The sequence below is a fragment of the Barbatula barbatula genome, assembly GCF_947034865.1.
Source record: "Barbatula barbatula genome assembly, chromosome: 5".
Taxonomy (NCBI): domain Eukaryota; kingdom Metazoa; phylum Chordata; class Actinopteri; order Cypriniformes; family Nemacheilidae; genus Barbatula; species Barbatula barbatula.
In genome coordinates, this window is record NC_136769.1 from 12116291 (window position 1) to 12260469 (window position 144179).

The 144179-nt window shown below is 39.1% G+C and overlaps 7 protein-coding genes and 1 long non-coding RNA gene across 12 annotated transcripts; 3 read left to right on the forward strand and 5 right to left on the reverse strand.

Annotated features, from left to right (window-relative positions):
- Positions 1–726: 726 nt before the first annotated feature.
- On the forward strand, positions 727–5752 carry clec19a (C-type lectin domain containing 19A). The gene is made up of 5 exons (XM_079455623.1): positions 727–974; positions 1806–1983; positions 2102–2195; positions 2653–2785; positions 3439–5752. Exons 1-5 carry the CDS (start codon positions 887–889, stop codon positions 3513–3515), a joined length of 570 nt encoding a protein of 189 aa, XP_079311749.1. The 5' UTR covers positions 727–886; the 3' UTR covers positions 3516–5752.
- On the reverse strand, positions 5637–17594 carry syt17 (synaptotagmin XVII; the record flags this gene model as incomplete). Of its 2 annotated transcripts, XM_079455621.1 has the most annotated exons (8): positions 17338–17476; positions 14515–14532; positions 12974–13131; positions 11826–11977; positions 11099–11715; positions 10007–10127; positions 9742–9897; positions 6818–7014 (listed from the first exon to the last, which is right to left on the reverse strand). In XM_079455621.1, exons 1-8 carry the CDS (start codon positions 17350–17352, stop codon positions 6818–6820), a joined length of 1434 nt encoding a protein of 477 aa, XP_079311747.1. In that variant the 5' UTR covers positions 17353–17476. The 2 variants fall into 2 exon arrangements, with proteins under 2 accessions (XP_079311748.1, XP_079311747.1); XM_079455622.1 differs by lacking the exon at positions 14515–14532 and having other exon boundaries at positions 5637–7014; positions 12974–13149; positions 17338–17594.
- A 2006-nt stretch (positions 17595–19600) lies between these two features.
- Positions 19601–23124, reverse strand: itpripl2 (ITPRIP like 2). The gene has a single exon (XM_079455508.1). The coding sequence runs from the start codon at positions 22914–22916 to the stop codon at positions 21441–21443; it is 1476 nt and encodes a 491-aa protein (XP_079311634.1). The 5' UTR covers positions 22917–23124; the 3' UTR covers positions 19601–21440.
- A 3772-nt stretch (positions 23125–26896) lies between these two features.
- On the reverse strand, positions 26897–29552 carry LOC306894898 (5-demethoxyubiquinone hydroxylase, mitochondrial-like; the record flags this gene model as incomplete). The annotated part of the gene is given in 7 exon segments (XM_079457736.1): positions 26897–26902; positions 27287–27355; positions 28583–28696; positions 29090–29094; positions 29204–29318; positions 29495–29513; positions 29515–29552. Coding segments are annotated over 7 exon segments (366 nt in total).
- A 2895-nt stretch (positions 29553–32447) lies between these two features.
- On the reverse strand, positions 32448–35823 carry apnl (actinoporin-like protein). The gene is made up of 3 exons (XM_079455878.1): positions 35703–35823; positions 34453–34584; positions 32448–33922 (listed from the first exon to the last, which is right to left on the reverse strand). The coding sequence occupies exons 2-3, from the start codon at positions 34554–34556 to the stop codon at positions 33472–33474; spliced, it is 555 nt and encodes a 184-aa protein (XP_079312004.1). The 5' UTR covers positions 34557–34584; positions 35703–35823; the 3' UTR covers positions 32448–33471.
- A 352-nt stretch (positions 35824–36175) lies between these two features.
- LOC306893587 (uncharacterized protein) lies at positions 36176–37572 on the reverse strand. 4 transcript variants are annotated; one of them, XM_079455515.1, is made up of 3 exons: positions 37414–37563; positions 36943–37053; positions 36176–36769 (listed from the first exon to the last, which is right to left on the reverse strand). In XM_079455515.1, exons 1-3 carry the CDS (start codon positions 37524–37526, stop codon positions 36343–36345), a joined length of 651 nt encoding a protein of 216 aa, XP_079311641.1. In that variant the 5' UTR covers positions 37527–37563; the 3' UTR covers positions 36176–36342. The 4 variants fall into 4 exon arrangements, with proteins under 4 accessions (XP_079311641.1, XP_079311643.1, XP_079311642.1 ...); XM_079455517.1 differs by having other exon boundaries at positions 36943–37050; positions 37414–37521; XM_079455516.1 differs by having other exon boundaries at positions 37403–37484.
- A 14728-nt stretch (positions 37573–52300) lies between these two features.
- LOC306894100 lies at positions 52301–56033 on the forward strand. The gene is made up of 3 exons (XR_013786658.1): positions 52301–52429; positions 54442–55476; positions 55615–56033. It is a non-coding gene; the product is annotated as an uncharacterized lncRNA (long non-coding RNA).
- A 33392-nt stretch (positions 56034–89425) lies between these two features.
- Positions 89426–106722, forward strand: c1ql1l2 (complement component 1, q subcomponent-like 1-like 2). The gene is made up of 2 exons (XM_079455856.1): positions 89426–90608; positions 105221–106722. The coding sequence occupies exons 1-2, from the start codon at positions 89997–89999 to the stop codon at positions 105398–105400; spliced, it is 792 nt and encodes a 263-aa protein (XP_079311982.1). The 5' UTR covers positions 89426–89996; the 3' UTR covers positions 105401–106722.
- Positions 106723–144179: the final 37457 nt, after the last annotated feature.

Consider the following 144179-nt stretch of genomic DNA (forward strand, 5'->3'; position numbering starts at 1 on the left):
GGAAGACACTTTGGTGTCTGTAAAACACAACCACTATTATTTGTCTACATAAAACTCTTTTTCCATTACATTGAGCTTATTTGTAATACGAGACAGAAAACAGTAACAATATAAACTGGAAACCTCAATAAGAAGCCATATTTAGCAACAATGTTTTTGTCTGACAAACGTAAATGGGAGTCTTCCTCAGTAAAGAATGAGCTTCCCTTATGTTGGCAGCAGTCCTCCTCACAGAAAAAAAACAGGCCCTTTAATAGCATTGGTTCTGTAGTCCTTGAGATAAAACAGACCCGCTATCAACTGCAAGACGGTGTCAGATGAGTCTAATGGAACTAAGCAAACAGCGTGAAGTGGGTGATCAGTAACCTCAGAGACAAGCTGGACATCACGATCCTTCCAACAAATGATTACATGGTGAAATGTTGAATGAAGTTTATAGTTCACATGGATTTGATTGGGGTGTTGCATTATTTATTCTAGCTGTTAGAATTAGAGATTTATTGAATGTTTTGTAAACATTAGGTACTAATATTTTGCCACGGGTAAATAACAAAATAAAAATAATAATAGAAAATCTAAATAAATACAAAACATTATTCAAACATTATTTATTACAGCTTTAGTTAACATACATACTGTATATGACTTTCTACATATTCATCAAACATAATATGACACAAAATATTAACCCCTCCTGGTATCTCTCTCTCCTGCTCGCTCTCTCTCACACACAGTCTGATGTCAGAGTACGGGACCTGACCATGTAGGAAGAGTCCAACAAAAAGGGGTTGAGAAAGGCTCACACACCCTCTAATCTCCCCAGCGCTATACACAGTCCTGTGGCGCACACACAGCAGATCTCAATCTCATCTCAAATGCACTAAAAATGCTCTGCTGGGATTTGTGTTTACTTCTACTGCTCAATGACTTCTCAGTGTGGTCTCTGCCTTCAACTAACATCAAGATCACACAAGGTGAGTGCCATCACAACCAAAGACTAAGGCAAACACACTGTTATCTTGCTTAAATGCTTTTTAAACAACTTTTAAAAACGTTTTTAAGACAGAGAATAGACCAGTGCTGGTTTGCTAAATAATGACTACCACATGATTTAAAATGTTAAGGTATCTTTGTTTGTCACAAAATGATTTGAGGTATCCCGTCATAACTGTTTATATTACACAGATGCCATGAGACAGTTTTAATATACCCTATTGATCTCCATTAGAAAACCCCTTTTTTAAAGATTTTGTTTTCTGGAAGCTTCAGGAAGATTTCTAAATAAGATTACATTTGAAATACATTGAAGAATTTTTTTATACATTTTATGAAATGTTTAATTCAACTGTTTATTGCAATTAATCTCATTCATCATATTGCATTTAAGAAAAAACTCTTCTCGGACAAACCAGTTGTAGTATCATCTTCATAAAGTGTATTTTTCAACAGCATGCATAAGCTGCCTTAAAAAACAATATTTAACCAAAATTTGCTTTACAAATAACTAAATCTTAAATTATTTTCAATTGAAATAGATTTTTAAAGTTAATTTCATATAATTTGATTTCAAGTGAAAATTGGAGTCAGCCTTGGTCAAAGTCAAAGTTTGTAACTAGCCTATATGTACATTCTTTACAGCTGTAATTCTTTTTGTTGCATAACATTTTTTCTAAATTGAATTCAGGTTGTTGCTCTAAAAAGGAAACAGTGACAATATATTTCGCAATAAGTTCGAAACTTTCCAGATGTTGTTATTAATAACGTAATAATGTGTTTTATATGTTTGGGGGATTATGTCATTTCAGCACTCCCCTTACAAATATCAGACTCAAACCAGCCCGTAACATGTCCACTTTTCTGGACTGAATTTGAAGGCTACTGCTACCGTTTTTTCCCTCTTAACCGGACCTGGGCTGAAGCAGATCTGTACTGTGCAGAGTTTTCCAATGGACACAAATCAGCCAAGCTCGCCTCCATCCACAGGTAAAAATATTTTTGAAATGTTAGTTGGACAAGGTACAAAGAATGCTGAGTTTCCATGTTTAACAGTTTGGAGGATTTGTCTGCACCTATTGATGGCTTTTTCGGCATATATTTATAGCTGGGAAGAAAACGTGTTTGTGTATGACCTTGTGAATAGCCGTGTACCAGGAATACCAACAGACATTTGGATTGGCCTTCATGATAGGAGACAGGTAAATGTGATCACACACTATTGCATTTTATATTGTATCCTGACATCATTCATTTTTACCATGATGTAAATTCTGACTTCAATCATATTATTACAACTCACTGAAAACGTCACACATTTGATTAATCCACTACTGGCATAATCTTTATATATAGCCCTGACTATATGACCCCATACTAATAATTAAATGAAAGAAAAATATGATTTCTATAATTGATGTTTAATCAATTCCAGTCATGTTGAAGCCAACAAACTCTTCCACAAGTGTGGTGGTGTGTAAAGCACATGATTTATGGACAACAAGATCGTCTGATCTCTAAAAAGAATGTCTATAAACCTGCTGTGGGGAGTTCCTCAGAGATCGTATAAAATTAACCTATGCGTGGCAGGAAAGCTTTGGGTAAACACCGGGGTCAAAGGGCAAATGTGACAGCATTATTAATCAATGTTTGTTGCAGGAGGGCACCATGGAGTGGACAGATGGGTCACCTTATGAATACAATTACTGGGATGGAAACCAGCCAGATGATGGAATTCATCGCATCCCAGAGGAGGAGGATTGTGTGGAGATCTGGTACAGACAAAACAGTGGTGAGTTTTAATTAATATTCTATTGTGTATATTATAATGTTGTTAATAATCCATCACCAGTCTTCATACTCCAACATAGTACACATTTGCCACACAAAATAAACAAAATGAAACATGATTTTGACTAATCACATTATTTAATTTCATTTACTATATTTCAACAGATATTGTGATAATATTGTCATCAAGAATTTAAGTTTTTTGCCATATCTTGTAGTGAAAATATATTATGACAGCCTTATAATATGAATATTTTTTAAAGGTCCAGTGTATACAATTTAGTGTCATCTAGTGTTGGTGTTGCGAATTGCAACCAATGCCACACTCCCCCCTTCCCCCTCCCTTTCGATGCGCTACTTTGGTCTTACACAGAACTAAGATGTCGTTTTTGCTTTTCCGTCTTTATACACCTCTGAAGACATAGTTATGTATATTATTTTGCATTTCTGTCAATAAATTCCCCCCCAAATTACACATTGGACCTTTAATATACACCTTGTGATGTCAATGATTTTCCTGGTACAATAATGTTTTAAATAACATAAATTCGGGGGCGTTTTTGAGGAAATATTGAGTGAAGCAAATGTTTCATTTCTTTTTGTAATCAATTGATAACCTGTATTGTTTGCATTCTTTCTTTTCATCTTTTGCAGGTTTAAGGTCTTGGAATGACAACAGTTGTGCTAGAGCTTTTCCATTCGTCTGCAAGATCCTGTCAGTGGAAAATTAACCTTTCACCATCACAGACTTGATAATTAGTTCTGTATCGTCCTTATGACATCACAACATCCCTCAATCACAGTAAAGCAAGGAAGTTGTCCTCTCATCTTCATCCCTGCAATAATGATTGGCTCTCTTCAGCTTCTCTTATTGCCCTGTTGTCATAGCACTGTTCCTATGGGAGTTGTTAGACTGTGTGTGAGTCATGACACACAGACATTCCTCCATTCCAATCTTTTGGAAATTACACGTTTTGTTCCCTGTAGAGTTTCTGTTGATTACCCATGTTGATATTGGATATTAATGTCAGTGCTATTGTTGAAAATTATGTATCAGTCAGTTCCTGCAGCGGTCTCGATAAAGATAGTGAGTCGCACCAAAGGAGTTCTGGAGAGTTTAGAAAGAGCACTGAACTTGTGGATGTTTTCAATAAGAACTTAGCTCCACGCCCTTCACCAGATGCCTGTTCATGCTGTGAGGACATTGTAACTGCTTGTATTTGCTGGATTTTATGAAATGTCTCCTCATCTGTTTACATGCGTCTTTAAAGTGTGACAAACATTGAGACAGTGTGTGTGTGTGTGTATTTGTGCAATGTTTTCAAAATCGGGAACTGGTCTAGCACATTGATGTAAAACTGAGATTGTGAAAGAAGTCAGATCTTTGTTGACTGCAGAGCTTCGTAAGTCAGAAAAAGCTTAACCTTAGCCTGGCAGAAGACCTTTCATGCTTTCTTTCTAGCTAATGGATCATGCCACTTAGTGATCAGACAATCTGTTCCTGTGCACACAGCTCTGTCAGTTAAAATACTTGATGAACCTACGTTTTAATAATAAGAATTTGAATCAAATAGGCCACGCCCACAGGACACTGAATTGAAATGAGAGTAAATATTATTGGTCTAAACAATGTGTTGCTTCAATGTAATACTTTTGTCTATTTATTCTCTAATATCCAGAATAAAATTTTGATCAACTGATTAGACAGTTTCAACTCTTTGAAACTTCAAAATGTAACTGAAGACATATTAGTTATGTATATTATATTGCATTTCTGTCTGTAGATCCTCCAAAAAATGACATACTGGACTTTTTAGTTGTCTTTTACATTCAAATAGCAGTTGTGCATCTTGGCATCTCAATTCAAATTTAACTCAACACTGCCCACTGAGTAATGCAAGAACACCCAAACTCTCCAGAATTTCTCAACAACACGTCATTCGTTTTTGTAGAGTTCAGTTGAAAGGAAAGCTTAGACTTATATAGCTATTGACTTACATTATAACCTTAGCTATAGAGACCAGGGAATTTTGTAAATGTTTAGCCATGACACTAGACCTGGTTATATAAAACGTTCATTTTAAAATATGCAAGGATGAAGTTTCTACTTATTTTAGATATAATCTCAGATTTAAACATGGTAGTTTTGATTATTATGTGCTTGACACAGAGCCAGGACTCACGTGGACACTGATGTTAAACTGCTCTCTTTGGCTGGAGACAGCAATTAAGTGACTAATCTCTCAGTCTTATAGCACTCAGAGGAAACATTTATCCACAAACAAGACTTTAATCATTTCAATGCTTCAATAAGTGCATCACTGCAGTGGCAAAAATATTATGGTTTCAGCAGACATCTTAAATAAAATACTGCAGAAATGGTAACCTCAAATTCTCAAGTTTACAGCCACAGTTTACCTACAATTTGATGTTATATCAGTCAGTTTACACAGTAGAATCAAATGAATTAAACTATAACAAAGTGTCTTAAGACAATCAAATGTTGACATATAAACAAAAACAAAGCATCCTGAGAACAAAACCAAATGTCACTTTAATGCGTTGTGGAACATTTAGCCAAAACACATCTCTCTGAAGGATTCACACATGACCATCTCCATCAACGAGACATTTAAAGGGATTCTGCTCAATTTTTCAATCACACAATAACCAGCAGTGTAACAATCTCTCAGAGGTTCATGGCAGACAAGGAGACATTATGGTTTACAACAAATATATGACGCATTGTAAAACAGCCGCCTTTGAAACTGAAATTATTTAGTTTTTAAGCATTTTTTCATATTCATTCATATACATTTCTTATTGTTTGTCTTATATTGCAACATGCATTTGTTAAAGTCACTGTAAGTTATAAATATATACAGATATGTTTGTAGAGATAAAAACATTATATGTATCTAGTTGTATGAGCACTTTTAATCTAAATAAAATAAATATCTTCACTGGCAAAGCTGCATTTTTCTTATTACAGTATATATTCTTATTACTCTGATAGTTTTTACTTTCATCAACATTGACATTTGTGGAATCATACAATTGACCTTTGACCTGAAACAATTTCAGGATAGAGTGATGTTTCTGATTGCACTTAGATTCTATGCTAAGTTATGTATATCATATCATTCTATTCTATGTTAAGTACACACGATGGACTGACAAAAGTTAAGACAAAGTACATCTCTAACACATTAATAATATAGCAAAAGGGCTGTAAAGCTTGGAAAAAGCATTTAAAAACAAAGGAAATGTATTTATCTGCACCTTATTGGCATGGCACTATATTGCCCGAGATGTAAAGGCATTTTCTCTGCTGTGCCAACGCGGATCAAAGCTGCCCTAAGTGCAAACATTTACTACATTCACACACGCTTAAACTCAATCAGTGGTCAAAATGTGCATGAACGGTAATACCAGTCACAAACACAGGCTTTGGTGTAAAATATTACTTTAAAACAGGAAATAAAAATACCTACTGTTTTGCCACAGAATTTGGAGCGATTCTATTTCAAAAACAGATTATCAGCAATCATACGTAAGTCTGAAAAAATAAACAATATGATTATTAAAAAACTGCATTCTGGATCAGTGGTTCGGTGTGGTCACAGCTGCCTGAGCAATATCATAGCTGACCTTCCCCTGGACACCTGACCGGCCAGAATGAAGTTGAGGTTCAAATGATGATCAGATTATTGAACTCCAGTGTAAAATAGTATCAATATGATAAAAAGAAAACATGGACAGCAGGCTTCTGCTCATAATCCTAATGTAAAAATACTTTAGCCTACATCTTTCATTTTGATCAAATAATGGAGTGTGACATCCACAAACAGAAAAAAATCTCAAAGCAGAGCCCACTATTCTATAGAATCTATGGTTTGAGAACATATCTACTGGATCTACTCTTTCAAACCGTACAATTAAAAATTACAATTACTAGGACCACACGTAAATTCTCTAAATTAATTTCACATCTATCCATCCCATCAGCTTCATTCATCGTCCTGTGCTAGTATTATGTGACCTCGAGAGAAGCCGGCGACACGCGGTCACACTCGGCACGCGAGTGAAGGCTGTGCCACTGTTCCACTGGATTACGCTTGGAGCTCAGCAGTCGGCGCCAATGCGTAGTTTCTTGCGGCCCAGTGGAGAACTGACCAATCACAATGCGACCAACGAAATCGTTGCTACTCTTCATGTTGTGCCCAAACACTAAGAAGAAGAGACATAAAGAGTCAATATTACACGAGATAATAAGACATCCTTTGAGTGGCTGGAGCAATCTATTTACTTACCTTCATGTCATTCCAAATCTGTATGGACAAGATGATAATTTAAAGAACGTTGGTAACCAAACATTGGCCCCTATTGACTTCCAATGTACGGACACAAAACCACAGAAACAATCGTCAAAATATTGTCGTGACCACGGCTCCTCTGATCTAACCAGAGCTGAAGAGATACGGTCTCCAAAGCAATGTTAGCTTTTGACTACAGGTTTATTCCACCACTGCTCTCCAAGGACTATACTTCATCTTGGAATGGCTCAAGTACTCAACTGAAGCCTTGAGACTTATTACCTACACGAGTTTACTTAACATGTTAGCAACCATTTTTACATTCATTAAGAAATACTGGACGAATGAAATGCTACCTATGAGCCGAGCTGATGTGGTTTATAATATGCAGCCCACATACAGTAAAAATGATGGGAGAGTCTATTTATAATGAATCAATAGGGACTTCCTTATTGGGACAATTCAATTAAACCAGCTGTAGATAAAGCTTTAACTTAAACACACTGACTTTTCTTTAAATGCAAAATCTTCATAATTTCTCTTATGAGCTAAACAACTGTAAAGGGAACAGGCGTGGTGCACTGGACTGGTTGTGATGACATTTCTGATGACATCATCGGCATGTCACATAAGTACTGGGAGAGCTCTCCTGCTCTCATACTCTCAGGGCTCTGGGTTCATTTACAATCTGACAAGTTAAAAAATGTGATGAGAGGAACAGATGGGAACCCATGGCTCAGCATGTGAAATATATATCAGTATATAATATAAGTAAAAAACTTTGTTTTTCCCTTAGTGCCACTAAAATCAATCTCACAACACTTGCTTTTGGCACTTCTGTCATGCACCTTCTCAGTATACGCCTTTGTACTCTTTACATTAACTTTAACATTCAAGATCAATATGTATTTATTATGTGAATAGGATTATTTTTGTAATTCCTGTGTAAATGTATCGATTTTGCCCATTAAAAAGTCTGTGTACATGCATATTACATTTCCCATGCAGACTCCATTCACCCAGCCAAGCACAAAAGTGAAATGGGTACTGCCACAAATTTTTAACCTGTTCCCCCGAGCACAGCTGCCTGATGGGAGTCGTGTAAAGCAGAGCCCAGAGATCTGTTTCTGCTTACTGTTTATGGACAACGCATGGACATAATACCATTAATAAACCCCATTACATCCTCGGCCAGAAGAATCCTGATAGTGGCATGTGCAAATAAATAAATGTTATAGAACAGACAAAAGCAGAGTGCTTAAGAAGCTGAGAGAGAGAGAGTGACTGGTCAAACAGGCAATGAGGAGACAGAAGCCCAGCAGGGATGAGATTGCAGGGAGTGTTTGTCTTTGTAGTCTGAAACATCAGAGAGAAGCGATGGGGAGACAGACCTGGTATGACTGGGAGACACACATGTTGACCAGCCTCACTGGGATACAGGTTGCACAGAGCTTGTTTATCAAAAAGACCTTGCTGGTTGACCAGCTAGAATGGTGCCAGACGAACACTAATCAACACAAACCAGCCACGACCAGTAAGCTGAAATGTTGGGCTGTGGTTCACAGTTTTATTTGTAGCTCGCTGTACTCTGCTGTCCTAAATGGCAGGTAATGAGAACAGGTCGTGGAAAGCCCTGTGCAATCACAGCACATGACTTCAGCTGGATGACCAGAGCAAATATTAAATGTCAGTGTGTGCCTGTGCATGAAATCCCAGCGTGAGTAACTGTCCAGGTCAGGTGTTGACTGGCAGCATCGATAATTGAATAAATTCTATTGGAATTTAAATGAACCTTAATGAGGTGACCCATGGCAGACCTATAGGTCACAGAGATTACTCTAATTGAGGCGAAAGCAAACAAGCTGGTTTAGACTGGCAGTATTGTATTCTGAAAATGTGTTTTAGCCAGTAACAGTTTAAAATGTTACATCTTAAACCTTTTACAGTACATAACGCTACATAATTTAAAGGCTTCAGAAAAAAGGGGTAAAAGAAAAAACTAAAGGGATAGTTCACCCAAAAATTATCATTATTTACTCACCCTCTTATCATTTCAAACATGTATGACTCTTTCTTCCGCAGAACACAAAAGAAGATCTTCTGAAGAAAGTTGGTAATCGAACAGCACTAGCTCCTGTTCAAAACCAAAATGAATGGAGCAAGTTAACATAATTTTTCAAAATATCATCTTTTGTGTTCTGTTGAAGAAAGAAAGTCCTGCAGGTTTGAAATGACAAGAGGGTGAGTAAATGATGACAGAATTGCTATATAAGAATAATCACCTTACATAAAAAAACATCATGATGTCATCAGATTCTTGCAGATACAAACATCTTTTTGATTTTAGCATGCTGCATTAATGACCGTCCATGCTTATTTTTCTTTATAAATATTCAAAAAGAAATACAGGAACTATTTACTCACACTATTTACTCCCCCAAAAACATTTCTGTATTTTCTGGTTGTATTTTAATAAAGAGATATTTTAAGAGATACAGTTTAATCACATGCATGAATATATAATTGATAAGAACAAGTTATGTAGTGTAAAAATTTAAAATATATATATAAAAAAAAGGAAAAAGAAACATCAGGCCTAAGCCATTTACATCAATTTCTCTCAGAATGTTAAAAGCAATACCTGTAAACACAAGGCTGACTTCACACAGGTCCTCTTGAGCTACACGGAAGCTAAATGACTCATTATAGCAGGGGTCAATGGTGCCCTTCATGCAGGACGTCTTTTTACTCTTCATTAGCTTTAGGCCTGACACTAATTGTACCTTCACAAAAGGATCTGGATCAAGAAAACCACAAGAGAAACAACTTCAGCATTGTGATGGCCATGCAAAGGTAACATTTAAAACACATAGATGATGAAGAGTTAAGCAAGAAAATAGATTCACCTGAACCCTGGCACATGTCTGTCTGAAGCAGCTGCTTTGCTCGGATGATGTCCACGTTTAGCCTGCCAGCACTGGGCAGGTAGTTTAAGGACAGCAGAAGTTCACCAAGCTCAACTTCATTCTGAGAAAACGAACACTGGCAAATGAATGTGCTGATGTCAGCAAATAAACACATTGAGCATGCTCTGTCTGTATAGACGGTTTAATCTGGCAAGTTACCTGCCGGTCTGTGTTTGGCAACATAAAAAATATTTTATATTAAATTTTTCATTATCAATTTACATTGATGTTTTATTGTTTGGTATTTGTATAAACATAAATGTAATATATTTTTGCGGAGGTCTACTGAAGTTAGGTTTGGGCCACATAACGCTTGTTTATCTTGTTGCTGCTGAAACCGTGTATACTGTAAGTAAGAAGCAAGGTTATTAAATAAATAGCACTAAAACATTTCTGTTTATTGATATCCAATAATTCAAAATTGGCCTAAATATTATCTTAAAACAAACTAAACATTAATTAAAAATGTTGCCTCAGGAATAAATTGAAATAAGTTGAAGTTAAAGGACTAAAATTAATAACTGAAAACAAATAAAAACTAAAATGAAAAAAAAAAAAAAATCGTATACAGCAACATAAAATAAAAACAACTAAATAATAAAATGACAAAATTAGCTAACATATAAACTAAAATGAACAAACAAACAAAAAATATATATAATAAAAGCAAATTCAAAATATTAATAAATAAAAATTAATATCCTGAAAGAAAGTATAGGTTTATTGCTGGACTTTTCAAATAGTCTTTGACATATGTTCAGTTTAATATTAGTAGAACTTTTTCCAAAGCCATTCTCACCTTAAAGTGGCATAACATGTGCAACTGTGCATGCCACATCATATAAAATTGCTATGACAATAGAATTCCATATCTATTTGTAAATATATTTTTAAACCTAAAATGTTTATTTATTTAGATTTTGAATCTCTAGACTTTTCAACTCAATTGTAAATAAAAAAAATTTAAAATGGAATTTTCCAGACATTGTGCAAGGGGCACACATACAATTTGACAAAAAGCTGTGATGTTACCTGTGAGCTGGGTACCAGAGCCTTCCACCAATGTCCTCCCCTAACCAGATCAACCTCACTGAGAGGAAGAGTCACTTTCCCAATGACACAGTGCCGGGAAAACTTATCAAAGTCGACCACAGAGAGCAGCAGAGTGCGTCTCTGGGCCTCCAGAAAGGGGAGCTCAAATGTAAAGCGTTCTTCAAACACTGGGTTCTGAGTCTTACGTTTAACACCAGTCTGTCTGGAGTTCTTGTGGTCGGGCAGCAGGCTCATCTTCACGTAGGGGTTTGAGTGGGCCATGTCTTGGCGAGAGCCGTCGCACGTTACGGGAGGAGGCAGGTCCCGGGCCTCGATGACTCGAACGGTAAGGTGGCCGTTGATGAGATCATACTGTGTGCTGAAGTGCAGCATGCCAAGTTGGTACCGTACCAAAATCTCCTCATCCGTCAAAGAGTCTACATCATCGCTGCCTGAGTCCAGGGAGTAGAGACGAGGCTCCAGCTTCCGGTAGTAGTCATCTGGGGGTGTCTGGGGTTTACGTAGGGGCTGCACTACTTCCTTCCTGGGCCCCATGGCCCAAAATTCAATAGGTTTTACATCCACCATGGGGGAGCTTGGCCGTCGGGCATTTAGACCTGACACATGGGAGATAATGTAAATTTACAATGTCACTATCTTAACAAAAGGGTGATATTAAACGTACAAGAATACTCTAAAGGGTAAATCTTTAGATGTTTGGTCTCACCGGAAAGGTGGCCTGCCAGGCTGAAGGTGGAGCGTGATGTCTCTGAGATGGATGGCCTGCCGTTTGTAGTGGTGTCAGACTGAGTAGGTGAAGGATGCTCATCGGCCATTATGTGAGAATTTAAGCCTTTCTCATCATTACCATCACTGACACTGAAAAATTGGATTTTGGTTAACTCTCTGTACAGAGAAAAGTCACATACATGTTTTGAATGACATGCGAATGAAAAAAGTACGATAGTATTTAGATTTGGGTGATATATCCCTTTAATAATACATTATTGCCAATTGTTGTGTAATATATGTCCCACATCCTCTAATTTGGTTGTTTGTCAACTATCGAGGTAAATACTGTGAGCGGGATGTCTTTGCAGAGTCCTGATTCCGGCCCATCCCTTAGGGATCATCAAGGACCCTTTGTGTCCATGGCTACAGCTCAGAGGATATTGTTGTCATAGCAACAGAGGATTCTAAAACAAATGGCCTGAGGAAGTAGAAACAGCAAGAGTGGCTGGACTCGGGTGAGGTATATCTCATGACTGTAAAATCATAAAAGGTGTAGGGATGTACAGTTATATAAAGTTGATGTTGTGTTACAAAAGCACATATCAATAGAAACAATGTTTTTGGATACTTGTAATCACAAGAGAAATGACACTCATTCTGTAATTGTCAACCAGCAATTTCTGGAGACCAATGGAGAACCCCATCCCATTTACATCTTACAATGATTCAACTGTGATGCAACTGTGCTAATTGGTCATAAAACTGTGTATTGCAAAAAGAAGATAAAATACACGTGTTTGGCTACCAGTTAAACCTGAAAAAGACGACATCACACACCCTCCTGTACTTCCAATGATGTCACCAAAAAGGATGCTCATCAATAGCTTGACAGCCTGTGGTGGTGACAGTTTATTTTTAGAACAAACGATCCCTGTTAATGTATGATTAATTTTTCTATTTAATTATTCTACCCCGGCTGTTCCTGAACACAAAAAGCTCCACCCCCCAGTTTTCATGCGCCTAGCTAAAAGTCTAAGGAAAGATGCAAAAATAATGATCTGTCTATTAGCTTGCAAAAATCAGTCTTAACCAGAAACAATCAATTAGCTTTGCGATTTGTTTTGAAATGTGTTCTCTACTCACAGCCACGATGGAGTCTGAGCTGGGAAAGGCCCCAGAATCTCCACCTCCTCATCGCTGGACTGACAGCAGCTGCACTCCCAACACCACTTCCAACACGAGCGGCACGACCAGCACGACCAGCGACACAGCAGGAAGTCAGACAGTCTGGACAGAAGACCCTAACAACAGGACACAGACTCTACAGTGATCTAAAATAGGCTTATTCAATCTAAAAACCTTAGACATTAAAGTGATAGTTCACTCTCAAATTCTGTCATCACTTACTCCCCCTCTTGTCATTTCAAACCCTTATGACTTTCGCACAACACCAAAAAATTATATTTTGAATTAAGATGGTAACCGAACAGCACTGGACCCCATTCACTTCTATTGTTTGGACACAATACCAATGCGAGTGAATGGGGCCCAGTTAACAACATTCTTCAAAATATCTTCTTTTGTGTTCTGTGGAAAAAAGAAAGTCATACAGGTTTGAAACGACAAGAGGGGGTGACAGAATTTTTTGGGGTGAAATATCACTTTATTAGGACATTTTGTTTATAAAAATGTTAAGCACTGCAGGAAAATTATTTTTGTTTTCTTTAGGCAATTACACCTTAAAAATAGATTAACATGACAAGTCCCAAAGAGCTTTATTAGTGCATTCTGGTTATTCCAGTGGGACTTTGCACTAACCATATAAATAAAATATAAAACCATATACAATAGACGTGAACCAAAACAGCAATTCTATTAGATGCCTGGATGAAGACAAATGTCTTTCCTGTGTTTATATATCTACAAACGTGATACACTCAAACGTGTTGTTTTTGGTACATGCTTATTTTTAAAATGTTTTGTCAATGTTTAGGAGTAGTTTATACACCCCCATATAAAAGGCCTATACAACTTGTAGCAAGAGAAGCTAATTTGCTTTTAATAATGATGGTAATAAATGCTTCATGGCTCTTATTAACAGTATGAAGCCAAGTCCTTGTTTAATTCTGAATTGCAAATGCTCAATAAAAAGTTATACAAATTAAAAGCGAGGAAGCTCTAATCCCATTTAGAACCTCTCAATGTGACCCCCATTATATAGAACAGCGCTGAGGTCAGATTGGATGCGAGACCTTGAAGCAAGAGCTTACTTCTCATTTTAAATTATAATTCACTTCTCTTTAAGGCATTCTGACGGAATCTAAAGAGAGACTTTCGCCCCCTGTAAAGAGAAGATTACTTCCTCCAAAGAGCAGCTCTCTCATCTGCTGAGGATGAATACATGTCTATGGGGGGTTACATAATGAATAACTTGATGCAGGTATAACATTTAGCCCAAAAGAGAAGAGGAAAAGGGCACAATACACCTCTGACTGTGTAGAAATATTTTTTTTCATGAATAGAGGCAAGTGTGCGTTTAAAAGCATTTAATAATCTGAAAGGTCTGTTAGTGTTAGTTCCAATGTATACTAACTTTCACACTTGTTTGGGGTTACGGTTGGAGAAAAATCTGAGCAATGTAAACTGGGATATTTGAGTTTATGAACATTTGTACATGCACATACCTCATTAATGGGTTCCAACTGTCCTTTTTCAAAAGTTGAGTGAGTCAGAAGGTCAAAGGTTATGTGCAGGAAAGAGAAAAACGAGAAAGAGTTCCAGAGTAGGTCAGCGTGGGAGACAGGTACACATATGACATAAGGCACCTACAGTATAATAAACTTTGTTGAGAGGGCTCACATTTGATAACTGTCTTGATAAAATCTCACTTTTTAGTATTTATTTATTCCCCTTCATTTTATTCACATTTTGTAATGTTGCTACCTTAACTTAAACTACTCTAAATAAAAAAATAAATGTATTTACACTCCCTGCACAATAATGAAAAAACTAAAAAACTTGTGACAACTTGTTCATACATCATGTCTGGAGAAAACCAGGCACTGCTCAACACCTGTACAATACAGTCTCAACAGAAACGTGTGGGGGAAACAGTATCATGATGTGGGGGTGTTGTTTTATTTTTCATAGTAGAAGAAAAGCAGTGGTAATGAAATACAGAGATAATGATCATGGAAACCTAGCTCACATGACAATGATCCTAAGCACACAGTTAAAACAATGCAAGAGTGGCTTATGGACAACTCTGTCTATGGGCTTGAACCCAACTGAACATCTCTGTATAAACTTGAAAATGTCTGTCTACTGATGATCTCCATCCAGAGAGACTCTGAGAGGATCTAAACAGAATTGCAAAAAAATTGTAAAGCTTGTCGCATCATACCCAAAAATATTTGAGTCTGTAAAAGTGCTTTAACAAACTTCTGAGTCAAGGGTATGAATACTTATGCAACATACTTAATTTAGTATTTTATTTTGAATGAATTTGTAAAAATTCTAAGTCACAAATCAGTTTTTTGATTAGACATTATTGTGTATAGAGTGTAGATTAATGTAAAATAAACCATTTAGAGTAGTTTAAAGGGTCATATGGCGCATATACGTGTTTTTACTGAGTCTGAGGTGGGTTATAAGCTGCCCATGCATGTATTAGACATGTAAAATTGCAACTGCTTTCCTGTAGCTCAGTGGTACGAGCATTGCACAAGGTTGTGGGTTCGATCCCAAGGGATTGCAGATACCTATGTATAAATGTATAGGATAATACAATGTATGTCGCTTTGGATAAAAGCATCTTCCAAATGCAGGAATGTAAAAATATGTCAGAACAAAAGATGCATTCTCTGAAAGTGACCTGCCTGCAAAGCCTCGTGTAACCACACCCCCACAAATATACGTCAGTTTGTGGTATGAGTTGACTAAGACCGCCCAAATGTGTACGCAAGTAAGGTGGGGGAACCTGATGTTCCAAATATGGTAAGAGACGTCACATGCTTGCAGTATTTGACCAATCACTACGCACTGGTTAATTGGCCAATACTAGAGAGGCGGGCAAAGAGGAGATACAAACATGCACGATATGTGGAATATACAGCGATTCGAACCTTAAATTGTGTATACACATTGCATTACATCTAAAACAAACAATAATATTTGTTTTAGCCATGTCATGACACGTTTAAGAGAAGGCAGCAACATAACAAAATGTGAATAAAATGAAGAGGGATGAATACATTTGCAAGGCACTGTATATGAGGATTGTAATGCTTTACAGTTATTTTGTCAAGAATCCAAACAAGGTGCATGTTAACTGGTCTGTGTTTTACATTTTCAAGTTCAGGCATTTAGATGCTGTTAATGCAGCCATCACTGTATTTACTGTGTTTCGGAAAATATTTATAATGGACATGTACATACTGTACAAACTGTATTTTGTATCCCCCACCCAATACAAAAAACGTTCTGCATTTTTACATTTTTAAATAAACTATTTAGTTTGATTTGTAAGTTGGTGTCCTCATGGGGACCAAAATAGTCTCCACAAGATAAAAAATGACTTGTATTACTATATTTGTGAGGACATTTGGTAACCACACTGTAAGGTTTACCAGGAGTACTCTCACACACACACACACACACACACACACACACACACACACACACACACACACACAGACAATTCATATTTAACTCCTCCTCTCTACAGTTGCTAGTATCTACATGTTGATTTCTCTCCTCTTCCCCACCCCCGTCCCTCTTCTTAACCTCAGCCCAGCTCTTTTGCTCCTCATCAGTGGCCCAATGTTGTCTAAGCAATTAGCTGTGGCTGTAACCATGGTAACAGCGATACGAGCTCCAGTTGCTCCCAGCCCTCACCTTGCTGCCTCTGGCAGATATGACGCATTAGGGTCAACAAGATGGGGGGCTACTCTGCCTAGCCCCCATCAGACCACATGGCTAATGCCAGAAACCTAGCTTAGGTTAGGCGGTAGAGTCCGTAACTTACACACACACGCACGCACGCAGTTTGAACGAGTTTGAAATCCAGAGTATGTAATGTATTACATACATTAGTTATTTCATAATTTCTGCTGTGTATTAAGTGTCACGTCATTAGAAGTTGATACTGAAGAAAACAAACACAAGCTGTACAATATTGCAAAACATACATACAATTCAATAGCCAAGCTACTGACATGAAAAATGTATACATACATCTTTGTTGTGATGTATCACCACATCTTTGTAATTGTTCAACAAATAAAAAACTAAATACACACAAATAATGATGTTGCATTAAATGCTTTAAGGCCTTGACCAAGTAAAGAGCAAAATAATCAAGATGGATGAAGATATCAACTTGTTGTTATATTACTTCTGCATGAGATACAGATATGAAGAGAGACACAGAGGGATGACAAACAACATAAGCCAGATAGATCCAGATGGCATTGTGTGAGTGCAGTAATATAGCAACTGAGACTCACCTGTGTGTATGCCATTCTCCTCTTACTCTCGTCCCACTGTCTCACTTCCCATCCCAATAGATCCGGATTCACTCAAAAACATATAGAACATGAGAGAGAGAGAGGGATGTTATTCATTCAGGTCAGTACTGACTTGCATACTCTCAATCCTTTTGAAATCTACTTCAGAAATGTTGATGAACATCCCTTCCAGATACAAAACTCCACACAACCTCTCTATCTCTCTCTCTCTCTCTCTCTCTCTCCCCCATCTCCTCTTCCTCCCCATCATCTTCAATCCCACCCACCCAGACGCTCCTGATCTCCCTCTCTTTCCTTTCTGCCTCTTCTGTCGTGCCTACTCCTCAGAAATGACACGCTCCTCTCCCTGGGGAGAACAGTGCCCTCCTTCCCCCTCCTGCCCCGTGTTGCTTTCAGACAAGTGACTCATCCAGGTTTGCAGAAGCACTGATTGCTATCAGATCTGTTATGTGTCTCTCCGGCTTTTTATAGCCCCTCGCTGGCTGCAACCACTTGATGTTCCCTTCACCACAGACAGGAGAGGATGCGGAGAGACAGGCAGACGGCAGGTGAATGGGCTAATTGCTGCTACGGCAACATGCAATGAATGTTTACAAGAGCCGGGGTCTGTGCGGCCACCTGCCGCTTAAAGTACAAAATAATATGCATGTTATATCTACCTGTAGGAGTATTTGAGAGACGCTGCATATGACAGAATTATGATTTCTGGTGGATCATTGTAACCTGAGTAGGTGGATTACAAGGAACTTTAAGGTAAGTTTCCTTGGAAACCGCAGGGGTACGTGACCTGCTGGCTGCTGCTGTAACACAGGGTGACCTTGCTCACTGGATAAAACTAGGCATGGACTTGAAGTATTCTGTGGTATTGGAGCATTTATAATGCATGTTTCCTTATAATTAGGTTAATTTTTATAGAGTGCCTTACAAATCCCCCAAGAGAAAAAGCTAAATGTGACAGTAAAGGGAAACTAAATATTGTAACCAAGAAACCTGGATGCAGGGGATGCCCAGTCCTCTCATGTGGAAAGCTTGAACCTAATTGAGTATGTCATTAAAATAATTTGAATTAAATATTACAATAACATATTTAAAACTGAAAACAACCATACTATAAATAAAAAGCGAATAAATGGTAAAAACATTGATACAGTGATCATCTGATTTCAGTCTGTTCCTCTTGAGAACCTCTGGTTAGGCATTAGATGAACATCAAAACATTGGCTTACAGTGACCTCTGCTGTTGTCACTTCAGGCACCTTCCTGATCTGGATTAATGGCAGACCTGAACCCACATGTGCACTTTAGATGCCGAAAAACTTTGAATTTAGGAGTTTGTGAAAACATAATTTTGATTAATATTCATTATTATTAGAGAACAACACAAATCTTGGCCAAGACATTTTAAACTTGCATTCTGTAAAATAGCAAGATTGAAATAGAATTGGTAACGCTTTACTTTGAGTCCACTTTTGATATTTTTCATATTATAAATAACTTTGTACATCTTGATAACTAACAGTCATTAGAGTATTTGTAGAATGTCTCTTTGATTTTTTCTAACACTGGGATAGCCCCCCAAAAATGAAAACTCTGTCACAAATCACTTGCTCTATAGTTGTTCTAAACCTGTTTACATTTCTTTGTTTGGTTGAACACCGTGAAAGATTTTTGGAAGAATGTTAGCAACAGACATTTCTGGGGCATCACTGACTACCATGGTCGGACAAATGAAAATGGAAGTCAAAGGTGCCTCAGAATCTTTGCTTTCAGTACACATCTGTGGCCTACCTCTCTAACAATCCAAATCCTGCAAGCAAGTGGGTTAAATTATCATAAAAAGGAAGGAGACAATGTTGTCATGCTAGAGGCCAGCAGCTCTGGGACACATATAAACATTGCCACATCACATAAACATAATACATATGTGAGAATACACACCATTTTCTAACTGAGTAAATGAAATCAGTTCATCATATCAAACTAATTCAAATATTCAAATGAAAAAAAGAAATGCACGAATGCATGTGTCAAATGCACAATTTCACAAACTGATTTTCGATTAAGGCAAAACCTATTTTCTTGTTTCCATGCATCTCATTGATGTTCATTTTCAGTTCCCTCTTATGTCCTCACAAGTACAAAAAGACACATACTGTATGGTCACAGATGGTTTAAGGACAATAATGTTACTCTTTGCAACTCAGCATGCTGAACAACAAAAAAGAGCCAATTGTTTAAGTCCAGAACAATGACATCCTTTTATTTATTTTTTACAAAGGGCAAGTGTGCAACAAAACCATTTGCAGTCCAAAATATAATATTTCTATGCATCATAAAACACATAAATTATCAATATACTAAATATATATATATACAGATTGATTCTAATTTACATGTATATCAAGTACAAAATATTTTACACCGACATTCACATATAAAATATACATTAATGTACATAAATTCAGCATTAGTTACTCTATTTTTCATATTAATTGGACTACAGTCAAGCCTTGTTTTCAGAACATTTCTCGTTTCATTTCCTTGTTTTAGTTTTTGTTCTGGTTTTAGGCAACAGACACAAAGAACCTCTTTTGTTCGCTTAAGATACCACAAACATTTCCCTGTGCTGTTTATGACATAAAACAGATCTCTCTGACATGAAAGACCAGGTTATGTGAACCGATTTGTTCAAGAACAGGTCTGCATTGATCGATCGGGACAGGGAATAACAAACTACATCTTTGCCACTAAGTACCTGCAAAAGATCGATACTGATCTCTGCCTCCTCTTTGAAAGTAAATGCAATGCAATCAACCATTAAAACAAAAGCCACCGTTAGCTGAGGTAGCATATCTCCATAGCAACAAGCATCACTCTGAGGAATAAGATCGTGTGCATGTATGCTGGCGTCCCTGTAGAGAGGTAACATAATGTGAAGCCAATGTCATACCATCAGTGCCTTTATACTCAATTACGGTAATGAGCCTAGTTGGCTTAAGCATTTATTATGCCACTCATGCATGAAACATTAAGTATTATTTAAGCAACACTAAAATAGTTAGTTATGAAACAATACTCTTCAATTATTTATAAATAAGGACGTAGTTGGGACTGAGAGACAATTTCAAAGGATCAGACTAATGAGTTTTACTTGGCTGGATCAATATGAAAAAGATTTAATCTAATCTGTTCGCTAATCTTGTTATGCAATGTAAAGATTTTTGGTCCCTCTGCAGTTTTCCTCTTTTAACAGGATGTTCTGACTGGCATTAGTAATGCTGTGGGGGTGTGGAAAAACATTGGTGTTTAATCTGTTTTGACTGCTCACTACCCACAGACTCTTCAATGACTACCCCACAACTATGACATCATGGTCACCCTGAGTCAACACAGGCTTGACTCTCCGCTCACAAGCTTCAACTATATGTATCATACTCAAGTCTTTCTTTATGTTTGTAAACATGAGACTTCATTATAGAAATATTAGACATTTTTGATGTCTTGTAAATACAGCACTTCTGAATTCGACCAGAATTTTATTAATATCATTGTTATACCCATTTTCTATTGTGCTATAATCTAGTGATTTGGGTTTTATTCCTTGTTTGGTTTGATGCTACTTTTAAGGTAAAAATCCCATTGAACTGAATTTATAATTGTGCACAGTTTGACAAATTGGATCCAAATGGAAATCATAAAGACAACGATGCTGAAAGGGATAGTTAATCCAAAAATAAAATTCTGTCATCATTTAATTACGTTTCTGTCATTCAAAATCTGTATGATTTTCTGTCTTCTGTGGAACACAAATAAAGATATTTTGAGAAATGCCTCAGTTGTTTCGTGTCTATACATTGGAAATCAATGGGGCCCCAAATTGTTTGGTCACCAACACAATTCAAGATGCTTTTTGTGTTCTGCAAAAAAGGTCTTACAAGTTTATGATGACATTAAGGTGAATAAATTATGAGTAAACCATGCCTTTAAAGACAGCTATTATTATTATAAAAAAAAATTAGGCTACATAAAAATATGTAGCAATCCGCAGATGTGTGTTTGGCAGTACCAGTTCTAGTTGACCTTTACTCTGTATCTATATATTTGCAGTGGACACCTCTGCCCAGGCTGGTCCTCTGTGGGCGCCCGAGGCGAATTAGGCGAGGGAGGTGATTCCAAGAGTAGAGCAGTCTGGCGGAGACCATGTCAAGGGTGACATCACTGAATTCTGCCCACAGGTTGGAAGGTACCGTCACCTTCACGAGTTTAGGCAGAGCAACCGACTCTGGCAGAAGCCCATTATCCCCTCCGAGGAATAAATGGGAGAGGGCTTGAGACTGGAGGCTCTCCTTTAGACTGCGAATGAGATCGTCTAGTCTATCCACAAGGTTGCACTCTTCCCATGCCTCTGGGGGTGTACTGTGTAGCAGACGAAGCCAAGCAGTCTTTAAAGCATAGGAAGAAAGCACTCTGCCCCAGTCGGCTCCAGATTGTTGGTCCAACGTTTCCCCACCCAGGTTCCTTACTTCCTTTAGCAGTTGAAGGCACTTCAGATGACAAGAGCTAGAGGGCAGCCTGCCTTTGAGCGATGAAAGAAGCCTTTGCTCTTGCTTAGGAAAATACACTGTCCAGAGGTCCTCCCCTCGCTGAGCATGTTGGGATACAACCAAGAAGGCTCCATCCCCTAGAGCAAAAGCTGGGATCAGTCGAATGCCCATGGAGATGTGGCAGCAGACGTAATCGGAGCGGGGTGTCATTCGGAGCAACACTTGCTGCTCTTCGCTGAGAGACAAGCTGAGGGAGCAGCGCTGATCAAACGGGTAACGTATGGCGGCGAGGCAGCGCTGCGTGGCTGTGTAGAACCATCGCTGGACCGAGTCTGGATTCATCCTATATGCGCTTTGAGCATTGCATACATGCATGAATGTGTCCGTGAATGCTTTGTGACGTCTCGTCCATTCTGCCTTGCGAGGGGTGTTCATTGTGCACAGCGGTGGCCCTCCACATTTGCCTGCCCAAATGATAGTCTCCAGCTTCAGCCCACGAGGGGTTCGCAGAGGCACCAGGATGTCAAAGCAGTCTGGCGAGCCCACCTTGTGCTCCTCGTACGAGCTGCCAACCTGCACGAAGTCACCTCGGAAGGCCAGAGAAGACTCAGGTGGGACATCGGTGCGTCCCACCCTCACAAGTTCACTCACCAGCTTGGCAACGTGAGCTTTGCTGTGGCCCAGTACATGTGGAGAAAGTCGCACGTGCCTCGCATAGTGATCATCCAGCAGATCTCTCCTAGACACTACTGATTTTGCATGTCCCTCTGGAAATTTATAGAAGCCCCTCTTGGAAGATCCAGGCTGAGTTGAGCAGTACCTAATGAAGAAATAACATAAGATAAAAGCTAAGATGTACTTTAACAGCGAGACGGCTCCAGGTCCCTGGTCAGAACAGTCGTTCCCTTGGTCCTCGTCAGCTCTGAAGATGAATTGGTGCAGCAGCAGCAGAACAGTGAGGATACAAGTGACCAGCGGCCAAAATAACCTGAGGTTGAGTGTGTAAACGGTCATCCTCCTCCACTTCTTCGTCCCATACGCTCCAGCTCTATGCGAAATGTTGCTGCTAGCCCATGCTGAACCACTCTTCCAGCTGTTGAAAACAAGGCCAAGCTGATGTTTTCCCTCACAAAAAAACAAAACCCTGCTTGCCCTCTTTGTTGTGTAAGTTTACCCCGTAAAGTTTCTGTGCAGATGCGGCGTGTGCCGAGAGTGAGTGTAATCCTTTATTCAGGATGTTAGAAAATCCCCCCTTTTGTCATGGGCGAGCGCTGTGTGAAACAGAAAAGCAGGCTCTCTGTGAGTGAGCTCAGAGGAAATGCCAAACTCTTGAGAAAGGAATTTCTGTTTTTAAAAAAAGAGGCGTTCAGAACGCTGACTGTCTATACTCCTCCCTCTTGCCTCTCCTCTTAAAGAAACACAGAGCTGAAAATGAGAAGTGCCAACTGACAGGATAAGCCCTCGTTTTTAAATTAAAGTTCTTGAATATAATGAATAAGTTGAATGAACAAATTAAAAACTGCAAGTTGGGTCAACTTAAAAAATGACATTGAAACAGTAGTATGCAGTATAAATCTCTGACAACACAGAAACTGAGAAACCAACATTGTGTTGAAATGTTTCAGATGTCTCAAAAGTCAATAGAAAATGTTTGCAGGATATAACCATACATTAGTGAGAACAGTACTTTATTGATGTCATTACACAACTCCCTTTGAAAAATGCTAGAAATTAATGATGTTGTCAGTAGGGTGTGTCCCCCTGTAAACCACGCAGAAGGCTATTGATGTTGACATCACAGACACACAAAGACTTCTGTTTTTCTATATCAGTGAGAACACCTCAAAGACTTCCATTGTTTACATGGCAAGGGCCACCTAAATGTTCTTGGACATTTAAAAAATGTGGTTCTCACAAAGTACAGACAAAACTGTACACACACAAAGCATTACACGTTGCTGTGGTTGTCACAATAAGATCTCCGTCCCTAACCCCAGTGTGAGCCTTCCCCTGGTCACCTCTAACCTCTTCTTGACTAGAACCGTCTCTCCTGTATCTCACTTCTAACTGCACGAGTGTTTTAAACCTCAACATAAGTCTTTTAATATTGTTTTGTAGACGAATTGCTTATTCAAAGCTTAGTCAAACAAAACTGAAGCTCCCAACTGCTCTTTACTCTCAGATGAATTAAGATCTGCAAAGCGTACAGGTTTTGAATTTAAACAAAATAGGCAGTCAGCCATCTCTCAATTCATATCTGACACTCATCCGAACAGTGTGGTGGACACATACAGACAGAACCACACCTTCTCCACCACTGCCCTCAGATCTGTCTAAACAAACAATATCCGTGACCTCAAAACAGAGTGCTCTGATCACAAGATGTCCACAGCAGAGCGACACCTGGTCACACAAACCCATTTGAACCCTACATAGGATAAACACAGAGACAGCTCGCTTCACATGGCCGAATGAGCCGTGTTTAGATAACAATATGACCGGTCTATTGGGACTTAGCTCACCAAGCAGCTGCCATAGGAAGGAAGGGATATTCATTCTAACGGCAAAATGGAGAACTTGAAAAGTGCGTGGGCAGGAGGCACATATACTGTTGTAGTTTTCTCATGTACATTCTTATCAGACTCCTTGTGCTATTTTGATCCGTGCAGCCCACCCTAAAAATACCAGACTATCTCAAGAGGACAAACACACGGAATAAATGCTTAAATTATTTGCATTTACCCACGAGTTGAATGGAGCCCTCTTTCTAAATAAAAAACACATTTTGTGGTTAGCACATGTCCTGGGGGAAGTTTTGAAAGCCAAAGTCACAATTATATGAATCATAACTCTGATGATGATGCCTATAAGCTCTTCAGCACAACCTGTACAGTGTCAAAACCTGTAAATGTTTGTAATGCCAAGTGCATTACAAGTACAAATTTTTCCCAGAAATGTTGTAGCCACATCCTCAAATAACGTTGTGAATTAATCCCATGGAGAACGTTGTCGCAACATGGTATGCTGGTCTTCAGAGAACCTGGACACCGGTAATTTGATTAATGAATTTGGTCATTATGCTATTATATGGAACATTTATGAATTAAACTTGAGTTATATTAAATATTAAAACTGTTTCTCTATTTATTTAATGTGTACGCTTCACTGTTCTGCAAAGAGCCCCGTGCTCACATCATTTAAACATTAACAGTCATTTCGTTTGACCTCACTGCCTGATATATTACTTTTTGTGGTTTATTGATATTCGTTCTTACACCTTACAGATGTGAAAGTAAACACATATTTTAATGATTTTTGAGACTGATGTTTGGGAGTGTGATGTTTTTGATAGTTGTCAAAAAACAGACATCCCGCTAAACTAGTGGAAAAACAATAATATAAAATGCAAAGTTATGTTAATTAATCTCTGTCAATAAATATCTGCTTTCAATAAATCTTTGCTTATTTTATGTAATTTACTTTAGTATCTAAATAAAATGTCTGATGCTGATGTACAGTGCTGTGTTAAGACTTATGTATCGGTATACTTTGTATAATACACATTTAAGTAGAGTAAATTGAATATTTAATGCACAGATTAAAATAAAAAATAAATGTAATCCTACATGTGAGGGGCGATGTGTTAACATAAAACAGTAGCTGTCAATGCTGGAGTTGAAATCTGTCAACTTGGACGCTGACCGATTCGCCTCATTCGCGTCGCCCAGCACGAGAATGTGTCTATTTGCATCTTTGCTTTGTTTGTTATGACTTGTCTATTTGCTCTGTTTGGTGTGAACACAGCATAAGGACTCTTTGTGTATATTTTATGCATATATATCACCAAGTGGCCCTCAGGAACAGTGTGCTATTCAGAAACACTGTTCACAATGAGTAAGTCATGCAGTGTTTCCAGATGGCTCAGCTTCCTCTGAAACAGACTTATGAAAAACAAGCCTTGTTGGCAGCTTCTGCATTGCATTAAGCAAATTCTCTGACTTTGGTACAATGCAAATAGTTTGTATTAAAGACAAGTTTTACAAAGTCTTGAGATTAGTACTTTCAGCTCTATAAGAAAACGGGAATGGGGGCAAAAAAAAGATTTGTACTGTATTGTGTAATGATATTTTACAGAAGGCTTCACAATAAAGTTTATACAACAAGCTACAAAAGCTTGGACAAGTTTGGTCAAATCCACTAAACATTTTTATTTAAGGCTGTATTGCCCAGTTGTAACATTGTGCTTTAAACCTAAGAAGTTTAGAGAAGTCCTTTAAGGGTTACATGTGGTCATAACCAACGGCAGACTGAAGGCTGTAGTTACACAGGGATTGCATCAGCTTTTCTCTCTCTCTCAAAGTTTGTGTATACAGTAGCTCTGTCCCAAACTAAACAAGCCTCTCATGAGCATACATTTAGTCAGTCACAAGAAGAAAATGGCCCAGAACATTAATTGTGGAATACTTATAGACTAGCCTGAACTCCTAAGCCATAACACACAACTCCTAACATGGACTGAATTCACAACCTATAGCATTTTGCTGAACAGAAACTTCTCAGGAAAAATCCTGGCAGAGGCTCCCATGCTCTCTCTGGAGACTACAGGGGCTCCAGACCGCTCTGGGCAGGCACATAGATTAGATCATGGGAACCACAGGAGGGAGGAGACTTCTAGGGCCTTCAAGACAGCTGTTCCTGACTGCACTACTTCACAGATTATGTTATTTTTTTCATAACCATCCCATGTGACAATTCAGCCTAAAACTGCATGCAAATGTTTCTGGCATTTAAAATATACAGCGTTTATGTTTGGGAGGGCCTCGAAATAGATATAGCAAAATGTATTGAAGCAGAATTTAAAATACATTCATTGTTTTAGGTGATAGAGTGTGGGTTGACTTTGCAGAACTACCTATTCAATGTGAGTCTGGATTAGCTTTTCTGCGCACTTGAAAAGATTGCCCTCTTGTGTCCCAAAACTGCAATTTAATGTCTCAAGTCTGCAAAAACGCAAATAAAAACATATTACCTCTGTTTTTACAACATGCTGGGTATGATAAAATAATATTGGCAATGTATAAATAGTTAAAAGTGGCATCACTATTTACAAGCTATCAAGGAGACCTTTTTAAATAATTCACAAAAACTATTTAGAGTTAAACACGTTCTGAGACATACATAGCGGCTTTGCAGCCAGTTTGTATGATTGCTTTCGTCAGGCAATACCCAGGCACCTGCAATAAAGATGTTTGCAAAATAAAAGAACAAACATTTTGTGGCATTTTGTGACAAACACCAATTGTTAAAACTACATTACTATCTTTTTAAATATTTTAGTTCATGCAAGATAATCAATGCCATATGCAAAAAAAAATCAAATTTACTGATTCAGCATCATGCTCCAATCCTATGTCATGATGTTCCATTTCTTCATCTCGGAACTCCTTAATCATCTGATGAAAAATTATATTTAATCTTTATGTACAGTTACAGTGAGAGAAATAATTATTTGATCCCCTGCTGATTTTGTAAGTTTGACAGCTTACAAAGAAATGAAGGGTCTATCATTTTTCTGGTAGATTTATTCAAAACTGAGACTGAATATTTAAAGATATGGGGAAATAAGTATTTGATCCCTGAGCAAAACAGAACATTGTCCTTGGTGGAGAAACCCTTGTTGGCAAGCACAGAGGTAAGACATTTTCATTAGTTGGTCACCAGGTCTGGACATATATCATGATGCATTTTAGTCCACTCTGTAAATCTTTAAGGTATCTTGGCAGTCGCACAGCAAATTGGAGTTTTAGCCTCCTTCACAGATTTTCTATAGGACTAGGGTCTAGAGACTGGCAAGGACATTTAATGTGCTTCTGCTTAAGCCACTCTTAGGTTGTCTTGGCAATATGTTTTGGGTTTTTGTCATGTTAAAGGCACATCCATGACCCATCTTCAGTGTTCTAGTCAAGGGGAGGAGGTTCTCGTCCAAGATTTCATGGTACATGGGCCCGTCCCTCAGCCTCTTAACTGCGGTGAAGTAATCCTTTACCCGTAGCAGAGAAAAAGCCCTAAAGCATAATGTTTCAAACAGTGGTTCTCGGCAGGGATGGTGTTCTTGGGGTCATAGTCACCATTTCTTTCCCTCCAAAATCTTGCAGGGAGCTCCAGACCAGGGGCAATTGATAGTTATTTTGTATTTCTTCTATTTCCAACCAAGCTTCTGTCTGTAGCCTATTCAAGGTTTGCGCAGGTCTACAATCTTGTCCCTGACATCCTTTGAAACGTATTTGGTCTTTACCATGGTGGTGGAGAGGTTGAAATGGAAGATACAGATTCTGTTGGCAGGCATCTTTTATATACACAAGCTGACTAAGGGGTACTTTCTTAAAGTGACGGACTAATCGGTGAACCATATAGGCACATAACCAATCTGTGGAGCCAGCATTCTTGCTGGTTGGTAGGGGATCAAATACTAATTTCAATAACTGAAATGCAAATCTAATTGTAGCCAGATTCTGGGGTTGATATTGGATTTTAGTTCAAATAAACCTATCATAAAAATGATAGAACCTTCATTTCTCTGTAAGCAGGCACACACTGCTTATTACAAAATCAGCAGGGGATCAAATAATTATTTCCCTCACTGTATATGAAGATGAATGAAGGACCCACTTCAGACACACCTGTAGCAGTTGTGTGTATTTCTCAGGATCTCTCTTCATTAGAGCTTTGATCTGGCTGTTGTAGTGCTCTGAGATGCTCTCCTCTACAGCTAAAGTGCAAGCCATTGGCCCCTCCTACCCAAGAAGAGCAGAACCAGATATGTTCTACATATCTGCCCACACATCAAACCGGAATCCGGAACATTGAACCGGATAGTACTGATAACATTTCAAAGACACTGCATTTGACTCTAAATTAAATAAAGATGCATAGCTACTAATGAATTCAGTGATCGTACTACATTTTGGATTCCCAAGGTTTGACTAATATACTTTTATTACACCTAGTGCTGAACATAGCTATAAACTATACATTTATATTCAATATTTAAATTTTCATGACCTTTTGGAATTGTATATCGATTATTTTAAAGACTAGAATTTTTTACTAGGCTGTCAATGACAGTGGGAACCCTGTACACATCATAATGACTTTTGCATATTTTGTTTCTTATGTTGAGTTTTTACAAAATCTAATTGGCCAGGAAGAATGACGACATAATGATCATATTTTATAGAATTCTGTTAAATTCTTAATTTTTGACTTATTTTGAATGGAAATCGTGTAACATTCAGACCTACCAAGAGCAAATCCCGCTATATTCCACAAAGGAAGCAGTACGGTCAGACGCAATCTGTTCTCAGCCAGGATCTCATTAAACTTGCTCAGGTGCTTTTTCTCTTGATCCCACATGTCCTGCAAAAGTAGTTAAAATGTCATCTCAAAACATGTAAAACATGTGCTGACAAGTAGTTATTAAGTGGATATTTCTGGTGAATGCTTTGGTTTATATTTGAATATATAAATGTAAATTATATAGCAGAACTTGGCTATTGTTTCTTTGGTGTCATTGTTTGTGTGCTGCTGAGAACGGCCATCTGACCAGCATATTTGGCTGGCACCACATTCTCCGGCATGGTCCACTCTCATCTTCCTGTGAAGTAAAAAATCTTTCTATCCTCAATTTAAATATCAGTAAATTAACTGAACCACGTTGGAAATTCTGAAATCATCCAACTTACTTTTGTGTCTATCACAAAGAAAAGTGGATGCTGTACTCTGACAAACCTATACATGACCACAGCAAGCGCGAAGGAGCAGATGGGCCGCGTCGCAAATGTGTGTTCGGCGCTTGAATATTACATCACTAGCCGGCGTAACTGCTCAGGTATTTGTCCTATTTGTTGTTTATTGTTTATCATTGTTTTGGTTGATATTATGTGATGTATACTTTCTCCGTTCCTGTTCTAAGCATAAAAAACGTACAAAACAAATTTCTCTTCAAATTAAGGGTTTTCGGAACTACAGAATACAATAAAAATCAATCTGACGAGTTGATGTTGTTCAGGCTATATTAAAATAATGTGCTATGCGTTTTTATTGGATTTATCTTTGGTTTAGTTTGCAGTACTTGGGTTTGCTATTTTGTTTTTATATATTGATTACTCAACTAAATATTTATATTGGGACGTTTATTCATCTATTGTTTGTTCTAATGCTGAACATACAAACGATGCTGGATCTCAACAAAGTGATGTTGTTAAATAGTAGCAGTATGTTTCTATGCTGTTTCATTTAAGAATTTGTTATCACTGAATGAAGAGCTGTGCTCACTGATTCAGTCTCCTTTTATTGGTCATATGCTCACAATTGAGTGGGCGCCTGCAGGTGGAGGTTGTCATCATTGAGATCAGAGAATAGTATGGAGACACAGTCGGGTAAATAATGTTAGAGATTTGCAGAGACAGATTGAGTTTTTTTAAATGAATTCTTTACAGATCTTAATAGAATGTAATATAAAACTAATTAAAGTAAGTTTATGTAGGTTATTAGACAGATAATTGTGTGTAGGGTATTAGGCCTGTTACATGTGCTCCCTCCATGACACCATAGGCAGAAAATTGCTGCTTTTTACATAAAAAATGTGTGTGTGCAAATGAAATCTTAAGTATCGGGATGACTTTATCTGATTTTGGAGTATAAGAACTGTTGAATGCAACTTGGAGTTGGAGCTTCACACTTTACAGTCAGTATATTACCCATATTTTGCTTGGCATAGATCATTTCTTTGCGTTTAGTACAAACAAAACTAATAAACAACTTTTAACATTTTCAGTACTGTAATGATGATCACTGAGCATTTTTGCATAATACACAGTACATGTCTTTATAGTACGTTATATAAATACAGATATCTCATGACCAGATTTTAGTCACCTTTCCTCATCTGTCCACACAGTGGCAGTCTCACCCTGCAACAGCTGCTGTCAACTCAGTTTTGACTACTCTGTAGCCAGTCTGTGACATGCATTTTACAGTGCATTTATGATGTTTTCATGCGCTTTTATTCAGGGCTACTAGAGCATTCAAAGTCAATATTTGTCATTTACATCAGACAAAGTAGACATGCAAAAGTCAGAATATTTAGCTACTTGCAAACTGAGAAACATACGTCTATCCTGCACAATGGTGTACTGTAGTTTCGGCATGTAACATGTTGAAAGTGGCACAGAGCCAGCTTGTTATTTGTTTAGTAGGTAGCGGTAATATGAATCTACCAAAGGGTTATTTACAGTTGTCTCTGCATATTAAACTGGCAAATGACTAAGTAGTTGGCAAACATCACCTGTTGGCTCATTTATTTTGGTGTGTGTCAATAATAACTGTTCTATATAACAAATCCCAGGTTTCCCACCCTCTGTCTCACATGCTCAAAATGTTAAGCAAAATGGGAGATATTTCCCTATATTTTGCAAAATTAACACACTAGGGAAGCAAAAGAAAGGTTTTTGCTTTGTTTCTAAAGGGAGGAAATCTACACGCTCGCCTAGCTTTTGCCACCTTTGTAAATCATACAACAAAGCTCCTGAAATATTTGCCAAAAAGCTGACGCTTAGACTGTTGTATAATGTATGGCTTTTTATGCAAATGACACAGCACATAGAACCCTTTTTATCAGGGCTCTTCTTTGAGAGTACTGAGAGCTGTGATATTATTAAGAGGGGACGAGACAAAAATGAGAAGAAGAAGAAAACCTGAACACTTCTGCTCTCAATCAATCAACAAAGATCTTTGTATTGACTTTATTTAGGTGAGATGTTGGTAATAGCGTTGCAGTCTCTTGAGGTATAAGCTCTACAAATGTTGGTCATTGACCATGATGTCTGGATTGCTGGGGCTTTAAATGAGATGTCAGTCCCTTCGGATTTGGGTAGGTAGTTATAATTGCTTGTAAACCTCAACCTACACCTATAGTTTGTCAACTAGAGTTCACTTTCTTACAGGTAAATTGGTATTGATGTTTCCATGTCCCTATAACTCACATGTATAGTTGACTGTAATGTAATATAATATATATATATATATATATATATATATATATATATATATATATATATATATATATATATATATATATATATAATCGTAAATTTGTCCTATGGTGTGACAACAAAAATATAGAAAAATTAACCATGAAGATAGATTTCTCTTACAGTATGCTCATTTTTATTATATAAATATAATAAATATTAATAAACTAAAGTAATATATTATTAACAGTTTTTTGCTATAGGTACATTTGTCAACCGCCCACGTACTGATAAAATGTGTAGCTTGAATGTACTGTGCATTTGTTTTGTATGATTATTACATGTAGGGATTCACCGATACGGGGAGCAATACGCAAAAGAGTAATAGTACATTAGGTGCTAATACAAAGTTACTAGTTTCAACAAAAGCTAGACCACTACCTGTTGAGAGAAGAGGGTTAGTGTATTTTTTTTTCATATGTCTGTCAAGACTAATAAAAATAGAAACAGAATAGAAACTTTCAAAGCAAATTTTATAACAAATTTCCGTCAATTCTGTCAGTTATGTCACATGAGGTATTGTCCTTTGATATCGGTGCATTTGTACGAGTAGGAGTACATGAGTTTAGGCCCGATACCGATTCTGGTATTGGTGCATCCCTTATTGTATGATTATTCATTTTGTGGTAACTTATTGTGCACAAGTGCTGCGAATTTAAAGAGTCATTCATTATCTTTTGAATGGGTTGTTTAGGAGAAGTGGAAATAAAATGCGCCAATGCCAATCTGATATCATTTTATTTAATTCAAAACCAGCCCCACCAGTTCTTTGATATCTTTTTTTTTGTCTGTCATTATTCATTCTTTTTATCTCCCCATTCCCATGGTTCAGTTGTCCCGTTCAGAAATGAGGACCTTCCAAATGCATTTCATGGAATATTTGCACAGGATTGTTTCCAGCTTATGGCTAAAAGCCTTAAAACTCATTTGAAATTTTGATTGCACAAATACATACAGCTCCAGGCTTTCATGCTCAGGAAGAAGAGGCATTAAGGTATTAAGATGAAATCGCAGAATAAATATTTATTTGAAGAATACTACAATCAGTACAGACAGTGTATTTTTCAGAGGGATCTCTGCCCTGATGAGGGACTGAAAATCACCTAAAAGGTGGTAGGACTGAATAACAACACAACAATGGCTGACTGATGTGGGAGCGGATTTAGCCTCAAGTAAGCATAAGCAACCCGTAAACACACATCTAAAGCGTTCTGCTGACAGAAGGAACCGGGACATAAAAGTGTGGGATTTTACAGAGCATGAAGGGATATCTCGGCTATGTTCCCTTTTAAAAGGTTTTAGATTAGTAATTCAGATCAAACATGCGTGCCCGAGCTCACTGGAAAGCTACTAGATAAGTAATGTTCTGGTTACTGTATAAAGAAAAATGTATGGTATAATTGACTTAATAAATGTGATAGTAAACAGATGCTGTGGTTTGGATTCAATAGAATAGTATGATTAACCAGTTTATTTTCTCAGCAAATCTGCTGACCCATAGGTGTAAACAGCTTATCCCACACCTCCACTTTTATGATGGCCCTGCCAAGAGGACACATGGTCGCCTTGAGGTCCACGTAACTGCCATCATGGTTAATACCTGATCCCCTGCCCTCCTCCCTCACAAAGCCCTGCTGGTTCTTCTGATAGTACAATTCTTTATAAAGTGCCTGATCGCATTCCTTCCCTTTTGGGAAGATGCCCACTGCAAACCAATTCTTGTACAAGTTGTAGTCCCAGGGTACCGAGAACATGATGGCCATGGTCTCAATGTAGTCATTTCTTTGTCGCTCAAAGAGGTCGTACGTCATGACCCCCACACTGCCTGTGGCCTGGGAGCCCGTCTTGCCGAAGGTACATACTTCGGTTTTTTCGGGGCGCACGGTGGGCTGAGGTGGGTTGGAGATTTCTCCGTTCTCCAGATAGACTCTGTGAAAGATTTATTTTGTGTTCGTTATCACACACAAAAGATGCAGCTGCAGTAATAAGACAAATATTTAGTGTCATACATAATACACAATTTTATGGATATTATAGCTTAAAAATCTCGAAAGCTGTCGCATATAGTGGAAGTTTTTTACACATTGTTTGAATGTTTTTGCATTACATAGAATAACAAATCAAAAGTTGGAAAATTTGTTTGGATAAATTGTTTAAAATGAATGCAAATTTAGAAACATTCTGCTTGTCCAATGTACATAATATGTTTGTATATGTTTATAAGATTGTGGCTTGAAATATTTATGTAATTAATGTCTGTTGTAATTTTTTTGTTATTGCAAAATAGCAAAAACAAATTGAGTTATTTAAAAAAAACTCTTGCATCCTTCATGTGGTGCTATTTGGTTAAATAATGCGGTTTAAGCATGTTAAACAGCTCAATACATTTTTGAGGCCACTGAATAATTTGGTTTAACATTGGACAGGTTCTGTTGCTGTGTCTCTGCTTGTGCTCTCACTTTGGGTTGAGTAGGCAGTAGTTGTTTGTCATGTTGGTGATCTCTATGGTGGCGCTTCTCTTGCTGCTTACATTGGCAGCCGCAGCCTCGGCAGACTCAGCCATGATGATGTGCGATAGTTGTGATTGACAGCTGAAACAGAGAGAGGCGGGAAGCGGAGAACAGAAGTAAATATGCAGTCGAAAACAAGTAGAAATGTCAGTTTGTTTTCACGGCAGGGCCGCAGAGACAATAACATAATTTAAGTTTTTCTATTATATAAAGTTTACTATCATAAGTTACCACAGGGAAAAGGACACTCCCAAAATTTTTTCAAAAATATTTGCAGATGAAATGTGTTGACATTGTGCACGATGTGATAAATTGCTTGTGATTCTTAATCTTGAATCTTGATCTGTTGACATACATGTGGCTTACTTGGGCTAAATGATTACTTTGTTGGGTTGGTTGAAAACCAGAGCACTGACATCAAGCACAGGCTTGTCTAGGCCTTTTTTACTTGATCTGAATGCATAAAGATATGCCCGCAGTAATACTGGCGCATGTCTGAGGCTGTGACCGTCATGAGATAAAAATATTGAATCTTTACTCATGCAGCCATGTCAGGCCAGACCGATGTTTACAAGCGACCGCATAACATTTCACTGCTGCTGTCAGATTGCAGAAAACATGGAGCAGGATATTGTTTCATAAAGTTAACAATAGAACAATCCCTCAAAAATGTCATACAGTAGAGCATGAAGTTTTGAACCAGACACTGTTTTCCTATGAAAATTCTCAAAATTTAAACTAAAATCCTATTGCGACAATTCTGCACATAATACTTTTCTGTGCTGGTGTATGAGCGTGTGCATGCAAATCTGTGTGATATAAAAGATGTAAGAGCTGTTATTAATGTTACTCCCTTCAGTCTGACCCTACACCCACATAACTTCTGCCCCCGCCATTACTTCATTACAGCCCTCAATGCTAACAAGTGAACACAAAGCAGGTCACAATAATAACATGCGCAGGGAACACCACATTATAAAGTCTTGTGCCTGTGGCAGTCTTCAACATTTATAATTCCCTGCTCTAATAGAAGAAGCGGACAGTGTGAAATAGAATTGCTCAAGTATCCGTAACTGAATAAACTGTCTTCCCGTGATATAATTTTAGCATGGAAATAAAAACATGCATTGGCATTTAGTTTTGATTATTAAGGTATGATTATTAAGCATATTTCATCACTAAGGGTAATAAAAGCTTACCTCTCTGAAGCTCTGGAAAGTGTGTGGTTCGTTCTACACACTGAGATGTGATGCACGGTAAGGGAGTCACTGTGTTTTTAGTGTTTCTCTGTCTTCATGATCGGCAACAAGAGGAGGACCTACAAATTGTTAAAAAAACATGCTGATTTAAATTGAGTACACACCCTCTTTGGGGACACACACACTGACAAGCACACACTAGCTTTAACAAGCTGATCAATATTAAAGAGACACATTGCACAATTATGACAGGTGTGGGAAAATATGCTGGAAACGGTTCCACACCCTTGAACAGTTAGATACCACAATATAATTTTGTTGAAGAAGCAAGTTACTACACACAACACGGGTTGGGAAAGGATGTGCTTGGCAACAGACTGGATAAGTGTTTTGAAAATAGGTCTTAGAAATATCCCTATAGTCATTTTAATCTGGCACGTGAACTGTAAAGAATTGGCATACAAAACAAGATTAGATTTTTGCATTTGGAATTTTTATTGTCACATTTTTGAGAGAATTTACAGATAAAAACACAAATGCATGTAATCCATTTATCATGCTTCTTTTTGTCTACAAGAGAATATTAAAGAATACTAAACAATTTTTAAAGGAAACAATTGTTTTGTTTCTCTTTACTTTTTCAGCCCATCTTATCATACAGCTCCATTTTAATAATAGCTTTGCCCACATTTGACATGGTCGCCCTTAATTCAACATTGTGTGCCTTGTGGGCGATTCCAGACCCCGCTGCCTCAATGCGGGTAAACTGGCTGAAGTCTTTGCCGTCGTACATGTGGTTATACAGGGCCTTATCGCACCCACGGCTGCTCTCGAACAGCCCGACTCCCAAGACGTTCTTGTAGCGCTGATAGTCGAAGGGAACGGAGAACAGTATAGCCATGCGTTCAGTGCACATGCAATTCTGCATGTGGAAGAGATCGTAGGTCAAGATGCCCACGGCACCGGTGGCAGTGCTTTCATTCTTAGTGAATGAACAGACCTCGGTCTTGGCGGAACGGACTGTGGGCTGGGGAGGATGACAGCTGCACCCGCTGGACATGTATACTCTGAAAGGAGTTTAGAGTCGAGATTATCCATGTATTAATAAAATGACAATAAAATTATAGTAAATATTTTACAACATCATAGGACCACCTGCTTTGTTCTCCTGAAACATGAAATTAATATGAAAATTAAGGATGTAATGACAATTCATGCACAGGCATTGTTTTCTCCTTACTTTGGGTTGATGAGACAGTAGACGCTGCTGATGTTGGTGATCTCCACCGTGCAGTTCCGGTTGGTGCTTAGAGTTGCTGACACACATTCTGCGTTCTGCATGTTGTCGCTGCTGGATGATAAGGAGCGATAAGGAACCAACCACAAAGATTACACAAAGAGACTGATAAATGCTTTGAGAATAAGAGAATGCTGACAGTTTATTCAATAGATTATATAGACCTCAATCATATCAGATGAAGTTAATTTGCATCTTAGCATTTACACACCAATCCAGCGAAACGCTCTTTACGTCTGTAACCACCCAGTAAACGTTTGATAGCACATAGACAGATGAGTGTCTTCTACAGTTTTAACTCAGGTGCTAAAAGATCTTTAATAAGAACCGTGACAGCATGATTTTGCATTACAAGCCATCATGCACACACAAAACATACTAACACAGATTGATTAAGAAGTACCTGACAGTCACCTGTTTGTAAAAGAGGCTGCTGCTGAGAGAATTGAGTTTTTACTGCTCCCGTTGCGAACAAAGTGTTGTGTGTAATATAGAAACACTCCCTGACACACATGCACACACAACATCAAGTTTGCAAACACAGGCGTGTCCTCTTTTCCACACCTCAACACTGAAAGACAAAAAATGGTGGAAACATTTGTGAGAGAGTTTGATGGGAGTGGACACGTTTAGATATACTTACAGCATTCATTCATCTTCATTCTCAATGCTCTGTTGTGAAATTTCATGGGCACCTGACCAATAAAAATGCCCGGAAAACTCCATCATGATGGAGGGATTTCTAGGTGAAAAGATTGTGACACTAATTCTGCAACAGTACACATTCAGACAAGCAGATAAATGGCTCAATGGATAACGAAAAACAACATCATAATTTACTGATGAAATATCCTGTCAGTAACAGGACAGATTGTCAAATAAATTGGGGGCGAAAGGTACCAAATGCTCCAACACCCCAAATACTTTAGAAAGGTGATGAATGGGAATCATGTCACAGGTAAAGCACACTTGATCCTAGATATATAGTGTAGCTAGTGTTTTTGGACTACATATTTTTAAAGCATGTTGGAGCATGGTCTCCTGCGATACCTCTTCAGAGTGACAGTTTGTGATCGTACATTTTATGATCTGATGAAGCATGCGAGACAGAAAGCACACCTTTGGCTCTGACATAACGCTTCTCTGTTGAATGATGTCCTTGTGGGATTGGTGTGTGGGTCACACTGCATTTATAGACATTTACCATTCTTTTACCACATATGTTACCCCATTTCACACACCTAGAGGCTTACTCCTAGAGAACTAGAATGTACAAAGAAGGAGTTTACAAATTCAGTCAGACAGGACTAATGAATTGTTTTATTCGTCAGAATGTTGAGGCTTTTATTTGTCACCCAATAGGGGGCAGCAAATATACATCTTTTAAACTGATTAAAGAAATTGTTCACCTAAATATGAAAAGTGTTTCATAATTTATTCCCACTTATGACATCCCAGATGTACAGTGCATGATTCCCCTTCTTCAGTTGAACACAAGCCCATCTTAATATATTAAAATACATTCATATTATGTATGGGGGTAAAGTAATCTAAATGACTCCTGAGGGGCTTAATATATACATTTTGAAGAAAAGTAATAATTATGTTTATAAGAGAAAACAACATTTTGAGCTTATTTAGCGATCGATACAATGCATGTCCATGACAACACAGATCAGCGCTGTAAATTCAGGTATGGCATCCAATTGGTCCCACTATGGTAGTCAATGGGGTGCAAGAACTGTCTGGTTATATATATTTCTTCCAAATATCTTTCTCTCTGTTCATCAGAACAAAGGAATTTAAACAGATATGGAACAACTTCAATGTCGGTAAATGATGACAGAATTGAAATTTCATGATGATGGTTTTTGGGGCACTTTTGACTACCATATAATTTTTCCTACCACGGTAGTCAATGGGGTCCAAGAACTGTTTGGTTACAAGCATTCTTCCAAATCTTTCTCTGTGTTCAGCCAAACTAAGTAATGTATACAGGTTTCGAACAACTAGAGAGTGAGTAATTCCTGACATAATTTTCAGGGTGAACTGTTCCCTTTAAGTATCTCTTAGAACTACAAGTGCCACTGTCTATGTCCAACAAAATGCCCGATGCGCACTCTCTCTGCCAGCCAAGCTACGCAATTCAACATTGGCTGAATCCTTTTAAAGGAAATCAAAAGCAACCCTTATGATTAGATGTATTTCAGTGTTAGTCCACATCCTATTACTCGAGCCAATGGAGTCCCTCTAAATGCATAGAGCTGCCGTGCGTTTGAAAGGCCAAAGATTAATCCCCAGAGCCTATGGAGCTATTCACAGGTAGGACCTTTCAGATGATGGACTAATAGGTTTCGTTCTGAGGTTGTGAGTATGAGTGTGTGTGCGGTGGTGGTGGGGGGTTATGCAAACAGAAGTGATTACATACACTCGGGCTGCGACTGCTGCACTAATGTGAGGTGTGAGAGGAGGTTGGAGTTGCTTGTTGATTGATTGTTAAGGGGGCCGAGAGGTTCCGGGACGCTCACTTTGTGATGAATAGGCTGTCAAATGCCCTCCAACTAACCAAAAAAGGCCAGGGTAAAACAGGCATTTAAGTGATTACGCCAAAGTGTAAATATTAAACGTCCATTACAGGGAGATTATATATGCTGCCACTCCACAGATGAGAGGTGGGAGAGGAGAAATAAAGGTATGACAAGAGGGACAAATTTAATAGAAAAAAGGACAGGTGCTTGGGCTGCATGTTTGTTGTTTCACGCCTGGTTAATGTTTTTCAGTTTATTCTCCACAAGGAGTCTTGGGCATTAATCACATTCTGAGTGCATTTGAGATGAGTTTTGTGTGCATATGTATCGCCGACTCGGGGTGAGGGGGGGTGTAGCGGGTGTAGCATCCCCAGATATAAATGAGTTCAAATAGAGAGAATTTGCAGAGTATAAGAATATTTATCTTTTATTATTTTATCGTACTGATGATTTGTGTAGTGTGCCCTTTAATTTCTTTGCGGTCCAGTAATCGATCGGGTGACATTTGACATGAATACATTTTCGTCCTACCCAGGTAGAGCGAGCAATGCTGCACCTTGCAGGAATTCTTTCATCTGACTTATCAAACAGACAGAAGACTTAGAAAATAGTGTTGTCCTTGAAGCCACAGAATTGTATCGGATTTTCACGTCAATGATTCTACTGAGAGCATAGAAATTGTGACAGTTTTGATGTTCTGTGTAAAATGTGTCATCATTTGAATTTCAAATAGCTAATAAATATAGAAATAAATAGGCACTGGTTATTAAGGAAACTGATAGAGGTAAAGGCTGGCAACATTTATCTGAATAATCCAAATGGAAACATTTATACTAAAAAGGTTCAAATGGGTCAAATAAGCACAGAGAATTATAATGTGAGGTCGCTGTGTGTGAGCGTGATTTCAATACATCTTAATTTTTTATCAGTTCTGTAATTAAAAATTAATATCTCTTGTGGAATGTAAAAAAACGGTCTTCAAACATGTATCCGTTTAATTCTGTAAAATGCAAATTTCTCCAACAAACATTTTTCATTTTTGTCAGACGTTTTGTGTTCGGTTTCCTGTCACAGCCATTTCAAGACAAAGAGCAGTTTCTTTCTCTCGCTTTTTTTGTTTCCTTTCTTTCCTTCCTTCCTTCCTTCCTTCCTTTCTTTCTTTCTTTCTTTCTTTTATTATGTAAATAACTTGCTTTGGTGGCTCATGTTGATTGTTTATATACTTTAGTTGTCATATTTGGGACAAACTGTCTGTCTTTATTTGCTATTTGAATTCCTGCCTCCCTCACTCCATTAGCCTCTTTTAACAGTTTGTTCTCTCTTCCTCTCTTTCTGTAAGGTTCTGTCATGTTTTAGCTCCTCTTCTTCTGATCCCTCCCAAAATTGGCTCTGTTCTCCTCATTCTTTAAAGGCGAGTGGCTATCATTCTATTGTTTCCATCCTATTCGTCTCTTCCTTTTGTTCTTCTGTCAGTGTTCCTCCTCCTTGGATTGTCAGAAAGACAGTTCCTTTGTGTTTCTGTGGCTATTATGCTGTTCTTTACAGTATTTATGGAGTAAACACTGGAATCTAAAACACACAGAAAAGTGTGTCTATGGTGCAGTATGAGGCAGAGAATTGTATACTTGTAATATAACTGTGTTAGTCTGTGTTTGTATGTAATCTCAGTCATGTGATTTCATGGCCCTGGCACTGAGGCCAGTGTTGGAACCCAATTTTCTGTTAAGGACAATTTTTATATGTAAAAACGTATTGATGGTTCCGGTGGTACTGTATCTCTATTGTAGGTCTGCAGTGCTCGTTGACATCTCAGTAACGTTCAAAAGTCATGGTGCAAATATTTCCCAGAGTACCCGATTTCTATGGCTTATACAGAGTTTAGGCATTTAGATATGAGCAAGGTACAAAATTTAACTGTTTCTTCACTCTGTATGGTGCCATTTATGTGGCATTGTATGAAACATTTATTGCATTAAGCGAACAATAAAATAACATAAACTGCATTTTTTTGTGAAAGATGTCCACTTTTAGGTCATCATTCAAGGGACATTATTGTCACTGTGACAAAAATTTACATTTATAATGAAAATGCAGGAACATGAAGGTTAAAAATGACCAGTAATGTGACTGAGTTTTAAATGACAGATAAGCAAAGACAGATGTAATAATGAGAAAGAACACTGTGGTAAGAAATAGAGAGAGAGAGAGAGAGAGAGAGAGAGCAATCAATACACTCTTGTCTTGCACTCCAGTCAACTGCATGTATGATATGTTTTCTCACCTTATATGTTCTCTCATGCCTCTCTCTTCCTTCCATCCCTCCCTCTCTTCTCCTTCATAGACACCCTCTCATCCTTCCTTTATAAGAAATATAATCCCATCGATCAGAAAACCAATGGGAAGCATTGCTCTGTAAACATGCTGTCGTTCAATAGGAGGCCTGCGGTCCTCCCGGGATTTCACGACAGCTGTGTGTGATTGTGTGATGATTACTGTAAGTTTGTGTGTGCACGTCTAATATATTTGTTTTTTGAAATCCAGAGTGGCTTAGAATCAATTATAGAACTTATTGCCTTCCTATGTTGTTCCCCCATCATCTCCGGCACACGTTTCTCCAATGTCGACTGAGGGCACGAACACCCACGTGTGCGTGCACGTTGTGTTCGATTCCTCTCTCTCCCTCCAGTGCAATTAAGCATTGTGCTCGGTGGACGAGAAGATCAAAGGTGTGACGGTTCTCTTTCCACTGCATCAGTGGATGAGCTCGAGTCTGGTTATGGATTTACGTCCACTGTTTCTGCTTAATGTCGCTCTCATCGCAGCGCGCAGGCGTTTAGGAGCATGTGTGTCTCTGCGGAGCCTGTGAGAGCGTGTGGTATGACAGGCCGTGGCCTTAAAGAGAGCGAAGTCCTTTTCTTTACTCAGACTGATCCTAAATCACTAGATGACACTTTCAAAGGCCAACACACAGCTTTTTACTTAGTCTCTGTCACTATAGAGTGTGTGTAGGGAAATAGATAGAGGAACACAAGATTGGCCATCTCTCATTATGTACATGTGCACGACATAGACCGATGTTTGTGTAGCTCGACTAAAAAACATGGTTCATGGGCTTAAAATGTATGGGGTGATTCCATTGTGTGTCTCTTTGTTTAGTCTGCCATGCGTAAATGCAAATCAAGTCAAGATTCTGCTCGAGCAAAACTCTCCCGCAGAGTGATAACACTTAAATCTGATGATGGCTTAAGTAATGCAGGGCAAAACAGATTAAAACTACAATAAATGTACAGTGTACAAATTGATTTTTATTCACACACACCATGAGATTGACGTCATTTGCGCTCATCTGTAAAACCGCACATACTTCCGGTTAGTATAACACCGTTTAGTATTCCATATGGGATGCGACTCTTCTAAATTCATATACTGATGGTTGAGTGCCTAGTGCATAGTTTAAGTACATAGTGTATGAGGGGTATTAAAGTTCTAAGAGGTCCAGTCGTTATATTTTCTTCCAAACGTAGGTCCGGAAAATATGTTTTTTGAAAATAAATTAAGATTTCATCAATTGGATATGAATTGATATTTGATATGATCTTTTATCAGGCCATTTATTTTCTATTTCGAAATCCACATGTATTGTATGTATTGTAGGCTCTGTGGCTAGGGGAATGCCCTCTTAATCGAAGTCTGATCATTAATATTTGTCAATAAAAAAAACTACAAACAAGATATAAACAACAAATGTAATGTAACAATTAAAATGCTCTCATCATATACAGAAAACAAATGTACTTACTAAATTAGCATTTCCATGCCATTCATACCAGAACTACTTCTATCTTTAAGATATTTCCAAGTTAGAAAGTTGCTCATTACAAAATGTAACACTGCTTGTGAAAACCCTGCAAAAGTCTTATTACTGTTTTCTACCTAAGCTATCCAACAGAATATTATTGCGAAAATATGACAACAATATCGTCAATATTGACTTAATATTGCCATTTTAAAGATTGAAATCTTAGTTAAATTAATGCTCGGAATTATCATCATAATGGAATTATGCTTAGGGCACCAAAATGGCTAGCAGCGGCCCTGATCACGACATACGTGTTTACAAATGAATTTTTCTCTAAACTGTGGTTTAGCATTGAACATACTCTAGTAATTTTGAGCTGCAGTGCTTATCTGGGATACACGGTTCAATTCTGGCCTTCACTGACCTACTCAGTCTTTCTAAAAAAAAGTGACAAAAGCCACGAAATGCAATTAACAAAGTGTCATCTTCAGCCAGTCTCCTTGAGGAACATTTTCCACATCACATCTCAGACCGCTCCCTCAGATTACTGACACGAGTTCAACAAGTCCTAAAACTCCTCTGACAATGTGCAGAAAAGCCTTTTCACTCCACAGCACGGTGAGCTGACACACACTTCACCGGGGAAGTTTATCCACACTCGTACGCACACACACACAGTCAAACATCTGCTCAAGCTCAATTATGTAATGTTAGTGACGTATTGTAATCAAGGGTACCGATTTTTGAGCTGGACTACTTTTGAGTAGACAACAGAATAGACTTTTTTGCAATGTGGCTTATTTTAGCTAATTACTATGATTTTGCACGATCTCATTTGTATGTTTTTGTATGATTTGCCTTGGTGCCAGTGACGTTGAGGGTGGGGCTTCAGTATTGCTTTTTTCTGGTAATCATACGTTTTTGCACAATTCACAACATACAAATTCATAGTGTACGAATTAGCGACCTTGTAAAATAGTTCTCTTTAGATCAGGTGAGTTTTAGTGGTGGTTTGTTATTGGTCAAAGGATCTCCTTAAATGTCCTGCTCCTTGTATTCTTAAGGTGCCTTTCTATTTAGGTCTGTATGTTTTGTTTTACCTGCAATGTGAAAATCGCAAGTGACCTAGGAGTAATATTGTATGAATATGCTTATTAAATCAGATGATTTAGCGTATCGTTCATGTCTGTAGTACAGATGGTGTGAGATTAGACACCAATAATAAAGTATGGGCAATAGTAAGAGTGAACCTTGCCTTATTATAAAAGAGAATGTAGTTCTACTTGGTAATACTTACAGTAATTTATAATTTCTTTTAACAGATTAGATTTCATTTTCCGATTATCTAAAAATGTTCCCTTTTTTGCCATTTACAGTACAGTAAATTTAACAGCTATACAGTAACTTCTGCCATTTCAGAGGACCATCAGGCTGCACAGCCACATATAACCTACAGGATAGCAGCAACAAAACGTGTTGAACTTGAATCCACCCCAGCACCCTCCTGAGAAAGCCCCAGGGAGCTGAGGCTGGATTTGTCTAATGGCTGTTTTGTGATTGTTGTATGGATCATTCTGGGGCCCCACAGAGAGAAAACTGTGAGGTACAGAATCACTGTGAGACTAAATATTCAAATAGTCTTTAAGCCATCCGCTTACTTCCAACAGCATAAATGGAAATGACCCGGTGTTTGCCTTTATGGGTCAATAAAAGTGAATGTATACATACCCTCTTGGCACATATCTTGATGCAATAAAAAGGCTGCAGGGGAGAAGAGAATTATGGGAGAGATACACTTGCGCTTTGCTATTTTGAAACAGGTTGAGGCTTTTAGCAGTAAAATGACACAATTATATGATTTTTGGTTTAACAGTCTTCCCGTGTGTTGTGAGGCTTTCAAAGTTAACTTCATTCTTATGAATGTACATTTTTAGGATGTCAAAATATAATTTAGTCTGAAAACCACATTTTATTAAAGTCAAAGGTATCTCACACGAGAGATCGGCTCCCAACAACAGCAGCGACATCGCTGAAGCCGATAAGGAACTTTCCCAACATTTTGACACCCGTCTGAAAAATGAAATCCTGATCCATATGAAGCGGTGTGGATATTGTCGAACACAGAGACAAATCGTGCTCATCTCCAATGACCCCGGCGAGGAAAATGAAAGTCCACACCCTATCAGTAAATAAATCAATCAAAATTTAATTCAGACCTGCACACGGTGACCTTCACTTCGCCGGTCTTATAAAAACGGCCACGTGAATTTCATTTACGACCTCCCACTCTCTGTCCTCTAAAAGCAATAAGGAGTAATTGGGGATGGCACTCACTCATACCAAATGATCTTTTTCAGTCTCCTACACCGAGCTGTCACGGAAACATAGCCTCTCTCTCTTTCTTCCCTATCTCCTTTTCTCCATCACCTCAATGCGCATTTATCCCATTACACTCGCTGTGGAGGCTAATTATCTCTGCATAAGTGAAAATGAGAATTGGTTTCTAGTGGGTGTTGGATGCGTGACAGATCCTTTCAAGTAATCCTCAAGTACTCCGCTTACACACCTTTGGCCTCCACTGTGATTGTTAATCTGCATGTCCCCACTTAAATGCCACTGGGGTGTCACTGCGATGTCATCAGGTGTGTGCTCATTAACACTCGAGGGGTCACATGGTCCACTGGAGATCTGGCACAGACGCATTTGTTTTCCCAGGTAATGAAGGACAATGGAAATGAGGATCATCGGTTAGCTTCAATAGAGCTGTTTAGTTTGTAGGCCTCAGATTTGGAACGGATGATGTCACGGTACTCACAGCAAGTGATTTTCTCCATAGGAATTCACAGTTTTCAATGTTTTGTGTTGTTTTGTACCGTTCAAATCGATCAAACCATGAATGGTGTTTTTATTGTGTAGCAAATGTTGATCTTCATGAGGGGGGAAGATGAGAGTATTGATTGAGAAACGGAGATACAAGTGACTTGTAAACCTAAATCTGCGGTAGGGATGAGCCGAGCCGGATGACTTTCTCAAACGCTTAACAAGGTTTAAAGTACGTAAACAACGACCAGGTGAGCTCAAATGTCTGTCTAACCTTGTCATGATTATGTTTGTTATTAGTGATAAACAAATGTATTTATTCAGATTTTCTGTGGGTTTTTTTTTTGGTACGTTAAGCGCTTTCCTTGTAATGGACATTTCACTTTATCCATTTAAGAAGGGCTCGTTCTTTTACCAGAAGCAAGTGTTTATTACAAGTAACGTTTGACAGAAATGTGCGTTTACCAGGGGCTTGTTTCAATAAGGAGGTTCAACCAACACTAGGTTAAACCTTGAACTCAGAGTTGGTTTACTTAGATATTGGAAAAATTGGGTTTTTGGTTTCAGAAGAGCTGATTTGAGTTAGTTCTATTAACTCTGTGTAGGCTTAACTTGAGTTAAGCGCATGCGCCACAACTTCGACAAGCCATGATCCACGGAGCTCCGATATTACGATTCACCATGGCAACGGCACCAAAAAAGCAACATGGCGCCAGAAAGCGCTTCAGAGTGAGGCAAATTTTCTGTTCTCCATACAGTGCATTTACTGATGTGCTGAAAATGACAGATAAAATATTAATTAATCATTAAAGGATCAGACACAATCGCCCAATTTAAATCTAGATTAAAGACACATGTTTTCAGCAAAGCATTATCTTAATGCAAAATCTGCTAAATAAACCACCGGGAGGCTGTATTTATTAGATATTATTTACTAGAATAATGTAACTTGTTAAATAAATACCATGTACTGTGTTTTACCTTTTTTTCAGCCTGAAGCAGTCAAATGTCTTCATGCCTATTTGTACGTGTGCTGGTCTGAAAATGAGGTGTGTTCAGGTACATTATTGGTGGGTTGCTATTTTGAAGCAACTGAAACCTGAAACGCAATATGTTTTTTGTTATTTAAAGAGCGCGTTAGTATTAGGCGCCTTTAGGTCAGCGCATGTACATTTGTAAAGGAAGCAGAGCAGCACACAAACATGTCAAATATGAAAAAAATTGGATTACAAGGTAAAAGTTTATAATTGTGTACAGAAAGATAAAAATTCTGACTTGCCCTGTAGATGGTCAGCTCACACGCTTTAACGTCCCTGGCTTACAAATGTTCCTGTGCTACTTAAGACTGGTTTTATGATCCAGGATCACATTTAGAAAAGGACTGCATGCAGTTCCGTGAGAATAATCTAACAAAACCGTGTTTACGAACTAAAGCTGTTGATGACAGGAAATGATCAGGAGACTTGTATGAATTGCAGTGGATTAAAGTAAACAGTAGTGGAACTGTGCTTCCTGTTGGTTATTAGAGGATTATTTTAGTTTCATGGCAGGAGTCAGTGCTCTCAGAAAACAATAATGCAAGGGAACAGATGTGGCCCACTGTGCCTGGCAACACACGAAATGTCAAGTGCACTTGAAAAGAACCATAGTGTGCAGGATCAGACGAGCACAAACACACAGATGAAAACAAAGCTTTTAGATCTTTCTCGGCTTCGTCAGAGTACTCAGTCTGAATGTAATATGCCTCATTCATGTCATTTTCATTTCATGATATTATTTATGATTTTGTTTATGATGAGGTTTGCTTTTCATACCCCAACAAAGCCAAAAATGTGTTCAATTTAACCCAAATTGTGGTGGATATACAAAATATATGTTGATATAAATTGATACATTTTATACATGATTTGTTTTGGGAACATTTTACAATAAGGTAAGTATTGTAAAGTGTTAATACATCAGTTAACATGACAGCTGTAATGTAATTATATAACTATGAGAAATTATAAATTGCTTTTTATTGGTATAGAATTGTTTTTCTATTACTCATTGGATCCTGATGAATCACTGTTTACCCTATTAAGACAACAATGGCTCGATCAGTGGCATGAATTTGGGGTGTGTATGTGTTTAACTGACCAATAGAGGCTCAGGGGAGTTTCGATGAAACGTGTTTTCAATGCTTGAAATTTGACATATCAAGACCTGTGTGCTTTAGTTTGAGATTAAAAAATAAGCAAATGTTTAACCTTATTCTCTGTGGGCGGAGCATTCATCAGAGGATAAACCTCAAAGTGAGAGTCATTGATCCCCTATGGGTCCCGATCAGCAATAATCAGCCAGGGTGCTGCTCACCTATTGATCTGTTCCACGCCCCCTCACTACACGCACATTTATTTTCATTAACATTGCTTCTCAGACACTTTGCACAAGCAGGAAAAACACACACATCAGACATGGATGAATCTGGCCGGGGCCACTTGGGGGCCCCAAACTGTTGCAGATACAATGCAAAATAGGATCAACAAATGGTTTTGTTTTCATATTAAGTAATTGGAAGATCAGTTTAAAATTCTGCTATAATACATAATGATGGTGTCTGATATCAAGTAGCCAATTCTAATCTGTTCCATAGAGAAGAGAGTCCCGATAATTATACACGGTTTCATTGGACGCATTAAAATAAACTTCTATGAACCTACCAACCTCACCATTGTATATGTGCATAGGCTGAAGTACAGTAGTTGATGGTCTAACTGTCTTAGTTTGTGGTCTTTTTATAGGTCTTTGACAGACACACACATTCAGACTAAAATAGGAAAACATCCGTGAAAGTTACGCAGAATTTTAAGCCAGCATCTTGGGAGTCGTTTTAAAGTCAGTTTATGTGTACGGAAAAATAACTATTAGGCCCCTGTTACTGTAGTTCTCCTAACTTGGCTTTTTTAATTGAAGGTAAGTAATGAACATAAGGGACTGTGCAGTCAGACATAGTTACGGCAATAGAGTTTGTAATAGATGGGTTTTTAGTTGGAAAGGAAATGCTTTGAGAGAAAGAGAAAGAGAGAGAGAGAGAGAGAGAGAGAGAGCTTTCTATTTTAATTAGTGTGGTCATCTGAGGTATAAGAGGTGGCTTGTTGGAATCATCTCATATAAAAAGAGAAATGACCTAACCAAAGTCAAACTCACTTCCGCTAATAGTCACCGGTCTCCTTCAGAACAGCGACACACTCACACCCCAGACTCGCAAACCGCCCACTCGACATAATCAGCGCTCTTCGCCTGAGCACGGTAACAAATCAATACGTCATAAATATACGCTGTAATATTTATTCATGGATGATCTGTAAGCCGCAGAGAGCCACAAATCTAATTCATTCAACGCGAGTGTGTACAAGAAGGAAACAGCGGCAGCCATTAACCACAGCCTCATCGACCGGCCGAGAGATTCCGGCAGTGCCGCATCCCATTGTGCCTCGTGGAGCCTGGGGTTTATCCAATCACGGTGCCCAGACAAAAACCAGCCGCTGCTGCAATGCCTTCTGGGAGTCCGCCTGCTGCCAAGCCACAAGTTTGGGGGGGAGAGGGTGTTTTGTTTATCAATTCATTTATATTGCAAACAGGAGAGGGAGAACACTTATTAACTTGTCTCTTGTCCCGCTCCACCTCCCAGAGGTATTCCTCCATAAATAAAGGGAGCGGATATCTTTGCATAATTGTTTCCTTCTCTTTAAAAAAGTAATTAAGAGTGTGGGACTGAAGGGCAGTATGCCAGTAGAAGAGTCAGGGGAATAATTAAGGATTGATCAGCAAGTGAGACATCCAGAGCAACTTCAGTCTGCGTTGGCACGATCGCAGATGGCACTCTCGAAATATCTGTTGTGTGCATGCGTTTGTATTTGTGAATGCTTAAGTGTGTGTGTGTGTGTGTGTGTGTGTGCATGTGGTTTAAAGGGACCTTAGATTCCCAATATGCAAATGTACGAATGACTTTACCAGGAGACAAAAGGCACTAAGGTCACTGAGGAGTGAGAAATAAAGGAGAAATGTTTTTATTTGGCTGAAAGACAGATTGCTGCTGTAGTTGGTGAGGGTGAAAATGCAGAGAAACATGGAGCAATTAGGGAAGGTGCATTCGGACGGTGATGTGTCCACAACACAACTTGAATCCATGATAACACGAATCGCTTGACACTGAGTGACATACAGGAGCAGAGGTGGACGTCCAAAATGTAACCTGTCCACAAAATACCCACTGCCATGTCGTGTAACATTCTGACTGGAGAGCATAAAGACATAATGATGTCATGAGACATGCTGTGTGACATCACCTCAAGCTCTTTTTAAGATGTGTGAGTGTCACTATTATCAACCAATGTTGATTAAACAAACTGTTCGCCCTATAGATATTAGCCATCGTGTTTGTATAGCTCTTTTCACGGTACATATTCTTTCAAAGCAGCTTAACAGAGTGCTTGCACTTTATTTTCAGATCTAGTAACACTTAGGTCAATGCAAAAGTGCTTTTGAGAAATTGTGAGATATTTAACCATAATTGAATGAAAAAAAACAGTCTGAAATCAGTTATATCTGTTGAGCACTACAAGCGTAGCCATATAAAAAGGCTTCTCACAGCAATAGTTGTGTTAGGAAGTGAACTTTAAATAAGCTAAGGTGTTGTTTGTGAGTGTGAGAGAGAGGTTATTGAATAATTAGCAGTCACCAGTGTATCAGACAGAGCTCACTGGGTGGGATCAGAACATGGTGAGAGACAGAGAGAAAGACCAAGAGAGAACTAACCTGGAGAGAAACTCTTCACTTAATATTAGTATGTGTACAATTTAAATAAAGGTAAGAGTAGCTTTTGTTTTGTTGTCAAAATCACTTCTACATACATATGCTCTAAAAAAAGATATGCTAATTATTATCACACTGTTTCTGTGTTGTTTTTTAACACATTACACGTACAGTATGTCATTTTGTGTATTATGAATGTATTAAATAAATGGAAGGGACAAATGTTGTCCTTAACTAAATGTAAATTCCCAGAGACTGCATTTATTACCAATTTATTGAATAATCTTTTTATATTTTACTAAACCCCTCTTGATAGAGTCCAGACAACAGAAAAATATCGATCTATGCATGAGTTTGCTGTTTTAAAAGAGAGAAAAATGTTTTATGGTTGGTCCGACAAAAATAATGTTTTTGAGACAACATCAACTTAAAAAAAGTTACCTGGCTGCCTTAAAATGTTGAGTTTGTTTAACTTAAAAATATAAGTCAACCCAATCAGTTTGATGAATTTGACTCGTTGTACAAAAGTTAATTCACTCGAGTTAATTCAAGTAAAAAATCACGACAACGAATTTTTTTTAGTTGAACCAATACTTTTTTTCAGTTAATACATTTGTACAAACTAGAGGCAATTACACCCAATAAATGGAGAACGAATGTATCTAAACAAAACATCAAAGATACAATTTTCATCACCCCAATATTTAATTTTTAAGTGCCCATTTATGAGCAATATGGAACGATAAGGATTATTCGTTCACCTGACTAAAGAAAATTATGCTTTAGAAAACAAAATGTCAAGAGAGACTTCACATGGGTTTTAAAGTGATACTTCACCCAAAACATAAAACTTCTGTCATCATTTAATGACCTTGGAGTTGTTCCAAATGTAAACAAATCTATATAAAATAATATCGATAAATGTCTTTGTTCTGATGAACACAGAGAAAGATATTTGGAATAATGCTTATAACCAGACAGATCTCAACACCCATTGACTCCCATAGTAGTAACAATTACTTTGGTTCTGTTGAACACAAAAGAAGACATTATGATGAATTTAGGACAGCAAACAGTTCTGGGGCACTTTTGACTACCATTATTTTTTTCCTATGGTAGTCAATGGGTGTTGAGATATGTTTGGTTATCAGCATTATTCCAAATATCGTTGTAACACGGTTCAGTAAAAGAAAGGAGGGGATCCGGCTAACATAAAACAGACTTTTAATAAAATAAACAAACAACAAAAAAAACTTAAAATGCACAAACACACCATAAAGTCCAGGGCTGGTCCTTTCTCGGCGTACCCTCCTGTCGCTAATCCTTTTAGCTCCTCCGTGAGAGATGCGAGACCGGTGCTACGTGCAGCTGACACTCATTATCACTCGGCCGTTCCCTCACGGCTCTCGTCCCGCCTTGCTCGTTACAATCATTCTCTGTTTTCATCAGAACAAAGACATTCATACACATTTAGAACAACTCAAAGGTGAGTAAATGATGTCAGAGTTTTCATTTTTGGGTGAAGTATCCCTTTAAACCACCAATTATTGACATCTGACCTATCAGTGTGGTGAAAACCTTGACTTTGCTTGGAATTGCCCAAAATCTTCAACTGTTAATTCATTCGGGATTATTATACATCTTATTATACATATTATACAGCAGATAAATCTATATTAAGTTAATGTTTTTTTCATTTGCTGTTTTAATATTCATATTAAATTAGGGATGGTCAGTAAAATTGGGGCAACTGATGACTCCATGTCTACACCAAGAGACATCAGTGAAAGATTGTAGACTGGAAAAACATTCTCTCTCTCTTTCTGTCTCTTTGTGTCTCTCTCTGTTTCTTTCTCCCTGGCACTTCTCCAGCCATCAGGCCCTTGACAGCTTACCTTGCTGGCCTCCTCCTCCATTCAGCTCTAAAAGGCAATCCATCCATTCTCAGAACCCACAGCCGCCATGATGGGCAGCTAATTAATCACGATTGTGTGAGCTTGGCTCTTTCCCTTTTTTATAGTGAGGAAAGCTCTGATTGCTCAACCTTGCCCCAAAGTGAGAAATGCATTAAGAAAAAAAAAGATAATGCTTGCACTTAGCTGACACACACCGTGTCTCTGTAAAGAGAGTGATGTTTTGGTCATAGGTGCACTGTCAGTCATGAGCTATTTTCTGAAAAATGCGCCGACCACAAATCAATAACCTGCCATTTGTGATTAAGGGAATGCATCAGGATGGTGCTGTGTGAAGGAGCGAGACGGAGATAGTAAACGATGAAAAATGACAGCAAAGATGAGAAGTCTTGAAATTGTAGAAAACATTGAACCGCTATAACAGGGGTGTCCAAAATCCTGCTCAAAGAGGGCCATTGTCCAGAAGAGTTTAGCTGCATACCTAATGTAACGTATACATCTTAACCTGCTGATCAAGGTCTTGAGGATTACAGGTGTGTTTGAATGGGGTTGGGGCTAAACTGAAAGTTTGTTCCAGCTCTGGTTAATGTCAATGTACAGGAAGAGTCCTACAGTTGTGTCGAATTGGGGCGGACAGTTATTCGTCCATTTATCACCCAAAGCTGCTATTATTGCAGGAATCCCCCTCTGACTCTATGGCAGGTTCCATGATTAATTTCCTGTGTGAAGAAATTCCAGTTGCGGAAATGAACAGGCTCCATAAATTCAGATGGACAGCTTAGAGGGAAAGCATCCAGACTCCGAGTTTTACTCGGAGTATAGTATTACTAAACATGCTCTTGTGAGGGGTTATAATTCTTACTCTTTCACAACATTTCTGCATCTCTTATTAGCACCTGCTCTTACAGGGAGGGATAGGCGTAAATCTTCAGTGTTTTTATATATGTACTGTAGTATGATCTTTTTTGGGGGGGGCATAGTGTTTAGTTTGTCCTATCCCAGCGTAATATGCTGTCACAGCTCACAGCAGCTCATTTGTTGGTTGATTTCACCAAAATGTGTAAACACTGTGGAGCTATCAACTTTGATCTGTTTATTGGAGCCTCCCAATGAGCCAGGCACGGCAAAATTTGGCTCATCCAATGGGTTGAAGGTGTGAGTTCGGGTTGTGGGTGTCAGATTGATCAACCTTTCGACATGTCTGCAGGAGGCACATATTTTGACATGATGCATGATGCACATAGGTTGATGTGACGTGCAGAATACGTATTTTGACAATGGCGCGGCAAACACATGACGCGCTGAACACATATTTTGAACACTTCTTTTGTGTTCTGCAGGAGAAAGAAAATCATACAGGTTAAAAATGGCAAGAGGGTGAGTAAATGATGACAGAAGGAAAATGTATTTTAATTGACTTAAGGGGGCATCCATTCTATTCAATATTATGCAATTGTGTAGGACAACTTGGGAGTGTATAATGTAATTTTCACTTTCGATGCTATGCAGATTATTTTCTTCATTGAATTCTATGAAAGGACAATGTATCCCAGCCTAAATGATCATATTTTCCATTTCTGTATAGGCTAAGCTCTCTCTCTCTCTCTCTCTCCCTCCCTGTGGCTGGAGCACAGCTGGAGACATGAAGCCTTCTCTAGGCAAGCAGCTGGAAGAGAGGCAAATCTCTAAACGTCAGTAAATTTAAACTCTCCCTCTGAGCTCCAGCTAGACCCTCTTACAGAATGTTCCTGGTCCACCTTGAGGACACAAAAACAGGCGGCTATCATTGTCTCCTTAATATTCTTTGAAATTGTAAATTATAAAACATTTTTGATGACCCTACAGACATGATTTGTGTAAATGACCCTTGTTTCTGGGACAAAGACTAGCAACCACCTTTATGTTTTTTTTGTATCCTAAAACAAACATTTATAACCTTTTCTCCAATTAAATCTTCAAGGTGTGCAAGAGTCGACAAGTTTCACTATGCGATCTGGATAGTAATAGACCTCAGTATAAAAGCTATTAGGTTTAATGTGATGGTGTAAGGCTTTATATAGGTGCCGTTCTTATGCTCACAAATGATTCAGAAGCTCTCTGAAATTTTAGTAACATCAATTTTTGATTAACACTTCCTTTCAGATTAAAGCAGTGACCCCTATGCAGGGTATTTTCTTGGGCATTTAATGTTGTCAGTGCATATTCTTCTAGTTAAATCCACAAGAGTAAAAAAGCTATTTAAGTTCATACGAAGTCACGATTTTAAAATAAAGCTCTTCGGTCCACAGTCCCAGTTCTCTGACATGCAGCTTAGAAGACTGTATTGTCCTCTGCTGACTGCACTCTCATCCTTCTAACCATATGATGAGTCCTCCAGTCTGACCTGGTCCAAAACCCAGCAGGTCTGTGCACCTGCAGAGAAACATAGCCGGGACCCTTGCTGATCAGAGCCTTGCTATTGAGTCTGCTGATCCAAGGTCAGTAAACACGGCTAAACACCGCTTGTTTACAGTTTATGGACTAAATTAAGACAACTGAGGTTCTCTGAAGAAAATGAGGCTAATTTGTGGCTGCGTTTCATCAAGATTTTTGCTGTTATGCAGACAAGTTTTACTTTTATGTTAATTCAGAAACAACAATTAAATCTGACTGGCTTTTAAAGTGATTAACAAATGTAAACCACTTCGCAAGATGTAAACTCTGGTCCAGAAGAGCTTCCAGTTTCATATAAGTTTTAAATCTTATAATGCAAGCTCAGAGATATTTGTTTAATATGTAGATTGTTATAAATGTGCTGTTGGTTGTATTTTGTTCAAACATTTGTGTAGTGTTAAAAACAGGAAGTTTTTCTGGACTTGTCTTCCGAAGTGGTCTATATAAGCTACATGATTCTTGATGATGTCACCAGGTTTAATACCACAAAGTAATTTTAATAATATATGTCTAATCTGCAATAAAACTTAGCTCATGATTTGTCTTTTACATAAATGCATGTTTCAGACCCATTTAAACCCATTTTTTGTGTGTACAGCCACTTTATTGAGAATTAATGGGAACCCGGTGTATAGAGAGATATACTGTATGGCTTAATAGTGCGGAGCGTTAATATTTCGATCAATACGCTCAGAGTCGCTCTCTCAGCCCTCTTGGTGATTTACTTTTTTGCTGTTGGATTATTGTCCCATGTACAAAGCATGAGCCTGAAGCCTGAATAATAGCACAACGGCAACGGCATGCACGTCAACTACAAACGGTTAAAAAAACATTATAACGTTTATATTTATTTCCCTTAAGAAGACATTGTGTCACCCAATGTAACAGTTGCTTTTCTGAAATAAAACCTGAATAAACCTCAATGTCATATAAATATATATGCGGCCAAGGCCTTCTAAGACGCAGCTACTTTGTCCAAGTTTCTAAAAGTACCTTCTAAAATGCTTTAGAATTTTAATGTTTGACGTTTTCAGACCACGTTTCCCCTTGTTTTGGTCTATTTTTCTTTAGAGCCTCTTTTAGTAACCTCAGTAATAATAAAGGTGTTCAAAGTGCATTTCATCTTTTGTAGCCTATATATTTTGAATATTGCACTATGGCAGTTTAAATTTCATGGAAATTAAGTAACGGAATTGAAATATATTTATAATATGTTTTTACAGTTATTTTAGGCACTCTTTAAATATAAAATTTATAAAAATATTGGCTGTAATGTCACAGAATGTCAGACTGAAACATAACTGCTCTTTTTCAGCCTACTACTTAAACTGAGACATTTATTCAAGAAGTTTATTACAAACTGAAAGCTATTAGGCTTTCTGGACACATTTTATGTCAGAGCGGGATATGGTTCCCTATCGATACTTCACTCGTACTGCGTAGCAGGACGCTATGGGGAAAACTCCTTTTTCTCCGATGACTGAAGCAATTCAAAAGCGCAGTGAAACTGCACGGTGATTGGTTGGAAAAAAGCAGAGCTTTAAACCAATCGTAGCGGAGCTGCCGGACCAATGGCGATGGCACCCGCCAAAATGGGCGGGGCTTATGGCTATATAAGCAGACACATCGCCGTAGGGTCTTCAGATCTCTTCTCCTTCAGCGACGACTCGTCTTCGCTTCCCGAGACTGACTGCTTCGCCGTCGAGAGAGCACCTGCAGCGGATTCGACCTCCTGCTCAGCGCCTTCGCTTCAGCGGATTCGTCAGCGGCTTCGCTCCGGCGGATTCTGTGGGCGGCTTCGCGAGCGAACGGTTCTCGCTGTTCAGCACGGTCTTTTCCCTGCCGCTATCCGGCGACGCTGAAAGAGCATATTTTCACACACACTTTCTTTTCAGAGAGTGTTAGAGCAAATTTCCTGCGGCATTCACGTGCAGTTTTCACTGCGCTACAATGCCGCGCCGTACCTGTCGCTCGTGTGGGGTTTTCCTACACGCCGCTGACGGGCACGAGGAGTGCGTCTCATGTCTGGGTCTCTCCCACGCAGAGGACGCGCTCAAAGAGACGGAATGCTCTCACTGCGAGAGTATGAGTCTCTCCTCTCTGCGCTCGCGGATAGCTTTCTTTTCAGAGAGCGACTCCGCCCCTCCCCCCGCCTCTGCGCGCACAGGACACTGTGCGAGCGAAGCAGCGGGGTAGAGGAGCAAAGCGCTCGGGGAAGCGCGAGCTCACGCCGGCTCGCCGTGCCTCGCCTTCCCCGCAGAGAGATGTTTCCCCGGTCTGTTTCACCCGAACAGATCACCCGGCAGACACGCCCCCAGTGCGGACTCCGAGCTCTTCCGGGTCCTCACGAAGGCGGTTAACGAGCTGGGTTTAGAGTGGTGTCCCCCAGAGGAACCCACTCGCAGCCGCCTGGACGAGTAGTTCTTGCCGGGGCGCCGTCTGGCTCCTCGTCAAAGAAACGCACCGTTCTTCCCAGAAGTTCACGGCGAACTCACGAAGTCATGGCGCGCCCCCTTTTCGGCCCGTCTTCGACCTTCTTCCTCCTCTGCGCTCACCTCCGTGGACGGCGCAGAGGAAAAAGGGTATGAGAAGCTACCCCCCCTCGATGAGTCTGTGGCCGCACATCTGTGTCCGCCCGCCGCCATCGGATGGAGGGCTAAAGCGTCTTCAAAATGGAGGGCTAAAGCGATCCTTCAAAGCCGTGCAGAACCACCTCGGCCCTCGCTGGACGCGCATACTCGTCCTCAGGCCAGGCGGCTTCAGCGCTTCACTCCATGGCAGTGCTCCAGGTCTACCAGGCGAAGCTCCTCCAAGGCATGGATGAGTCTGACCCTGCGCTCTTCAGAGAGCTACGGAGCGCGACGGATCTTGCTCTACGGGCCACCAAGGCCACGGCCCAGGCGATAGGCAGATCCATGGCCAGTTTAGTAGTGCTTGAGCGTCATCTATGGCTGACGCTGACGGAGATCAAGGATGCGGATAAGGTCCCCTTCCTGGATGCTCCTATTTCCACGACCGGCCTCTTCGGACCGGCGGTGGAGGGTTTGAAGGAGGGCTCCAGCCGGCCCTCCTTCAAAGACTGCTCTCATGTCTGCCAGGTCACCCCGTTCAGTTCCGGGTGCCGGCAAAAATGTGTTGATAATGTGCAATGTTGTAAGTGCGGGGCCTTTTCTAACGCCCACACCACATTCTGCAAAATGTTTAATAAAACACAAACATTGTCAAAAATAGAGCAAGCCTCCTCTTCCATTATCCTTGGGAGTCAAGCCCCCAAAAGGCAGCATACCTCCTCTTTGCACCCAAACCCTTGCCGCCCGGGCCAAGGCCTGGAGGGCCATCCCCGGGGTATCAGATTGGGTTCTGGAAATAATATCCCTTGGATATCACTCCAGTTTGCTCGTCGACCCCCGCGCTTCCGCGGGGTCGTCCCCACCCGAGTGCAGGACTCAAATTCTCACGTTCTGCGCACGGAGTTGAGGAATTTACTGGGAAAAAGAGCCATAGAAATGGTTCCCCCAGATCAAATCGAGTCGGGCTTCTACAGCCGGTACTTTCTCGTACCAAAGAAGGACGGCGGCTTCCGCCCCATCCTCGATCTCAGACATCTGAATCGCGCCCTTATGAAACGGCGCTTCAGAATGCTCACGATGAAGCAGATCCTCTCGCAAATTCGCCCAGAGGACTGGTTCTTCTCTCTGGACCTGGAAGATGCTTACTTCCACATTCAGATAGCCCCTTGTCACAGGCGATTCTTGAGATTCGCCTACGAGGGAATTGCTTATCAATACACGGTCCTTCCATTCGGACTCTCTCTAGCTCCCCGCACTTTCACGAAGTGCATGGATGCGGCTCTTTCCCCTCTCAGACAGAAGGGAATCCGCATTCTGAATTACCTCGACGACTGGCTTGTTCTAGCCCAGTCGGAGGACGAGCTAAGGTCCCACAGATCCCTCCTCCTCAGCCACCTGGAGTGCCTGGGACTCAGGATCAATCTTGTAAAGAGCGCACTGTCACCCAGTATTTTTTTTTTTTTTCCTGGGAACAGTCTTCGACTCAAAACGCATGACCGCCAGAATATCGCCAGAACGAGCTCTGGTCATTCGACGGCTTGCGGCCTCATTCACACCCGGGGTTTCACGCCCCCTCAGGGTTTTTCAGAAAATGCTAGGCCTTATGGCCTCTGCATCTCAGGTACTGAGCCTGGGCATCCTCCGGATGCGCCCCCTCCAGTACTGGCTGAAGCCCAGAGTTCCTCCACACGCTTGGCGTCTTGGACGACTGCGTGTTCTGGTGAATCAAGCCTGCGTAACCGCCCTAGCCTCGTGGAAAGATCCCCTTTGGCTAGAGCAGGGTATGCCCATGGGCTCCACATCCAGCCGGAAAGTGGTCACGACAGACGCCTCCAACACGGGTTGGGGGGCTCTGTGCGATGGCGAACCGGCCTTCGGCCTCTGGTCGAACCAGGAAAGAAGCCTCCATATCAACTACCTGGAAATGCAGGCAGTATGGTTGGCTCTCCGCTACTTCCTACCGGTGCTAAAAGATCGTCACGTCTTAGTCCGATCAGACAGCATGACGGTGGTATCTTACATAAATCATCAGGGAGGCCTCTCCTCAAGACGCCTTTTTTCCCTAGTATCTCACCTCTTGGAATGGGCCCAGTCCAATCTGTGCTCACTGAGGGCAACTCATCTTCCAGGCAAACTGAACCGGGGAGCAGATATGCTATCTCGGAGCAATGTTCCTTCGGACGAATGGACGCTCCACCCCATGTCGGTTCAGCGAATCTGGCAAATCTTCGGCAAGGCGGAAGTCGACCTTTTCGCCTCAGAAGACAATACTCATTGCCCGACGTACTTCTCGAAGGGCAAGGACGCCTTGGCCCACGCTTGGCCCAACCGGCTCCTCTATGCTTTTCCCCCGATCGCGCTCTTGCAGCAGACGATCAGGAGAATCAGGGATCAAGCGCACCGAGTGCTATTGGTAGCCCCTCTGTGGACGAACCAGCCTTGGGTCGCGGATCTCTCCCAGCTGCTAGTAGCAGCCCCGTGGCCCATTCCCCTGAGGCGGGACCTCCTCTCTCAGGCAGGGAACACGATATGGCACCCCCAGCCAGAGCTGTGGGCTCTGAACCTTTGGCCTCTCGACGGGAGCCTACGGACCTCCCAGAGAGCGTACTGAACACCATATCACAGGCTAGAGCCTGTCTGTCTTCGCCTCCTGGTGTGCAACACGTGGCGCTGACCCAGTGTCCTGTGACATATCGCTGATACTGTCATTCTTACAAGAGTTGTTGGATAACGGCCGTGCCCCTTCCACACTCAAAGTCTATGTGGCGGCTATTTCAGCCTCACATGCCCTCATCGGAGGACAAGGAGTGGGCAAGAACGATCTTATCGTTCGTTTCCTGAAGGGCTCCAGGCGGCTACACCCCCCTCGCCCTCTTACAGTTCCCACTTGGGATCTGCCCACGGTCCTGAGGGCTCTAAAGGGTCCTCCCTTTGAGCCTCTGCTATCTACGGACCTCCGTTCATTAACGCTCAAGACCGCTCTGCTCCTCGCTTTAGCATCGGTGAAGCGTGTGGGGGACCTACAGGCTCTCTCTGTGAGCCCATCCTGTCTGGAATTTGGGCCGAACGACGCCAGAGTCGTCCTCAAACCAAGGCATGGCTATGTACCTAAGGTGCTCTCTACTCCGTTCAGAGCACAGGTCATTTCGCTCTCTGCTCTTCCCTCCTCCGAGCGGGACCCAGAGCTTAGTCTGCTCTGCCCAGTCAGAGCATTAAAAATATACATTGAGCGCTCCGCCCTATTCAGACGGTCGGAACAGCTCTTTGTGTGCTTCGGCGACCGCACCAAAGGGTCCTCGGTCTCGAAACATAGACTATCGAAGTGGATAGTTGAGGCTATATCGCTGGCTTACTCTTCCTTGGGCCTTCAATGTCCCACGAGAGTTAGAGCCCATTCCACTAGAGGCGTTGCCTCTTCCTGGGCATGGTATAGCGGTGTCTCTATAAAAGATATCTGTGCGGCGGCCTGCTGGGCTTCGCCGTCCACTTTTACAAGATTTTACAATCTGGACGTTCAGGCCCGGGTCCTTTCTGCTTGAATTAGGTCGCTGAGCCATGGCTAGTGCCACGCCAGCACTTAATTACTTTGGGACGATAACCGGTCCAGGCCACCTTCTAGCTTGGCCTTCGCCGCTGTCAGGGTTTCCCTGCTTTACCCCGTCTCCGAGCCAAGGCTCCGAGACTATTTATGTTTTTCGTTCCATCTGTAGCACGGCGTGATTATACTGGTTCCCCATAGCGTCCTGCTACGCAGTACGAGTGAAGTATCGATAGGGAACGTACTCGGTTACTTACGTAACCTCGGTTCCCTGAGATACGGGAACGAGTACTGCGTTCCTTGCCGTGCTACGAGCTGCTGTGTCGTCGCTTCAGTCGAAGTAACCTGAAGACCCTACGGCGATGTGTCTGCTTATATAGCCATAAGCCCCGCCCATTTTGGCGGGTGCCATCGCCATTGGTCCGGCAGCTCCGCTACGATTGGTTTAAAGCTCTGCTTTTTTCCAACCAATCACCGTGCAGTTTCACTGCGCTTTTGAATTGCTTCAGTCATCGGAGAAAAAGGAGTTTTCCCCATAGCGTCCTGCTACGCAGTACTCGTTCCCGTATCTCAGGGAACCGAGGTTACGTAAGTAACCGAGTACGTTTACCAGTGAGCGTAATGTGAGCGGAGCATTTGCACACAGTCATTGAGCGACATATTGAGCGGAGCGACACACTGCTCCGTTTCGCTCACATGCTCTGGTCAGAAACAATACAAACATACATATTTTTAACCAAAATCATTGCACATTTATTATAAGCACAATGTTTTTAGCCATTATAAAATGCATTTTATCCAGATATTGACTTTTTGATGTTGATTTTTCAACAACGTTATTTTCTTCTCTCTCTCTGTCATAAGCTGACAGTGGCTAATAATATTCATGTGTCCTTTAATACAGAATAAATAACCAAACCACAAGCATCTTATTAATGTGTTTATCCGTATTGTATAAAGTATATGATTATGGTGGATGATGATGTCTTAAATAGTCTTAACTGTCTTAAAGACAGTCTCTTAAAGCTATGATTTAATTTAGGGCTGCACGATTAATCGAAACGAAACCACACACCATTTGGCTCTAGCACAGAAACTCCAATGCCCCATAGAAGACGTACCACACGTATAACCAGGAAATGCCCTCTTCCTATCTACATCTGGCAACTTTCTATCACTGTTTTTCAAGCCTCCTCCGGTATTTTCATGAAAATAAAGTATATTAATAATGAAGATGTTTTACGGGTGTTGCTTTTTTAAATGCACGGTTTAAGCGACAGATCACAGAGCCGCGCGTCACGAACAAGCTGAACATAAAACATAATTGCAGCCTTTGCGATTTCACAATCGCGATAGTCACACCGATTTAATCCCGGTTTGAATGAGAATTGCGATTTATCGTGCAGCCCTAATTTAATTCACTCATTGTTAATGCAATGCTCTGACCACTGAGCTACAGGAAAGCTCAAAAGCTCACCTTGAGCAGACGCTTACTGAACGCATTCTTCTTTTATGGCAGGCAGGCTGGCTTGTGTCAAGACATACTGCCACATACTGTCTCTGTGTATTTATTAATCTGATCTCATGTTGGGCGCATTCAATTTTACTGTTATATATGGAAAACGTGTGTGATTTGCTGTAGTGAAAGAGAACAGGTTTAGGTTGCAACCGTTTGATGTCACAGATTTTGATGCAAAAAAATTACAGTCTCAGAGTAAAAATATTTTTTCAAAGTTTATGAATACCGTGACAGTTACACTGTTTTTTATTTCACATGAAAACTTTTTTATTATATAAAGCCATACATATCTCTTTACCCAAGGAACCTTGTAAGGTTTATTAAAAAAATTCTAAAGGTGGCCTGTCTTATCTATCTACATTATTCTTTCTTTCACTCTGTGAGATATGCATGTTTCTTACCCTCCAAACATCTGCTACAATCTTAAAGAGTAAGTAACATTAGATCATGAAAATTACATTTCATGCAGTTTCTTGTTGATTAGCGTCTTCCGATGTTTCTTCGTCAGACTCAACCTTAAAAATGCAATGTTACATTCTCTTTAAAAAGTAAAGGTGCTTCAAAGGTTCTTAACAGCTTGGCTACAGAAGAACTGTTTTGGTTTCACAAAGAACCATTAGGTTAAAGGTTCTTCTATGGCATCAAAGACCCTTTCAAAGCTAATTTGTTTAATAGTGTATATGAAAGCATTAGCGTCTGTAGCGCCTCATCTTCCAGTGCTCAGTAATTCTCATGTTTTCTCCAAGCTTATAGGTTGCGATTCTCTTTTGCAAATAAGCCCTCCACTTTCATTTAACCCATTTTCAATACAGCTCTGTTAAGATTCACACAAAGACGTGAGTGTGAGAGGTTTGGCCGAGAGGATGGAAGGGTGAGAAACTCAACAAAAAGACAGACACCAAGAATGTGTGCATGTATGTGGTCTGTGTAAATCAATCTCTTTGCCGCACGTAATCCCGCTATAATTTAAATCACAGTCCTTCACAAAACCAGCGCATTCAAAGAATAGCAGGTTTTAAATGTTTGTGGATGGTGACGGCGGCAGGTAAAAGAAGTATATGGAGAACAAAGGGAAACGAGGAAACGAGTTCACAGTGGTATTGAGACATTGGATCAGTTGTTGTAAAAGCTCAGGCAGAGAGGAAGGGAGGTTTTTGTGAGCTGGGACTGGATTGTAGACAATGGGCCATATATATAGAAGTGCTACATGGAAGAGGTGAGGGAAATAGAGGCAGGAGGGAAGACAAAGCGGGATGTAATGATGTAGCTTTCAATTACCCACCTATTTCACCTCTGACTGCCTCACAGGGCAGCTACGCACACACACACACATTTCCCCTTCCACATAGCTGTTTGCCTTAAGCGGGACGAAGCAGACTTTTATTGTCAAAGGTTGCTCTTTTATTGCCCAGGGGACATAATGGCATTGGTTATGTTTCATTAAGCTATCATTTTTGTCTGGGATTTTCCATTAAAATTCCTTTGGAGGAAGGAAAACCAGTAGTTGTTGTAGAGTTGTTCTTTTCTAATGTATTATAATCTGCATGGATCAGACCAACATACTCTTGATAAGAATTGTTTGTAGCCAAATTTCCAAAAAATGGATCTATAGACAGAAACACAACTTAATATTGCCTTACATAATGAAGCGTTGTATTTTTATTACCTTACGATGAGCTATTTCTACACCGCGGGTCCCCTCATGGAATCCGCCATGTTATTTCTACAGTAGCCCTAACGGACAAACTGCTCTACAGAGCGCATTTCATAAATAGGTTATCTCCTTCGGCAAAGAAGCAAAACATGACAACATCTTTTTGCTGTGAGAGCCACCGTATTGCTTCGGAAGGGAGGGGGAGCGGTGGAGTGAGTCATTGGTTGCTTTTCAAACCTCACCGCTGGATGCCACTCTGATCTCCACATTGCTCCAAGAGTGTGAAATTATTTTACAAAGTCATTTTATTTTTCAGAAGATTGCACCTTTTAGGGAAAAGTCCCAATTTAATAATATTTCTGTCTAGATTAAATAATTGAGAACTCCTTTATGGTTTTCCAACGGGACACATTTATATCTTTACAGTAGTCTTTTAATTTGATGAGAGCATTAAAATACACACATCAATGTAAGCATAAACCTAACTTCTACTCTTGTCTTTGTCTTGCTTGTGTGAATTTGTGTTGTTTTTCGTGAATATGAATTGCAATTATTCCTCAATACACTGGATGTGAATGAACTAGTGTCACTGCTTATGTGTGTGTAGTATGAGAGAGAGAGGAAATGCTTGCCAGTGGATCTCTTCTCTGCCAAGTCCCAATGTTTGAGAATGGGTCTGACACCAGATCAGAAGGCCTTTATGCAGTGACACTGAATTAAGCATGGCATGCGCGCCAGCACCAATCTGCATGTTGCTCCTATAAGCGTTTAATTAGTCATGCTGTGCGAGAGACTCTTTTACATATCGCACGCGTATCCACACACACAGAGATTCAAGGCGTGAACTGTGACAACACACACGCACGGAATGGTCTGCGATGGTGATCCGCCGCTGCATTCGCTGCATGCTCCGCAGCAGCTGCCATGGCAAACATCATTGCCTTTCTAACACACATCCTGCGCATCAATTCACATGCCAATCAAACCGCAGCACGCGTCTCTCAACAGATGATCTAGTTCACATTTCTAATTTCCTGTAGGTTCTGGCTTTTCTGTTAAGTGCTCTGAGACCAAAGGCTCCTCTCATTACAAGTGAAATTGAGCCAGATTGCATCAACATCACAAGTACCGCATATCTAAATGTTAAGAAGCCTGTGCGTGAAGCAGATGATTTCCTTTTGATGTAATATCTTATGAATAGCTAATGAACCTCACTCCCAACCGCTGGCCCTAGGTCCAGTGAGGATGCCCTAGGCTTTTGTATTATGGCTTTTCTCTTGTAATATAAAAAAACTCTGGTTTGTTTGGTTGAGTATAGCCTCCACAATTATGAGAAGAGCGAGAAGCAGCTCCAACCTCTCATAATAAACCTTATGAACCATCATCATAGTCCTGTAATATTCCTGCGGCTCCAGAGATCATCTAATGAGTCACATGAATTGTATTGACTTAGAAAGTTCTGTGGATCTATGAACAAGTTTGGCAGATTTTAAAATCGCATACCTTCAGTAAGTCTATAGATGTATTATAGGTATTATAGACCTCTTAGGTTCAAACATACATGCCCACTCTTTCAACCCCCCCGCCACCTTTCAGCATATGGTCCAGTAGGGACTGGGCGGAAGTGTCTGAACGGCATGCAGACTCCTCTCATACGATTCCTAGTTACGGAGGTAAAAATAGGCAAGAGACACCTCGTCGTGTCACCACACTCTGACATTAGTGTTAGACAGATGGTGCAAATTAATGATGGTGAAAACGAATGAACTCGAGAGCGCAAAAAACTCCTCAGGAAACAACAACCACAACAGATCAACAAACGTAAAGAGTGACAGAACTGTCCATCTGTAATAGGGTTTTGGACCTGTTTGCTATGCATGAACGTGCTAAGACGATGCTCTTCGCCCAGTGTTTGGGACTCTGTCACCTTTTCTTCTTTTCTTTGACTTTTTATGTGTTCCAGCGCCCATTGTTTAGTCAGTTTAGACTTTGCTAGGGGTTTCAGCACACATGTGAGCTAGTGCATGTGGGGCTTTTCTGAGGTAGACTAGGAGGGAGAAAAGATAAGTGTAAATATAGCCCTACTGGAGAGCTCCCTACTGAATGACCTCTGACAGCCGTTTGCGTTAAATAGCATTGTAGTTCAGAGATTCAGGCTTTATTGCACCGGTGCTCAGGGAGCCGGAGAGGCCTGAGAGGATCTTAAGCATTATTAAAGCTCAGAGAGTGAGTGTATATGAAAGAGAGAGAGAGAGACATAAGGAGAGTGTTAGAGAATGACTGCGAGAATGATCTGGATGTGATGAAGAGCAAGGAATAATTATAAATAAATAAAGATAGTAAATGTAAATGATAGGGAGGGACAGATCATCATGGTTACATGCACCCATTTTTCCCAAAAGAATCAGCTTAGATGATCATGAGTTTACATTCTGAGTTTCATTTTGAGTTTTTAAATCAAATGATGTACGGATTCTATGGGACCCACCAATTTAGACATTTTCTCCCTAAAATAACTTTTCAGGTTGGAAGTTGCATTCAAAATCCACTTGGCTCAAAAACGTGAGGCAGTACGACGCTTCAAATACAGACCCAGAGAAAATCGTATTGGTCAGAAACCTTTATTAGTTGTCAGTTGTTTCATTTCATTTTAAACTTTGTCTTAGAGGTTTCTTATAAGATTCCCTGGGTGGAAGAAAAGAATATGAGACATACTGTAACAATATAAGATTTAAGCCTATAAATTGTGATAGGCCTACTACAACACTTTTATGAAAACATATTACGAGGACCAGTAGTTAGCAGAGGAAATGAGTACATGTCAATTTTGTAACGCTTTTTGTTATATGTGCGTTCCAGTTCTATATTTGACAGCTGCATGATGAGCCCTGTGTGGGAAATTCACAAGGCTAGTTTCGATGTAAAAGTTAAATGAGTTAAATGACAGGCAGATTGGATGGTGGGAGGTTTGTATCCAGATTGCAGTGAAGGATCAGTAGCTGAACTGTTGGTACTTGATCATTTCTGTTTCCTGCCAAATAACCATGACAAATAGTCTGTGGATGAGTTCCACACATACCAGAAGAAACATTCTGGTAAAGCTGGTTTATAGGTGTCTTGTTCATTTTTATTTTATTTTTCTGTCTCTGGTAAAATCAATGTATAGTTAGACCCATTTACACATTATATTTAATAAACATTTAGGAAAATCACAAATTACAAAAAGATTTATCAATGTAATTACATGAAGGGCAAATTGAAAAACAGTCTGCTGCTTATCAGATTTGTCTCACATGCGTTTTCTCGACAGCATCTCAAACCATACTCAAACACCTGAGACAACTGATAAATAAAACATAACAGATGACTCAATAATGTCTTATTTCCAAGGCCTTTATATTGCATGCATTATTATGAATCTGTTGTGCAATTAATTTCATACTTTGATTAAACAGTTGCTTTTTATAAACATGTTTTTAGCATCGCTCTTCTCATGGAACCAGGAAAATTAAATTTTGCTATGGTAACCGAGGTCCCAATTGCTCCGATGGCTCGACCTCAATAATACACCGTGCTCTTTAATAAACGTAATTGCTCTGGTGCCCCATTGGTTTCACACAGCGTCTCTCTCCTGGTGTTGCACCTGCAAATGACAAGTTGGAGAGTGTGAGTTTGTCGTCCATTCTTTTCATTACGCTGTAAATTCCATTTCAAATCTTTCGGGTGGGGATGTTTGGGGATGGGGAGGCATACCAGATGGTCACCCCTCTCCAGAGGTCCGCTGGAGAGCGGATAAGTCATCTACTCCGACAGACTGGCTCTTCCCCAGCTGAGGGGCCGTGTGCCAAGCTGAGCCCATATGGCCTCCGTGGCGCCTTACCCAGGCTCTAGGTGGGCACGTCGTGGGTGGCCTGAACAGCGCTCACCCACCCTGGGGCTCTGCCCACAGGCATGAGGCTGCTTATGGTGAGGAGGTGTGGATTTGCCGAATAAATATAGATACAACAGTTTGATGGATGATGTCTTTCTGACTGTATAGCGTCAATTTCACAACTAGCTTTTGAGTGTTGTACCTCAGCTTCTCACTATAGACAAATATGCATGTAGTCATTGAATTCTTCATTGGCAGTGCTGGTGATGGCACAATAATGGCCGAATGACATTTAGCCATAGTTTGAGGTTCTGTCAGACCTGATCTCACTGTTTGTTTTGCCATGACAATGAGTTCCAAAAACGGCTACCACACAGTAAGCTTGATGTGTTACGTTGCTAGGTAACATGTCAGTGGGCTCTCTTTGTCAAAGAAACTTATGCGAGTGATTCAGAATTAAATGTGTTTGGTGACAAAATGTAGAAAGATGACACATGTCTAGTTGTTTTTGTACCTTCTGGTGCAGTGCTGGACCAAACATTGTTATCTAGTTTGACCATAATACCCCTGGTCTATCTGGGGTTCACAATTCCATACAGAATCATCATTTTAGTTGTATTATTCTATATTAATTTGTCAACAGGGGTACACCGACATTTTAAAGTTGGCTGTGAGGTTAAGAATTGTGCATGAATAAGTATAAATGCATCCTGTTTAACACTTTATTTTATGAACCCACACACATATAAACACTCAAGCACATTCCTTTTCCCTGGTGGTAAATGGTGTGTAATCTGATTAACACACTGTGTCCGATCCCTGAATGAGAGCTCTATTAGGCTCTCTGCCATTAAAGGGATTACATGTGCTATTATCAGCCACAGTCTGGATGCTCTACAGAACAGCCCAAATTCATTCATTAGCACAACAGAGTGGATGGTGTGGGACTACAGAAGAACTTGAAGTCTCAAACATTAATGGGTACAGATAAATCAATAATAAGTCTGAGGGCCTTTGATGGATTTATTATTTACATGCCCACGGTGCCTGTTATGCCAACATAAAGAGCAGAGACATGCACACAAATAGAGACGGTATAAAGAACATACACACGTAGCCCTAAATGTGATGACATTTGCCTTTCAGTGCTTTTCCTCATCCAGATAGCTGACCTTTCCCTTCTGCTTCTCCTGTCGATAAGCCAAAAGTGAGGCTGTTGTCTGACTGTGTAATTTTACATTTATATACTGATAGGTAGATTTGTAGCCAGGATCACCTAAACCGAGACCAAGACAAGACAAAGATCAGAGTGGGTTAAGAACAAGGTTAAGCCAAGACTTTGAGGGTTTGAGACCAAGACAAGTCCACGCCAGGGCAAGACTCAGACCACACCAGCACTTCTCAAATTCATTTAAAAGATCCACATAACCTTAATCCTAAAAAGTCTCTAAAAAATTATGGGTCGCAAAGGGACAAACCCAGCAGTTAGATTAAATTTGACCCAAAAATGGAGTTTACAACTGACCTCAATTGGGTTCATCTGATTTTGAGTTGAAAATAACCCATGTAATTGCAGAGGTGAATTGTACTGTACTTCTAGGTTTTTTTCTTTCTTTGAGTAAACAAATACAAAAACTATAGGGCTGATATTGATAATGTTAGTCACCTAATATTAACCTTTTATTAATATTCATAAAAAATCAATTTGCATATCATGCTTATATTTATGTTCATTCATATTAATCACTTGCTCTTGTGATATTCCTAAATTATATCAGATCAGATAGTTGTTTGTGTTAAAATGTTCCCCCAAATGTTTTACATAATTCCCTATTCATTTCCGACAGTATCATAAGATGTCAATATAAATAAGTTATTCATTGTATTTGATGCAGAAAGATTAGCATCACATTAATGATGTTAACACATAAATCAATGTGTTCAATAACATCCATGTCTTTTTATTCTGAGACCAAGACAAGACTGAGGTCAAAAAATGGTCTTGAGACCTTAAGACAACACTTATAATATGGATTGATCGTAACACATCTGTTAAATTACGTTACCCGATGCATCAGTCACTGTAAAAAAAGCTTTAAAATTAGAAAATGTAATGCTACATTGTAACTTCATCTAAAAGTTCAACAGAAGTGGTTAGAGGTGGTTAATCATTTCTACATTCACAGCTTTATTGTTTTTTACAGTTGCTTTAGTATTAAAGCGCAAAGAGAGCTTCTGTGTTTTGTAAGAAGCACTGTATGCTCTAATCTTGAACTAGCGAGAGTGTGGTGATGATAATGTTGATGACAGGGCAAACATCACTATACTGTGACTCACAGCTCAGGCCCTGCTGTTCATAAGCACATCATAGCTTGTCAGTCCTAGCTATCAGGAATACTTGCATTTCACTTTACTGACTTGACATGCACTCAAGCGTTTTTGCCATCTCGCTATTAGAATTGTGGGAATACATACTGTATCAACAACAACCCGCATTTAATTTATTATGGCTATAATGAAAGCTGGCTTATTAATCACTGATCTATTAACCTCTTTGACATTGGTTTGTACATACACACACACACACACACTCAATTTTCTAATTCTTTTTTCTTTAGAAGGCTTTTAAAAGTAAATGGATTCATATTGTCTTCTGGCTTTGATGTCAGAGCTCATGCACGGTCAGTATAGACTCTAGTGAAGTGCTTGGGACGGGTGTGTGCTTGGGTGTCTTGTGGTGCCAGATGGCAGATTTCAAATCTCTTACTTCTGGGGGATTCTGACCCCGCTGATCAACTGTCATTGAAATAAATGAGAATGCTACTTGATCGCTTTCCCCAGGTTTTATAGACGTCCTTGACCTAAACCTGAACTCTAACCCGAAAAGAAAACATTATTTGTGAAAAGTTATTTGTGAATTATCCAGATGTGGATGTCATATGCCATATGCACCCATGCATAGGAAGTTATTGTTATATATATTGTTATATAATACGTTTAATTGTAATTTCTAAAGCATAGCGCTATAAATGCACAGACCCACTCCTGCACTTCAGCAATGCTCCACTGATGACACATATGGCCAATTAGAGGTGGATGAGGTGATGATTATCTAAGCTGAAAGCTTGTTCACACATGACAGGTGACCAGACAGCCAAGAAACTCACGAGGAGCTTTTCACTTTTCCGTCATTTCTTTCACTTTTCTCATTTTTTTGTCCCTTTGTCCCGCTCCCTCTGTTCCACCTCCACGCTCACTTCTGTTTCACATCAAATCAAAAACTCCTCTTTCCCTAAATCAGTTTTCAGACTCTTTCTAAACTGTAAGGAGATGTGTGAAAGAGGGAGCAGAGTTGCGGAGTAATATTCCTTTCATAAATCATGCGGTAAGAGATGTCAGAAGGGTAATTGTGCTTCTGTGAGTCCTCTTTAAAGAGGGGGATTTTATTACTGGGTTAACACACAGAGCCGCCCCTCCATTCTACAGTATTACACACTCATCAGGGAGCAATCAGAGTGGAAATACCGTACACTTACTCTCACAAGCGACGATTAATGTGAGAAGACACACGCATGTTTATGTGCAGACACCTGCACATGTTTTTCAGTCATGGTGGGCACTTGACTTTTGACGTATTGTTTTTATTCTAATGTAAGTTAAAACCTCTAAATGTGCCAGTTTTTATTGGAACATAAATGGTGTTTATTGGCAGATCCGTGTATTATCATTTTAAAAATGAATGCTAAATGAATAAATGTTAGTGAAAGCTAGGATATTACTAGGATATTTAGGAACATTATTGCTTTTGCTTAGACGTTTTCGGCACGTTTTGGTTTACGGAAATCTTTATTCACACAAGTGATATCACACTCTCGCTGATCTCTCTACATGCACACATCCTCACACGTACTGTATAACTCTACATAACAGCACTCATTTTAAAGTCACAGTATTGTTCCAACTCTGCACCGAGGTGCAATAACGCAACCTTAAAAAAATAAGTTTTAATTTAATAATTTACATTTCTCTCTTTTCTTTCTTGAAGTGAAACCACAGTTTAAAAAGGATAATTAAGCAAAGAAACACCTTCATTGATCATTTTCAGATAAACTGACATGTGCTGTAGCAAGTTGAGGGAAATACCAGGCCAAAAAAGAAAAGTGGGCAATAACGAAAAGATCCAAAGACGGAGTGACAGGGTCTTCCAAAAGCTGCGAGAATAAATAGAAACAACCTCCGTCCATAGCTGCAGGTCAAAGATACACTTTCCTCCTTTTATGATGTGAGATAAAGAGAGAGAGAGAGCGTGCGAGGAAGAGACAGACAGGGCAGAGGGCGATCTTGTTTCTTCAGAGATTTATAACCTTTACAACCAGAAATGTTGTCACTGTCTGGGAGAGATAGTAAACCAGGAATAAATGATCTCGCAGATAACAAGAGTCATGGTTAATTCCGTTTATATTTTAGTGTAATAGTTTAAGGTTTCACAATTCTTTCTATCAGTTTCCACATCGATTCGCTCTCCGCTCGAATAAACGCATGACAAATTATGACTAAGTCGTCTTAAGTCTGCTTAATGTGAAGTGCGGTCCGTCCCAGGTTTCAATTACTGTCAGTGCTGGAGAGATAAATTATGTTTGATCAGAAGGTAATTATGAAGGGATTACACTGCTGCTGGCCTCAACAGTGGCTAAAATTACAGAATACGGAGCAAACAGCCAACGTGGACATTCATTTTATTGTACCTCCACACCCTGAGATTAATTACCAAGTCTGTGAAGTGGAGCCAAATTCCAAGCATTCAAATTTTCATCTTATTTTATTTTATGTTGTTGCTTTGACCATGTTCATCATCATTTGTCCATCGTTTATTGATGCCGGTGTATGAAATCTAGTGGTGAGGTTGCGAATTGCAACCAATAGGTCACTTCACCCCTCCCTTTCGAAGCACTACAGTGGCTCACACAGGACTAAGATGTCGTCACGTTTTTGCTTCTTTCTCAAAGGAGATAACTTATTTACCAAACGCACTCAGTTTGTCCTTTAAGGGCTTCTGTAGAAACAACATGGCAGATTCCATGTAAGAGGATGTGCGTGTAGATATAAATAGCTCATTTTAAGGTAATAAAAACATAACGCTTCATTGTGTAATGTATATAATAATGCATTTTTGTCAATAGATCCTCCAAAGAAATGACACACTGGACTAAACTTGATTTTAAAAATATGGCTGATTTATGTTAAGAAAATCAATATTGATAGTAAAGACATACTGTAGCAGTCTAAAATTCTCAGTCTAGTCTTTCAGTCTATTCAAGCTTATTGTTAACTGGTTTTATAGGATTTTGGCTACTTTTCAGCTCGGCAGACAAGTTTAGCAGGAATGAGTTTAATCTTCATATAATTGTTGTATATGGCCAGCAACATATTTTAAATATAGTGCACTAAATGTTCTCCAAAATAAACAGGCAAACAAGTATAGGCTTCTAATTAGTTTGTGGGTCTGTTCGGAGCCATCTTCAAGTGGTACAGATAAAAGTAAAGTTAATGGAATGTACAGTATGTGCATCTCTGCTTCACTGTTCAATGAACGGTGGGTATCCCGGAGAGCATGCTTATTAAACCATAGTGTGAAGTTAGTCTTTAGGTTTGTTGGCTAGAAACGTTCATGCATGTGGTAAAGATAGAGTGATTTTTCACTGATATAAGTGATTATACAGGAGGAGCTGGTAGGGAAGAGAACTGCGGTAAATATGCAGTAAGCCCCCCCCCCCCCATCATCAAAGTGCAGTGGGCCAGTAGGTCAGTTTAGACCAGTAGATTATCGGCTCATCCCTTTGCACTGCAAGCAGCTGTGGGTCTTTCAGAAGCTCTAATAGAGAGATCGCACTAATTCCACAGTCAACCTAGACTTTCAACATGTCAGATTTCAGATTTGAAAAAGTCACACTGTGACTTTGCCACATGATCGAATTAGTGTGACCATGGACGAAACAGATACCTGGTTTTAAAGGGACATTTCAACCAAAAATTAAAAATCTGTCATTATTTACTCATCCTCAAGTTGTTCCAAATCTGTATAAATTCCTTTGTTCTGATGAAAACATTGAAAGATATTTGGACAAATGCTTGTAACCAAGCAGTTCTTGGCCACCATTGACTACCATGGTAGGAAAAAATTACAATGGTAGTTGGTACGTCTTCTTTTGTGTTTGGTTACAAGCATTCTTAAAAATATCTTTCTCTGTGTTGTATGCAGAAATGTGTACAGATTGGGAACAACTTGAGGGTGAGTAAATCCTGACAGAACTTTCAATTTTGGTTGAATGAACAGCTTACAAAAAAAGCGTCAATTGAATGGCATCCAATCGATGCAATCCTCCTTTTGGCTATGGCATTAATAACCAAAAACACTTTTTCATTCTGCTGGGTGTCAGTCTACATCCAAAATGATTTTTTCATATTTGCTGTGAGCCATAAATTCATAAATAATAAATATAGATTTAAGATTCAGTATCTTTATTCCACGTCTTTTTTGCTGGGTAAGCATTACTCTTATTTGGTTTATTGTAAGGTTTCTTATCAATTTAATGTGCTGCATGGGTAGACTGTGAGAGCCTTACATGGGCTCATGGGTAAGGTGTGGGTGTGTTTGGGGAAAGGTAAATTCAGGTAGTATCCTGTAGGGCATTCTTTCATGTGCAGCCAGGGCCGCATTGGGATCCCCGCTGAAGACAACTGTGTGTGTGCTAATCTGCACTTTATAGCGCTAGAAAAGCACTTTGCAAGGTGAAGAGTATATTTTTAAACAAGCCGAGAGAGATTTTTGTCTGCTATTTCAGGTTATGGTTATACCGTACACATTCTGACACAAATCTAGGCATTTCTTTAAAATGCACTGTAGTGTATATTTGCACTTGCATGTACTATATAGGGTACAGTCGTGTGTGGGGTTGTGTGAGACCGATGGGGAAGGAGTGCAGAGAGAGTTTTCCAGTGCAGGCCCCATTACTCTCTGCATAGGTGATTTATGACATGCCTCTGTGCTGAATGTAAATTAACTGCTTTGTGGGAGGAGAGCTGTCCTGCCTCCTCTGTGGACAAACACACACACACACACACACCCTCACTCACACACACATACAGGTAAGAGACAGATAAATTACCCTGAATAAATACAGTAACAAATCCCATACCTCATCTCAGGCTGCTGTGCATTTAAATGTGACTTTAATGCTTGATCTAAGCCATGTATAAGAGGGAATGATTTAAGGTCAGTAACATGCATGTATTACCGTCAGTACAAGGTAAGCGAAGCACGCACCCATAAACCATCGAAAAGTAGATTCTTTCAGCCAATGATTTTTGACATTACAAATGCAATGTTATCTTGAACAGCGGACTTTTCCCCTGTTACTGTTTTGGCAATTACACAAGCATTGTCTGAATTTAAAGCTGAATCATATTATCTCAGCATTACCAAGAGTTCTTCTTAGCATAAAATATAGTTCTGTGTGCAGTTTTCTCACATAATGAATACACCGGGTCTCTGAGGGTTTTGTCTTATATTGGGCTCCTTTGCCAAATGCAAGATGGCTATTATGTTTTGGGAAAGTCAAAATTCATTTTCACGTTTTTAATCTTCCATTTTATGCTTACTGTGCAGAATTCGAACACTGCAGAACACAATGTAAAATATAGACAGCAAGAAGTTTAATATATAAATCATTGTTTTTTATTAAAAAAATGTATACAGGCTGAAGCGGATCTTTATCTGGAAAAAGTGTAAAATGAAAAACTAATTTTAGATAATGTAGTATGAGAGTATGTAAAATATGTTGAAAAACTTCTCTGTAATGTCATTGCAGAAATCAAAGAATTAAAATATCTAAAAATAGATTCATGCACAAACTGCGTTATAACGCAGCACAGGTTGTCACAATTCCATCTGAGTAAATATATAAATATATATGAAAGTTATGTTTCATTATGTTATCATGGTTTTATTGTGTTAGTTAGCTGTATTTTTTGGATTATTACGGCTTAAATCAAAACAAACCAACTGCAGTTTGATTGAAATCAATAAAAAAATATGAGTTTCTCATTTTGGAACCAAACTCTTCATATGTACACTAATTGCACAGTTTATATAAAACATGTCACTCTCTCCACATATACTCTACTTTTTAATTAATACTTCAACATAATGATGAGTACACTTTTTCTAAGTGCTGTCGTCATCTCGTAGACAAAAACCCCACTTCAAATCTAACATGCCATGTGTCACAAATGGAACTTTAGTAACATCAAACGTCACCAGTAAAGATCATGACATCATACCTGCATGACTTCTATACGTTAAAAGTTGAAAGAAGTCTCTGAGGACTGGCCCACAAAAGGATTTGAAGTTCACATTTTCCACATATTACTGTTTAAAACAAGTAAAAATACTTTATTTTGCAGTCCTCGTTTAATTCTTGCTGAATGAAAGAGGTATTAACTTATCAGACATTTAATAAAAGCAAATCAAAACTCCTGAGCAATAGGGAATTAGGTGCATATCAAATTATGGGAGCATGGAGAGAGAAAAGTCTGAAGAACATGTGTGTGTGGGTCACTAATCTGAGAAAATGTTATTAAAGTTGTTAAAAGAGAAGAGCCAAAAGCAGGGCAATTGAATTCAGAATTTCATTCAGCAGAAGTGAGATACTGTTGAAAGCTTGTGGATTTGCTGCTATTGTCTTGAGTCAACCAAGGACTCTGAGCCATGAGACTGCTGACGATAATGATTTTTCTTTTCCGTCTATCAGACTACTACAACACTGTGTCGGTGAAATGTTTTGAAATCAGTTACATTGTAAGATTTAAAGTGAAAGAGGGTTTGTTTGTTTGCGAACTAGAGTCAATGGTCAATATTATTATTATATAGCCTACTGTAAACACCACAAACATGGAATTTGGATAAGATGTGTTTGAGTTGGCATTCACACAACTGTCACAACTCTTCTGCCAAGAGAATTTTGAATGCAAAAAATTGGGTGTTGCAAATTTAAAAGTGTTGCTGATCTTTCTAAACATTTAACATTCACTTTTTAAGGAAATGGAGAAACCACAGTGCTTTTACATTTAATAATCAAATACTGATTTGTTAAGCACTCGATAATATTCATACCTTTAATTGGTTAGATATTTGTAAAACCAAAAAAATGGAGATAAGGTTTTAGACAGCAATAAAAAAATTAATGAATGTATTTTTGGTCATTACATTACACAATTAAAAAATATATATATTGGCATTAATATTCAATTTAAATGTCTGAATTTGGTCTGTAAGGTCAGAATGAACCCAGGTCCCCCATGCAAGCTTAATGCACAAGTTAAAAATAAAAGGTTCTTTGAGGAACAATTTTGGGGTTCTTCACATTGCCACACTGACGGAACCCTCAGGGGAAACTCAAGGCACCTTTTCACAAAGGGTGGTTCCATGAGTAACCCTCAAGGCTTCTTGAGAAACCCCTTTATTAAAAAGGTCTGGAACCACCTTGGGTGTTTCAAGGCACCATTTCACAGTTTATCCTATTTTCGTTTACCCCTGTAATGTATTGTTCTGCTGTGTTGCTATTCAGAAATATTTTAATAAGAAGAAATACTAAAACCAAATACAAAGCAAACAATTTACATTGAAGAAATATATGTTGTACATTACAATTCTAAATTCATTAAATCACATGTAGAGTTAATATTGTGTTGGTGATATTGTTATAAATTAAAGGTTTTCATCATAACAAATAATTTGACTTAACTTTAAATATAAATACAGAAAATGTATTTAATAATTTAATAATACTACCAGGTGATGTGAGGACCTACAGTATCTAGTCAAAGTAAAAATGATTTCTATAGCGCATTTCACAACTTTACATTGTTGAAAAGCCACTTCTCATATAATGTAGATATGTATTTATGACAAAAAGAGAACGGGAGCTGGATCTGTTGGCCTTAGGTGTCCCATGCGGTAAGTATGAGCATGGTGGGCTGGAGCTGGGTCTTTTGGCCTTGGGTGTCCCCGGGAATAAGACATGGAGACAAAAAATAGGGATTTAATCATTAAGCACATCTCAGATTGGTTTACAATGGTAACAATAAACAAAATATTGCAATGCCTGATATTGTATAGTCACTGCTTTGGTCTATGGATGAGGAGTACAATCCCAGATAGCACAGGTACATCTGTAAAATGTCTGCTAAAGGTCTGGAGATCTGGAAAACATGAGCTGTTTTGAAATCTGCTGTTTGTAAATTAATCTGCTAAACATCTTAGAAAGAGCTGTTGTACATCCATTCTAAATCATACATATCGTACAGACATCTTCTAGATGTCTATAAGACGTCTCATAGATGTAGTGCAGATGTCTTGCTGATGAAAATGCAGATGACTGCCAGATGTCTTGCTGATATCAAATAGATGTCTGCCAGATGTACGTCATGGATATTTATAGCAATAACTGCAATAATCCCAATTTTAAACTTGATTCAGTTTTGTTTCATTGTCAATGGGTATTTTGCATATGAAAATATACCAAATAATATAATAATAATAAAAACTCATAATGTGCAATATCATAATTAAAATAATACAAAAAATCTATTTTTGCTGCTCAACTGGAAAACCTTGAAAGTTCTGAGGAAAAAGATAAATACAGAACTGATTATGATATAATAAAAAGTAAGTAAATTACAGAAAATGTATGTAACGTGTGGGGAAACCATTAAACACAAACAACAATGGGGTATATGGGGACGATGACATACTTCCGCTAAAATCTCTGCCGCTCTGATAGAGCTAAGAGTATATCACTATATAAGTGATAACATTGTGTTTAGTAAGAACTTCAGAACTGAATGTGGGGTTCTTCAAGAATCTTATAAGTGCCTGGAAGAACCACAAAGACTATAGATGGTTCCACCAATAACCCTATTGAGTACACAACAGGATATTTGAGGCACCTTTCATTTTCACAGTGAGGCATTATTTCCCTTCCATCAGTTATATACTGTGTATTGTATTCACTGCTGCTTCAGGATGTTCCCAAATAAAATATGGAGAATGTTTATGATCTAAGCCCATCACTGATTGGCTGCTAAAGGAGGAAGAAGCCCTCCTCTGACCCTCTCAGAAATATCCCCAGCTGTCCTTTTCGTTCCCATCAAATGTCTCCCTCTTCTCATGATTAAAATAAAATAGCTGTTTGCTTCTCATTAATATGTTAAGAGACTGAGAAATGGCCAGAAGCGAGAGAAAGAGAAGGCGGGGTGGAGTAGCAGTGTGTATACACCGTATACTTTTGAATAGGGTAGGAGTCCCCATAATGCCTGAATATGAAATGCAGTGCTGAGCCTCACCATGTGTGACATGATGCTGAAACCCGTAGCAAGGGAGGCAGTTCTAAGAAGACTTGAATATAATGTGTACATGTGTAGAGACGCGAATGCTCTCAGACTAAATCAGACCTACAGGCAGCACCTGCTGCTTAAAGTATGCTGTGATTTCTATACTATGCTTCTACTGGTTGTCTTTCCTTAATGATTTCTCCTTCTTAAAGTATATGTGAAGCGTTATAAATCTGTGTATTGACGTATTGCTTCTGTATTGCTTGATGAACATTAAGAGTGCATCGGAATGCAACTGTTGTGGATTGCATAGGTCAGATAATGTGGTCTTGAAATTCTTTTTTTAAAACACTGAGCGCATAACTTAACTTGAACTTGCTTTGACACATTTTTTTCTAAAACGGTAAATTTGTTCCATTTGTCCTGTACATGCAGAAACACAAACAGATTGCGCACATATAACTCAATAAACAAAGGATATGCATATGCATTTTGATTAAAGCGTGTTGTCTTGCTCGGTACAGTCTATGTTGTGTCTCTATCCTGCGGGCCAGTACAAATACACAACTAATGTTTTCCCCCGTGTGTGGTCATTTGTGAAAGAGTCCTAGAAATGCTATTATGCAATGAAGTAAACATTTCACCACTGACATTACCACAAGGCATTGCGCTATCATTTGAATAAATACATATTAATGCGCGCACAGTTATCAAAGGCCATAGTTGTACTGAAATACCTGTTTTAAAGGTTCGACTAGAATATATCTGAATAGAAAAACTCAAAGAGTCAAGATTTCCACACTGAAGTATGGTAATATGACAGATCATTATAGATGTAATTTAGTCAGCTTGGTGCTGTATCCATTATGTATTTCAAATGAGACTATCAAATTGAATGCTGACTTTATCTTGTGCCAAAAAAAACAGAGCATGATGATAATTTTGTTGTTGATCTTGTTTTACCTCAAGGTTTTCACCACTCTCATTTGAAAGCGTCTGCTAAATGGATATATGTAGATTAAAGAGGACTGGTCAGTATAGGGCCGAAGAGCTTCTTATTGGTAGGCTTAAGTATTGTAACTGGATGCGATGCAGAAAAATGGAGGTGACTTTGGGTTGACACAAGTGGATCGTTTTTCTTTAAATAAAATTTCACCGTATTCATATTTTGTACGAAAATAGAGAAAAAAACAACAACATCAAAGTTTAAAAATATGAACTGCATAAGAATCCTGGCAGAATTTTTGGGTGAACTGGGTGAATGGGTTTAGACAACCTGCCGTTCTCTAAACCCCTCTCTCCCTTCTGTCCCTCTGGGTCAGTGCACCCAACGGCCCTCCCTGGAGAGACTGGATTCTTCCAGAGCATCCCCCCGCTTGCTCCATAGGGGCCAGGCCAAGCATTGTGCACCCCAGCTGGGATGCTGCCTGAAGTCTGACAGCCTCTGTCTCCCCACGCCTGGATGACAGGAAGCGTCCTGCAATTCCTCCCCAGGGTCAGATAAAAGGAGAGACGAATAGAAGAACATACTCAGGAAAAGTTTTCATTTATTAATTTATTTCTTTAAAAATATATTTTGACAGCTGTCTCCACATTGCAGAGGGGCGGAGTGTCTAACTTGAAAGGAAGTGGGCAATAGAGAAAACTCCTCGTATTTCAGAGCTTTCGAGACTCCCTATTCAAAGAACGTTTATTCAAGTGTGTTCCTTTAAGCGAATAAAGATGTTTTTACTACGTGAATGGCCTGACATTGACTTTAATAACTAACAGAGGAATTCTGGGTTTTCCACATCCCACAGCAGATCTGTTCTACGAGACATATCTGTCAGATTTCCTAAAGAACTTCAGTCTGGCATTTTGGACAAGCCGGTTAAATGGACCGGCCTGCTTTTGCTTCTCTTATATTTAAACAACATTAAGGCTCCTTGCACTTTATTTCATCGGAGTTTCTCTGAATCCAGCCCATGGAGACTGGCCATAATCACGACTAGCAGCGCTGTCACTATCCACTGCTACCCTCCAGGCAAGTTTAACCAGAGGGATGACATACCAGAAGAACCCATTGACAGCTCCACATTCCCTTGCCAGCAGGTTTGCAGAGCAGCAGCGGGTGGAGACGGGGGGTGTTTGCGAAGAAGAGAAATTGATGGATAAAGGAAAGACAATGTCACTTTTATTCACCCTTTCTCTTGGCACGGGTCTGTGACTCATTAGTGCACATGGAGACTCTTAAAGGTGGCCTTTGCGTTCTTGCGGCAAATATAGGAAAACGACAAAACAGCACGCAGACGTTGAATAAGCATTTGAGATAGGATGAAACCATACTAGCATTGTTTTGACAATTATGCATTTGGCAGACACTTTTATCCAAAGCGACTTACATTTCATTATTCTATACATACATTTGTATCTGAGTATGTCCAATCCCATGACATTGGCATTGATAGCCATGCTCTAACCACATATAATTGAATATTTTCTAGTCATTGTTACTTCAAAAGAAAGTAATAGAAGTGTGAAAAACACATGACCTTCTCAGATGAGGTCCAGCTTCACAATCAATGTGGCTTTTAAAAGATGCAGAGGTGTAATGAATAAATTCAATTTCCAGACATTAGTGGATACAGCATGACTTTGGTGTCTGTAAAGGAAAGGCAGTCAGTGGATGAAGAAAGGAAAATTGGAGGATGGAAAACTAAAAAGATAAAAATCTAAGATACATGAGAGGTAGAGACTACTATTATGCTTATTCTTGGATGTGCTTTTCAGTCTCAAAATCCAGAACCAGCCCAATATACACAGACATGAATCATATGTTTACACTAATAACAAATAACAATGCTTAGGTGCATTTAAATCTTATCTTTCTCTGGAATTCCACTATTTAGTGAATGCAACTCACAGATGTCTTTAGTTTAAGCAAAGTAAAGCAAATAGTTTGAGTGCTGCATCCATTTAACAGCACAGAGGCGGTAGAGGTGCTTATGTCTTACATTAAGCTTTCTTGCTTTTATTTAAAAAAAGCTTGCGCCCTGCAAATAGAGTGTCTTCCATTCTGTAAAATCATTCAGTTCGGGTAAAATTGTCTCGTTTGACAGTCTAAAAAGTGCTTGTGCTTATTGGCGGCTCCAATTTATTCTGCGTGGGTTCAAGAAATCTCTGCTATTCAGACACCTTATTCAGAGTCCTGCTCATGTTGCTTTTTCGTTTGAAGTTACTGTGTCCTCACACCAACACACTTACATATTGTACACGAACGCTTCCGCTGTCTCATTGACATAAGAGCTGTCTCTGTTCTAACTTAGTGCATACTGTCTACATAGGCAGCCTGTTTTAAATATTTCGTGTGTTATTGCTTTGAAGAAGATGTTGAAAAGACAGCTGTGTGTTTACTGTGTTCTGTCCTGTGTTGATTTTAACTTTTAAAACATATGGCACTTGGCATTAATGTGAGTTGTGACTTTAAATCAATTCTGACAAAAGCCAAACTGTGAGTGATTTTCTCTCAACCACTCCCTCTCTCTCTCTCTCTCTCTCTCTCTCTCTCCTCTCTCTCTCTCTCTCTCGCTCTCTCTCTGGCTATTCTCAGTACCTCATTGCTGTGCTCTGAATGTGCCTCTTTGATAAGGCAGGAGTCAGGAAGGATGCAGGGTAGCAATCAAAGACATAGGGAGTGTGTGTGTTTGTGTCTAATGTTAACATTTGCTTTCTCAAATATTAAGAGCCAAAAAAGTGTATTTGTTCTTATTTATTTATTTGTTTGTTTTTCAGCCATTAGCTCTTAAGGGTTTCTTATCTCCCCACTTCACATCTCAGATCTTTTTGTCTTGCCCACTTTATTTGGTTGCCATGACAAACATGAATGTGAAAGAGTCCATTTGAGACCTTTCCTGATCGTGTGGTATGGACGGTTGGTGCGTAATCTTCGGTAGGTGGGAAATGAGTCCTTCTTGCTGGACTCCTAACAGCATGCAGATCAAAGGCCAAATAAACAGCACCCTATGTTTCCCTCCCTTCCATCTGTCCAAGTGCTTTTATACACATTACTTTCTAGATAAGTATAAATAAACAGACTCAGTTGAATAAATCAAATTAGGAAGGCTGCAGTCCACTTTTGATCCACTATGACCAGAGGTCGCATTAGCTGAAAATTCTGACAGATTATTTTACCAGTGACGGAAAAATCTGAATGCCGTCCGTCATTTTGATGGATTACAATAAAGACAATTCTGTCCTGAACACGCACGCGATCAAAAAAAAACTTGCAGTGCAGATGCATCACATTCATGAACATTTGTCTGTAATTCTAATTTATTTCTGACAACAGAAACATTAAATATATACAGTAAATGAATATAAACAACAACAGCTTTATGGGGCATTAGTTGTATCAAAATACAGTAAGTATCGAGAGTAAACGCAAGTACAGCTTGATGACGTCACTACCAATGCTAATTACCCCAACGGATAATAATAGATTATGACAGATTTTTTTATGAGCCAATAAAAAAGTCTAGTGCAACATCTGGCTACAACTCCATTTAGTCTTATTCAAATTAAATTCAACATCTAACCTTTACATTTTTAGCTGAAAAGTTCCAAGGGGGTCCAGATTATTAGTGCAAATGCTTCCTTTTTGCAGTTTTCTAAATACATTTTCGATAATAAATTATTTTGAAATGTTTTTAATATTTTGTAAATACTTTCCTTCGAAATGTTGTGCTTCAACCAACACAAAGCTATCTTGCCTCTTATAGAAAAAAGATTATATGGTCAATCAATCTCAAAATTCAAGGGATCTTTCACATTTCTTTTCCATTGTACATTTTTCAACTAAACGTTTTGCTTATTTCCAGGCTAAAATTTGATTATGAATCATCTGTGTTGTTTTAGACGTTTGTATAAGTACAGATATGAAGCATACACATGATTTATTATGCCATATTCAACACACTGGATTATCAAACATTTAGCAACCGGAGGAATGTGAACAATGTACCGGGAAAACGTCAACAACCTGATCCATTGAGCAGTGTGAACGTTTGCAGTCACCCACAGCTAAACGTCACCACGTCTCCTTTGAACCACACTTGCTTTATTGAACCCATCAAAGGCAATGAAAATCATCAAGCCATATATAACCACAGTCCACAGACTATTGTGCACTGAGCTCACAATGGATCATCTCTTTTTCTCTTACCTCTCCCTTCCTCTATCTATTGATATTTATATCTTTCATGGCTCCTTAATCTTTTACCTTCTTTCACTCATCGCTGTTGGTCTCACAGCCTGAAAGTGTTTCCGTCTTTTATTTGCAATGGTGGTATAAATAAGGTAGCCTGTTTGTCTGTCCTTAACAAAAATATCACAGTAATCTACTCTTTACATGCCTGCTGTAAATTGACATCATGTGACATGCTGAGAATCCTGCAGGTCTTTTCCATGACTAGCCCTTGAGGAAATATGTGAGCTGTCTGGTATAAAATAGAGTGATTTTATTGAAGACCATGCACAAAAAAGCAACAGGCCAATAACAAACAATTTCAGAGCAAGAGGATGAGGACTTTATTGGCAGTCCGGATAAAAAAAGTGAATTACAATAATACTCAACCATCTTAAAAGACAAGGACACACAGAGAACACAATTAAGTGAATTTGCGTTCTGAAAATGAATGTATTGTAACAAAATTGTGAATAATAATGACTATGAGTGGAAACGTTGTGGAAAATCAATTTTATATCTTATTTATAAATCTTGTAGCCATAGGTACCAGGTGCCAAAGAGTTCAAACTCTATTTTCTCGAGCCAACAAAGTTGGAATGTTCAAAGATCACCTCACAATACAGCATTTTGATTCAACATTTATTCCATATTACACCAATCAGGCGTTTTCGGGTAGTCTTTCCTTTTATGAAAAGCCTCCGGCACAATTAGTTACAAGGCATGTTGGTTCATTTTTAACGGTGTCAAAGCGTCTTCTCTTCAGCTTTAAAAAAAATGTGATCGAATTATAAACCATTAATCAATAGTGTGCATAGCTATGTTTTGACAGTGTTCTCCGTGGTTATAAAAAACCCATTCTATCCCATGGTGTGCCAGTTATCTCCTAGCTGCCTGTTTTTACAAATACGACTGAGTTTGTCTTAGACCGAAAACTGGGCCTTACACAGACATAAAACATCACTGGATTATTCTAATCATGCTCTTAAAATTTTATTTGTGCAAAATACTCATTGTGACATTATGAAAAGAATTGTTGATTATTCTACTTATATGTAGAAGGACTTGCGCGCCTGACTTGAAGTAAATTTTCCGGTCTATGTGTGTTGAACAGTCTGTGGTAAATTTATTTTAATTAATATTAATCTTTTATTGGATGATAATTATATGATGTATACTAATTTTATTAAATAAACAGTTTAGTGAATGGATTGTGTAACTTTGTCGTATTTAAGTTTAGCCAAACGGTTCCTGTCCTGCAGAATAATTTATGAATATATTGTATCACATGTGTAACAAACTTATAGGTTTTAAAAATCTAAAAAGGATGCTGCTGTAGACGGAAAGATGATGTTCCTCTAGTGACAAATTTTCTTTTTTAATAGTAGCCTTTTGAAAAGTTCTAGACACTACTAAAATTTGCTATGTGAAGAGCAGCAGCACAAAGACATTGGTTAACTATACACCAAGTTCAGATTAATAACTTAACTTTGAATTTGAGACCAAATATAATTGCACAACATGAAATATCATTTGTAGGTTGTTTTTTGTTAAAATGCTCAAATATATATTGAACATTGTAAAACTTTGCTGTAAGAAGAGACTAGTCTAATTACTAGCATTACACTGCAAAAATGCGTTCTTCCTAAGCATTTTTGTTTTGTTTTCTAGTAAAAATATTAAAAATAAACATTTACATGACAAGAAAAGTGACCAAAGATATTTAGTCTTGTTATATGAAAGAAGCTATAAGAGCTAAGTATGTTTAAAACAAAAGTGTAAATTAAGTTACTCGCAAACCTACAGTAACGGTGCCCTCCAGAAAGATAGATTCTTACTTAAGTAAAAGTACAGAAGTACGTCCTCAACTATTAAACCTAAATTTCCTTTTTGTCAGTGGTGCATTGTTTTATTGTCGTATACATTATGCCTCTGAAGCAACCTACTGAATACACTGGGTAGCTCACAGTATCATGGTTTAAAAGGCGTAATTCAATTGTACAAAGTCAGTACGAAGCAATTGTACTGACAGGTAATAAAATGTCATCGGTCCTTCCTTATATCAATTCGAGCCCGAATCTGATCCGGAAAATGAAGATGATCAAGCTGATACATCAACTTTGCCAGCGTGACTTGAGAAGGATGTAAACGATTGGTAAGATTTTATTAAAAAAACATTATGTTAAATAGTTGAAAAATATAGCTTACGGCTTTACCTTTTATTTACAATTTTATAAAGAATATATACAAACAACCCTATACGTACATCATGCAGAGTTTATGTGAGAGAGAAATGCGCTGCACAGACTTGAATATTCGGATTGTAATGTTCTGGAACAGTATTGTAACTAAAATGTAACCATTCGTTTTTAGTCGTCTCATCTTCTGGAAGGGCAAACAAAGAGTCTTTCTTTTTGCAACGAAACACACAGCGTTTCCACAACATGCACGCACAACTGCGGCGGCGATGATACAATGAGATTTACAAGTACGCCCACCTTACTTGCGTATACATTTTGGCGGTCTTAGTCAAGTCATACCACGAAATGACGTACATTCGCGGGGGTGTGGTTACACAAGGCGTTTCAGGCAGGTGTGGGTGAGCATTTGCTTTTAGAAAGAATGTGTGTTTTGTTCCGACATTAAATTTTTAGCAATTTTACGTGTCTAATACATGCATGGGCAACTTATAACACACCAAAGACACAGAAAAACACGTATTCGCACCATATCACCCATTTAAATATGGTAGTTTAAAGCAATGATTTATTGCATGTTTACCTTGGACAGACGTTTAATGAACGCATTCTTCTTTTATGGCAGGCTGGCTGACTTGTGTCAAGAGGACATACCGCCACCTACTGTCCCTGTGTATCTGATCTTATGTTTGACGTCTGTGTATGTGATGTTTATTTAACGTTTAGCCGTTATGCCTATCACTTTCATGACAATGACTTCTATGATATTTGACTGATCGTAGCGCTCGTCCTAAGCAATGCATCACACATAGTTGAACCCACGGATGATTACACCACACTTTAACATATGCCTTTTTCATCATTTATTGTTCTATTTGCCTTCTTAGAGTGCTTTCAGCTGTGAAGTAGCATGGTCGTTTACATTAGTTTAGCGGGGAAGATCCCAGGATTTCCAGATTTGCCTGAAAAAATCTGCCAAATGGCCATTCAAAGCGGGAGATTACAAACACTGAAATACTTGGCAACAGTGTAAGGTCCTGGCAGAGCGCAAATGTATCATAATATTTTAGCAAATCAATAGAGAACAATGCTCTAAATTTACTTTTTTCCTGGGTAGCACCATATCAAGTGCTACCGGTGCTCCCAATTTCAAGAGTTAGGAACACCCACCGAAAATGCCGGCTTATAAAACAGTAGTCTGAAGTCAAAAAGGAAGTACGTCACATAGTTTACTTCAGTGTTCAAAAATGAGGTGGATACAGCGACATTATTTACAACACTGATAACAGACAATTGCGCTTATCAACCACATGGGAGAACCCGTGAACAAAAGTTCTAAAGTGTCGCTTTAAGAATAGCAATATCATACTATATTACCTCACCTTGACTGGGTGTGTCAAGAATATGAATACTTAATATGCGTAATGACAAATGTAAATGAATTCTGTTGAAATTTATTTATTTGACCTCAGAAAGACAGATAGCTGCTCCGAATGAGGAGTTGGGGAGAAAGTATTTAAGATCTTAATAGTACTATAAAAAACAATAAAATGTCAAATTTTTCCTGATATGATGTTATTATATATAATATTATGATATAATATTATTCTGACATACAGGTTCACAATTTTATATTGGGCTCTGCTAGAATGTATGTAAAAAAACATATGATTTTTCCAATGAAAGCTCAGGTGGCTCACTCTGTTGTGATTGGTCAAACCAACACAGCATTTTCCCTGCTTTCGTTCTAGCATTGTTTGCCAGCCAAACAAGCCGCTAAGCTGGCATTATACAAATGTAAGACATTGTGACGTAGCCATGTCAAGGAAATAAAAGCAGGACAACCAATGCAGTGTTTTAGACACTTCGGGAAAAACGTTTTCTGTTGGAGAGTCATTTTGCCGTAGACTTTGTAATGTTTATGTGCATAAAAAGCTTTTTACACTGAAGAAAATGTATTTTTACTTTTTATATTTTGCTGTGGTGTCCCCTCCTCTTCTCTTGGTTACTTTTGCTTCGTTCGCCTGGCTGGTATTGCTGTGACGGAGAGAGAGAGAGAGAGAAGAGAGAGAGAGAGAGAGAGAGAGAGAGAGAGAGAGAGAGAGAGAGAGAGAAGGGAGAGAGAGAGTGGAGGGGTTACTCAGTATAAAACCCTCAGTCTGAGAAAACGCCTCTGCAAACATACCCTATCTCTCCTCCTCTCTTGTACATCTGCTGCTCACTCTCTTTCACTCTCTCCCTCGCTGTCCTTCACTCACATATGCACACTCGCTCGCTGGCTTCATACTCTCTTTCTCGTTGCTGCCTCTGCTGTTCCTCATTCTCTTCATAACCACGTGATGCAACTCTCTCTACCAGGCAATGGGAACGACTTTTTGGAAGAGTGTGTGAGTGTATTTGTATGCGTGTGTATGTATGTGTGGACTGAGTGTGTGAGCGAGCGGATGCAGGATCTGTAAGAGACTCTTTCCTATCAGCTCAACGAATCCAGTGAGCAAACCAGGGTGTGAACGGAGCTTGGCAAGTGTGTGAGGGTGTGTGCATGTGGGTCTCTGTCTCCTCCTCACATTTGGGATCCTAGGGCCCGGACCCCTCGCACCCCACTATCTATCTGTCTCTTTTTCTGCGGTCACCTCTTCTCCAGCAGTCACCATTTCGGCTCCCGGCAGACCCACGCTGGCTGCCCAGCCACTCCCGCGCCTCAGCCTGGGCAGGAAGACCCTGGTTGCGGCCGCTGTTGGGGTCATGCTGGTGCTGGTGCTGGTGGTGCTCATCCCTGTGCTGGTCAGCTCCGTAAGCAATGACAACAGCCACTACGAGATGCTGGGTACCTGTCGAATGGTGTGCGACCCATACCAGAACAAGGGCACCACCACAGGCATCGCCAGCACTGGCTCTTCTGTGCAGGCCGAGGCTGAGGCTTTGGCCGACCACAGCAACATGCCTCCACCCTCCACGCTCCTCCAGGGGCCACAGGGGAAGCCGGGCCGGCCAGGCAAACCGGGACCTCCGGGGCCACCAGGGGAGCCAGGGCCCCCGGGTCCAATGGGGCCCCCGGGGGACCAGTGGGACAGGGGCCGAAGCGGGGTTTTGAGTCTGGGCAACGATGGACCTATCAGCACAGTTACGTACAACACACACCCACGAGTGGCTTTCTACGCGGGACTGAAGAACCCACACGAGGGCTATGAGATTCTCAAGTTTGACGATGTAGTGACCAACCTTGGCAACAACTACGATGGCAGTTCAGGCAAGTTTATCTGCAGCGTACCCGGCACATATTTCTTCATCTACCACGTTCTGATGAGGGGTGGAGATGGAACCAGCATGTGGGCTGACCTGTGCAAAAACGGACAGGTGAGTGCCGGGGTTTTTTTCTTGTCTGTGCACCTGTGCTCTTTTGCAGATTTGCATGATACATGTTAGTAGTCCCGCTTCTGATTCTAAACATTTTTGAGCAGTGCAATTGTTTGCCATTGAGAGATGAGCTATTGCATGCTCTTTCTATAATTAAAATATGAATATTTCATATTTAGTCTTTCATTTCATACACTACACTTCATACTCACGTAGTTCTATATTTATTTATATTTCTTGTTTTAATTATTGCGTGTGTATATGTGTGTGTGGTCGGGCGATATACGCTGGTGGAGCTGGTTTTCGCAGCGCGGACCTCAAATTAATTAAACTGTTAAAAATGACCCCACAGAGGACAGTCGAGACTGTTACGCGTCCTCTATATCCCTTTGGTTTCGCTCTCTCCTCTTTTTTTATTTATTCGCGTGAAACTGGTGGAAGAAGCGATAACATCTGCTGTGTGTTTTTCGTCCCCCCAGAGCATGAGGGTGAAGTTCGCACAGCTGCGGCGTCGCACACACCCGGCGTGTTGAGACGCGCTGAATGCACGCTGACATTGAGCGCGTGTCCCCGTTAACAGAGGACAGATATAGTCTCTGTGCCTCTTATAGAATTCCCTTTGCATGTAACAGGCATAAACTTTGCCGCTACAAACTTCCTAATAAATGTTTCAGACATCGCATGTGTTTCAAAAATATCATCTAAGAAGCAGCCTTGGTCTAGATGCCTAAAAAGGGTATTAACTGTAATTATCAATATTTCGATGGTTTTAGGTCCAACTCATTGGTTTTAAATTGTATCACGTAAGATTTTGTTTTACACGGAACACGCATTGGTGGGACGCAGAAGAAAATGCAACGATCTGACAGAAATCCTGAAACTTCATGAACTTGTAAGAGAAAGACAGGCGACATTAAGTGTGTTCCGGATATTTAATGTGATCTCTTTTATTCCCTGTAATATTCTATCTTTCCATTAAAGTGCGCGCCTGTTCTACAGTTTGGGTTGTTTTTATGATTAAAAAACGCGTTGTGTAAAGATCTAAAAATATCCATAAATAGCGGAGGTCTAATATATTCATTCGTGGCTGCTGGAGCTGTGTGGCGCGCGGGTCTCTAAGTTGGGCGAAAGTGCACGTGAGTGTCGTCCGAGTTCTGCGGCACGCAAACGGGAAGACTGTCGATATATTTATGGATATATTTCATTCCATTTAGTTTCCTGTCTACACCTGACCTGTCATTAGCTATTCAAACAATTTCCATTTGTGTTCACAAGAACACAATCCTTTATAAATGTTTGCGCTTTGTTTTAATGGCTCTCAACGTCAATCTTATTTCAGGTCACGAAAATAAACTGAAATAAATCTTAGCTTGGTGGAACTGATATTCGATAACTTAATATTTAAGAATAACAACAAAAATAAAACAACAACATTATTATTTTAAAAGTATCAATATGCGTTAAAAGGTGCTGTTAAAAAACTACTTTTGTTTTTACAAAACGAAATTTCTGTTCGGATCTGCCTCATATTTATGCTCGCTTTAGTGCTTTTTAACGGACATCATTGTTCTGCGTGATTTTGTTTGCGTTTTGCCAAATAACACACAAATGTTCAAACATTATGAGGTGCCATGAGCGAGTTAGAAAATCTCGGTTGAAGGTCTTTGTAGGCGCATGAATAAAAACAACCATTTGCCTGACAGCACTAGCGAAGTATACAGTAACATTTATATTTGCCTATTTAACCGATGTGAGAGAGAGACAACAAACTATTGGAACTGAAAATGGGGTGAGAAGAGCATCACCTGAAGGGCGCGTATGTTTTTAGTCTTTATGTGGCCTGGAGGTCAACCCGCGCCGGACGCAGCGTTGCCGCGGCAACCGGCGCTTTCGAAAGACAGGTGATATTTCAGCCAGATAAATACAATTACAGACACGAGCACATCCAGCAGCGTCTCTTAAAGGAAATAGTTCAACTTACACCAAAGGATGGTCAAAGAGAGAAGACAGACAGACGTTTTACTGTCCAATAGAGAGATAACCATCACTTCGAATTAAAATGCCTCTATTCCCCAATATCTCTCTTTCTGGCTCATTGCTCATATTTCTCTTTTATCATTACATTTACAAAAGTACTTTATTAGATTAAACCGAACATACTTTTTGGAGAGACAAGACACATTTTCCTAGATCCCCTTATTGCCATATCTGATCTTGATCTTCTCCTCTAAAATGACATCAGCACTTTTGATTTGATTCATAATGTTTTAATCTAGAAACACAGGCTTGCAAAGCAGGGATAATTTGAAAAAACACCCCCGAGAAAGTGTCCCGTAGAGACTGCAAGCACCGTTAATGTGTATACTTGCTAAAAGTTGGTTACAGGGGGAGCTTTTCTGCTGCTTTAGATTTCTTTGTTTTCTGTGCCCTGACAAGATTTCCTAAGCAAAACCATAAAAGAAAGACACTAAAGGCAAGAGCAGGCAAAAACTGTTGGAAGCCCAGTTGCATTTATGGAGTGTGTGAAGAAACAGCATCGGGGAAGGAGAGCATATGTTGTTGTAAAGCACCGTCTGTTGAACACAATGGGTCCTGATCTCTAGAGACCATCTTTACAGACACTTTAGGCAGACATAGGAGACGGGACTTTCTTTTGAGAGTAAGCTAATCTTTATAAAGTGGTTACTGCTTCACTTATTAAACCGCTGTGAGAGGAACTGCAGAGATGTGTGTGAGAGAGTTGACGGGACTTTAAGGAAACTGCTGTTGGATGCATGGTTGTGGAGTCACACGTTTTGCTTAAGAGTTTAAAACAAGCTTTCATTGTTAAACTTAGTTGCTGTGGCTCTTATTGAAAGAGTATTAAAGTAGGGTTTCTGAATGGCAGTGATGGAGTACTGACAGACTTTCAGCTAGTCTGCTGCACCTCTGTGGACTTCCTCTATTATTCAAGTGGCCACTAACCATACAAACACACACACACAGCTGGTGTGAGAGGTGTACGTTTGGGTGACTAGACTGAAAATAAAGAATATTTGTGTTCCCTTCAGATTTCAATGTGTGCTTAGTGTTTGTGTGGAGGTAGTAGATAGTTTTGCTTGTGTTTTATAGATTTCACGCACACACACACGCACGCACGCACGCACGCACGCACGCACGCACGCACGCACGCACGCACGCACGCACGCATGCACACACACACACACACACACACAGGATGCAATTCATTTAATCCATTTCCACTCCACTTCCCAAGCTCCTTCTGTTTATTCTTCTCTATCATAACTTCTTCCTGAATTTGCCAAATGTTTTCCCCAAATAAAAGCATTTTGCCAGATGGACGTGTACAGATGCCCATGATTTCCGTTTGAAATTCCACTGGCCCTGCAAATTTAACGGCTTTAATGGGAATTTCGCTTCAAATGTGATAAAGGAGAGGGAAGGGAGCGAAAAATAAAAGGCTGGGGAAAGAAAAGGCGCCTGCAGTGTGCCAAGGATTCTTTTTAATCGTAATTAAAAACTTTGAACTCAATCCAGATTGCGCTGGCACCTGTCCTTGTGTTCCTTCTGTTGATATTGTCATTAATCCACCCAAACCCATTCTGACTTCATTATAAGCAAATGCATCCAGGCACTCTGTGTTTCTCAAGAGGATCCTTGTGAATAATCTTGCTGTCTTAGACCACACTCGCACTAGCGTGCGCACACACATATGTATGTGTGTTTTACAAAGATTTAGTTGTTTGGTTTACAGCTGATTTATACTCTAAGACACTAAATAAGTTTCGCAGTGTTCGCATGACACTGCAGTATGGTTTAGTTTGTATTTGATCTCTTATTAAACAAGAAATTCTATATTACTTTCTAAACCATAAGACATACTGTATATATTTACATATATGTATTTGGCAGACACTTATCCAAAGCGACATTTTTTTATATTCGCAAACACAGAATATAGTAAATTTTCACCAGAGAAAAATTCTCACCCTCTTGTCAATTCAAACACGTACAACTTTGTTTCTTCCGCAGAACACAAAAGAAGATGTTTTGAAGGACTTTGGTAACCGAACAGCACTGGTCACATTTCACTTCTATTGTATGGCCACAGAACAAATGCAAATGAATGGGGGTAAACATTTTTCTAAATATCTTCTTTGTGTTCTGTGGAAGAAAGAAAGTCATACAGGTTTGAAATGACAAGAGGTTGAGTAAATGATTACAGAACTTTTATTATTGGCTAAACTATCACTTTAAATGAATAGTGTTACAGTAAAAATGTGTCCATAAAAAAACCGACTAAATATTAAAATATGACAGCAGAGAATTGAATCATATTCTCAAAAAAGCATTTTATACCGTGTGCACAGATAATAATTATGCTAACATGCACTAAATATGTGTTAATAAGACCAAGAAGAGTTGAAGCAATACTTAAGTGTATGTTGTGTGAATGTGTGTATCCACAAAAGCAGAAAAACACTCTTCACCATCTGGAGCAGGGAAAATGTTTTTCAGAGGCATGTTTTTAATTACACAGTTCAATGTTCAGTTATTAGAGCCTCGAAAATAAATTGTGTTTAATTACACACGGTACATAAATGGGATGTTGTTCATCCACACAGAGACGGACAGGTAACATGTTGCTGGAGGCAAAACAGCCCCAAGATCAACAGAAAAAATGTAACAGAAAAAGTTCACATATAAACTGAATACAAAATCTTTCAGTTGTCTTTTCAGTGATGTTCTTTTAAAGCAAACTTGTTATCCTCAAAATAATCTCCAGAAGCATCTTTTAACAAGTCCAATAAGCAGTGCTCTTAAATAACAGCTTGTTAATTTGTGTTAGAGTTAGTGGGTGTACTCGTGTTTCACTCAAACACACTTTTCCTGCTGTTCGCTTTTTCTAATCAGCTGTTGAGGCTCTGGGGCGGGGCCTTTGCCCCTGATCTGATGTCTAATTGGACACTAAATTTGTCACCCGGTGGAGCAGAACATTAAAACCAGCCTAATTGGGTGCTGTACGGTTATTAGAACGGGATTTGCCCGCGCTGCTAGGAAATGCCACGCGTGTCAGATGTGTCTGGGTGACATGGAGCAAGCACTGCGGTGGAATCCATCATTTATTTATAGACGGGGAACTTAACTTTTAAAGTATAGTCCTTAGGCACCTCAGCTGTATCTGCAGTGTTCCTCAAATGCACATCAGTCAAATATCCAGCCCAGAGAGACTCCAGCAGTACTGCTGTCTGTGTTGTTTTGTGGCGTATATGTAGAATACGTGCGTTAAAATAGTTGTGCCTCCCGTTCTGATTGACTGCAGGACAATGACTCATGAGAGGACCCTCTTCTTTTTTAATGAACACACATGCATTCAAACTGATACCCACTCCCCCTCTCGTCTCATCGATCGTGTTAAACACATCCCTGGGAATAACAACTTGGTCCTCAGCAAAGTTCCCCTGTAAACACCTTGAAGCTTCAATTATGTTTTCAATGAACGTTCCACTCCCTGAATTATCCCTCCGCTCTGTCTCCCGCGCTCAGTCCAGTTACCCGGTTGAATTAGTCAGCGTGCATGCGTGCATGTTTAACACCTCGTTCACCTCGGAAAATAAACAACAGCTACTGTAAGATAACAGTCATTCGCCGAGCGGCAAATGATGAATAGGGCAATTCATGAAAAATGTATGCCGCAGCAGAAACCACGAGTCTCTCCCTTGCTCGCATCCCTCGGTCCCTCTCCTCATCTTTCTCTCCCTCTCCTTCAATCTCCCTAAAGACCAGAATTACTGCACTCTCCTCATTACAGCCATGAGAGGAGGTGAGACTGCTCTATCACACAATAATGCTTTATAACGTGGTGTGATGCTTCATTCGCAGCTATACGGTTAGCTCAGAGGTCAAGACATCTTGCAAGCCCTGGGTGATTCTAGGATTTCCGCCTTCGGGGGCTCTGTCTCTATTGAGTGTGAGAGGTGCAGGCTTGGATGCTTAGTACTTTTGGCTTTAAGAGGTCATGAGGTCAAGTTGAGATTGACTGATATTTAAAAAAATGAATCTATTTACATGACATCTGTTTTTCATACTGTAGATGTACATCACCAATATTTGTTTGCAATTTATTTTTTGATTGTACTGGATGCATATCAGCCTGATGGGTGATAAAAGAGAATCTGCAATGTTGTTTGTGTGTGTGCGGAGGAAGCGCCACGTGCTGCTCAAGAGAACAATGCCGCTGTCAACCTATGCTGCTGGATAGACTAAATCAACTTTTTAACATTTTCTTAGACATGTTCACATAATAAAGTTATCAGATGGGTTCTGGATCGGTCTATGCTTTACAATGTAGCCAGTAATTCATAACATGCTGAATACTTTATATTTTGTTTTATAAAGGCTTCAGATGTAGTATAGTGTGTTTGATGCACTGTAAAGAAAATGTTGGTTCAACTTAAAATTTTAAAGCAACAAGATTACTTATTTTTTTCGAGTTCATGTAACTTTAAATGTTTGTCAACTCAACGAGTATAGTCAACTCAACAAGAAAATATTTTTAAGTTGAAGTTACTCAAAGGCAACCAGGTTTTTTAGTTGAAGCGAAAAAAAAATGTTTTACACTGTACAGTTCAGGTTCAATATTTTTGCTAAAAGGAAATCACTAAAAAGTAAGTTAACAGTGAATATCAAATTGTATAATTATACAAATACAGCTTTTAAATGTTTCTCTAGCAAAAAATGGCTGTTTTAAGTGTAATCTCCATTGATTTTTTTAGATATGTTTTTCACAAAAAACTGGAATAGTCATGATGTCAAAGATGTGGAAGCCCAATAACTAAGTGTCACTGTGTGTGTGTGTGTGTGTGTGTGTGTGTGTGTGTGTGTGTGTGTGTGTGTGTGTGTGTGTGCGTATGTAGGCTTAGAATTGTTTTTGTGCACAAATGTCAGCAACCGTAGGAAAGCTGGCCTGGCATGAGCTGCTGGCATCCTCATCTCTATAACCAGCTGGCCCTCGTCTATCATGTCCATCAGCATATCACATTTTTATTATAAACTCTCAGTAATAACTTCATTATGAGCACTTCTGAAGTTTCATCAAAATATTTCTCTTTTACCACTTTTGTCCTTATTTCTCTGCACAAACACCTCTGCCCGTTCCTTTCAAGCAGTTCTAATCATTGTTTAAACATCATAGCAACGTTCTCTAAGCATTCCTGGAGATCGCTGTCAAGACAAAGAGCAGCTGGGTAGATTAATCTCTCTGGGTATCTCGGCGTGGTAGCGCGACAGATGGAAATGAAAGCATGGCACCTTCGCTTTTGTTCTTCACAACTTATCTTGTCTTTAATCAGGTTTGCGTCACTATTAGGTGAAAAAACAGCACACAGAAGTCTATGATGTTCTCGGCAACATGCAAGCATCTGGCACCATCTCATCTGTGAGTGGATTTTTCTCCGAGCGCTGTATGAAGTGCTCCGCTAAGCCTCGATCAGAGATGCAGCTCACAGTCCACCTTTTAAGAATAATTTAAGCCGACGTATGCTTTCATTGAACCACAATCTGATCTTGCAATACAGGCAAGGGTACAGGGAGTCAACTGGTGTCAATCACATTGAAATAAAATGAGGCAAGAAAACAGGGGGATGTGGAGAACACATGATGTGTCCAACAGGATTAATAGGTGAAATATATCAAATGGTTGTGAGACAGATCAGATCATGGCAGGGAGATCCACTGGCAGTACTTTTCATCAGAGCATGTTTAATCCTTTATTAAGCAGTGGTCTCAAAGAAGGAGGTGACATTTTATTTTAAAATATTGGAGGCTGAATTGTGTCTTAATGTGCTGCGAGTGTCACCAAACATTACTGCAAAATTGTTTATAAACAAGTTTCCTCATGTGCTGCCATTGGTCAAACATTCCGCTTCAGAACAGAGTTTTTGATAATGCCACTAAGCCACGGTGTTTACACTTATGGGAATTCAGCCTATGAATAGCTTTCTTATGGATGTCTCTGCAGAATTAGAATAAGAGGAAAAATGATGCATTAAATAACAAAATTAAATGCAAGATGCGTGCCAGATAATGTCAGATAATGTGATTTCTACACATTTATGCCTCAGACCTGCAGCAGTAAATGGCCAAATAGACTTTGAAGTCAGACTTTGAAATTCCAAAAAGCCATCCATGACAGATTTCTAAAACACAGGACATATACAGTGCATCTGAACAACTATAAGCACACTGACATATATTCATTGCAACTCTCTTATAAAACAGGGACAAACAGCTGCATGCCAGAGCGGGGCCGCCGGTTTCTGTCTGTATGAAACGCTAAATGCAGCCTGTCTGTCCCTGTAACACATCCCTAAAGCCCAGCTCTGTCTTTGTAGTTATATTCTTTGACTTTGCCCAACTTTGTTCACGGTTTCATGCTTAAACCCTCCACCTCTCATTTATTTCCCTCCACAGTCCTTTTCTTTCCTGCTATTTCTCTCCTTGTTGAAGCTAGAAGTTTATCACAATGACAATCTTTGGTAACGATTTCGTTTACGAGTCACCTGACGCAGATGCTTGGAGGGCATCATAAATGAAATATTTACAGCGTACTTGTAAGAGGCGATTGATGTATCCGTCTCTCTATTTGATTTCTGTTACGCCGAATTGAAACGCTCTGTGCGTTTGAGTTTTTTACATCTCCTCGTAGCTCCGGCCGCGGCTCTAACAATAAAATCACTCAAACAATATTGTAAATCAAACACAACACAACATCTGTCATTCAATCTTTATAAGACTTTACAAGCATGGATTTCAATGGCGTTTCAATTGTTTTTTAATTAGTCTGAAATGACTTCCATGCGCAGCCGGCGATGGAAGTCCGGCCTCCCAGAGGAGGCTAATATTAAAAATAAAAAAGATTAAAACATGTTTCATCGAAATTTTCTCCAACATATCCCACGCACTCCCTGGGCACTAAGAGCTCACCCTTTAATAAGGCCATTGCGCAGGCTGTGTGTGTGCTAAAGGCGGATTATTTTATATTAATATGCACCGGACGATCGTCGCCATGGAGTCAGAATAGCAGCCTTTGTTTGCACATCGATATTAGAGTCACAGATTTAATCAAGAAGGTAAACAATGACTCAAAAAAAGATAGAGAATAAAAAACTATAGAGCAGAGAGTTATCTTGGTTGGGTAATAGAAAGTCCTCTTTCATTTGACCAACATAGTCTTTATATGATAATGAGAAGCTGTAGAGAGCACAATAGCTCTACTGTTGCTTCATTACACAATCAAGGGTGTCATCCAAAACAAACTTTACCTCTTAATATGGACTTTCTAAGAATAAAATGCTGACTGAAGTCTTTTAAACATTGTTTTCTTGAAGGGCTGCCAATTTAGCGTATATATACGTTCCATTATTAATTCAAATAAGACGCTAAAAAATGAATGCCTTTAATCATGCTTGATATATAACGTTTTGATGAATTTGCAGTTTGTACAGGCAACACACAAAAACAAAAAATATGACTTGTATAAAACACACAAAACAAACTTCTAAAGCCCCTTTTTGTAATATGTAATCAATGCTTCTGTCCGCCAAGATAATACAATGATTTATAATAAAATGAAGTGTTATAATGTTCTTTTTTCTTTAAATATTGATAATTCCACTTATTAATCACCATCACCATCAGCCCGTCCTTGTTGGCAGAGTCTATTTGCGCTAGCTCCGCCCACCGATATGTGATTGGAATAGGGAAAGTGTTAGAACGACGCCATTTCAAACAGCGACTCCAGTGGTGTGAGGGGTAAAATCTGCATAGCTTGGCACTGGAGACCGGGTTCCTAATCCACCTCTTGATGAAAACGCTCATTAACCTTTTTCTAGTACCTTACAGATCACAAAGGCATTTGTTTTCAATAAAAAAAATGTAAGACTTAAAATGTATTGTTATTCATATATGTTTAGGGTAAGGTAAGGGGTAGGTGTAGGTGTAGCTGTAGGGCTTTAATATCTCAATAATATTTCAATAATTTGTATAAATATAATGATTAACACTCTGTTGTTATTGCATAATGTTTAATGCACAACAATACTGAGGTGCAAATAGTACCGTTATCTGCCACTATTTATAAGTAAATAACATCGAACCACAATTTCAACTTTTTCCAAAGAAAATACAGCTATTTTCTGCTAGTGTAAATAACATATCGCTAAGAAATGCTACTATTCTCACTTAGTGTAAGCAGAACCTACTACTATTTAAACGTAGTGTAAATAGCATCAACACTTAGTACAAATAGCCACTGCCTTAATATTATTGACATTTAAATCGATTGACAGCCCTACAAGTATTCCAACCATCATGCAGCTATATAGCAAAGTGTCTCAAACAAACTTTGAACACAAGTCACTTCATGAACATACAGATGGATTAATTTTTTGTTCCAATTAACTTCTTAGTAGGTCAAAGTAAATAGCCACTCACACTTTTTCCACTGTTGGTTACATTGGGGCTCCGATTGGGGAGAAATTTGTTGATGGCCTATAAAATATGCAAATTTCAACCATTCACTTTTACTTGATCTGGGCTGCGTTTTCTGATAACGTTGTCTCTTAGCACGCTACGAATACTCTAAAGTTACAACTTAACTCCAGTTATACCTTTTCTAGGCTTGTCTCCCGAACTATACCTTAGAAGGTTACTATCTTACGTCCCACGTTACCAGTAGCTTGTCCATGGCAGTGGTTGTGAATTAATGGATATCGATCTTTCGACAATCAACTATTACCTCTATACAGGTACTGCTTCACTGTGTTATGTGAGGTAGCAGCGTTCTTTATAAAACAAGCACTTTAGAAATAGCTGAAGTTGCATTTATTAGGACTCATAGGATGAAAAAAACAATTTGGTTTATTTATTAATCACACTTACAATATCAAGGTGATTAATATAAACAAGTATGCCATAACTGTGCAGGCCTGTATATTGATATTGAAAGTAAACTTATTTATTCATGACAAGTAAAATAAAAATGCCTTTGTTTGGGAACCCCTTATTTGTCATAATATATGTTGCTATAAGTGTCATAATTTACACAATAAAAGCACAGAACGCAGAACATATAATCAACAGCTATAGTAGGAAAAAGGAGCTGAATTTAGGGGCTGTTCCGTTGAGGTTGTCTGGACAAAGTTAGACCAAGATCCAAAAGCTGCTGAATTTGCTGCAGTGGCAGGTTCACTTTTCTATAATAATTATAATAATAATATATTGCAGCATAAATTGTAGCCAGGTTTTTTACAAATGAAATGCTCTAAAATGCACCACGGATGGCACCATCTTTGATTTAGCCAAAAAGAATTGCTGTATTGCTGCAGTGTGACTAAACTTTATACCACAATCTTTCTTTTTAAATACAGTATACTCCAAATTCTTTGTGTAGCCTTGCTGAAGCACCTAATCTAGATAATATCATTAAAAAGCTAAGAACCATCCGTGTAAAGACGATTATATTCTTAGCATGAAAACACGTCAATATACTGGTATTTTTAACTTTAGAATTTTATTTTTATAGACTGAGATGTAAAGAAGCTTTTTTCCACAGTGGCCACTAGCGGGGTGAACTCTTAACAGTGATGAGGTATGACTTACAGAAGGTACAACATTTCAGGAAACACATATTAACGATAAGGTACAGCTTAAGGTATAACTAAAGAAAGATGTAGCGTAAAGAAGGTTTCTGGAAACGAACATGTTAAGGCTCTTTTATAGCTTCTTTTATAACCTTTAACTGACGACAGAACAGTAATTTGTAAATTATTCAAGGGTAATTTAACAATAATCAGATGGTTAAAGGTTACTGCTGAAAGTAAAGTAAGTGAAAAAACATTCTGAGGAAAACTCTAGCATCATGTTTGCCGATGCCACTTAGTTTAGGATTATGTATTTACCACTATTAAATGAATATATTTTTATAGTGGCTTACTTGTCCAAATATTTTTGCTGTATTTACAGATCACACTGCAGGTGTACAGAGCAGACGCTTCAACCAACAATACTAACCCCTGATCCTATATATTTTTATAGCCTGTTCACATTTCTCTTAATTTCTTCTTTCTCTGAACTCTGTCCATCATAATTAAAGAATACATTACAGTCCCTCGCTGACACACCCACTGCCGTTCAGTTGAAAATGAAAACTAATGAGAGGGCTCTGCTGTGTTTGCGGATCTCGCTGTCTCCCTGAGGAGAGCTGTAACCCGTCTCTGGATTATTGAGAGCTCCAGATCTCTCTGGCTCAGCAAATGGGCATTGAAACAGAGGGGAAATTTAAGGCAATGTCACTCATGTCCTGCAGCATTCTTACACTGGCATATTCAGTAAACAATGTCTGATCAATATGGAGCCGTTCTGGCAAGCACTGCCTTTGCACAAAACTGAAAAACGCAGCAGAATTTCGATTTCAAAGAATTGGCAGAATTGGCTCTTTTTAAATATCTTAACAATATTTATAGTATTTTTTAAATGGCTTTATCACTGAAGTTTAACAAAGCATCCTAATATGTCCTTGTTCAGCCCCAGTTCCACAGCCCAACACATCCATATGGCCTTGACCTCAGGGAATCCCCTCTGCCTGGGTATTTACAGCCACGTCGCGTTTGTTTGCCTGAATGAAATTAGACAGGGCCACACAAGCGCTTAACTTCAAACATTGGCTGACGTTTCAATGGGACAGGTGTGCCTGGCAAATCAAACCCGCCATTTGCACAACCAACACAAACATCCCAGCTCTGCTGCAAAACCTATGAGCTGCCATGTTGCACAATGCCTACATAGGTCTGCAAAGACGTAAACTCACAAATAAAAGAAAGATTAAACTTTCAAAAATAAAGGTGCTTCACGATGCCACAGAAGAACCTATTTTATCTAAATGGTTCCATAAATAACCTTTAACATCTGAAGAAACTTTCCAAAGGTTCTTTTTGAAACTAAAATGGCTCTTCTTTGGGGGCATTCAGACCACAGGAATGATTTCGTAGTTCCAAAGTTCTCCTCTTGCTTTAACAAAGACAAAACATTAGTGTGTCAGCGTGCATAAAAGGAGCAGTTAAAGATGTTGCATTTGCCTGTTCACATTTTATCTACACTCAGCCTGTCTAAAAATAAAGGTGCTTAACAGGTTCTTCAAAGCGATGCCATAGAATAACCATTTTTGATTCCACAAGGAACCATTCAGTCAAAGGTTCTCTAAAGAACCATCACTTTCTTACTTTGTTATAATCTGAAGAAAAAGATAGGTTCTTCAGGTGTTAAAGGTTCTTTATGGAACCAAAAGGTTCTTCTATGGCACAAAGAACCTTTTGAAGCACCTTTTTTTTAGAGTGTATGCAGGATAATTTCAGACCACTCCCCTTCTAGAATTAACGTTCTTTCTCTATTAGATATCAATATTTCCAGTAAGCATGAGTTACTTTGTGTGGGAGGAACGCACTCCCCCACATACACTGCTGTTGATTATAAAAGCGTATTGGGGTTTCGCTGTAACACCTCAGCCCACGGAGCTCTCCCTCGGGTCTGAGAAAACCTTTAAAACACAACTCTTAATTAAAGACAGACCAGAGGTCGCCTAGAACACGAGGACACAAAAAAACAATCCCACACGCATGCATCCGTCCACTCTTTTTAACTACCATTAACAATTATTTGAAGCCCAACTTTCTGTCTCATAATGAACTGGAAGAAAAGACAGACTGTCACTTTTATTGCTTTTCCAACGTGTTCACAAAACACAGAGAAAGACGCTGGCTGGTGCACCGCTGTACATATTGATGCCCTCACCAACCCCAACTTTAATTCACCAACCAGATTACTGAAATCCGCAGCAATTTCCCAAACGCTGTCGTGTGACACTCGAACAAATCCACACATATTAAATCTGTTCACGTCTCAATCTTTTCTCTGCCCGCTCAGGTGAACAGTAACTGTTACCGTCGATTTGAATTGTGCGTCAATGTGTGCGAGCGCATTTTTGGAGTCAAACGGTTACGTCTCCGAGGATTTCTGATATTTCATGTTTAATGAGGGAGATTTTGACCTTTGCAGAGGTTGGGGATTTTATGCATTCGAGTCGAATTAGGAGATTTTTACTCATTTCTACTCTACTAATTACATTCTGGTGAACTGCACTGCCAGCGCTTACCATGAATGATGTGCTTTAAAGGGATAGTCCTCCCAAAAATGACAATTCTGTCATGAATTACTTACTCTAGTTGTTTCAAACCTGTATACATTGATTTGTTTGGTTGAACACAGGGAAAGATGTTTGGACGAATGCTTGTAACCAAACAGTTCTTGGACCCCATTTACTATAGTAGTAGGAATCATTACAATGGTAGTAAAAAGTGCCCCAGAACTGTTTGTTGACCTGCATTCTTAAAAATATCTTCTTTTGTGTACAACAGAACATAGAAATGTATACAGATTTGGAACAACTCGAAGGTGAGTAAAATGACTGTTTTGAGTGAACTGTGTATGAAATTTAGCAGCATCTGTGTGATCAGACATTATCTTTCTATTATTTACTGTTTCTCTCTCTCATGTAGGTGCGTGCCAGTGCGATCGCTCAAGATGCCGATCAGAACTATGACTACGCCTCTAACAGTGTGATCCTGCATCTAGATGCCGGGGACGAAGTCTACATCAAACTGGACGGGGGCAAAGCCCACGGAGGCAACAACAACAAATACAGCACCTTCTCCGGCTTCATTCTTTACGCTGACTGAATTAATAAACAATTGTGGAAAATAAAGAGATGTAGAAAAGGAAAAAGAAAAGTGAAGGATGGAGCATTTATCATCCCAATTCTTCATTTAACATGGATTTTTCCCTTGCTTCAACACACACCTAAGTTTTCATCAGACTGAAATGGTAGAGACTCAGTGGAATGAGGGTTCAGTAGCTTCTCTTCACACTGATGATTGGCAAAAGGAAATAAAGTGATAAATAGTTTTTTCTTTTACAGTATTTGTTGAAAGGACAGTTTGTCTTGTTTCAAAGCTCCATGGGTGACATAAATATCGTCCTTCAATGTGTCTCCTAAGTAAACCTTTCTCAACTACAGATATCTATTGAGAAAAGAAGGTTGTTAAAATGTCCTTAACTCCCTGTGGAAGAAAGGATGTTAATTTTAAAGGCTTTGTTCAAAATCTAAGGCTCAAAGACAAGTAACATAAAGATGAGATTTGGGACGATGCATTCAATTGCTCCTTACTTCTACATTGGGCACAGCACCCCCTGTTGACTGTTGTTGGTAACTGGGTTCAATCTGCATTATTTCGTATGTATGGTACTCTGTTGAAACTGCAGTGGTCAATGATCTTTGTGGATGAATGTTATTCCTTACAGGCATTTAAAACATTATCACTCCATTTTCATTACTTTCCCTTCCCTTGTCAATTAGCACTCACCCTAAACTCCCCTTTCGCCCAACTCCCGCCCCTCTGCATCCCCCAAAAAACACTACAACATGATTATCACTACACTGCACTTTAGCTCATGTAAAATTGATAAATTAAATGTTTCCCCTTTCAACAGAAGAGGTCCCATCTTTTAAAATCAAGAAATAGGACTCTTTACATTCAGATATATTCAGGACTATTTGCTAAAATTGTATTGATTTTGACGTGGGGTGGAGGGGGCATATCTGAGGAAGAAAAGTACAGAGGGAAGTCGAGGGGCTTCACCTGTCACTCAGTCAGCAGCGTAAATATTTATGCAACATTATTTTATTCTTATGGGGTGAATGAATGCGTGCAAATGAGCTTTCTTCGTAAGCGTGCCCATGTGTGTGCGTGTGTGTCTGTACCAACACCAGAGCATGACCTGTATTTCGTCTTTGCCACATTATTGGTTTGAGAAATGTTCTATACTTAAGCCAGTCAAAGAAGTGATATAAAGCCAATGAGAATGCATCAGACCCGTTTAGCTATGCCTCTACAAAGATATACAAGAAATAATAAAGTTGTAAATGAAATAATTCTATGCTATGTTTGTCAGTCCTACTCTATCTTTTGGAAATGTTGAATAAATTTAAATAACAAATGGGACATTTGGAGTCTGTGGTGTAATGTTTTCAACAATGCAAAAACTGTCTCTGGATAAAGACCATTTGCATTAATCTTCAGATTTATCTCATATTTTGCGTTATAGGCTATTTAAGACATTAGTCATTTAAAATGGCATTGCAATAATTCAAAGCAAAAGCAAATATGCATATTTACAGTGTTTTTTGTTTGTTTCCTTTCTCAAGATTCCTTCCTCTCGTCGCTCTATTTTTATCTTGTACCTGTCACCTGGTCTGACTCACAGAAGCATGGAGGGAAAAAACAGCTGTAGACTTAACAAAAGCTTTCATTAAGTGTGACTGTTTGTGCCTCATTGCTTGATTCACGTTGTCACCTCTGTTGCATCTCAGGACACCTTTCAGAGGACACATTTAAACAGCCAGTGCTGCTGATATGAGCAGTCACTCCCACAGAGAGAGAGGCAGAATTCTTGGCTGATATGTTTACTAGCTATCGCATATGTTGTACATAAATGTAAACCATGATATTCTTTCATTATAGAAGCCACTGTCATTAGGGCCAAGTGGGACTGGTGAAACAAATAAACCATGAACAAATGAACAAAATGAATCTGAAACAAACTATGAAATAGTTTCATAGTTAGTTCCTGCTGCAAAGAATACGGATAAAAGGCTGTCTTCCATTTTTGTAAATACTGGGTTCATGCCTTTGATTCACTTTCCATCCGTGCCTATTTTCCCTCTGCTCTTCATGTGTGCCAAGAGTCTTTTTTTGCTTTTAAATTCTCCTTACTGAACGTGAGCATAGAGACCCGACAATAACATGGGTCAGAACACCCTTTTATTGTCTCCATTACACACACACACACTCTCTCTCTCTAAACAAAACTGAGCTATTCACCACATCATGTACTTGGCCGTCTCAAGGGACCCACTGGAAAACAAGAGCAACAAATATCCTGAGCTCTTCCTCCTCAAGCTCAACCTCTCTGCTGCTGCACCTCAAGACAATTGACCTGCAGTTCCTTTCCAAACAGTCATCAAAGAGCTACTCAGTTTAGTCTGATCACAGAGCAGTTTAAAGAAAGTGTCAGACAGGCATCAATTAAGCTCAGAGGAATTCTGCACATCTGTCTGCGAGGAACTAAAGGTTTCACTCATGTCCAAGCAGTTCACAGTTTTATTTTAAAAAAATAGCAACTTAAGTGCCTGTTGTCTGATTTAGGAAAAATCTTAAAGCAAGATAAATATACTTAAAATGTTAGGACTTTAATATAGGGCTTATTATAGAAATAATGTTACAGTAAAATAATTGTTCAAGAAAAAATGCCGAAAAAAATATTTTATTTTTATCTACTTTTGTTAAACATATTTTATATTTCAACATCAAATTAATAAATAAATACATACATTCATATGAGAAGAGTTTTTATGAACAATGATTTTTACTGTAACGTTATTTCTTATTTTCAGAATAAACCTGGCAAAGGTTGTTTTATTAATTTCTCAAATACTTTCTTTTGGAAAACAATACCAAAAAAGCTGACGTATGAAAATGTTTTACAGTATATGTGTTTACACAATATATGTCTGTGTACTGTGCATATTCATTTTGTGTTTATAAACACAGAAAACACACACACACACACACACACACACACACACACACACACACACATATATATATATATATGTTAATATTTAGATGCATGTATTTATATTTACCAGGAATTGAAATGATATATATATATGTTTATACATTTGTATACTTTTCTTAAGTGTATGCATATATGTGTATGTTTTTATAAATACAAAATTTAAACGTTTATTCTGGATGTAATTGATCACAAGTATTCGTTTGACAGCCCTACACAGAAGAGAACACACTACATGCTTGTGTCACAATCATGCACGCACATATACTGGGTACAGTATACTCAATAGTGTAAACAGTCTGATTTACAGGTACTGTACATGCATAAGACAGAAATAGCAGTTACTCACAAACACATCCTGGGCAGCAAGCACACACCTGTACAGTGTTTGAAAATGTCACATTTGTCTAACCCTCCCCATAGAAAGAATATATACAAATAAAAAAACACACTGACAAACAAAAATATACAGTTACTAAAACAATACACTAAAACCTGTTGTGTTTAAACAAAAAACAAACATATCTGTGTTATTCCTGCGACAACACATGTTCTGTTACCTTTAACACAACCTTTAAGTGTAATTTACACAAAATCAACACAAACTTTGTTAAAATAATAATGTTAAATAGCATAACACAAATAAAGTGCTAATAATTAACATATATTTTTTGAGCGTGTATATTCTATACAGTATCAGTATTTACAAAGTGTACAATTATCACAAGTGCACACTTACAAGCGAAGGGCAAAGCACAAATACTTTGAAAAACTGACACAATAACTACATCACAGCCAAAAGAATATGGAGCTTTAATGTAAAATAATCAGCCAGTCATAACCATAAACTGTTTTGTATCATCCTGGGGGGCTTTTACAATACCGCCAAATGTCCCATTCATTATTATAAAGAAAAAACCAAACAGACAGCTATGAGCTATGAAGCTATGAATTATTGAATTAAATCCTTTTCTTTTGTCCAAATGAAGAGACAGATGAGTGACAAGAGGACAGGACTAGTACAAAAATATAGGTAAATGGTTATCCAGGGTGTCAGCTGATTATAGGACTTAGTAGTTATTATGCAAACATATTTGACCACTAAATGCCACAACTGACCCATCATTATCAAGAATTCCAGAGAGCCATGCACGAATCCGTTTTAGTGACTACAGAATTCAGCAGAGCATCAGTTAGCTGGAAAACATAAATGTTCATAAAAGGCTTAAGACGAAACACCACAACACAGTCTTGTACAGTTATGCAGCCCAGAGGGAGCTTCTAATATACTTACACTCACTCTCACCCGTACAAATCTTCAGGCATCCATTCAGATAAACAGATGGAGGTTTATCTTTGGGAGAGGGGGCTTGTGGCACAGGCAAAGGGGGAAATGATAACTGCGTCTGTGCATACAGACGCACACAGTTTTGGTGTGTGTGTGTTTTACTTAAAGGCCACTGCATCACTGAGGAAAGTTGACAGAGCCATCTGCCCAATTAGGCAATGCACCCATCGCACCACACATCTTCAATTATCTCTCCGATCTTAAATAACACACACCTGCACAGGGCCAACGAGAGAGGGAACAAATAGTTTCAAGAGTGAGTGTATGCTAGCACATACACTCAATCCATGCCAAACTTTCTTTGCAGATTCTGACTCAAAGGTCAAAGCCACACAAGGCAAAAGACTCCTAATGTCGAAAAGTCACTGGTTTCCATGATGATGGCTGAAGTTTGGTCATCAATTTATCTTGGCTGAAAAGGCCACAGCGCCTTGACATACAGGTTAGTTAAAGATCTACTGAACCTTTCTTAACGAATGTGTGTGTGTGTTTTGCGTTAAGAAGCCCAAAAATACTTGAAGAAATGAGGCAAAGATACATCCCAACTTTTAACATTTCTAGTCAATTTCCACCTTGAAAGTTCAACATATTTATATCTAAAGTAACGTTATTATCAAACCGTGGGCATAAGTAAACATGAATGCAATCTTTGTGTAATATTAAGAATCTGTATTTATAGAATCTAGATATTAGCTGACATTTCATGTGGGAGAAATCAATCCTTAAGACAATAAAAAGCTCATTGGCCAAAACTCGAAATGACTCTCTCTAAAATACTCCCATTCCTATCCACCAAAATAAACTCCTTATATATTAAAGCAAACCTTGTGATTTTTAAAGACCTTACAACACACTTCATGGAAGAAGAGAGGAACGGATACACACAGAGTGAGATAGTGCTGTCATATATATGGTCCTCACACCTCTTCTACCCAATGTGATTATGGCACAGCCTTCTGCAAACAGAAATGTTGGTAACCACACAAAGCAGGAGTGTTTGCCTCTGGCTTCATGGCAGATGTGTCATCGCCAGTGTGTTTGTGTCGATGTGGGCTTTCCAAAGCAAAGCATTTCATTTCAGTGCCAAATATAGTAAAGAACTCGATCGCAAGATGCTTTATTTCCAAATGAACAATTCTTAATTTCATTCAAACGTTATGCATTATTGCATTTTCTTATTATGAGTCAAATATTGAGTATAAACAGTAGATATATCTTCAGTATAATTATGTCATGTCTCTATTTAAATAGCTCAGATAGTAAATGTGTATGATCAGGCAAGAGAGATCCGAAACCCTGCACAACAGCATTATGTTCTGTTTGACCGTGCTCTGATTTGATTTGACATTACAAGAGTGCAAGCAATTATGCGCATTTGTCTGTTTGCTGCGTTTCTAGCCGCAAAAGGGACAGATGTGACGTGTGTAGCCCTGATACTCGGCCACGTACGCTCATAATGGAGGTCAACATCAAATACGAGCTCACAGCATCCGTGCCTAATGAAAACAAGCGTGTGTGTGTGTTTGTGTTTGTGTGTGTGTGTGTGTGTGTGTGTGTGCGTCCTTTGAGTAAGTGAAAGCCCCATCACACAACGTAATCCAGACATCTCCTGCATTCTCCATGCACTGTCAACAAACTTAAGCAATGAGCACACAATCTACTGAAGGAGAAAAGGGCATGCTCTGAATGTGATAAAGGCCAGCTTCATCTTTTTCTTTCCTTCTCATTCATGCTTGTGCATGTTGCCCTTAATATTGTTGTCATGCCATGACATCCGTAGATGTTTAGGATTATGTAAAATGACAAGTAAAAGGAGTAGTTCACCCCAAAATTTAAATGTACACCCTCTCGAAACCTATATGACTTGATTTATGTGGAAAACAGAAAAGTAGAAAGTCCAAGCTACTCTTTATCATACAATGACAAACAAGTGAATTGCAAGTATGGTTGTCAAAAAATACAACCATAGTAGGAAATATTGCTTTATAAATTAATTTGTTCTGTTGAACAAGTATTTTGAAGAACGAAGGAAAGCAAAAAGTTCTGGGGCACTTTAGACTTTCATTGTCCTTTTTCCTACTATGGCAGTGAATGGTGGCCAAGAACTGTTTGGTTACAAGCATTCTTCCAAATCTCTTTCTCTGTGTTCATCAGAACAAAGACATTTATACAGATTTGGATCAACTCGAGGGTGAGTAATTGATGACAGAAATTTCATTTTTGGATTTAACAACACTTAAGAGTTAAACTGAAATAAAGTGCACAGGTCAAATGGACTACTTTTATGGTGCCTTGACAACCCCTGGTCCCTTACCATTTTCATTGTATAGAGGAGAGGGGAGTAGCGTCAGCAATTTTTTGGGGGTGACCTGCCCTTTATGCCAAGAAGGTCAGCCTCTTCATATGATTTAAACAAATATTTGCTCAATTGTTTAAACTGGTCAGATACCAAATATTTAGATTTCTTTTCTAAATTATTTTTAAATCCATATTGCACATACCAGTCAAGTTTCTGATCTCTGGTGTCAATTGTAATTTAGTTTAAAAATGCCCTGGTGGAAAATTCGATTTTGCGTATGTCCCTTTTAAACAGCATGAACACAAATAGGTGTATAGGTTTGTGTGTTGTCATTACAAAGAACATATAATTTGATTGTATCTGAGTGCATGCTTATGTCACTGGCTGCAATTTGGAGTCATGGGGGGTCTGTTGACCTTCTTAAAGAACATGTTCCATCTCACTCCCTTTGTGTTGGGATTAGCCCCAGGAAAAGTCTAAATCATATTAGTGTTCGGCCAGTAGAAATGCTGACTTGTGCATTTGACTGACCTACTGCCTGATTCTCCCAGACACACACACCACAACACAATCCTCCTGACGGCTGACTCACAAATGGACTCCTCACAGTTGGTGTCAGATTAGCATGATGACCTTTGTTCTATGGTTTGTTGAAGAACTCTAACAGGGCACATGCTCGGAATCAATGCATGAGATGTCAGTCTGAGACTTACTATCTTTTTTACCTTTCTGTACCGAGACACAAAGGTCAAGGACACATCTCAGAAAGGTCTACGTTTCAAAGACAATTTCAAGTCTGAACTAGCCGCTGCAGACCTTGCAATGGCAATATTGATTATTTTGAACTATAAAGTCAAAATAAGGCTGGAATACACTATACAACTTTTCAAATCTCAACAGATGTTAAAATACTAGTATTACACATTTGATGACGGGACATCACACCAAGATGTTTAAAACACAACAGCCAGTAGGACCTTGCACTCATCATAGACCACATGTTCTTCTGTGAAAATCTGTAGTATATATTGTGTTCCATCCTTCAGTGTGCAGGGACATTCACCCTTTACATTATTAGAAATTGAGTTGTTTGCATCAGTGCTGCAACCTTATTAATAATAGCACAGCACAACATCTTCAGCACCATGGACAGCGACAAACATCAATATTCCACTATGTGTCCATCAGGCAACAACAGCAAAATACATCACAAACAGTTAAAGTAAGAAAGCATCAGCGAATCTGTGTGTGTGCTCATTAAAAGTACAGTGGCGGCTCTCATGCATCAATGTCCAGACCAGAACTGAGTCACTGATCCAGACACAGCTGAGCAGCAATTTTAAGCACTTCTTGTGTTACAGAACTATACACACATAGACACACTCACAACCAATACCACTATCCTCTCTGACTAATGTGCATTTACATTAAAAGTGTTGAAGTGTGGTCTGTACTTTATACCAGTGGTTCTCAAACTGAGAACCATGGTCCCCTGGTGGGGGCCCAAGATGGAACCAGCGGGACCACAGATTTTGTGGCATTATTTGAAATGAATACATTTGGTGCAATCAAACATCAGAAAAATAAGACCACCAACGAAAAGTATTGATCTTCCAGCATTGTATAACAGAATTTGTTCATGGTTTTATTAAGATTTTAAGCTTAGAATTAGGAGTTTTAATTTGGGCAGCCGCAAAGCGATGCACTTTATACAGAGGGGTCCTTACAATAAATACGTTTGAGAACCACTGCTTTTAAGACAACCAATGCAGTCAGCCGGTATTTTCCTCACACACACGCACATCCAGGCTAAGATGCATGCCTGATCTATAGCCGTATTCTGAGTTTCTTATCCAGCTGAGATCTGAGACCCAAAGCAAGCCATCTGATAATTATGCACATTGTAATCAGTCCTATCCCTATTTGCTATAGTAAAGCTCTGTTTGTGTGTAAAAGGAACTAGAAAATAGAACAGGACAATAAACACAGTTGGGGTACAGAAATAGTAAGTGTTTTGTAGATATGTGTGTGTGTGTGTGTGTGTGTGTGTGTTCTCGCCAAAGTCAAGGGTAAAAAACTATTGCACTAAAGTGGACCTCAGGCCCCTGTACGACTTAATGGCTTTTCTCTCTCTCTCTCTCTCTCTCTCTCTCTCTCTCTCTCTCTCTCTCATAGGAAAGGAGTCTCATTCGTTTCCTATAATCCCAAATGCTCAGGCATAGCAGGTAAATTTACTTTTCAGTGACAGACACGGGGGCTTTTCTTCAGGGCCTGATGGCAGATCCTCACCTGAGACAGAGCATGTCTGCGGCTCACATGAGCGCTCCATTGCGAGAGCAGCTGCCATTAGCTCCAGATCACTGCTGCCATTAAAGCAACCTGAGGCCAAAACAGCACTCCAACCATCATCAGCCCTCACGCACACACATTCATCAGAACAACAAATAAAAGTCACCACAATCTTACAACAATAATGTATTCACCATTCTGCACTCTCAAATCGCCCTGCAATGGTTCTTTTCAAAACATTTACTATTATTGATATTAATCAACGTTTCATTTCGACAAATAAGAATATCCTAAACTTAAAGCTGTTTGAAGCTGATGGCTATTCATTTGCCTGGTTTTATTTTTAACTAAACTAATATTGCTATATTTAGTTACACTTATTGATTAAATACGCAATTCTAATACAAATTTTTTTTCTGGAAATCATCTAGCGATCTCACCATCGCGCCCTTGCAAACCCCACTTTGGGAATCCTTGCATTAGACTATTTATTTGTTGCGGAGTATGAGCAATGTGACCTTGGTGTTGCTAGTGCCACACTCTAACCACTGAGCCAAAGGAAAGCACACTTTGCAAAACGTATCTCTGATGTCACAACTGTGGCCAAAAATGTACAGTGTTCATGGTACTTTAAGGAATAGTTCACCACAAAATGAAAATTCTGTCATCATTTGTTCACCCTCTTGTCATTTCAAACCTCGTGAATTTCTTTCTTCTACAAAACGCAAAAGAAAATATTTTGAAGAATGTTGTTAAACAAAAAGCATCGGTCCCTATTCACTTTGATTGTATGGACAAAAAAAACAATCCAAGTCAATAGGGACTAGCGTTTTTTGTAACCAATATTCTTCATAATATCTTCTTTTGTGTTCTTCAGAAGAAAGAAAGCCACACAGGTTATAAATTACATAAGGGTGAGTAAATAATGACGGAATTTTCATTTTGGGGTGAACTATCCCTTTAAATCCTTATCTATCCTGCTGAGTCTTAGTGCAGATATGCACATAAAGCATATGCACACGCACACATGCACAGACCATGTAAGCAGTTCTTTCCTGCGTATAAGATGAAGTCAGCCAAACTCTGAAAATGCCTCAAGGGTGAGCAGACTTATGTGTGTGGTCATATCAGGGATCTATTTTCTACTCCAATTGCTTAGAATTAGAACAAGTTTGCCCACACAGCAACAACGATTGGCTGTTAAATCATTAGCCTAACTGCTGCCAGCTTGCTTCCTGGACCTCTCCATGGGTTCCGCGTGCACCGTGGGTAAGAGTATGCGTGTGCGATTGAGAAATGAAGAGATATTCGTTCATCAATTGAGGTATTCCGGCAATATTTGTGCGTTAATTTGTGCCCATGGATGCTGTAGGTGTTTGCTGGTTTCCCTGATCATGCAGCTTTTATCTGCTCTGCTGTTATCTAAGTGACTCTTACAGTAAATTCGACAGTAGACAAATCTGTTGTGCTCTCTTAGCATAAACAGTGTCAATAGAGCCATGTGGTGCTCGGAAGTAACGAATGGACCTGCATATGAAGTCGTCGGCGCAGCTGTGTACATAAGCAATCTTAACCCTCCCAGGGACCAATTGGAATAAGTTGCAATTTGCTGCACTCTGCCTTGTGTGCTAATCGTGCAGGTACTTGTGATGAATGACTCTCAAACAAATAAAACATTTACCGTTATTGATATTTAAAACATCTGATTTACACTTCTGGCTAAATAAAAAACTAAACAAGTTCACACATTCCAGTTCCTCCAGAGTCTCCCTAACTTCATCTTTTTCAAGTAGACCAGTTGACGTCACGTAAAATCGCCTGCCAGTATGTTAATGGGTGACTTTTGTGTGCACAGTTCCTTGGCAAGAAAATTTGACTGTACCCTTCGATACTATATACTGTACATCCAATCACCTGTAATTCTCGCGGTCAGCAAATTCATCTCCTCACTATATTCTGTTTTCTATTCCTCTCACCTCTCAACCAAACTTCATCTCGCCATCTGTGTTTGTTTGTCATCTCGACTGACACGCTTTCAAGCTTCAGCTTTCATGTGATTTTTATCACGGCACCAGCCAAAAAAAGTTGCCATTGCTCAAGTCTCACTGACACACACGTACATCCTCAGATTGATGTGAGCATTCACAGCTGTCTGCATCCCTCTCATGTTGTATGTGATTCAGGATGATAAGTAGAAAACCGGAGTCGCCTTCATATTAACGTAAAGGTCACGTAAGGAATCATTTCTCATCTTCTTGCACGTCCTTTCTACTTTCTCTCTCTCTTTCTGCTAATATATCTACTCTCCGCTTTTTGAGAATTAAGCATTCATGCACAGTGACACCAACAGGCTTCGCTTATATCTAGAGACTGTGGAGAATGTCCAGCTCTTCTCTGAAATCAGCTGTTGGCGACGAAACAAAGATACACTCCATGTCATGTTTTCTCAAGTTTTGAAGCAGCTTCTAGTAGTGTTACTTGGAGAGATGAGATTTTGGCTTAAATAAATGAGCAGAAATGAAGACATAAAGAAATGCAGAAAAATTAAGAAAATTGCAGAGATTTCATTTTTAACAGTTTACACCTTAAAGTGATAGTTCACCCAAAAATACAAAAGTACTCACTGTACATGTTTGAGTTTCTTTCTTCCGCAGAACACAAAAGAAGATATTTTGCACGTACAGGTTTGAAATGACAAGAGGCTGAGTAAATGATGACTGAATTTTCATTTTTGGGTGAACTATCCCTTTAATGTTTATATGCTCTCCTACTTGTAAGTCGCTTTGGATAAAAGCATCTGCCAAATGAATAAATGTAAATGTAAAAACGAACTGTAAAAATTGTTTGTAAGACAGTTTATACTGTACAATTCTACAGAAAAATGGCTGTACTGATGACAGACGCATCAAAGTCACACCTTTTCAAGAAATGCACAGGCATCAGAATTACCTGTCATTTCATCTGAAGACTCATACATACATCAGCATTTTATGAAAAAAAAGTACCAATATATAAATTAACTCTATGAGACTAGTCAATGATAGAGTTGTGACATTCTGGCCATTGTTTCCAATTTTCACCCCATGTGTCTAAACAAACCATTATCAAACACTTACAGAGAGTAAATGCAATTCAGAAATAAAAAGTCTCTGCTGCAGTTTGAGACACCAAATATGACACATAATATTATAATGAACGTTAAATTGTATCCAGTACATTACGAGATAACATTTCACGCATATTTCTGCTTTGATGTTAAAGAGAAAAACTCTTCGGATGGGGCTGTGGGGTACATAAGACTGAAGAAAGGTTGAGCAAGACAAGTAACATAAGAATGAGAATTGCATGCACACTAGTGGTGTATTAATCCATCCATTTATGAACATGTATGACTACATGAATGAGTATGTTTGTTTTCTTTTTAAATATTTCTTTATCCTATTAAACTCTCCGTCCGTCTTATACTCTCTGCATTCTGCTGTAGCCTCCCTACCCCTCCCTCGTCACCAACAGTTCAATTAACTGCTCAGGCATTAGCTCACAGACACTTTGGCTGGCTGTTAATTTAAATCACCCGTCACATTATACTTGCCTCATATTAATCACCTTCTCATAACCTTGTCATTCCTCTGACAAACTTCCTTCCCTTACATCTCTGCTCCTCTATTTTAGTCACCATCACAGCCACCGAGACTACAGTTAACACTACTCCAGTAACATTAAAGAGCTCATGAGGAAAGTCGCAGCTCTTGGGTTATTATATCTCCTCTGTGAAAGTGATGCTGTGATTTATACAGACTGATGTGCGAGAATGAATATTTTCAATGTGATTTATCACCACGTGGATAATAAATCAAACTGACCGTGAACTATCCCTGCTTCCATTTCCTTTTTATCTCTGTGTTTCTCTTTTAAGGTTTTTAACACTAGATTGTGTTATTAATGGGACTGTTAATTCTCCTTTCAATGAACTGCTGTTAAAACTGACAGCGACACAGAAGATATGCAGCAGCAATGGCACCGTGTAGAAGGTCATAAAATTTCCCCCTGATTTGATGTATTTTTAATTGTGATAATGTCTTAACATGCCGTGAGACGATGAATTCTCTGAACAGTTGTGGCACTTTTGCATGCTACATTTCAGAGCAAACACATGTCTCGTTCACCCACCACCCGCAATTTATATTAAATAACCGTCATCCATTTAATGCAGTCATGTTGCTCGTAAGTAAATAATGCTCGTTATATATTTAACTTTCCTTAGTACGGTGTTATCCGATGTGTATTAAGACCTAATGTAGTGTTATGTTTTATTACTTTCGAATCAGCTATTTCTATCTGCATACACCCATGGAATTCCCCATGTTGTTTCTACATTAGCCCTAAACGGACAAACTGCTCTACAGAAAGTTTTTGGTAATACGTTATCTCCTAAGGGAAAGAAGCGAAAACATGATGACATCATCAGTTCTGTGTCAGCCACCATAGTGCTTGAAAGAGAGGGGGGTGAAGTGAGCCGTTGGTTGCAATTCACAACCGCACCACATTGTTCCTTCAAAACTGCCTACAAAATGTTTAAAAAATCTTTCTATTTACTGGCAGCTGTTCATAAAATGAAAAAAAATAATTATCCAAACATATAATAAGATAACTGTAATAAAAGAACATCATTATTTCATTATTTTCAGATGCCTGACTGCAGTGCGGCAGTGGAGTCCATGACCTTTTGCACTACGCTATGATCTCTGCAGTATAGTACTGCATTTCTTTATAAAGTCTATTTGGGAATGCATGGGTGCATGTATTTGTTCACACACTGCTGAACTACCATACATGCAAAATGAATTGTCCCTAACACCCTAAATAAGAAAAAGCATCACGTGTTTTATTTCTGTGCATGCACGCTGTGTGTGCGTGTACATGTGCATGATTGCGTGCAGGGTCAACGAAACAAAATGGTGTAGTGCACGTGCATGTTTGTTTTACTCTGCAGGGCACATAAGGAAAAATTGTGTAATCACGCACACCCACAGACAGACATATTCCCTAAGTCTCAATGGAGCTATACCAGTCTGGAGGATCCGTTCCATCAGCTGTACAAGTCTAAAACCCCTCTGGGAGACTGGATCTGCTACTGTCCGTGTGCATGTGCGTTTATGTGAGTGTGTTTGTTAGAAAGCGCGGCTAAAGACAAACGGCTATGCGTTGGGTGGAAATCCAAGTGTAAGCAACAGAGGGACTCGGCTACGGATAAATGATTTATCTGAGAGGCTAAGCAACCTTTTAACTGCACCTCGGAATACCACGTTAGCTCTTTTCTCTCCCCAGGCCATTTTCAGAAACAAACTACAGCAGCGTCTCCCTGCACCACTACAGGAACAGCCTCAGTGTGGGTGATTCACAAAATCTGCTAACTTCCAGAAAAAAAATGCTTCCATACAAATTAACACTTCAGGTCCCAATGGATCTCATCCTCTGCGACGAGGGCATTTCAACCTCTAAACACCTTTCAAACACCATTTTCACATGCGCTGATAAATGCTTCTTGATTTTACACATATTACAGTACTGACATAACCTACACATGCACGGGTGCTCCAGCCCCTCTCCTAAGGAGCACCTATTATTTTAACCCAGTGGCCCCTGCAGCGTTCTTCAGGCCCCTAACCCTCCTCCCCACTTCTGTTGTTGGCTGCACAGTTTGGAATAAGGCCCAGCAGTGACAAGGTGACTGCCTCCTTATGTTTGCACTAATTAAAAGAGAGCCTCTCATTTGTCCCTGAGTATATGAGGTTGGTCTAGTCTGAGAGCCCAGCTGTACACGAGGAGAGAACTGTATGCCTGTCCTTCCAGAAGTCCTATAAACAGTCTGTCTCTCTCTCTGGCTCGCTCGCTGTTCCTGTCACATCTCGCACGGCTGATGCGTGCGATAGCTTTATTGTAGCAATTACATAGATGGGACTGTGGAAAAACATATACAGATGGGGCAAGGTACACACAAACATGCACATTTACATAAAACATTAAAGGTGAAGTGTGTCATTTCTGCCCCACTAGTAGCACCTAACTGAATTGCATAACAATGACAGGTTTTCAAAATACTCCCTTGTTTGCAATAAATCGATCAAACCTTCCAATCTCACACTTACTGCATTGCTTGAGTCAATGCCGGGCTGGTTATGATGCAATAATAGTGTTTTGATATAGCTCCAGAGCATTAACAGTGTTTACTTTATGGGAGAATTAACCTACTGTATAAATGTCTTTGCATATTAAACCAAAATATTACATTTACGCATTTGGCAGGTGCTTTTATCCTATGCGACTTACATTGCATTGTGCTATACATTTGTTTCTGATTATGTGCAATCCCCTGGGATTGAACACATGACTTTGGCAACCACTGAGCCACAGGAAAGCGGATATTAATCACGTCCGCTGAATTGTATATTTATTCCAAAGCACAATTCATGCAGTGAGGTCTTAAGTAATAACATAGCAATGCTGTTGGTATGTACACCCGCAACCCACTTCATAAAAACAGCTATTGTTAAAATGTATCTCATTAACAGGCTTAATTATTCTCTGCGGTTAAACAGACTTTGTGTTTTTTCGGTGTTTAAGTAAAGCATACACAGGTGAATGTATGAAGCCTATGCAATACTTGAATAAGACAGCCACGAGGAACACATGATAAATTAATGAGCACATTAAAATAACACGTCTTAATTATCACTTCTCACCACTGAGGTCCTCTCAGCCTAGTTATAAAATATTCCAGTGGGTGTAGCGCAGAGCGAGCAGTTTCATTCGTTTAAAGCAAGGTATTTATAGTAAATACTATAACACTTAAACTATTATATGATAGCAAGCGCTGAGTATTTCGATGAGTTTTTCTGCTCATTTCAGCACACGTTTGTGCAGGTTTTGAATTGGAAAAAAAGAGAAGGTGTATGACTGGTAAATTGATTGGTATAGACTTTGTAAGCTAAAGCGTGCAAAGTAAAAATAAACAAACATTTCTGTCTGACTGGTTGAAAACAGAAGGGAAAATCATCTTTTCTTTTAACTGGCAATACCGGCACTGTACATGCTCCCATGGCAACCATGTTATCTTTTTTAATTACAACCTGTTATCAACTAACTCAATGGCTTTAGAAGATTAAAACGGTGCGTTAGTCAGAAACCGTTTTTTAAGGAGTACAACGTCATGGATGAATGTAATTCAGTTCAGCCTGAGCGCGCGGGCCAGAATTTCAGGTGGATGAAACTCTGCGGAAGGGAGTTGGCAAGAAGAGCTTTAAATATAATAGAGTTATCTGAACTCTGGCCTTTAGGCATGGCTGGAAGTATTGGTGCTGTCCCCTGAGGGTATTTGTCAAATTCCCATTCTATTTTTATTGTAGATGGGAGTCATGGGATTAACCCCCAGTTGTTCTATTTGATTGATTTTAAGATAGGTTTCATAACTCTTAAATCTATTTTGGTTTTATCGGGACATTATATTGGGACATTTAATTCCAAACCATTGATGGCATATTTCGTTTCGCCAGCATCCTCTTTACTGTATTTCCATTTCGCTTTTGCCCTCTCATTTAAATACATAAGAGCACACACAAGTTGACCTTAGCTGGCAGCCATAAAGATTATTTGATGTTCACTGTTTCTAACTTCATGTCTGTTGATGAGGTTTGCAGGGGTATACTGTAGTACATTTTAAGCCGTTCTGCATCTTCTATCTGGGCTCAACATGTTATGTTTTGGATGCTAACCAGAAAGATATTTTTAGGCTAAAAGTAATGAAAAAGACCAGCTGAACTAAGATCACTAACTAAGTTCACTTAGCTAGACCATAACCAAATTACCACTTTCCAGAAATAACTTTACTGTTGAAAAAAATGAAGCCATCATTTCTTTATTTATATAATGTATCATGAACTATATGGCCATTTTACTGATCTGCTATTTGCATGTGTGAAAGTATGCATATTTACGCACTGACTATTTTCTCATGACTAAATGTCCCGGTCAAAGAGCATTTGCTCCCTTCTACAACACAGAGAGAGCGTGACAGAAAGGGAGAGAATGAGACAGACGATGAGGGGAGAACATGAAGAATGAGCAAGCCGGACGGGGTTGTCGGAGGGCACAGCAACATAAAAGCCACCATTACAGAGAGATGACGATTGAGATTTAGATAAAAAGAGAAGGATGTCTGGATGTTTAAATGAAAGGAACAGATAAAGAAAAGCACAGGCCACAGAGAAACTATCAGTAGAAGACTCGGGACGATAAAAGAAGGGCTTGTTTTTTATACAACCATCAAAATACAATGAACACATACAGTACAAAGAACTACAAGCAAACCAAAGATCAAAACTAAATAAAAAACTACAACAGTGAAAGGAATTCTATGGCTGTTCATATTTCATCATCTGCACAAAAACAGATCACAGATTTTCTTTAACTTTAATTGTTATGTGGATAACATAATTTGTGATTAGAAAAGGTCAGAAGTGGTTAATCATAAATGTAATGATCTCAGACTTTATCATTTCTTCACCTTTTTCAAATGTCACCCAGAGAATGTCTGTGCAAACAAACATTCAAGAGAATGACAAAGAGTTCAGAACATCCTATCAATAAATTGATAAATCAGAGAAACGTAATATAATTCGCCCTTATTGTTAAATGAAAAACAAACACATTACTCATGTTGCCTTACTCATTCCTGCGCCTACAGGGACAAAACTTTGAAAGAAAATCACTTAAAGACAGAAGCTGACAGCAGGCAGAAAAGAATGTCACTTCTTGGAAATATGGGAGAGGTGAGGCATGCAGTAGATGTGCAGAGGTGTGTTTGTGTTCCTGCAGACCGCAAGCTCATTAGGCGTCTACACATCCCTCACCTCTTGCACCTTTTAACCCATCCTCCTGAATCTTGACACCACGCTGCTTGCCCCCTAAACCTCTTCTGCTCCGCTCTCTCTAAATCTATAACTTGCACCTTTATTTTCTTCTCAATATTTACTGCTTCCTGAGACCCTCAGTTTAAATCTGGTTATTCGCACCTTGCTCTCTGTCTCAGTTTGTGCTCGGAGACAGAAAAAGGTCCCTTTCTGTCTATATGTCTGTCACTTTTCATCGGTTCTTCCATCTCTCAGACTCACTCTTTCACACTGTCACAATGTGTATAGGTTCACTTGAATGGGACAGTTCACCTTGAAATGAAAATTCTGTCATCATTAACTATAACACGGGTCTTTTAAAATGTATGTGACATGTTTCATGTCCAGGTTGGCGTCTTTTTTCCATATGAAGGGCACAGTTAAGCAAGACTTAAAGTGGAAATTCACAAATTAAAATTCTGTCAACATTTACATTTTAAACCTGTAGCACGTTTTTTTGCAAAAGAAAAAAGAAGATATTTTGAACAATGTTGATAATGGAACAACAGTGGTGCCCATTGATTTGCATTGGATATACAATGGGTACCGTCAATGGGTACCGTCATTGTTCGGTTACCAACATTCTTCAAAATATCTTCTTTTGTGCTCTGCAGAAAAATGAAAGTCATGCAGGTTTGAAATGACAAGAGCCATTACGGACGCCGCACATCGTCTCAGTCCAGCTTTCACTCAAATACAGAGATCAGTCTACACCCATGCATCAATCCAATCAATCTCCTTTCATTGATAATAATGTGAGCTTTATCTGACATCATCATGTCAGTACATCTCTCTATCATGATCAGGTCTGATCATCGATCATTGTATCTCTTATAACGGAGTAAAAGTCACAGACTTTTGACAGTTTGGTGGATACCAATTATAATGCTTCTCAAGGCAGCTGCACAAGCTCTGCATCCGAAGAAAGCACATCTCTCCCTTCCTGTCTGGCTGAGCGTGTGCGTGAGTAAACAGATGAGCGGGCCAGAGCATGCAGGCTTTCTTGATGCTCATCAGACAGGTTGTTGGTTCAGTTGCCTCTCAGCCTTAAGCAAACAAATCCAGATGGACAACTTTGCCAAGAGACAGAAAGAAGAGAAATGAGAAGGATAGAACAACAGGCAGAGAATTAAAGAGTGAGAAAGTGACAGGGAAGGGGAAAAAGTGATATTCTTAATAAAAGCACGTTTCGAATGCTGACACTCTGGCTCTTGAAATCAATATCCTTAAATGAAAGAAGAAAAATGACTTTGCTGCGTTTGCATGGTTTTGTGTCTTATTCTTGTAAAGTGCGCTGTATTGCACACGTCAGGATTTTTTTTATTGTTTTATTCTCTATTGTGTCATAATCGCATTGTCTGTACATTGCATAATTTATATTTTATGTTTTTTACTGTAATTTACTCTGCAATCTTTTTCTTCCCGAATACTCATCCCTCCGACTTTCAGTCAAATATAGTGCAGACTGGACATCAAAATCAAGTAGAATTGTCCATTTTGCCTGCACAGATTTTCACATCCGTGTATAATCACAAGCAAAAACAAACAAGTAGACAAAAATAAACTAAGCTAATTAGTGATACCAATTATCTCCTGAACACAACACATCACTTCTCATCCTTCCTGCTCTTATCAGCCACCCCTGGTCTTTCTCAGTCAGGGTGCACATTACAGCACCGGTCCCCGCCACTGTAATCTGCACCCACGAGCCCTGTTTACTCTTTGATGCGTGTAACCCCAATTAGCCGAAGTCCCGAAGCCTCACCTGCGCCGGATTTGGTAAAAGCATGTCAAGAAACATTGCCTAAAGCTGACTGATGGCTTGGCTTGATCACTGTCTCCACTTTTAGAGATCTAGCTCCCCTTTCTTTTTCTCGCTTTGTCTCTGCCTTTAAATTTGACTTTACTTTACTTATATTACTTCCTTTTTCCACATCAGTGCATCTGTCATTCTCTCTCGGTCTCAATTCACAAATGCACTTGCTCTAAGGTATCTGCTGTTCGTTGGCCGCACCATCTCTGTGTTTACAGTTTTCACCGCTGTTCTGTCCACTGACGCCGGCATTCACTCCATCACGCGGTCTTTTTCTCATAAACCTTCTCTTATCTGTCCTTTGCTTTGCACATTAGGATGGGAAAGGTAAGGCACGCATAACCTGCATGAAGAGCAGGTTGCTCCTCAGAAGAACATTAGAACTGACATCTCATTTAAGGTAGTGAATGACTGCATGTTTCAAAGAGTCTGCAATATCTTTTGCCCTCAGGGCTTTTTCATAAATTATATCCATCTTGAAAGAGGAACAGTCTTTCCATTTCAAATCAATTGAGCGCTCTTCATTCTTAATACATGATTTAAATATCTTTGTCGCGTTTCAATTCAATATCGAGAGTTTCCTAGGCTTCTTGGCAAATATTTTCGAGAAATCTCTCTGTTGGCTGACTTTGCTTTGGCCTTGCAGAACTATCCACAGGAAATAAGATGAATTCAGTTGATTAAGTTCAGATATCACCAAGATGCAGATTTAGGGCTAAAAGAAAAGGTTAGTCCAATTAAAGGTTCACACCGTGAAACGCTGTATTGTTCTTTATAATTACGTTGGTTTGACAAGGTTGTCTTTGTTATTTCCCAATTATCGCCGAAAACACAGCGGTGCAAAACTTGCTGTTCTCATTACGATTTCAATTCCCTCATCCTTTAATTTATTTCTTCCAAAATCTGGGGACAAATAAACAAAGTGTGAGCTCCGCCGACCACCTCCAGCTCATTTGTAACAGTATCAACGGCCTAATCACGAATTCCATCTCTACTTTCTCCACACAAATCTGCTAAATGAAAATGCCAACCTTTACAATGCCGTTGATGATGGATAATAGGAAAGAGAAACACTGCAGCAAACATCAACGTGAGTTTAAGACCAACCTTATCTAGCATGTGTGTGATAACAGATTACCTAATCTAACAAAACATCCCAAAAATCACAATAACCAAAAAACGATGTGATTGTTTTCCACTTGCATCACATTCTGAAATTACAAAAAGATGACTGTAACTTTAACGGTTGGTCGCCTGGGCAGTGCAGACCAATAACTGTATCAAATGATGATTATAATCTTGCACTTGCATGCTGATTTTAAGGCAGCAGTATAAGTTTTGGATTGGCAAATACACTTTTAGAGAAATTAGACTTGAATGAGTAACCCAGTGTGTTTGAAGAGGGTTTAAGAAGACGACTATGTGACCTTTGCACGATGTGCCAACAAAGTCTGTTCAGACACAGATAACAACTGTAAATACAGGAAGTACTTATTTAAGACTTGAAGGTGGTGTAACAACTATTTCATGCATTATGACTTCTTTTCACTGTTAAACATCATGGCTTCCCATGCTTAACAAAAAAACGAGTTGGATGCATGACGTATTTCTGTGCTTGATACACTCTGCCATCGTTCATACACATTTCCAAACATGATTTATAAACAAGATCAATAAACGTAGCATAAATCTTGAGGCAGTTTTTTAAAGAAATTCGTTTTTTGGTCTTCATGACTCTATCAAAAAGCAACTGAAAAATTTGAACAATTTTGTAAACAACAATCTTGCATGTAAGTGATGCTACTTTATGACCTATCAAAACAAAACACGTTTAACACGTCTTTTGTATGTCTGTGTTACTTGTGAAAGGAAACTCTTCGTCCACGTTTTTTAGTTTCTGTCTGAATGTGCGGTGAATTCTGTTATTATATTGAGATGTGGGTGTACATTTTGATCGGGGTCTCACAGCACACAGACCTTAAGTAAGTACTGTTCTGCTAGTTCTTTTTCTGACCCTTCACAAATATCTGTGCCCCGTGAGAGAACTGACAGTAATAACCGACTACTGCCATGCACCCCAGGGAGGACAGCAAAGAGCAGGTCTGTATCCTCCAAAAATAAACAAGAATTGCCTTTTAGTTTATATATACTGCCAAGCTGGTCCCTTGTGCATCTAACGGTCAGAACAGTTGGGTGGTACAGTACAGACTGCTGTTTAAAGGGAAAAACACAAGCAAAATCGAGTATATGCTGACATAAATATACTGCCCAAACTAAGACTGGGACTATTTGTCACACTTGTTACTGTGTATTTCTTAAGGTAGGTATATTTTTTATAATGAATATTTATTATTATTTATTTGCAACTGAACATGATGAAAAGTAGTGAGCTAGCCGATATATATCAAAAATACCATAGTGCTAATAACACATTTCAAGGGTTAAGTCCAAATATGTTCTTATTGTAAAGCTGTTCTGTCTGAATATGCTAGTCCTCCAAACTGTTACCGTTAATATTAGAACCTAAATTTAGAAGATATAATTAACAAATAATATTCTTATTAGTAGGGCTTTTTTAAACCTTGTAGAGTACAAAGCATATCTAGAAAGCAACAAGCAAATGCTGCTGAGATACAGCCCGAATGACAACTAACCCTAATCTTAAAGGTAGTAGTTCACCTTCAAAATGAAAATTCTCTCATCTTCTACTCACCCTCTTGTCATTTCAAACCTGACTTTCTTTCCTCTGCAGAACACAAAAGAAGATATTTTGAAGAATGTTGTTCACAGACTCCATTCTCCCATTATTTTGTGTTCAGCAGAAGATAGAAAGTCCTTTAAGAATCAAGCTTTAAAATAAAAATTGTACATAAGACATTAAGTAAACATTCAAGAGCAACATAACATATGAGGAATCACATGAGTGAGCAGCCGCTCAAAGACTCCAGGCGAACAAAGGGCAAGGGAATTTATAGAATCTTCTAAAGACCAGGAGGTGCCGGTCGCCTCCGGCTACAAGCAACACCTCATGTAATTATCTGTAGAATCACCAATTAAAAGACGGTACTGTCAAAGAGTAAAATGCCTGCTGCAGCCTGCCTTCCGTCCGCCCTCCCCAGCTTATGTTGTCTTTTGGTGTTGGTTTTGCATTCACAGTGGAGCAACACAGAATGGTGCTATTTATTACAGATTCGCCTTAATGAACATGTTTCGTTCAGGGGAGGGCTGATGGTGTCACCTCCCTCCCACCCACTCACCCTCCCTGACAGCTATCCGAGCTGACGGAACCAGAAAGGATAGAGAAAGACGAAACAAAGAAATGAGAAAGTTAAGGGAGTGTATAAATGTACTGGCTAGCAATTCAGCTATTTCAAAGGCTGTATGATTCTAAAAAAATATTTCAAGCCACTGGAAATGCCCAAAATGCATCATAAAAAAGAAGTGAGCATTGGCTGTTCAATACAGCTGCGGAAAAGACCATTTCTAAATCATTTTTTGCTATTCATAGGCGTGTTTAAGGAAATATCATTTTTGTTTAATAATGTGAACTACTAACAATATTTCCGTTTGAATTTATTTGCATAAAGTGAAAGCTGGAGAAACAGGTCAAAATGACAGAAAACTTGCTCTGCATTTTTCAGACCTCAAATACTGCAAAGAAAACAAGTTCAGATTCACTTTTAAGCAATACAACAATTATATTTGCACATGTATTTGAAATGGCCACAATACATGAAGATTAAATGAACATTTGGAATGGTCTCTTAATTTTTTTCATGGCTGTATGTGCGTAAATGTCATATGTCGTATATGCAAATATGTATTAAGACAAAGCTTATTGTCTTTTAAGAAAGATTTTGTTTGTAAATATCTTTCATCCCTAATGTGCATGAAAGTGGTTTAATTAAAAATATGTTTCATTTTAGTTTACAGTCTGAAGGTTTGTAATATGTTTGTTGAAATGCACAACCTTGTAATTGTGACCCACATAATTAGTGTCCCACTGTTGATAGCAGATCAAGGTCCTCGGCGACCCAGAGACTGAGACTCTTTCATTGCTCAGATTATTTCATCTAGTTCAGAGCTCCATTCAAGTTTCAACTTCATCTCAAATGTTTTTAAATGTTCTAAAATAGCCTTGGAGCAAAAAAAACAAACGAGGCAGCTGTTGAAAAATACTGTGAGAATGGAGTCAAAAATGGGGCAGCATGGCTATAATATTTCTGTGCAATACGTACCTATAAAAAAAAATAAGCCCAGAATTGAGTCCACAAAGTTAGGGTCCACTGTTTTATGACAACTAGGGAGTGAAAAGAGACCCAGCCAGAGCCTGTGAGAAGAAAAATGTTGTGTATGGAAGTTGACTGTTGAATGGCTCGAGCCAGAGTGAGTCAGAGTTTACCTGCGTTGAATTGACAGTTTATTAGGACTACACTTGTTTGAATGTACCTCGTTGTCTGCATTTTGAGGGTGGCAGGTCGGGTCGTACAGTACGACCAATGAGGGCTACTAGCTGTGGGACCCAAACATAGAACAACTTGAGTCCATTGAGGACTGGCAGACTGACAGAAGAACCTATCCATCAGTTGTGTGGGTGTAGGGATGGTGTGAAAACAGCCGAAAAGAACTGACTTCAGAGCAGTCTGCAAATTCTGCATCCTTAACAGATTCCTTTCCACCCGCTGAATTTAATTCCCAACAAATGGCTATAATCAAACAAATGAACAAGGAAATAAACAATCACGTGTAAGACGGATGAACGTAAGCTGGGGGGAGCGGGCCGGAATCTTGCTCAGGGTGCGGACAGCAGCGGCAGCCGACCGGTTAATTGGGGCGAAGTGACATTTTCAGAGTAAGGTGTTGCTGGGTTTATGTCACCACTCAAGCAGAGAGCATCCCAAGCTTCAAGAGCAGAAAAACAGATGAAAGTATTAGTGTGTTTGAGAAGCTTGCTCTACCTGTCTCTCTCTCTACATCACTCCTGATCTGATCTCCCGTTCGTTCTGGCATCTCAATTAAGCATGACCTGCGCAGCCTTCAAAAGAGCCTTCCAAATAGTAATCAATAACTAGAATCAATCGCATCTCTCGCTCCCGTGTTACTTCTCTCGCATCGGCCCGCATGAGCCGTTCCTCCCTCCGGCATTTGAAGCCCCTCTGAGCACCTATCAACTTCACACAAATGTCACAAACGCCATTAATTGACTAAAATGGATATTCAAAGTGGCCGAGGCGTTCCTCTTCAATCACTTTTTGATTAAAAGAGCAGTATCTAAAGATGAGAGGTTTAGAGACGAGCGAGAGAGAGAAAGAGAGAGACGGCACACACTTGCACGTTCCACACATCACTTTCAACCTTGATATTACTGATCTGAATAGCAGACATGCTTAAGAGGATCACATTAGATTGGGTGTGGAGGTCTACTCCCAGATTTAGATTATCTTTACAATTTTACAAGCTTTGTGATAACTATGAGAAGTATCCTTAATCTCAAAATGTTTTTCTGAACATCAATGGAGAGCACCCTGCTTTCTCAGAAAAAGCAATCTCAGGTGCCTCTGCTAGAGTTTTTTAAGGCAAACTAGGAAGACTCTAAAACGTTTTTTTTTTCTGATTATGTAAAAAAAGTTGCACGCACAGGTATTAAATATGATGTTGATATAGAACAGTAAAAAATAGAACATAACGCTAAACATATAGCTACATTTGATGAATTCTTGTTGGTCAAGACCAACATTATTATTAAAGTGCGTATTATTCTACCAAAATCTATGTGAATTTGATATAAACCATTAATATATGACATCTACTCTCCCTGTGTATTTAAATCTTCTGTGTCATATTTTAATAACATATTTACACATTCCTGTAGTGTACTGTTGTGTTTTTATAACATTAGAATGATTTATTTCTATGTAAGAAATACAGTTTGTCTGCCCTAAACAGACAAACTGCTCTCCATATCACATTTTGATCCTGTGTTACCCACCGTATTTCTAGAGGTGGAGTGAGCCGTTGGTCGCAATTCACAACCTCACCACTAGATGACTCACAATTTCATACATTGAACCTTCGGGTATAACCTCAAACTAGTGACAATTCTTGCTGTGTTATGTAACAGATAAAAATCTGTTGCCATTCTATCTGCAAAACTAACAACTAGTGTTTTGTTGTAAAGTTTATATACCGAAACAAGACGCTTTGATGTATGAGTCTCAACTACTTCCTCTGCTATCCGATCAGTAAAATCGCATGAAGTAGACAAGTGTAAATCCCCCTTCGACTTGTGAATCGGATGAAAAGTCTGATCCTCTCTGCATCTATATGTTGCTTTTTTTCCGTCATGCCACAAATCCTTCTAGCAGGGCAGTCGTCTTTCCAATCCCTGCATGCCCTTTGCACAGCAGCATAAAGGGCAAAGCGTGTGGATAGCTAATCGACACAAATACAAACAGACACCTAACACACATCAGCAAATTCACACACCAGATCCGGCATATGCTGACAGATCCTTTTTCAGGACCTTCCTGGTCACCTGCAGTTTGATCCTGTCTCTCTCTAATAGGTAAAGGATGTCATTTCCCTACAATACACCGCCATAAAGCCAGTCTCCAGTGCTGATCGTTCTCTCTGGAGAATTCCAGAGCCTTTACCTCAGCCCCTCACACACATTCTTTCAGCCCCTGCCAGCGGGAGGATGTACAGATGATCCAATTAGGGGCAGGCAGACAGGACGGTCCGCAGCACCGGGCTCACCCTGGTCCTCATGGGCCTAATGAGGCATTACCTTTAGTAGTGACAGACCAGCCCTGCACGCTGACAGCAACACTGGGTGTGTGTGTGGGGACAAGGGACACTAGTTTGAGGTAAGCTTAAAATGCCTTATCATAAGAGAAAAGAGCAAACACACAAAAAGAGATGAAAAGAGAAGAGTCAGAGAAAAGAGCAATATGAGAATGTGAGAAATGATAGAGGATATGCCCTCATGGCCTTAATTTCATTTTACATCTGCTCTGTTAACTCTGTTAATCTAAATTTGCCTCACTCTCATAATACAAGTGTAGGGAGGCAGAGTTTGAAAGCATTTAGCACTCTTAAAGCTAAATATTAAATGAGTGCAATACCAAAACTTACTATCTTTATGTGTCAACAAGATAGTGACGCTTAGTTATTTATGTAGTATAAACACAATATAAATAATCATGGTTATTGACAGTTAATGTATATTGTGACAGCCCTACATAAACACAAGAAAAAACAAGCCTTGCACAAACCGATGGCAAAAATATGAAAATTATGGTATTAAGGTACTTCCACTAGTGCTAATGCAAAATATAGCACGTTCATAGTACATGCTGAATTGTAGATCAGTGGCAAGAGTGTGGCGGTAACAATGCCATTGTTGTGGGTTCGATCGCAGGGGATTGCACATACTTAAGAAAGAAATGTATAGGGTAATGCAATGTAAGTCGCTTTGGATAAAAGCATCTGCCAAATGCACAAATGTAAATTTACCTTTCTTCACTGTTTTTCTTGCCATTACTACAGAAGTTGTTTTGATCTGATTTTACAATAAACTATTAAAATGTTAACCTTTATCATGCAAGCACTAACTATATCGTATTATAAATGCACTGCAACTTCCTGCCATTTTTGTTCTATATGCTTATAAACTGTGTGTACGGAAACTAGAAAAACACAGATCTATGTCTAATATTAGTGTCAGTCTATGAAAAAAAAACTACATTGTGGGAGTCTTGCTTTGAGGAAAACATCAGAAAGAAACTCTTTCCACATTTAAATTGCCAATTACAGTTAGTATGATGTAAAAATAAGTCAACTGGAGGTCAACACCATAATAATAAAACAAATGTGTGCGTGCAACTATATCTGTGAATATATGCAGAAAGCTATACTTGTCTGACCACAACACACACGACGTGGCATTTCTCTTCATTATTGACTATGTGGCATCTGTATCCTCCATTAGTGGCTGTGAGCATTGGCTATAGAGAATCAGTGAGGGAAAGTAAGACAAATGCCTGTCGCACTTATTGTAACCAAACAGGTCAAGCGGAAGAAAGAAAGGGAGATGAATTATTAACAGGACTTTGCACCGGACATCTAGAGAGAGAGAGAGAGAGAGAAAATTTCATGAAACAGTTCACAAATCCTGAGATAAAAATGAATGTGGCAGTTGGAGGAGTCAGAGATGGTGAAGTATTGTGACATCACTGTTGAGTTCACTAAGAATCAACATCTTTCCATTTTCTCTCTCTATCTCTTGCTCTATTTTTTACTCATATTCATTGTCACACCCCCATATTTAGATTATCAAAGGGAACCTTGATGGGGGTGAGCAGCTCTTTCTTCTTCAATCTCAGATTCTTAATCTTCTCACTCCTACTGACTATTGATGCCTTATAGAACATTTTTCTGTTTATTTTACATTTTAAGAATGTTTGTTTAACATTTTGATGCTTTAAATGTTGGCTATATTTTATTCTATCAACTCTAACATATTCTAACTTAAACAGTAAATGCTTCTGGACCAGTATTCACGCTTTGCAAAATGGTCTAAGATATAGAAATCTTCATATTTTGCATCTTCATACGTATAAACACTACAGTCTAAGATTTAAATCTAATTAAATAATTTAAATTTAATAACAAAATTAAAATGAAATTAAACTGAACAAAAAAAATGATATACAAAATAAAACTATAAGGGTTAAAAATTAGTAGATTGATAAAAATGCTAATATTTAAATGTAATATTTATAATGTAATGCCAGTTATTCATATTTTGGTCAGATTTTACAGAAGAGAAAAACTGTCAATGTTAAGGAAAATTCCAACTCCAAATATAATTTCCTGAGATCTACGAAAAAAACGAGACAAATTGTACGAAATGCTAGGATATTCTAAAATACATATTCAATTCAGCTTTGTGCTGATAAAATATAAGATGCAATGAAAATAGACAAATGGAAGCCTTTTCACTAACAGCCCCAGACTTTTGGGCCTCCGTACACATACAAAACATCCCCCCAAACATACAAAACAAGTTTGCATTCTCAACTACTAGACAAGTCTAGCCGTGAGATCATTTGAGTGACATTTCTCGAATAATCAAACATTTTCTGATGTGCAGTGTCATCTAAACACACAGCCGTTATGCTGGACATCATTTCTGGGTGACAGGGTGTCAACACGCAACAATCCCAACGTACATCCCATCAGAGACCTACCAAATCAACAACTGCTTTCTCTTACAGCATCGAGTGAGGTCAGTCAGACTTCGACGCTGAGTGTGCTTGACTTCTTTAAATAAACTTAACATGATGGACAGAGGAGAAGGGAGAAAATAGTCATTTTCTATACTACGACAGACTTAAAGACAGACTGTGTGATTTTTAAAGAGACTGATGTATGGCTGCTGCACAAACAGATCAACGCATTTTCCTGTGCCTTCCTTTAGCTCTATGTCCTCTCTCTCTCTCTCTCTTGCTTACCCTCATTTCTTCCGCTCCCCCGTTTCATCGCCTTCAAATCAGCCACCTGTCAGGGCTAAAACATCCAGCGTGACAGCTATCACCAGCTACCCGTCTGCCTGCTCTGCATCCCCACACCTCGGTTCAATTACACAGGCACGCCAGGCCGCTCGCTCTCATTGTTTGTTTGATTCATAAGCCCGGGCTTGTTGCGAATCCCCCCGCATTGGGAGAGGTGACAGGAATCATTTGATGGTAATGCCTGTGGCATTTGGACTGTACGACAGGCTGAGAGGTAAAGAGTGATCTGGCATTAAAAGATAATGCACCCGCGACCTGAAGCAGAATGGAGCAGCCATCATCTGCTTAATGCTTACAGCTGAAAAAGAATGCTGCCAATGACCTGCCTTGATCTGTGACCCTTGATTTGTTGTCGAGGTTGGTGATTCATTGCCTGGGTCTATTTAGTCCACACAAAAAATCTCAAAGAATTTAGTGTGTCGGTTTCCATAGCCTAAAACAAATTCTGTCAACCAACTGAAAATATGTATTGGAAACTAAATGTATAGTACAATGCAATGTAAGTTGCTTTGGATAGAAGCGTCTGCCTAATGCATAAATGTAAATGATAACAACATTATCGATTTTCTGGGGCTGTAAGACAAATGTGATGTAATCATACAACTCATCTGCATCATTTATTGTTTTACACTTAGTTTATTTATGTTGACGACCACAGAAGGAAAAAAAGGTGTAGCTCAGTGGTAAGAGCATTGCGTTAACAATGCAAGGTTGTGGGTTGGATCCCAAGGGATTGCAGATACCTATGTAAAATGTATAGGGTAATGCTATGTAAGTCGCGTTGGATAAAAGCGTCTGCCAAATGCCTAAATGTAAATGCAGAACAAACAGAAGTATTACATAGATTTGTATTGTTACTTTAGACAGAATCAATCTCTTTTGTGTTCCCTGAAGAAAATCAGGGTTTAACAAATGCACAAATGATTAAAGTGATAGTGCACCCAAAAACCCATTGACTTCTACTGTACAAACGTTCTTCAAAATATCATGTCTTGTGTTCTGCAGAAGAAGGAAAGTCAGTCAGGTTTGAAAGAACAAGAGGATGAGTAAATGATGACAGAATTTTCATTTTTGGATTAACTCTCTCTCTTTACTGAACTTTACTTCTCCAGAGAGCAGCGGAGGAAAACTCCACCCACATGACTGGCTTTTGACAAGTTAATCAAATAACAGTGAAATGAAATAGAATGATGCTGATGAAGCACCGCATCTTTCCGACCGCCGCTATTGATCGTCAAACACCTTGCAAACTCAAACGCGGCCCCAGTCAACCACTCCCTAATGTTGCTTTCTCTTCAATTCCCATTTTCTACTCTATGACATCTCAGTCTCTCCAACACTCACTTTGTCTTAATTCTTCCTCTTGTCTCTCGCCCCTCTTCCTCCCTACCTCTCTCCCACACCTTCCAGTGTTTGCCTGGGGACGCTTATCATTGACGTGCACAACATCTTTTCCTGCACCCCATCGATCCTGTTATTGAAACAAGCCTCATTTGCAGTCTCCTTCCTGTTTTGTACCTTCCCCCCCTTTTCTCGCTCGCTCTCTTTCCTTCGTTTGCTATGTCAAGACAGAGCCACCTCAACAGCTTGACAATTACCCATAATCCATCAGTACAGCTTGTCTGGACTTTTCAATCCAAATGAAAGATGCTGAAATAAATTTAGCCTGATTTAACGGGCAGTTGTGACAGTCAATGTACTCACTGTCAGGAATGTTGTTAGGTAAAACATGTACTTGGTTGTGAAGATGAGTATGTATTATGGTTAAAGTCTTCTCATCTTTCTACTGACTTACGGAATGATGATTGACTTTACTACATATCCTAGACACAAACCAACAAAGCACTGGAACAACCTGAGGGTGAGTAACTAATGACAGAATTTTGGCCCACATGAAGTCCTTTGAGTTTAAAAAATGTGGACCAGACAAGGTGGCTGGAATTTACCTGTCTAACATATTTTACAGAACAGGGCTAAGAATTCAAACTTGGTCACTTGTCCGAGAGACTGAATATCATGGACATTTAACCTGCAAATAAAACATGTATGTGACAGGAATTTCCTAATTTCTGTCAGTATAACCTTCAGTTCTGCAACCGGTGATACCTACCACCCCTACAATGCATCTGCGGGTATATTTTATTGCATTCTACTACAACAATATATTAATCAATATACTTGTTAGATTACTCAATTACCAAAACAAAACACAGTAACATCTTTCATTTTTTATACGGCAAACTTTGGCCAAGAAACAGTGATTGACAAATTTCCTTGTCTGAAGGACAACAACATGACAACGCTTAATGTCAAGCCCTGCAGAAGAGTTTTCAGCTGCCAAGATGATTTGATTCAGCATAGATAGGCTAACAAACTCAACCATTAATTTATATACAATTCATTTTCCTTTAAAAGATCATCTCACGTTTAATTTAAGAAATCACAGACTGCCTTTAATGGCTGTTGGAGGAAAAGGCTAACAAGGACCCACAAAACTGTGAGTCAGACATTCAGTGTTCTGTGACACACAAATCATCCCCTTCACTGAAAAGGAGAAATGCTACTATCTGCATTTTCAGAAGCACGAAAAGCATTTACACTAACAAGCTACTCCGTCCATTTAGTAACGATGTAAAGTGACAAAACGCTACACTGTTGTTTTTATGTTAGCTTGTATTTTACATGTCAATGTAACTTCCTAGACAAGCAAAATAAAGGGATAGTTCACCCAAAAATAAAAAGGAATATATTTGAAAGAATGTCAGTAACCAAACAGATCCCATCCTCCCATAGAGGATATTTTCCTTAATATTGCAGTAAATGGGGGATGAGAGCTTAGTTACTGACATTCTTCCAAATATCTTCCTTTTTGTTCAGCAAACCAAAGAAATTAATACAGGTTTGGAACAACCTGATGGTGAGTAAATGAAGACAGAATTTTCATTTTTGGGGAAATATCCCTTTAAGGCAACAAACAAGAACAAAATCTTACCAGTCTCACTCTTACATGTACTGTAGTGTTGAGAAGTCCAATTACTTGAAGCAATTCTGTTGTATTTAAGGATTTATTTTGATTAATAAACTATTTTGTATATTTTTGCTTCTATGATCATATACACCCTTATACATATTAGTTGTCTACTTTATCTCCAGTAGTTCTATTGTGTGTAAATGTATCTGTTTTTAGGTTTAGCTTTTTCACCTCAGGATTCTACAAAGCTTCAAAGTGTTCCTCAACACCGCTGGCAAAGGGGCTCATAACCCTCGTATGCCTCTACCTGTCATAGCGTCAAGAAAAATAAGAAAATAAGTTACAGTAGTAACTTTTCTCCAACATTGAAGACTCAAGTGTGACAACATCAAGAATTCCCTATCGGGAGGTGAGATTGCTCAAATCCACAAGCCAGCACATTTAGGGTAACATCTTAAAGTCCAGGGCCAAGAGTAGCAGACAGTTTTCTTACACACACACACACACAGACCCACACAGCTTCCTCTTGAGATGAAAAAGCTTTTGTTTCTCTGTTTCTCTCCTCAGTTGATATACCATCCACCAAGGCTCCAGGGAAAAGAGCATCTCTTCTGTCTCTCTCTCTCTCTTTCAGTCTCATCCAGTCCTCATCCCTCCATTCATTTCACTAATCCCAAAGATGCAGATCCAGAGAAAGAGAAACAGAGTTGGAGAAATGTCTTGCTTTTGTCTCCTTTAAGATCAATTGTACAAACTAATCCATGAGGACTCTGCTTTCCCGAGAGTAGCTTGGACACATGAAAGCAATGTCCCTGTGTGTGTACGTGTGTGTGCGCACACGCATGGTCATGTCGGTGGCTGTTATAAAGCAGCCGAGGGAATAAACTAGTTGCAGGGATAAAGAAAGAGGGTGCCGAAGTGGCAGAAAGAGATACGAAATTCTTCAGATCTGATTTTCACTAAATGTCACCATTTTGAGGAGTGTCTTCCACGCTGCCCAGAGGCGTATAGAGAGATCTCCACCCCCATTTCTCTCTCCCACTGTCTCAATCTGACTCTGTCAGTCGGAGACACCTTGCTGGGCAGCAAAGGGTCTTTTCAAATTTCATTCAGTACTCATAGCACTCATTCCATCACCATATGAAAAAAACAAACGTTAGATATGACCCTGAGTATTCTATAGCGCTGGGAATTATGGGTTAGCAGAAAGTACTAAAACCTAAATGTCAAATTGTAAAATATGAATGAGTCAAATTTAACTAGATTAAGTGGTTAGAATGAGATTAAATCTCTGTTATACACTAGGTTTTTTATCTTTACCGTGTTCCAACTATATGTGTGTGTGTATCAGCATCTTCCACTGTTCAAATTCTGAACGTGTAAGACATGTTCAGCATTACAACATTATAGGAAAGCCGTAAAAATTCAAGGAGGGGCTTGACATGCATTTTAGCGCAAATTTTACTTTATTTTGATCTCCAACACAAATAAACTAAATGACAGAATCTTGGGACATGTGCTCAGTATTCCACCAGCTCTCTGTATGTCTTAAGTGCCACTCGGTCTCATATCGTGTTAAGTGTCTCCTCGATCAGTAAAACTGAAGTATCTCATGCTCTTTGAGCAGGTTAAGTGGCCTTTTATCTCTTACTTTCCAGTAACGGTTTCCTACTCCAGATCTTTTCAGCCGACATTTTCCGTCCCTCCTTTTACTGCATTACTTCCTTTCTCTAAAACATCATGTTTCTCACTTGTTCCGTGTCGAGACGACTTCGATCTGCTGTCACCAATTTACAACGGCAACTCTGCCTCCGACAGTTTATCTCATCAACTACCGACTGGCACGTCATTAGTCATTTCTGCACTACTTACCTCTTCTACAATTCATCCATCCATCTTCCTCTCGCTCCATCATTTTCTCCTGCATTCATTTCCTACCTGATCCGCTCTCAGGTTAAAGCATTTGCCGATCCCAAGGATGACAGTGAAGATCGGCTCATTACTTTCACAACATAAACACCAGCAGCTGCCACAGCACCTGTAACCTCAACAAACCTGTGTGATTATACAAACAGATTACAAACAGATACAGTATTTACAAAGCAGCCGAATAGTAGAATGATTGGTTAAGGACAGTAAGTTTGTGTTGGGGTATACTAATACTAGTAGAGTATCCTGTCACATCGAAGGAGTGTAAGAAAAAAGAACATACAGAGAATGAAAAACAAGAGAGCGTTGGATACAGAGGACTAAGTTGATATAATAGGGACCTGTCTCTTGTGGTTTTAAATGGAGGATTTGGCCTTCACGCCTCTCAGTGCCATTCTTTAGGAAAGCGGATTTCCACAGCCGTGACGACCATTATCCTGGTTTCCTGGCAGTAATCCGCCATACTTGGGCCGTAATAGGACAGAGCCTTGCAGAAAGCCAGAAGGTGGCTGCTGCCGGGTTACTGCAGCGAGGATCAGGGTTCTAGATCCGGCAAAAAGAAACACAGGGTGATCTGATACAGCTGATGAAACTGCCATGCAGAGCAGGCCTGCGAAAATAACATCAACAGAAAGCCTGTCATTAGAAATGTAAGTTCAAACTGTTTACAAAATGCATTGGCCTGTCTATCTGTCCGTATGTCTGTTTCTTTAGAACACAAAAAATTATCCAAAGACTAGCCAATGTTTGTCCTTTCTGAGCATTTCTTCCAGTTCTTCACACTATGTTCTTTGAGCTGTTGATGTTGAAACATCTATAATTCTAGCAGCATTCATCTGAAGCTGTACTGCAGGGTCAGCTAGTCAACCTATGAGTCAACCCACCTGATTCTCAGGACACCGTCTGCTGCATCACCGTTGCTCCATCAACCAGACTGCTAGTTTCTTTAAACGGTTTGAAAAGCATGGATACGTTCCCGTGCCTTTTATTTGAGTGCAACAGCAATGTTGCTATTTATACTTCCTCATATAATAATAATTTTATATATAGGCCAGCGTTTAAACGGCAGGCATTTTATCCTTTAGACTGAGATTTAATTGACTGTACTTTCAGACTGAAATCCCCTGGCTTAGGTCACCGTTTCAGGTTCATTTAGAAATTCAATTTTGGAGTGCAGTTCTAGCTTATATAGGTACATAAATCAAATAAGGAAATATTGAGTGTTCGTAGACAAATTCTATAAAGAGTTGATTATATTTACTTTCTTGCACTCTCAGTTCATCACGTTCTCTAAAGACACAGCTTTAAATTATAGCTAAGCCTGTTACCCACTGACTCGTGGACAGTTATTGTATATTCCATATCCATCTACAGTAAATGGCTCTCTTCTCTACCTACAATCAGGTAAAATGTTAATGTGGTAGGTTGCTTATGCCACTTTCCATACCCTAGCATTCAGACAAAACAGTGGAAACAAAGTATATTGATGCTCATTAAAGATAATAAAAAAATTCAGACTGCTGTCTGAATGTATTTCTGGCATAGGTGTCGGTAGCATGGGTATTTTTAAGTGTAAAAACAACACCCTCAATTATGTAGTGAGTAAAACGCTTGACCAGTAATTTTGATACTATCGTGTTGCAGGTTCGAATCCACCTTTCGCTTGTCTACATTTTCACATCACAGCGAATGGTTGTAATGACAACATCTGGCTGTGGATTTGAAGCAATTGTCACACACAGTAAATAAATGTGTAGATATTTTGTGGAGTCGCCCTTTTGCTGCAGAAATAAGAGCTTTAAAAAGCATGTTTTAAATGGATTTGTTAACTGTAAGTCTCTGTGGATTTGTTAAATGGATTTGTTAACTGTAAGTCTCTGTGGATTTGTTAAATGGATTTGTTAACTGTAAGTCTCTGTGCATGTTCGTGCATTCTTTCAGTTTCGTGGATTCTAGTTTTGTTTAGATATGATGAGGTATAATTTATGGTTCCATTACTTTGGAAGTCGTTGTTGTATGACCAGAGGACATTTTTCCATACCCTAGGTTTTGGTGAACAGTCGACACTGAATAAGCCCCAAGAGGGATTTTATATGCATTTTATAACAGCTAAGGACGTTATAAAATGCACTTGAAACCCACTGCTTCATGGGGCTTATTGCTTTTATAAAACGGTAATTTCATATGCGTTGCAAGGTGAACTGATATTAAGGCTTTGTAATGCGGTCAGCAGTTATAAATGGGGTATTTTATAACAGCTTAGAACTAATTTGGAATGGTTTGGAATTTTTTCTGTGGCTAAATATTATGTTTTGATGTATATACAAGGCCTTCACCTTAATTCACAGGGCATAAGAGCACATTTTAATAGTTGGTCTTCACTTCAAAGGACCTTAGTAGGACCCCTTTATTACAGAGCCTGATATATGATCGAAATCCCCCCATCCCATTCTAAAAAAATAACTGTAGTTTTTTTAGTTTCACATGTAAACATACTTAAAATGAAATAATAAATGATCTTAGCATACATCTTAGAGGACTCAAATTAATTAGTTTGTTACAAATTGTGAACACCCCTTTTCATACACACACACACATATATACTGTACATACTTAGCTCTCCTTTTCTTTCTCTCTCCCTCATCACTGTAGTCCATTGAGGGCCGTCCCAGCCAGGCAGGTTGTGAATATTCATGATTAGGAGTCGGTTGCCGTGGAGGTAGCTGTGAAGGTGTTGAGTTATTCATCATTCTTCAGGAGAAGAGACACAGGACTCGTCCCTCAGTGCTGGAATATTAACAAACCACATTAATAAAATATCCCCCCCTCTCCTTCTCCTACCTCCCCTCTACCTGCAGATCACAGGAAAATAATTTACTGCAGGAAAGCCAAAGACCACCATACAAGCTGAAGCATTCACACACCTGAATGTACATGTGCATATACATTTAAGCCACTCATATAATAGTGTTATATTACATTATCGATCTTTCCTGAAAACTGTCAGACAAGTTTTCCACTGAAACATTGTGACACACATACATTCTAAATCATTTAAGCATCACAAAAAGCCACAAGCACATGAACACAGAAATTCAACAATACAGCAAATCCCAACCGCAGAAACATAAGAGCGATGAGATAATGACACGACGCAGACCTCCAAGAAAGAACTAGCCGTAGATTTAAGGCTGGGTTTTTCAGTGGAATGTACTATTTTACCAACGCAATGCATAGCATTACAATACAATAGAAAACACGGAAAAAAAAGAAAAGAAAGATGAGGTAAAAGAGCAGTGAGATAAGAGAAGAATAGGCTGGCACTCAGGGGAGACGTATGTTTAATTCACAGCTCCCTGAAAACAGAGTGGCATTTCGACTGTGCTATCAAGCTAACATACAGAAGACCATGTGCATCAGTGGTCCTGCAATATTAAAATAGTCAACTTTGGTTTCCTCACACTCTCTGTCTCACTGGCTCCGTTCTGTCTACATTTCTCTTTCTAAATGCATATTTCTGCTCTCAAGATTTGCTCCTATTTCAGTCTCGTCAGTGCCGCACATACACACTTTTTCACAGCATGAGACTGCTGAGTGACTTTTATTGGATTGGATTCTGTAGCTGCTTGTTGTGCTGCTTAAGTATACAAACTTTGTATAATAACAGCCATAACTATGCTATAATAGAGCAAAAAAAGCCATGAAAGATGTTACAGTAAATTTACCGTGATAAAAATAACTTTCTGGCACGTACAAATGACAACAAGCTGTATGATCTTGATTTTATCAATTTAATCTTTGATTAATTATTATGATGACAATTTATATTGCGTGTAAGAAAGTTTTTATTTTTCTTTATTTTAACCTGTTCGTGATAAAGTCTTAAAATTGAGTCTGGCAAAAACCTCATGTCTCCAAAACTGCTACTTTTCAGGAAATGGAATAACGCTGTATTTTTTACATCACACCACACAGTGTTTTCAAAGTTGACAAGGTCTTTTCAATACTTTTCAATGGCTAAATGTTTGCAAAACTCGCTGACACACATAAAGGGTGATCAACAGTAATAATTTTGAATGAAATATGGAGTAATATGGATAAAACACTGAGTATTAAAGAGTCCATATTATGCACATTTTCAAGTACCTGGTTTTATTTTTAGGTCTGCTACAGTAGAATACATTAACATGATTTAAGTTGTAAAAACATAATAAAAAACACCCCAGTCAACCGTTCCTTTGTGTCTGCAAACCTTTTTCATGCTTAAACAACATTACACACTATAAAAAGCTTAATAGGTGCTCAGCAAACCATAACTCATTCGCCCGTGTTTGCGATATATTTGTCTTGACATTCACTTTACACAATTAAATGCAATGAATGTGGGAGGCTGATTTATGTCTACATTTACAGAGACAGCTCAAAGAGAACAACTCCGCTTCAAGATAGCATGTGTGTGTTATAGGACAAATTAAGAATTCATGTAACCAGAAATTAACTTATATAAACAGATATATCACTGCCTTAGCACATAGTACAGTAGGTCAAAGCAAAAGAGGTAAACATGACAGACAAAAGAGTACTAATAACAAACAAATATCCCGCAGGGTAACGCTGGGGATAGCCTGGAGAATGAAGACCTTCAGTCGAA

Excerpts from the sequence above, each read along its gene's own strand:
- clec19a (XM_079455623.1), top strand. The coding sequence starts at position 887 with ATGCTCTGCTGGGATTTGTGTTTACTTCTACTGCTCAATGACTTCTCA. Across the intron at positions 2,196-2,652 it reads GCCTTCATGATAGGAGACAG|GAGGGCACCATGGAGTGGAC; the intron begins GTAAATGTGATC and ends TGTTTGTTGCAG. Across the intron at positions 2,786-3,438 it reads CTGGTACAGACAAAACAGTG|GTTTAAGGTCTTGGAATGAC; the intron begins GTGAGTTTTAAT and ends CATCTTTTGCAG.
- itpripl2 (XM_079455508.1), bottom strand. The coding sequence starts at position 22,916 with ATGACCGTTTACACACTCAACCTCAGGTTATTTTGGCCGCTGGTCACT.
- apnl (XM_079455878.1), bottom strand. The coding sequence starts at position 34,556 with ATGGCTGAGTCTGCCGAGGCTGCGGCTGCCAATGTAAGCAGCAAGAGA. Across the intron at positions 33,923-34,452 it reads TACTGCCTACTCAACCCAAA|AGTCTATCTGGAGAACGGAG; the intron begins GTGAGAGCACAA and ends AATCTTTCACAG.
- LOC306893587 (XM_079455515.1), bottom strand. The coding sequence starts at position 37,526 with ATGTTGTGTGTGCATGTGTGTCAGGGAGTGTTTCTATATTACACACAA. Across the intron at positions 37,054-37,413 it reads GCAGCCTCTTTTACAAACAG|CAGCGACAACATGCAGAACG; the intron begins GTGACTGTCAGG and ends CTTATCATCCAG. Across the intron at positions 36,770-36,942 it reads TACTGTCTCATCAACCCAAA|AGTATACATGTCCAGCGGGT; the intron begins GTAAGGAGAAAA and ends AACTCCTTTCAG.
- c1ql1l2 (XM_079455856.1), top strand. The coding sequence starts at position 89,997 with ATGCTGGTGCTGGTGCTGGTGGTGCTCATCCCTGTGCTGGTCAGCTCC. Across the intron at positions 90,609-105,220 it reads ACCTGTGCAAAAACGGACAG|GTGCGTGCCAGTGCGATCGC; the intron begins GTGAGTGCCGGG and ends TCTCTCATGTAG.